At 42.0% G+C, this 144,179-nt stretch overlaps 2 protein-coding genes and 1 long non-coding RNA gene across 6 annotated transcripts; 2 read left to right on the top strand and 1 right to left on the bottom strand.

Moving 5' to 3' along the window:
* Positions 1 to 57,761: 57,761 nt before the first annotated feature.
* Positions 57,762 to 68,704, top strand: TAGAP (T cell activation RhoGTPase activating protein). 2 transcript variants are annotated; one of them, XM_050789216.1, is made up of 10 exons: positions 57,762 to 58,035; positions 58,725 to 58,809; positions 58,898 to 58,951; positions 59,274 to 59,340; positions 60,682 to 60,848; positions 61,547 to 61,708; positions 62,230 to 62,339; positions 64,076 to 64,271; positions 65,168 to 65,282; positions 66,570 to 68,704. In XM_050789216.1, exons 2-10 carry the CDS (start codon positions 58,783 to 58,785, stop codon positions 67,865 to 67,867), a joined length of 2,196 nt encoding a protein of 731 aa, XP_050645173.1. In that variant the 5' UTR covers positions 57,762 to 58,035; positions 58,725 to 58,782; the 3' UTR covers positions 67,868 to 68,704. The 2 variants fall into 2 exon arrangements, with proteins under 2 accessions (XP_050645173.1, XP_050645172.1); XM_050789215.1 differs by lacking the exon at positions 57,762 to 58,035 and having other exon boundaries at positions 58,044 to 58,809.
* A 7,378-nt stretch (positions 68,705 to 76,082) lies between these two features.
* LOC126953670 (uncharacterized) lies at positions 76,083 to 104,925 on the bottom strand. Of its 2 annotated transcripts, XR_007725293.1 has the most exons (4): positions 104,865 to 104,925; positions 95,121 to 104,262; positions 91,665 to 91,924; positions 76,083 to 76,478 (listed from the first exon to the last, which is right to left on the bottom strand). It is a non-coding gene; the product is annotated as an uncharacterized LOC126953670 (long non-coding RNA). The 2 variants fall into 2 exon arrangements; XR_007725292.1 differs by lacking the exon at positions 76,083 to 76,478 and having other exon boundaries at positions 90,114 to 91,924.
* Positions 104,434 to 127,768, top strand: RSPH3 (radial spoke head 3). 2 transcript variants are annotated; one of them, XM_050789226.1, is made up of 8 exons: positions 104,434 to 105,416; positions 110,836 to 110,923; positions 118,062 to 118,203; positions 120,682 to 120,827; positions 122,123 to 122,326; positions 123,892 to 124,054; positions 126,784 to 126,870; positions 127,281 to 127,768. In XM_050789226.1, exons 1-8 carry the CDS (start codon positions 105,301 to 105,303, stop codon positions 127,589 to 127,591), a joined length of 1,257 nt encoding a protein of 418 aa, XP_050645183.1. In that variant the 5' UTR covers positions 104,434 to 105,300; the 3' UTR covers positions 127,592 to 127,768. The 2 variants fall into 2 exon arrangements, with proteins under 2 accessions (XP_050645183.1, XP_050645184.1); XM_050789227.1 differs by having other exon boundaries at positions 104,434 to 105,657.
* The last annotated feature ends 16,411 nt before the right edge of the window (positions 127,769 to 144,179 follow it).

Here is a 144,179-nt window from a genome sequence, read left to right as displayed (position 1 = left end):
TTTTTTTTTTTGAGACAGGGTCTTACTTTGTTGCCCAGGCTGGTCTCAAACTCCTGGCCTCAAGTGATCCTCCCACTTTGGCCTCCCAAAGTGCTGGGATTACAGGTGTGTAAGCCACGATGCCTGGCTTGAAAAAGAAACCTAATTATCTTGCCAGAAATGAGATGAGATGCTGTGGGCACTTAGCAGCGGATGACGGGTTTGCACATACACTTCAGGGCAACTGCATCCACACAGCATGACTTTGGAGAGCTGTATGCGCCATGACTTTGTGCAGGGGGCCTCCAGTGTAGGTAAATCCAGGCTCTGCGGAATGGAGGACCCACAGCTGTGCTGCCTCGAAACCTCGGATACCCAGGAAATGATGGTTTCCAGGTCAGGCTTCTTATGGCTGAAATCCCTTTAACTGCACTTTTTTCTTTTGCAAAGTCACCAGTAATTCAAAGAGCCCCCCAAATACTGAGCCACCCTCCATCCCTTTATGCCAAATCCACAGTAAAATACTGGGAGTTCAGATCGGATGAGCACATATTTGGGTAAACTGACCTAAGAGGCCTCACCACCCACTCCCAGGGTGTACCTGTGACCACTCTTCCTTCTCCCGCTTCCAGCGGGCTCCTGAAGTCTATTCAGGCCGGGAGCTGATGCTGAACTCAGCAGGGCCCCAACTGACTAGATCATTTCCCATGTGAAGTTCCAGGGAGAGAAGATCCGGTCTCCACGGAGCAGGGCCCGGCGGCACTTTCGCTGTGCGAAGCCACCAGCAGGCCCCACTCCGCTGGAAATTCATCAGTGCATGGAAAGGCAAAGGGCAGAGCTGTTTCCGTTCACCAGGTATTCGCCACGTCACTTGTTTCCTATTTCAGTGCATTAAAAAAAATTTCCCCTCGGGTGAGAGCGCTGAGGCGCCTTTGTTGTGAAATATGGTTAACACGAGTGCTTTTTTTTTAATGACATCACCAAATTAGGTCTCTGTGTGTGTCAGAAAAATTAACCCCGGCAAGTGTACAGTTCTCCTGGGATCACAAGGAAGTGCAAAACAGGGCAGGAGGGTGGGGGACTGGCCGGGGAGCATGAGGAGGAACAGCGATCAAAGGAGAGGGGAAAGAAGGCAAAAATCGTGGGCAGACCAAGACTGACATGTGGACAGGAGCCTGGCAAGCAGAATACCCAGGAAAGAAACTTGACCTACTTCACTTGACTGGACGTGGATTATCTACACGTGCATGCTTTTTCAAGCTCAAATGAGTAATTATCTGACAAATACAGATCTGTTCCTCTCAATTTGGTTCATAACATCTTATTTTAAGTATTCAAATATTTCACCCACATCTCCAGAGGCTCTGTATAGGCTGCATGTGTTCATGTGCTCTAAATCTGCAGATGGCTGGGATGGCTGGGGCGAGAGGTCAGAGCTTTGACCCACATTGTGTTTAAAGAAATGTTGGCTGGGCGCGGTGGCTCACGCCTGTAATCCCAGCACTTTGGGAGGCCGAGGCGGGCGGATCACAAGGTCAGGAGATTGAGACCATCCTGGCTAACACTGTGAAACTCCGTCCCTACCGAAAAATACAAAAAATTAGACAGGCGTGGTGGCGGGGGCCTGTAGTCCTAGCTACTCGGGAGGCTGAGGCAGGAGAATGGCGTGAACCCGGGAGGCGGAGCTTGCAGTGAGCCGAGATGGCGCCACTGCACTCCAGCCTGGGGAACAGAGCGAGACTCCGTCTCAAAAAAAAAAAAAAAAAAAAAGAAAAAGAAAAAGAAATGTTTAGGGCCAGGCGCAGTGGCTCATGCCTGTAATCTCAGCACTTTGGGAGGCCGAGGTGGGCGGTTCACGAGGTCAGGAGATCGAGACTATCCTGGCTAACACAGTGAAACCCCGTCTCTACTTAAAAAATAAAAATAAAATACAAAAAATTAGCCGGGAGTGGTGGCACATGCCTATAGTCCCAGTTACTCGTGAGGCCGAGGCAGGAGAATGACCTGAACCCGGGAAGCAGAGGTTGCCGTAAGCCGAGATTGTGCCACTGCACTCCAGCCTGGGTGACAGAGCGAGACTTCATCTCAAAAAAAAAAAAAAGTAAAAGAAAAAGAAATGTGTAGGATGAATGAACATTTAATAGAATGTCAGCTTACTGGCATTTTAAATCATTGGCAGTAACACTGGGTCCCCATTCCTATGTGACCCTCATGGGCTGTCCCTTTGGACACAGCACAACTTCTACCATTTTCTATGGTCCCACTGCTCCCAAGCACTCACTCCACCCATTGACTTCCCCTCAGGCGTTTGAGGGTAGCCTCTGGGCTATGCAGTGAAGCAGGCTTTGATGGGTATAACCAGAGAGACAAAGTCTGCTCCATACCTGGGAGTTACATATCCCTCAAATATCTGGAAATAACCAGGCATTTTTCCAAATAAATTCAAAGAGAAGCAGAAGCCATTTAAAAACAGAGCAGAGAGTTCTAGTTCCCATGCATTACGGTTTGAGACCCAATTTCTCTATCGTATTCCCTCCCTAAATAGCAAACTAACCACCAGCAAGACTTGAAACACCACCACTTCACAGCCTCCCAGGCTTTCCTGTGGGCTGTATCATTTATAGACGCCCACCCCCGCTTGATGGAGAGAAAGCGCTGAATTATTCACGAGGCTGTGGGAGGTGTCTGTGGGGTGGAAAGGCCAGAGAGCAGAGTCCCACTCCAGAGCGGGAACTCATCATCAGGGCACTAAATCCAAGACTCAGGCCACTTAATTGATTTTTGGAAAACAATGAGTATTGCTTTTTTTTTTTTTTTTTTTTTTGAGACAGGATCTCATATGCAGGCTGGATTGCTATGGTGCAATCTCCACTGACTGCAGCCTCAACTCCCTGGGCTCAAGCTATCCTCTCACGTCATCCTCCTAAGTAGCTGAGATTATAGGCACATGCCACCCAGCTAATTTGTGTATTTTTTTTGCAGAGACAAATACACAAATATTTCTTTAAACACAATGTGGGTCAAAGCTCTGACCTCTCACCCCAGCCCATCCCAGCCATCTGCAGATTTAGAGCACATGAAAACATGCAGCCTATACAGAGCCTCTGGCAATGTGGGCGAAATATTTGAACATGGGGTCTCCCCATGTTGCCCAGGCTGGTGTCAAACTCCTGGCCTCAAGTGATCCACCCGCCTTGGCCGCCCAAAGTGCTGGGATTACAGGCATGAGCCACTGCATGCAGCTGAGTATCAAAATTTTTAATGTTTGCCTTTTAAATAACAGAAACGTATCCCAACTCATCTTTATTCATACATCACATTTGATTCCCTGGGTAAAAAGTGTGCCTGCAAGAGACAGTACTGCTGTGTTTAGAATGGAAAGGAGTGGCTGTAAAGCAACTGGAAAAGCAGGCCAAGGGACAAACCCCTTACGGCCTAAATTCACCATCGGCCCCAGACACAGGGTAGAGGACCAGGAAGAGAAGATGTTTCAAGGGCAACAGGAACTGGGTGACTTTAGCATTATAGGAAGCACAGGGAAAAGATGCTGGAGTCCAGATGAATGAATGATGACCGCTTGAGTCTCACGGGTAATGTTTAACCTGCTCTGCTGCTAAATCACTCTATGGAAGAAAACCATGAATTTAGAGACATTTGTTTAGACTTAGCAGCAGGGAAACCCTGACCTTTTCAACCTTTAGGGAAAACTTCTGCTAATCAAAGGAATACATCAGAGCTTCCCAAGCCACGTGCCACAAATGAGTTACAGCAAAGCCATGGCATTGACCCTCCCCGTTCTGTGTGTGGGCCGGCCTGGGTGGGCCAGCAGGCCTTTGGCTGCCTCAGTTTCCCTCAGAGTATGATATAAATGCTATCTTTGCTGTGTGTGCTATGGCATGAAAATATTTGGAAAGTATTGCCTTCGGTTAAAACTCTCACAGAAATCCTTAACATTGACATTACTAGCAGTGATTAGCTATAACCTGAATCAGGTCCAACAATTTGACTCAGTTTGCTGTGCTTTATTGTAAATTCATTTTAAGTTCAAATTTTAAGAAAAAAGGTCTGCACTTTTTTCCTGCTGATTTCCACTCTGGTTAAGCCACATTAGTGGCGACTTGGTGTTTGGAGACATCACAGTCTTTGCACGCCAGCTCCCTGTGGAACCCTCTTCCCTCAGGACTGACCCCACTCTCCCCCGCCCTCAGGAAGAGCCTGGCATCCGCAGTGACCCTTGAGCAGCTGTCTCTGCAGCTGGGCCTGCCCTTTAAGCATGCTGAGCCTGTCCTTCACAGCCCTGTGGTGCCAAGCCAGAGCCCTGTGACCACCAGGAGGCACCTCTTCCTCTTCAGGGACTGGCTGGTCATTGCCAAGCAGAGGTGAGTTGGTGGCAGTCATTGCCTTGCTCTCTCCTGAAACTCAATCTCTTTCCAAGACCCTATCAACACCCAAGGACACTGCAAGGAGCCCCAGCGCTTGGGACCCAGCCTGGCCCACGTTCCAGGCGCTTCCAGCCTGCACAGGCTTAGGTGGCTCCGTCCTTCCTCCCCGTTCATTGACAAGCAAAGCACCCAGAGGCTAAATCCCTGGGACAACATCACACAGGTAGTGGGTAGAAAACTAGGACAAGAAAAGTAGAGAAAAATCCATCATTTAAAAAAAAAAAAAAGCCCTATGCAAACTTGACTTTTTGGTTTGACTAAAAGTGTATAATGTGTTTATAGCAATAAATTTGAAATCAGAAATTGAGAAAGTCGATAACTGAGTTAACACGACCTGCACCATTTTTCTCTTTGGGAAGTTCTGCAATGAACACTTCCCCAATGTGTGTGTTAGAGCAGCCTCTGGACTGGAGCCACATCTCCCAGGACGTGGTATATTTTTCACAAAGAAACCTACAGGCCCAAGGAACATGTGACAGCCTTCTAAAAATCCCACACTAGTTTAAAAACAAAAACAAGAAAACGGAGGATAAACACAGACATTAGGCACATAGAACTCATCAGAGAAATAGGGGGGTCCCCTGGGGGGACTGTTGATGTCCCTGGTCAGAGTCAATACAGGGAGAAACCCAGAGCTAGGGGAAAGGGCCATATTTGGCACCACTGGTGCTGACTACAGAGGGGCCTGGGGCCGGGGTGATGCCTGGAACATTATTTCTGTTTTGTAGGAAGGAAGAGCATTTACATGTTTTTATACTTCCATTTAATTTCCCTTGAAAAGCTCTATTTTAAGCTTTGGGGGAAATGTGCCACATTTTAAAGAGCTTCTCACACCTACCCACCCTGATTATTTTTTTAGGTGCTTGGAGATTTCAAAGAATTCAAAACCCAGCTGGCATCCTCCCCCCGTATCCCAGCCCGGGATGTGTTGTTTTCAGAGACCTGAGAAAGCCCCGGGGAGACACAAACAGCAGCTGGGGAAATCCTGCCACCGCTCAGAATGCACCCTAGTCACAGTCTTCGTGAGCGAGAGCCCCGCTGAGCTCCTGAACCAGACTCTGGGCTGCGGGCTGGTACCCAGGGCACTCACAGGTGTGTGGCCTGAAGCACCCCTCACTTTGCATTCAGGAACTCCCCGAGTCGCCCCTCTAAACAGACTCGGCATGCTCACCAGCAGTGAGGAGGACAGGGAGTCAGGAGTCACCAGCAACCAGGAGGACAGGCTCAGTGCGGGGTGTTAGGGAAACGCACAGAGTTGACATAGACGGTTAGGGTCAAACACACCACCAAGCCCTGGTCACGGCGGCCTGTCTTGAGGCACACACGGGCCACCGTGCCCGGAGATCTCGCTAGACCTGGCCACGTGGCTTTCCACCGGGCACAGTGCCCTAGCAGTGGCCGGGAACTGAACACTCACTGGGTGCTCAGGAACGATAACAATCCCAGAAACCCTTTCCTGCCCCTTCCCTAGACAATGAGGATGGCAGCACTCTCGAAGGATTAGATGTCCACACACCCCATGAACTGCCTTCGCCTACAGAGACCAGCTCCTTCTTGCCTCTGCGCCTCCGCCTGCTCTGCCCCGACCACCTGGGAGGCTGCGCCCCTGCTCCTGTGGCCAGCTCTTCCCCATGCTGGGGGACACGGCCCCAGGGAACTGGATCAAAGTGCAGACTGGGACCCAGTGCCGAGTGGAATCTCCCCTCTGCCATTTACCAACTGTGACTGAGCTGTATGTGTCTCCGTCTTCTTGTCTGCAAAATGCGGATAAAAATAGCATCTTCCTCACCGGATGGATTGGGGTGCGGATTGAAAGAATAACTACAAGATCAGAGCTTAGAACCGGCTGGCACGTGTATGCAGTGTTTCCTATGAAGTGGAGTGGCTTTCTGATGTGCTTTCCAGGAAGGGTTGAGGCCCCAACCGCTCAGAAAAAGAGAAGACCAGAGAAGAGATCTCAGTCTCCTCCACCAGCATGAAATGAATCTCAGTCACTTATTAGCTAACGGCTCCAGGCCCATGGAGGGTCTGCTCCACTCAAGCGGTTGTGCCATACTCTGGAGTCGGAGTCCAAGCTCTCAAAGAGTTGATGTAGCAGAAAGGTTTAAGCTCCACCAGCCTCGCTGGGCGCAGTGACTCACGCTGTAATCCCAGCACTTTGGGAGGTCGAGGCGGGCAGATCACCTGAGGTCAGGAGTTTGAGGCCAGCCTGGCCAACATGGCGAAACCCCATCTCTACTAAAAATACAAAAATTAGCCAGACATGTGTGGCGGGCGCCTGTAATCCCAGCTACTCAGGAGGCTGAGGCAGGAGAATCGCTTGAACCCAGGAGGTGGAAGTTCAGCAAGCTGAGATCCAGCCATAGCACTCCAGCTTGGGTGACAGAGCAAGACTCCATCTCAAAAATAATAAGAATAATTAATTAATTAATTAATTAATTTTTTAAAACTCTGCCAGCCTTCCTGGACAAAGGGAAGGAATCATGATTGACTCTTTACTTTGGGTGGTGTTTTGGTTTTGTTGAATTCAAAGAGTGAGACTCCTATGTGTTTGGGAAATTTATTTAATTTTTCTATTTTTAGTGTAATCTTCAGCTGTAAGTTTTCAAGATATACTTGGTATCATATTCCAATATGTATAATGAGGAACTATCTTAAAGAAGTTTTACTGCTTTTTATAGGACTAGATACCTGATTTTTAAAGCCTTGTGAATTACGACCACATGGTTATTTTCAGATCTGTGCAATTAGGTTCAGCGAATAAAAGTCCAGGAAAACCTTGGCAATCCATTGACAAGAATAACACGGCTATTGACTCCACAGGCCAAGGGAAGTGTTTTCAGTTGCGTTTTACTATAAACATTATGACATACAAAGGCATATTTCATAACTTGCCCAAGTGGTTTTGAAATATTCTTTTCCCTTGAGGCAATAGCCATTCACAGTTAATAATAACTGCCCCCAGGACCGGCTACACAATCTGCGAGACAGTGCCCTGTTTTCAAAAAGTAATAGGAATTTTAAGACAGCAGGAGCAGAACAATAAACCAACTATAGGGCTTGGAGACCAAGCCTGGGGACACAGGGACTGCACAGGTCACCTGTTCATGGAGCTGGCCCTGGCTGCCCCCTCTGATGGATTTAATATATTTTAAAATATCAGACATATTTAAGGAACATCCAAGCGTAAGGCCTTGACTGGATATATTTACCAGCATTTACCAATATTTAGCAACATTCACTTTGCTCCACAAAAGATCTTATTTCTTTGCCAAAAATCATGTTTTAGAATAAAATAGACACAACTTCCACATTATTTTTTAAAATAAAAGTTGCAAAAGTACATCTCCCACATCTTCTGTGAATTTAAATAAATCGCTTTATTTGTTTTAGGCTGAAAGTGTAAATTCAGTGTGAATTTCACACCACGCTGTCATTCACATGCGGACATAACCTGCCTTTCTCATTTCACAAAGGCTAAACTATCAAACAACCTGATTTTTGAGGAATTTAGGGTAACACTGGTCTCACAGAATAAGTCTGGAAGTATTCCCTCCTCCTCTACTTTACGGAATAGTTTGAGTGGGAACGGTATTGGTTCTTCTTTAAATGTTTGGTAGAATTCAGCAGTGAAGCCATCAGGTCCTGGCCTTTTCTTTACTGGCAGACTTTTGATTGTGGCTTCCATCTCATTACTTGTTATTGGTCTATTCAGGTTTTGGATTTCTTCCTGATTCAATCTTGGTAGGTGGTGTGTATCTAGGAATTTGTCTATTTCTTCTAGATTTTCCAATTTATCAACATATAGTTGCCCACAGTGGCCATTAATGATCCTTTCAATTTCTGCAGTATCAGTTGTAAAGTCTCCTTTTTTATTTCTGATTTTATTTATTTGGATTTTCTCTTTTTTTCTTAGTCTGGCTAAAATTTTGTCAATGTTGTTTAACTTTTCAAAAAAACCAACTTTTGGCTTCATTGATCTTTTGTATTTTTTTCATTTCAATTTCATTTATTTCTGCTTTACTATTTCTTTTCTTCTACTAATTTTGGATTCATTTGCTCTTGCTTTTCTAGTTCTTTAAGATGTATCGTTATATTACTTATTTGAAGTTTTTCCTCCTTGTTGAGGTAGGCACTTAGTAGCTATAAGCCTTCCCTCTTAGTACTGCTTTTGCTATATTCCATAGGTGTTGGTATACTGTCAGGCACTATTCTAGGCACTTGGGATAAAATAGAAAAGAGTCCTGCTCTTCTGGAACTTATGTTCTAGCCAGGGGAGGTAGAAAATGGATGAGAAACATAGTAAATGATCTAGTCTGTTAGAGAGTGGTACGTGCCATGGGGGGAAAGGAGAGTTGGGCAAGGGGAATTGGCAATTCACAGCAAGAGAGTGGTTAGTTGCAATATTAGAGTGGCCTATGTGGGCCTCATTGCAAAAGGGAGTTTTGAGCAAAAATATGGAGTTGGCCAAGCAGATATCCAGAGCAAGAGCGTTCATGGCAGAGGAAACAGCAAGAGCAGAAGCCCAGAGCATGGAGCATGCCAAGCACATCCGGGAATTGCAGGCGGGCCTGCAGGGATGGAGGGCAGGGAGCAAGAGCAGGAGGACAAAGGAGGAGGTCAGCAGGTGGTAGGTGCCAGATCAAACAGAGCTTCATGGGCCCTTGGCGGGACTTTGGCTTGTCTTCCTTGCTGAGTGAGATGGAAAGCCATTGAAAAACTGACAGCAGAGTAATAATATGATCTCACTTCTGTGTTAAAAGATTCAGTCTGGCTGCTTTGCTGAAAATAGTATAGGGCTCAGGGAGATGCCAGGGTTAGGAAGAAGGGGAAGTGTTAGAAGATGACTGCAGAAAATCCAGGCATGGGATGATGGTGGCTCAGATTGGAGAAACTGCAGCTGAGGCGGTAAGACGTGACTGGATTCTGAGTACGTTTTGAAGGTGAGACCAACCTGCCAAATTAGAGGTGGGGCTTTCTCTCCTGTTGGGAGAAATCAAAAAGGACTGAAATTCCCTGGCCTGGAATTCACGTCTTGATGTATTTAGTAGCCAACGGCATCTCTGTGAAGTTGGTATCACTTCTTCATCGCACCTTGCATGATTGCCCAAGTCACAGAGTTACAATATAACAAAGGATGAAGTTGCCGTCCACTGAGATGAGAAAGATTGGAGTGGAGCAGGTTCTGGAGCTGTGAGATCAGCAGTTCAGTGTTAGACGTGGGGGCTCGAGATCCTGTTAGACGTCTGAAGGAAAATGGTGGGAGGCAGTTGGATATCGGAGTCGACTGTATTAGTTTTCTATTGCGGGACAAGTTTGCTCCAAGATTTGGCAGCTTTTAACACGGATCATTTATTAACCCACAGTTTCTGTGGGTTGGGTATCTGAGAACCACGTAACTGAGTGATTCTGGCTTAGAGGCTATAGTCAAGGTATTAGACAGAGCTGCAGTCCTGTCTAACAGATAGTCTAATAAGTAATGAGGATGACCTCATTACCTTGTTTGAAGGCTAGTTTGAGGAAGGATCGGCTTCCAAGTTCACTCACACAGCTGGTGCAGGCCTTGGAAGATCCACTTCCACGCCCACTCGTCTGGCCGTTAATAAGCCTCAGATCCTCATCCTGTGAACCTCACATGGTCCCTGGCTTACCCCAGAATGAGTGAGCCGAAAGAGAATGAGGAAGTACCGAACATAAAAATCACAATAGTTTTATAACTTCATCTTGCAAATAACATCCTATCATTTCTGCCATAATCTACTCACCAGAACCAGTCAACAAGGGTTGGTGGACATATTTTTTAAAACCATCTCATTGACATACAGATTATATTTAAAGCCCTGAATGTAATGAAAAATGAAAAGGGGACCAAGGACCATATCTTGGATACTTCAACAATAAAAGGTTGGGGAGAAGAGGAGAAACCATCAAAGGAGGCCAAGAATGAGAGGCTTGCGAGTGGGAGGACAATCATGAGACTGCGGCATTTTGGAACCAAGTAAAGAAAGTGCATCAAGGAGGAGAGAGTAGGCAACGTCAGCAAAAGCTGCTATGGGATAGGGTTAGTCGTTTATACTGGCTTGCCCAGGAGGGTCCCAGCTCACATCTGCTTTCATCCTCATGTTATTACTAATCATGCTCCTCTTAACTCTCAAAAGGAGCCAGATTTGACAAAGAATCTTCTGGACATCCTATACCCAAGTTAAGTAATGTGAGCACTGAGATTTGGGGATTGGATCAGGCATCATAGAGGTCACTGGTGATAATGAGGGATGAGTGTCTAATTGTGTCTTACTGTGGGACATACATCGGCATACCTTTGCATTCAAAATACTTTTCCCACTAAAAGCTATTACAGAGCTAAGTAAACTATTAGCTAATATTAGTGTAAGTATAACATAAAATAACTATCAAATTAAAGTTAGATTTTAAAAAAACATAAGCTCAATTCATTCACTAAATTTTAACTCTTCTCAATCACTATTTAATGTAATCACAGATGATGTGGAAGTTTGAGTACACCTAAATTCATTTTATGCAGCTGAGTGTGGTGGCTCACACCTCCAATCCCAGCACTTTGAGAGGCCGAGGCGGGCAGATCACTTGAGGTCAGGAGTTCAAGAACAGCCTGGCCAACATGGGAAACCCCCATGTCTACTAAAAAATATGAAAATTAGCCAGGCATGGTGGTGCATGCCTGTAATCCCAGCTATTTAGGAGGCTGAGGATTGAACCTGGGAGGCAGAGGTTGCAATGACCTGAGATCATGCCACTGCACTCCAGCCAGGGCAACAGAGTAATATTTTATCTCAAAAATAAATAAATAAACAAATTCATTTTATGAGTTACCTATTTTGAAAAAAATTGTCACAATTGCAATGCTATAAAATTGTTTTCAAAACAAAATAATTTGGCAAACAGGCAAAAAGAATATCTTTAATAGTGACCCAAGTAAATAAAATAGAAGCAGACATAACAAGATTCATATTTATTCCTAATTATTCATGAAACGCTTTACATGTGATAAAATGTATAAAAGCTCTCATCATGCCTTGTTCCCTGGTGTCATAGCCATCCAAATGTCCATGGCTGTCTTGACACTTATCTTCCCCACTGGACACTTATGAAGGATGACCTCATTACCACCCATCTCCACTTAGCCTATGCCAAATTTTAATGCCAAGGTCAATCATTCCTATGGCCTAGGCACCAGGCTTATCCTGCCACACGTCATGCTGTATTCAGTAGCCAACAGCAGCTTTGTGAAGTTGGTATCTCTTCTTCATCGCACCTTGCACGCCTGTCCAAGTCACAGAGGTATAATACTGCCTCACGGTGTGCTGCCATTTGTCAAGTGACAATTTACTTAGATGAATTATTAACCTTTGTTTAAAAAATTCTGGCTTATTTTTGACACTTTAAGGAAGTAGAGAGTTGATATTAACTTTCATTTTACATATTACTTAACAATTTTTTTCTTGAGATTGTTGGCTTCATGGAAAAAGTCACCTCCATCCACAGGAACAGTAGATTACATTTTTAAAAATGTTTTTTTCTTACTTGTACAAATGTATGGGGTGCATGTGAAATTTTGTTACATGTATATAATGTATACTGATCAAGTCAGGTTATTTAGGATATCCATCACCCACGTACAATACATTTTTGTTTAACCGTAGTCACCCTGCTCTGCTATCAATGAATTTAGGCCCAGTATGGTGTGGCTCACGCCTATAATCCCAACACTTTGGGAGGCCGGGGTGGGAGGATTGCTTGCGCCTAGGAGTTTAAGGCCAGCCTAGACAACACAGGGAGAACCCATCTCCAATTTTTTTAAATTATTTTTTTAAATTGAATTTATTTCTTCTATCTAATTGTATGTGTGTCCTTTAACCCGGGTCTCTTCATCCTCACCCCTTTACCCCAATCACCCTTCCCATTTCTGTTCTCTATCTTTCCACTTTCTACCACCAGGTGATCAAATGTTTCAGCTCCCACATCTAAATGGGAGAACATGCAGTATTTGTCTTTTTGTGCTTGGCTTATTTCACTTACAATAATGACCTCCAGTTCCAGCTACACTGCTGCGAATGACTTGATTTCATTCTTCTTTATGGCTGAATAGGGTTCCATGGTGTATATATGCCACATTTTCTTTATCCATTCTTCTGTTGATGGGCAGTTAGTTGATTCCGTATCATTGTCTTGTAAATAGTGCTGTAGAAGACATAGGAGTGCAAGAATCCCTTTATATATTGATTTATTTTCCTTTGGGTAAAAACCCAGTTGTGAAATTGCTGGATAGAATGGAAATTCTATTTTCAGGTTTGTGAGAGATGTCCATACTATTTTCCATAACGGCTGTACTAGTTTACATTCCCACCAACAGTGTATAAGAGTTTCCTTTTCTCCATATCCTTGCCAACATTTCTTATTTTTTCTTTTTAATAACAGTCATTCTAACTAGGGTGAAATGATATCTCGTTGTTTTGATTTGCGCTTTTCTGATGATTAGTGATGTTGAGCATTTTTTCATGTATCTTTGGCCATTTGTATACCTTCTTTTGAGAAATATCTATACATGTCCTTTGCCCACTTTTTAATGGTATTATTTGATTCTTCCTGTCGAGTTGTTTGAGTTCCTTGTATATTCTGGATATTAGTCCCTGTCAGAAGAATAGTTTGCAAATTTTTTTCTCATTCAACTGATTGTCTCTTTAGTCTGTTGATTATTTCTTTTGCTGTGTAGAAGCTTTTTAGTTTAATTAAGTCCCGCTGGGCGCGGTGGCTCACGCCTGTAATCCCAGCACTTTGGGAGGCCGAGGCGGGCGGATCACAAGGTCAGGAGATCGAGACCACAGTGAAACCCCGTCTCTATTAAAAATACAAAAAATTAGCCGGGCACGGTGGCGGGTGCCTGTAGTCCCAGCTGCTCAGGAGGCTGAGGCAGGAGAATGGCGTGAACCCGAGAAGCGGAGCTTGCAGCGAGCCAAGATCGTGCCACTGCACTCCAGCCTGGGCGACAGAGCAAGACTCCGTCTCAAAAAAAAAAAAAAAAAACTTAAGTCCCATTTGTCTATTTTTGTTTTTGTTGCCTGTGCTTTTGAGGTCTTAGTCATAAATTATTCTCCTAGACCACTCTCCAGGAGAGTTTTCCCTAAGTTTTCTTCTAGTATTTTTACAGTTTGGGGTGTTCGGTTGGTTTTAATCCATTTTGAGTTGATTTTTTTATATGGTGAGAGATACAAGTCCAGTTTCATTCTTCAGCATGTGGATATCCAATTCTCCCAGCACCATTTACTGAAAAGGGTGTCCTTTCCCCAGTGAAAGTTCTTATCAGCTTTGTTGAGGATTAGTTAGTTGTAAACATGTGGCTGTATTTCTGGGTTCTCTAGGAAGCAGAGATTATCTTCACTGCTCGGGTGAATACTGGCAAGGGAAAAAATGGTAGAAATGAAAATTATTTCTAGAATCTTTCTAAGTGTTTCTGATATGAGTAGCATTCTCACTTTAACTATCTGAAACTATGAAATGATTGTATTCATAGAGAATCTCATCCACAGGTATCTGCCCTCTGACTCTGGGGCTGCGTGTGAGGAGAGGCTAGTCCCAGGAATCGGGCCAGGTGCATTGCCACCATAGCTGCATTGTGTGCCTTTCACAAGAGAGTCCCAAGCTGGAAAAAATCAGCCCACTGGGAGGAAACAGTTAGGGAGGCAGGACATGGCACAGCAGTTTGGAAACTGAGCTCAAAAACCCAATACTCACTAAGCTGCGACTTTGTGATAAGCTCTAAAGTACTTTACGCACAATGCCTAATTACCTTTATAATACCTCTATGAAGCAGGTACTGTTTTAATTGGCTAGTGTCACAAAAATGACACAGAACAAACCATCTCAAAACACAGTAGCTCATGAAAACAAGCATTTGCATCTTATTCAGGCATCTGCATGTTCTCTAGCATTCTGCTCATCTAAGCTGGACCCGGTGGGCTTGGGTGCCCAAAACAGGTTAAGTTTGGGCATTCTCTAGTGTCTCTTATTCTTCTAGGACCAGCAAGATGGATACTCAGGGCGTGTGTTTCTAATGACAACTCAAATGCAGGAGGGCAAACCTAGCCTCACAAGGATGCGTCAGGCCTTTGCTTGCCTTGTGTGCACAAACATCCTATTGCCCAGACTCATCAAATGGTGAGTTAAATACAGCACACTGCTATTCTTACAATCATCTGTAAGATGAGGATACCAACAGAGGTTAGAAGACTTGCCCAATCTCCCACTAAGGTTAAGTGGTGAAACTGACACTTAACCCCAAGTAGACTGGCCCCAGAACCCAAGCTCTTATGCAGGGCAGCTCAAAAGGGACCAGGCAAAAACTCAGGTAGGCCAGGAAAGACACATTAGGGTCAAACATGGATGGGAAAAAGCCCAGAGAAGGAGCAGGCTAGGATCAGCCTAAGAGGAATCTGGCCCATGCTGGACCTCACACTCTAGGCCAAGGGTGGAATCATAAATTTTCAAGTTTATACTCACAAACAGAGAAGCTATTCTCATTAATTACCCAAAAGTTTGCTTTTTTCTTTTTTTGTATTTTCAAATTGTCTACATTGAACAAAAGTATAACTTTTATAAATAAGACAATGGTTTGAGAATTTGTTCATGGAATTTTTCTGTTATATATTGAATATGTTTAAATATATTTTGAAGATTTTTTAAATTCATGGAATTCCAAAGATTTTTCTCTTTACAAATATTGAGTTTAAGTCTTCAGAATTTTATTTGAACCTAAAAATCTACTCCATTGACATGTGTAAGACAGGAATAAATTTCAATTACTTCAAAAACTGTTTTCCAAGTATTGTAACAAATTTTGTATGCAATGGATGAAAAAGTAATCAAATCAATTTAAATTGACTTAAAATTTTTAGTATCCATTAAGTAACCATTTATAACAAAAATAAGTCCAATTAAGATTGATGAGAAGAGTTTTTTACATTTAAAATTTTTAACATTTTAATGTCCTATTATAGCAAAATGATACCAACATGGGCAATATTTCTTAAAATTTCAGTGAAATATAAGCACTTGTCTTCTTCTGTTGATCAGTTGCTTATTCCAAATCAAATCCACGATAGGCTAATGGACAATGAAACAGTAATTCATTGTGAAAAATCATCCAAGGAGAGATGGCAATCTTGTTTTAACCCAAAAATAGATTTTAAAAAAAAGAACAATTACTTAATAAGCAGATGATGCAACATCAGTACTTTCACAGAAACAAAAAAGACTCTCATGTACTGATGTCATTGCGCAAGTGATACATACCACGCTGGTTTGTAAAACCATTACCTTAATTTTTTTTCAGCTACAGATACTTGCATGCACAAACTTTATCTTGGTTTTCAAAACCTTTAAGTACAATTATGGCAAGACTTTTAATCATGTTATTAAAATAAATTTACTACTTAAAATGGAATATCTTGTCTTGCTATTAAGTATAAAACTTCAAAACTAGCCCAGGTTTTAAAATATTATATACTGTATATGCAATTATTACAAAACAAGAGAGATTAATACATGAATCAATTGCTAAATTTAAAAATGGAGAAAAGCAAGCCAGACACGGTGGCTCACATCTGTAATCCCAGCACTTTGGGAGGCTAAGGAGGGTGGATCACAAGGTCAGGTGATCAAGACCATCTTGGCTAACACGGTGAAGCCCTGTCTCTACTTAAAAACATATTTTTTAAAAAATTAGCCGGGTGTGGTGGCGGGCGCCTGTAGTCCCAGCTGCTCAGGAGGCTGAAGCAGGAGAATGGCGTGAACCTGGGAGGTGGAACTTGCAGTGAGCCAAGATTGCACCACTGCACTCCAGCCTGGGCGACAGAGCAAGACCCCATCTCAAAAAAAAAAAGAGAGAGAAAAGCAGAATAAAAATATATACAAACAAGTAAAAAAAATTTTTAATTTAAAAATTGGAAATAACAAAAGTTTTAAAATGTAAAAATAAGATCTAGTTTGCAATTGCAAAAAAATAAAAATAGGAATAAATCTAAGAAAAATCTTCAAGACCTTTACAAAGAAAGTTTTAATTAAATATGAAATGAGAGATGACTTGAATAGTAAAGAGCTATACCACATTCATGGATGGCAAGACTCAGTTTCTTCTCAAATTACTGTATAACTGCTATGTCTATCAAAATCAGCATGAGATTTTATAAAACATAATTGATTATTAAATTATTAAATGTGCCAAAAAGCTAAGACAACTGTGTGAAGATAAACAAAGAAAGAAGACAGATGCTATCATTTACCAAAATAAAATACAAAGCCATAGACATTAAAACAGATACCATTGGGTAGTGGTTTTATGAACCATTGCTTTTTTGGTATTTGTATTTTTTTCTGTATTTTTAAAAATTAGCCTCCTCCTAAAAATAAGACATATAAAACAAATATGTACCTAGCTACTGCAAGAACAAGGAGAAGGAATTTTTAAAACCTCAAGCGTTTTTTAAACAGCATTTAGGAAAATCAGCACGAAGGCAGAGCTAACAACTGGCCCACATTATACGGTTCAGTAAGTTGAATATGTAATCCTCTATCTAGTCACTAAGTTACCTGGCAATGTTTTGCATCATCACGGATTAATTTCCAGATATAGAAATGTATGTGTATGTATATGCATACATTTTCTATCAGTCTATCATTAGATTCCAATTTTATTATTTTCACAGAAATAAAATGTTATATGCATGTTAGTTGTAATAAATCTAAATGAAATTTCCTTTACTAAAAATCCTATTGTTTTCAATTTTATTTTATTTTATTTTACTCTTTTGAGATGAAGTTTTGCTCTTGTTGCCCAGATTGGAGTGCAATGGCACATTCTCAGCTCACTGCAACCTCCGCCTCCCAGGTTCAAGCAATTCTCCTGCCTCAGCCTCTCGAGTAGCTGGGATTACAGGTATGCACCACCACGCCCATCTAATTCTTTATATTTGGTAGAGATGAAGTTTTATCATGTTGGTCAGGCTGATCTCAAACTCCTGACCTCAGGTGATCCGCCCGCCTCAGCCTCCCAAAGTGCTGGGATTACAGGCATAAGCCCCCGTGCCTGGCCCAATTTTATTGTTTAATAGTCATTATAATCTCAAAAACTCTTTTTTTAATAAAGCATATGACTAGTTAAGTAGAAGTGAGATATTTTGTTTTCTATCATTTTCCAGTGTGATTCTGTGGTATGCCGACACCTGCAGAAAGGCCCTGCATTTCCAGCCCTGCTCTAAGAGACGAGCTCATTATTAAAAGTAATTTGCATAATGACTTATTTTCCTCTGGGTAGATACCCAGTAGTGAGATTGCTGGACCAAAATGTAGTTCTACTTTTAGTTCTTTAAGGAATCTCTGTACTGTTTTCTATAGTGGTTGTACTCTTTCATATTTCCGCCAGCAGTGTAAAAGTGTTCCCTTTTCACCGCATCTCCACCAATCTCCATTATTTCTTGATTTTTTTTATTTACGGCCATTCTTGCAGGAGTAAGATGGTATCACATTGTGGTTTTGATTTGCATTATCCCGGATCATTAGTGATGTTGAGCATTTTATCATATGTTTTTGGCCATTTGCATATCTTCTTTTGGAATTGTCTATTCATGTCCTTAGCCCATTTTTTGATGGGATTGTTTGGGGTTTTTTCTTGCTAATTTGTTTGAGTTCCTTCTAGATTCTGGATATTAGTCCTTTGTCGGATGTATAGATTGTGAAGAGTTTTCTCCCACTCTGCTGGTTGTCTATTTACTCTGTTGATTGTTTCTTTTGCTCTGCAGAAACTTTCTAGTTTAATTAAGTCCCACCTATTTCTCATTGGTTCCATCCAATCTGGATGGGACTGGAGACCATTATTCCGAGGGAAACAACTTAGGAATGGAAAACCAAACATCATATGTTCTCACTCATAAGTGGGAGCTAATCTATGAGAAGGCAAAGGCATAAGAATGACACAGTGGAATTTGCGGATTTGGGGTAAAGTGTGTGGGGGGGGGGATGAAGGATAAAAGACTACAAATTGGGTTCAGTGTATACTGCTCTGGTGATGGGTGCACCAAAATCTCACAAATCACTGCTAAAGAACTTACTCATGTAACCCAACACCTCTTGTTCCCCAAAAACCTATGGAAATTTTTTTAAAAAGCAATTTGCTTTATCAGCTTTTTCTTGGGAAATGAAACTTCTGACCAAGGGGTGCTGGACTATCTCACTTAGTTGAGGCTGTTAGGTTTAGTGATGAGCAGGGCAGAGTTTGGGAATGAGTGTGAGCTTTGGACACAGATGGTTTCAAATCCCTGTCTTTTTATTTTGGAGCTCTGTTAAGCTTGGCCACATGTTTCCTCACCTATGAAATAAGGAAAATAGAGCTCACTTACAGAGAATTAATAAAGATTTAATGTTAATGGGTTGAGTCCTTGATGCTCAACAAATATTAGTTATTTTCCTTAAATGTTGATTTAAAACTGAAAGGGACTGAATTTTTAGGATAGTGTGAGGACGTAATTACTTCTAAATTCCTGTAAGTTCTTTATCTGTTTTTTTTTTCTTCTTCTTCTTTTTAAGGATGTATATTCCCTTGTTCCAGGTCTATTTTTTACAGTAACTCCTAATTGTAAGGATGATGGAAAGTTGGTTGTAAGGCAGATTAGCAGGACTGCCTCACCACAGAGTGTGGGACCTAGATGAGGGACTGGGGAAGACCAGACAGGAAGGAGGGCTCTGCTAAGAACAAAACAAAAAGAACCTTGTGGCTCTTTCTTCCTTTAGATGGGTATTATTAGATTAACCCACAGAGCAAAGAGAGAGAGAGAGAAAGGGACTGGTCATTTCTCTAAACTCAGGGTGTGAACCCCACAGTCCTTTCTGCAGAAGGGGAAGCCCCTGAGACCGTTCCTCTACCAGGCTACCTTGCCCATTAGCGGATGTGGGCAGTTACGTTACCCCAGTGTCAACAAAGGACACCTTCCAGCCTGTGCACAAAGGTGGGCAGGACCAGAGCTTAGTAGGATGTGGAGGATGTGAGGAAGGTTATGGGCTATTTCAAGTTTTTTACAGGCTTAGTGTCTCTTACATTGTGCTGTTAACACAAGAGCTAGAATGGAACCCTGCCAGGAGTTCAATTCTGACCGGAAAACCTCTGCTGTCATAGACCTTGGCCAGCCCCTGTTTCATTAACACAATGAACGGTGCCCCACACCTCTGTCTCTAGAGAGAAGCTAAGTTGCCTGTGGACCAGGTACTAGACTAACATTTTCATATTATTTCTATAATTTGGTCCTCAGCGCAACCTATCCTTGGTGTTTTTATTCTCAGCTTGAGGATCGAAACGCTGATGCTTGGGTTATCTCTTTGCCTAAAATCACAGCACAAGTACGCAATGAAGTTGGGATTTGAACTGGGTTTCCTTGTGCTTCAGACAGCTATGCAGGAGCCTCATAGCTCTGAGCCCAGATGTTTCAGTAGTTTATTTGGTCTAGGCTTTCTTGATATAGTGAAAAAAATGCAAAACAAAATTTAAGGAAAAGTTATAAAATAAAACAATTGGTTCCAGGAGTCTATAACCCAATTTCACCAAGATATTCTAATTAAAGAAATCATCTAAATTTGCCTCTTTCTTCCTCATTTTATAGCCCATATGTTAAATTATCCCAACTCTTGATGGTTCAAATATCCCAGAAGATATTTTCTCCATGAATTGTTCGGGGTTAAGATTTCCTTATTGCAGGTCTCTGTTTATTTTTACTACATGCCAAATATTTTTATTTTCTGCCAAACTGTTCTTCCCTGGAATGCTGTACCTTGTAACCAGGGAGAGACCCAGGGAGAGACCCAGTGCAAGGCTGGGAGCAGCTGGGAGACAACAAGGACAGCAGCTTTACACAATGTCCCCCCTGTCACTTCCAACCTCCTCCACCACGATTTCCACTGGGGCTGGTTCTGCTTGCAGATTCATGCTAGAGACATGAATAATAGAAGTGAACAAATGAAACAGAGGAACTTAGAAACCCATCCCCCTTTACTTAGATAATGGCCACCCTGAAACCCCATTATTTTTCTTTTTTCTTTTCTTTTTCTTTTTTTGAGACAGCAGTCTCGCTCTGTCTCCCAGGCTAGAGTGCAGTGGCACAATCTTGGCTCACCACAACCTCTGCCTCCCGGGTTCAAGTGATTCTCCTGCCTCAGTCTCCTGAGTAGCTGAGATCACAGGTGCCCACCAACACACTCAGCGAATTTTTGTATTTTTAGTAGAGACAGGGTTTTACCATGCTGGCCAGGCTGGTCTCGAACTCCTGACCTCAAGTGATCCACCTGCCTTGGCCTCCCAAAGTGCTGGAATTACAGGCGTGAGCCATCACGCCCAGCTTGAAACCCCATTTTCCAGTATGCACCAACTAAGTCAAGACAGAGGGTCCCCTTTAGCACAAGACTGAGACAATGGGGTGAGGCAGAAACCAAAATGTTCTCTTTCTCTTCCTTCCCCTAAATGCATTCAATGACCAAGACCATGTCATTCTAACCCATCCCCTCTGCCTTACCCCAGGCTCTCATCATCTCGCACCTAACTATTGCGCCTGTCTCCTTGCCTGCTCGGCCCATTTCATCCTTCATGCCACCACAGAGTAGTAGTGGTTTCAAGACTGATCCCATCTAGCACCCACCTCACCTCACTCCCATCTCTTCCAATCCTCAAAGGCAAACATCAGCTCAATAAAACATCAGTAACGTCACTCGCCTTCTTATGAAGCCCATCCAGCTAGTGTGGCATTAAGAAGGTTTACTCTCTCCTACTTCCTCCCTCTCCTCCCACTGTGCAGGGAAATACCTGGAGTTTTCCAAATTCCCCACGCCTTCCATTCCTGGGTCACCTTGCTGAGTCCTCTCCAAGTCTCTTGTCCCTTTTTCTCCTCTTTGGGATAGCCCACTTCAGCGTCAATATCACCATGTCACGGAAGTCCACTGCAGCTGCCGCAGGCAGAGTGAGTTGTTCTTTCCTCAAGGTTCCCACTGCCTTTGGCACTGCCTCCCTATAATTGCTCCAGCCCAGGTGCCTTCCAGATGGGGTAAACCTTATCCACCTTGGGTTCTCACCAGCAGGGTCTCAACAGAAGTTCCCTGGATAAATGAAGAAATGCGGAACCAATAGTAGTAGTTCATTTCTATGAAGTAGCTATTTTAGCCAGAAATTTCCAAAATGGCCATACAGGGCAGCAGCATGATACGGAGCAGGTTGGTGATTTGGCTGAACTTGAATTTGGTCTCAGCTGTCTATGGGGGTCTTAAACTTCTAGATGCCAGTTTCCTTCTCTGTAAAATGTGGATAGTAATAGTACCATAGCATAGTGGTGACAGGGAGATTAGAAAAGGTTATTAGGCTGGGTGTGGTGGTTCACACCTGTAATCCCAGCACTTTGGAAGGTCAAAGCAGGAGGATTGCTTGAGCCCAGGAGTTTAAAACCAGCCTGGTCAACACAGCAAAACCCTGTATCTAAAAAAGAAAAAAAACAAAAAACAAAAAAAAAAGCCAGGCATGGTGGCTCATGCCTCTACTCCCAGTTACTCAGGAAGCTGAGGTAGGAGGATTGCTTGAGCCCAGGAGTTCGATGCTGCAGTGAGCCATGATTGCACTACTGCACTCCAGCCTGGGAGACAGAGTGAGATCTCGTCTCAAAAAACAAAACAAAAATAGTTGTTGAAAAATGTTTATCACAGGACCAGGCACAGTGAAAGTGCCCCAGAATGCCAACTTTTTTTTAAAAGCGCCTGGATCCACTGATCTCTAGTTTTATTATTCTGTTGTTCCTGAATCTCTCACAAATCAAAATCCAGTTTCATAAGTGCTTTCTCTCTTCAATGAAAAGGAGCCAGATGTCTGTTTCCTCGCTAGAAGGGCACTGGGAGAGATTTCACTTGATCCAGGATGGCAGATGGCAACCACAGTGTGGTGGGCTTGGAATCTGAAGACCTGGAAAACCCATGGTTTACCACGGAAACCATGACAGGACCTCATGTTAACACCCAGCCTTCCCTTTCCTCCCCGGGCCTCCCAAGCCCCCTCACAGAGAAAGGACAGAGGCCACCGAGCTGGCAGCTGGAAGCCCACTCTGTGGTTTGACCTTTAAACGGTCCGCCCACATACTGCAGAGTGGGCTGCGCTGCTATTACTCACGGGCTGCCTCGCTCGCAGCACTGAGGGCTGGGGAAATCACAGGCGCTGGCAGCTTCTGACTGGTCCCAGAAGAGCCTCGATTAGCATCAACTGCAGACCAAAGCATTTCCCATCCACACCTTCGCTTCTCTTCTGAACACAGGGATCTCTCCTGCAATTGCTTTTGAGCAGAAAAGGACTTCATGGCAGCCTCTCTTTTCTCCCCAACAACCGCACCGTTTAAGAAACTATTGTCGTGATCCTACTTTGAAGACATTCAAAAAGTTTTCTAATAGCTGCAGACGTGGCAAAGGTTTCTTTTTAGCAAAGGCTTTAATACTGCATGTCTGCTGCACAGTGACACCTGACCAGTTTACAGCATCGGAATCTTACTCATTTACCTTCATCACCTCTTCTGGAAATAAGCTTCTCACACAGCTATTTGCCTCCCAGGCACTGCCCCAGAAGGGAGGACTTGTAGAAGTTGGTAGTAGAGGCCAGACGTGGGCTCATGCCTGTAATCCCAACACTTTGGGAGGCCGAGGTGGGCCGATCACTTGAGGTCGGGAGTTCGAGACCAGCTGGTAACATGGTGAAGCCATGTCTCTACTAAAAATACGAAAAAAAAAAAATAGCCAGGTGTGGTGGCACACACCAGTAGTCCCACTTAGGAGGCTGAGGTGGAAAGATCTCTTGAACCCAGGAGGTGGAGATTGCAGGGAGCCAAGATCATACCACTGTGCTCCAGCCTGGGTGACAGAGCAAGATTCTGTCTCAAAAAAGAATAAAAAAGGCCGGGCGCAGTGGCTCAAGCCTGTAATCCTAGCACTTTGGGAGGCCGAGACGGGTGGATCACGAGGTCAGGAGATCAAGACCATCCTGGCTAACACTGTGAAACCCCGTCTCTACTAAAAAATACAAAAAAACTAGCCGGGCGAGGTGGCGGGCGCCTGTAGTCCCAACTACTTGGGAGGCTGAGGCAGGAGAATGGCGTAAACCCGGGAGGCGGAGCTTGCAGTGAGCTGAGATCCAGCCACTGCACTCCAGCCTGGGCGACAGAGCGAGACTCCGTCTCAAAAAATAAAAATAAAAATAAAAATAAAAATAAGTCAGTGGTACTTCCATGTGCCAGACAGGGCCTCTTACAACATGAGCAAGATGCACTCACTGGTTAACTTGGTTCACAAAACAAGAAACAAGTATTACAAAAAAATCTTTCAGCATGGGGTGGGCATGGAGGTGGCAGGAAAACATTAAATTTTTTTATCAACAAATTTGTTGAATTGAACCCGGTGTTGGATATTGTGCTACTCTACTGAGGGGCTTTCAATCTCATTGGAAGATGACTCATGCACAGAACACACACAGCCATTTATCCCATTAATTTCTCTGGAACAGCAGTTCAAGTCCAAATAGATGATTTCATTAAGAAAGTCTTGGGCAGTAACACTGGGAAAAGCGATGTATCTCATTCCCATGTTAAAGATTCACACAGCACAGCAGCCTTCCGCAGGGTCTGGGAAATCCTAACAGAAATTGTTTCATTTTGTGCAGCAGTCAGGATAGGTCATGCTGTAACAAACCACTCAAAAACCTCCATGGCTTAGGACAACAAAAGTTTATTTCTTGCTTGCGCTAACACATCATGGATCAGCTGCAACTCTGCTCCACGTTACTTTCATTCCAGTGCGTCCAGAATTGGTGGGTTTTTGGTCTCACTGACTTCAAGAATGAAGCCGCAGACCCTCACGGTGAGTGTTACATTTCTTACAGATGGTGTGTCCAGAGTTTTTGTTCCTTCTTCCCGGTGGGTTCGTGGTCTCGCTGGCTTCAGGAGTGAAGCTGCAGACCGTTGTGGTGAGTGTTACAACTCTTAAAGGCAGCCCGTCTGGAGTTGTTAGCTCTTCCCAGTAGATTCGTGGTCTTGCTGGCTTCAGGAATGCAAAGCGGCATATCTTCACAGTGAGTATTACAGCTCTTAAAGATAGCGTGAACCCAGAGAGTCAGCAGCAGCAAGATTTACTGCAACTAGCGAAAGAACAAAGCCTCCACAGCTGGAAACGGTCCCCAGCGAGTCGCCGCTGACCAGCTCGGGCAGCCTGCTTTTATTCCCTTAGCTGCCCCCCCTACCCCACCCCCCCCCCCCCCCCCCCCCAATCCCCGGCACTACTGGGGGACCTGGCGCGACCTCCGCAGCTGCTGGCCTGGGTGCTAAGCCCTTCGCTGCCCTGGGCCGGCGGTGCCGGCCGACCGCTCCGTGTGCGGGGCCAGCCTAGCCCTCGCCCGCCGGAACTCGCACTGGCCGGCGAGCGCCAGGCGCAGCCCCGGTTCCCACCCGCGCCTCTCCTTCCACACCTCCCCGCAAACAGAGGGAGGCGGCTCCGGCCTCAGCCAGCCCAGAGAGGGGCTCCCAAGGTGCCTTGGGGGGCTGAAGGGCTCCGCCACCAGAGTGGACGCCGAGGCCGAGGAGGCGCTGAGAGTGAGGGCTGCCAGCACATTGTCACCTCCCACCAGGAACCCGGGTGATGGAACAGGATCTGTTAAAGAAAGAAGAGATGTAGTAAAAGATTCCTGGGCTCTTAAAGCTTGAATTGCAGGCGATAAGTGCCTTATGCCAGCCACAAACAGAGCAGAGAGAGCATTGCACCTGGATGCAAGCAGCCCCACAGGATGGAGCTGGGGTGACAGAGCAGGACTCCCATCACCCAGGAAGGGCCTGGCAACAAGCCCAGACCCAGAGCAGCAGCTCCTTTAGGAACTGGCAAGTAGACACTGTGGGTCAGAAACAAAACAAAATGAAAATCTGTGCCCCTTCAAAGTAGACTGGAGAAGGCAGGTGAAATGGATCCAGTTCTAATCCGGAGGCGTATAAAGTTGACTAAGTCAGTGAGGAAGCTGCTGTTCCATAGGGGGTTTCCAAAAGGTTTTCTGCCTGGGTTTAGGGAGTCCTTAGGCATCGCAGGTAAGAACATTTGGGTGTATGTCTGCAGGGGCTGGAAGACTCCAATTTCGACAAGGAGTGTAGGGTGTGGTTTTACGCCCATAGAAAGCAATAAATTCTCTCCCAACTACTGAGACAGGCCTATACAAACCGAGAGTATATAACCGCTCTGCACCCCAGGGGGACATTTTATAGTTTACGTATTTATCACAAAGGAAGATAGGAAATCATCATGATACACCAACCCCAAATAAGTCTGACAGAGCAGGGTCTCTGTTTGCAGAGAGCCAAAGAAGTGATTCTATATAAAGGCAGCTTTGTCTTCCCCCAGGGTGGATATCAGCATCTCTGAGATTAATTCACTGACAGCATGACCAGATGGCCTTGGAGAATCAAGGAGACCTGGCTCACCTACACGGGAATCCTATGCGTTTCCATTCAGATGGTGTTAAGGTTATTCTTGTGAACTATAAAGAGGGTGGGATAGCCAGGCCTGCCTTATCAGAAGATTTTATGGCTTATTCTCTTCTGATTAAGAAGTAGTTAACAAGCTAAAATTAGAAGAAAACTTCCTTAAATTGACAAAGGATCTCTGACAGAAATCTATTATAATCATACTTAAAAGTGAAACATTGGCATCATTCCTATTAGACAAGAAAAGTGTGCTCATTAGTTAATATCATATTAGCAATAACAAAAATAAAATTTAGTTACTGAATTTTCTACTGAAATTCAGTTAATGAAAGAATTAAGAAGCATGTGGGTCGGGAACCTCCCAATATCCATTTTCCCTTTCTTTCACGGTAACAGAATTCTGAACCAGGCAAATGACCATCCAGAATAAGAACCACATTTCCCAGAGTCCTTGCAGTTAGGCCAGTAGCCGTGTGACTGAGCTTGACCAAAAGGATGAAAGAGGAAGTATCATGTGACAGCTTCTGGGACTTCAAGTTCTTTCGATGGAAGAAAAGCTTCATTGGCTTTTCTTCCATCCTGCTGCCTGGAACTGGATACTGCCATCTCAGATCTAAGGATGAGGCCACACTCTGGATGGGAGAGTGGTGAGTTGGACGGACTATGAGGACTTCCCAGAACAGAGTTGCCATACCAGCCTGAGACTGCTCATCTCTGGGCATTTTATGAGACAGAAATAAACATCTATCTTGTTTAGGCCACTGTTATCTGGAAGATCTGTTATTCAGAGTTGAAACAAATTCTAACTGATATGAGGAATAAAGATAAAACAATATTTATCACTTATCTAGATCATTTATCTTAAACAAAGGTCAGCAAACTACAGCCCAGGGGATGAATTCCACCAACCATGTGTTTTTTGTAAGTTTGTTTACACGTTGTCTATGGCCACTTTTGTGCTACAATGGCAGAATTGAGTGGTTGTGCAAAACCCAAAATATTTACTATGTGGTCCTTTACAGAAAAAGTTTGTCAACTCCTGATCTAGAAAATATAGAGAATCAACTAAGCAAAAAGTTGTCTGAGCAAATACAAGTAATCCTAGTTAAACTGGGTGGACTAGGGGTGGGGGATAAAATTGAGTTGCATAATCTGTTCTGTCCATGCCATCTAAAAGGATAATTGATCTAAATACAGTTCCAATCTCCAAAAATCAGTTAAGCCTCTGAATCCTACTCAACATAAGCTGTGTGTACGAGATCCTGTAATTATTTAAGTTGAATCTGCAGTCTCTATTTAGGACAATGATACCATTTGTGAAAAAGACAAAGAAGTGATTTGAGAAGAACACTACATTTGGAGTCTGAAGACCTGGGTCTGTCTGAGCTCTATTGTTTATTAGTTTTTAGATTTTAACAAAGTCCTTCTTGGAGCCTTGGTTTCCTCATGAGAACACCTCCATAACAGGTTGGGGCTGGGATTCAATGAGACATGTGTAAAACCGCCCTTGCAAATGTGATAGACAAACGGGGATTCTTTCACAAGGCTTATATATGAAATTGTTCCAACTTTACATTATGGTGTTTGAAAGTTGCTTTACAGAAAAGCCAGCAGGATTCAAAGCATGTTCATAGACTCAAAAGATTTCAAAGTTTACACAATAATATTATGACCAGAAAACAACCAAATGTCAAGCAGACTTAAAGTTCAAGGATGAAATGATAAGAACATAGAAAAGGGATGAGGTGAGGACGACACAAGAAAGGATACAAGGGGGAAAAGCAAAGGAGATAGGAAGGAGACAGCCACTATTCCCAGGTCTAAGATGGGAATGCTAGAGGGAGCGAGGGACATAGAGGCTGGGGTAGCCGATGGCTTTAATGTGAGAAGGAAATAGTGGTTCCTAGTGGTTCCTCATCCTCACAAGCTCTTTCCCAGCTGAGGTTCTTTACATGTGCTGCTTTTTTCCTTTCTCTGGAAACATTCTTCTTGCCTCAGCCAACCTCTACCCTCACTCCCGCCAACACCACCATTCATCCCCCGCGTTGTCAGGTTTCAGCCTGATTGTCACCTTTGCTGAGAAATCTTTCTGCCATCTAACATCTAACATCTCTTGAAAAAATGAAGGACTGAACGGCAGGATAAAGTCACACAAGCAAATGGAGAGGCTAGATATATCTAGAATGCTAAATGTTAGGTATTTTAGCACCTATTACTAGGATTAATAATGCCTTTACTTTGCAACAAGGTGGCAAATATGCCAATAAATAATGACGAATTGAAATGTCCACAGATTTAAATATGTATAAAGTCTGATACAATGTTCTCATCTCCTCAGAGATTTGGTCCTCAGCAAGCTCCAAGGGAGGCAGAGACTTTGTTGACTCCCTGTCACGTCTTTGACACAGCACAGTGCCTGACGCATAGTGGATTCTCATCAAATACTGACAGGACAAAAGGAAACGGACCAATCTTAGCAAAACTTCATAGAGCATTGGTGGCGCCCCTGAGACTTTTGTTACTGCCATAGGAGCTTTGCTTGTCAAATCACAGAAGAGATGTTGCCAAAATTGTGTGACTGGTGATAGTGTTAGACCCAGATAGACCCACAGTCAGACACTGTGTTCCCTATCATGTTACTTAACTACTATGTTGTGTAAGCAGAGTAAAGCATAGCTCCGTGTCAATACTGAAAATATAACTAACTTTCTACAAATTACTTTGAACCCATCAAAGGATCACAGTGTACTCACAGATTAATTCAAACTGTTCTTCGTACTAAATTTTTGTTTTGCCATATCTGAAATTTAGAGATCATTTTATTTACATTTTCTTCATTGGATTGCTTTTGTTTTTATTTTCCTGTAAATTGAAGGGGGAAAAAAAGACAAAAGAAAAACAGAGGCCGGGCGTGGTGGCTCAAGCCTGTAATCCCAGCACTTTGGGAGGCCGAGACGGGCGGATCACGAGGTCAGGAGATCGAGACCATCCTGGCGAACACGGTGAAACCCCGTCTCTACTAAAAAAATACAAAAAACTAGCCGGGCGAGGTGGCGGGCGCCTGTAGTCCCAGCTACACAGGAGGCTGAGGCAGGAGAATGGCGTAAACCCGGGAGGCGGAGCTTGCAGTGAGCTGAGATCCGGCCACTGCGCTCCAGCCCCGGCGACAGAGCGAGACTCCGTCTCAAAAAAAAAAAAAAAAAGAAAAAGAAAAACAGAGTGGTATGTATAGTGCTACTCCACGTCCAACAACAAAAGCCAAAGTCACCTTTCAGAAAAATGTGAGTCACTTCTAGAGAACACATAAATGCTACTCACCAGAATATGTCTCATCAAAAAATTGCCCTTGCCGTATTTGTTTCCATTTTTACTCTCTATCTCTCCCTTCCCCTTACATATCCCTTGAAGATTTTGTCTACTGGATAGTTAACTAGTGATTCTTTGCAAATTGGAACATCTCTAGAAGTGCTAAGTTTCAAATGTACTTTTCTCCCTCACAGAACCCTGATTTGGTTCAGGTGTTCACCCTCCCTCTCAGCCTGTTTCTCAGGAGGAGATTGAAACACCCTCACCTTGATTAGGGTGGACTTGATTGATCTAAGGGTAATTCCCTCCCCCTTACAATCAATTGGCCTGAGAAAAACATGTGACTCCACTCTGGCCAATGAGATGCCAGGAAAGGTTTCCTGGAGGCTTCTGGGAAATATAAACAGCTCTGTAGGAACAGCTTCATAAAAATAGTATGGGAGACTCTCGTTGAAAATAGCCCTTTTAAAAAAATGAATTCCGACTCTAAATCACATTAGGAAACAGACTACCAACAGAGGCAAATAGCAAACACAATAAATGGGAATATTTGCACTTCAAGAACTAAAAATAAAATAATCTGGCTAGGCATGGTGGCTCACACCTGTAATCCCAGAGCTTCAGGAGGCTGAGGCAGGACTATTCCTTGAGCCCAACAGGTGAAGGCTGCGGTAAGCCATGATTCTGCCACTGCACTGCAGCCCAAAAACCAGAGCAGACTCTGTCTAAAAAAATAAAATAAGAAGAATAAAACAATCTGAAAAGATCATAAGTATATCTAAAATATGTAATGATAAAGATATACATAGCATAAAGAGCATGGGAGAGAAAAAGAGAGATTAACCTCCAAAACAAAAACCCAAACAGAAATTATACAAAAAGCCTCAATAGGTGGGTTTAGTAGTTGAAGAGAAGAATAGTGAATTAGCATAGAGAACTAGGAAAAATCATCCAGAATGTAGTTCAGAAAGGTAAAATGTAACATATGAAAGTTACAAGGGTGGCTCACGCCTGTAATCCCAGCACTTTGGGAGGCCGAGGGGGGCCAGATCACCAGGGCAGGAGTTAGAGACCAGCCTGGCCAATATGGTGAAACCCTATCTATACTAAAAAAAAAAAAAAAAAAAAAAAAAAAAAAATTAGCCGGGCATGGTGGCACACTCCTGTAGTCCCAGGAGTCCCTCGGGAGGCTGAGGCAGAAGAATCACGTGAACCCAGGAGGCGGAGGTTGCAGTGAGCCGAGATCGTGCCACTGCCCTCCAGCCTGGGTGAGAGAGTGAGACTCCATCTCAAAAAAAAAAGAAAAAAGAAAAAAGAAAGAAAGAAAATTACAAGGGTAGAGCGAGAAAAGTCAACAAAAAGTCAACTCTAATTAGAGTTCTAGAATAAGTGCATAAAATGGAAAGTTAGAGAGGCAATATTCAAGTGATAATGGCTGAAAACTTTTCCAGAAGACAGGAAAAACATCACTTTTCAAATTGTATAAGTAGACTGAAACCAGGACAGTATAAATAAAAGCTCCAAGGCACATGGTAATAAACCTGCAGAATATCAAAAGTAAAGAGAAAAAACCTGGATGTTATCTAATAAGAAAACAAAACAGAGAGCTAAAATGAATAATAACTAACCTGACAGTAGATGTACAGGAAGCAATAACAGATACCAGGAGGAATGAATAAGATCTTTTAAATACTCAGGAAAAAACAATTTTCATCAGAGAAATCTAAATTCCAGCTAAATTATTATTCTAAGTTAAAAGCTAAATAAAGACAATTTCTGGCAACAGAAACTGAGAGTTGAATGCCCACAGACTCTTGGTGAAAAGAAAAAGTTATAATATTATACCTTGGCAAGAAGGAAGTTGAATCCAAAGGGAAAAATGAGGATCCAAAAAGACAATGGTAACCAAAGAAATCAATCAAATGTACTCATCAGCCTACAAAGTTGACTGGTACAGATCATAATTACAGCTAGTTGGAGATTGCTTAAAAATCAGGATGCAGGCCAGATACAGTGGCTCAGATCTGTAATCCCAGGATTTTGGGAGACTGAGGCGGGTGGATTTCTTGGGGCCAGGAGCATAAAATCAGCCTTGGCAACACGGCAAAACCGAGTCTCTACAAAAAAACATAAAAATTGGCCAGGCATGGTAGCACACACCTGTAATCCCAGCTATTCAAGAAGCTGAGGTGGGAGAATCACTCAAGCCCAGGAGGTTGAGGTGGCAACAAGTGGTGATTGTGCCACTGCACTCCAGCCTGGGTGACAGAGTGAGACCTGTCTCAAAAAAAAAAAAAAAAACTCAGGATAGTGGAACCGATATAACAGACAACGACATCATAAAGATGGAAGAGAAGAGTTCAGAAGAAAGTAAACCATTCTTGACTTGCTCAAGATGAGAGTAGAAATATTAACCACCTCTAGATTTTGTTAGAAAAAAACATAAGGTCGAGTAAGCACTAAGAATTAAGAATTAGTGGATGATTTCTAAAATAGTAAAAGTAGAATGTATGTCTTTACCATTTAAAAGGAGGCAAAAGAAAATTCTGAAAGCAGGAAAAAGAAAATTTGACGAATTCCGCATGAGTGAAGAAGAGAGATAAAAAAGAAGCAAAGTTTAAAAATGCGGACAAGAGGCAGAAACCAAACTGGTTAGTCTGACAGAGAGAACGTAATGCATAGAATTGCCAACTGCCTGGAGAAATGAAAAAGCGAAATGGAAACAGTGAGGGATCGTGGATGTAGCAAAGGCGGGAAGCAGCTGTCACACCTCGGCTAGGAGAACAAAGGAAGAAGTTGGAATTCGTAACAGTTTTGGGGGAGAGCCTTGCAGAGCAAAACCCATGAGAATCAAGTAATGCTCAGGTGGGTTGGGATCCCAGAGATCAGAGAAGGGTCCCTGTGAGGCTGAGTCCCTGACCTCTGAAGAGAGCAGGGACGCTGGGCAACAGGCACTCACGGCCCTGAGAGAGTGTGATGAGGCCAGTTCTGAGAATCTTGGAAAAATCTGAAAACTGATCTCAATTCCTGCTACTGCATGGGACTGCCACTGCCAACCTGAAGACACGGACAGGCGTCTGACTGGAACCAAATGAAAGAAAGCAGAACTAGGACAAACCAGGAAGGAGCAAGCCCCTTCCCCCCTCCTCCAGCCGGCAGCCGTCCCATCAGAAGAGCCTCACAGGGAGCCAGGCAGCAAGGCGGGCATCGGTTTGCAGGGTCCCAGCCCGGCATCTCAGGGTGGAGGATGGCAGGTTTGGGACTGAGAAACCAAAGCTCCATACCCGGCACAGCCTGTCTCGGGCTTTGCTTCCACACACTCCCCTCTATGAGCATTGGAACTCCCAAGACATCTGTGTTTCAACTTAACAAGATGGGAGCCTCTTTCATAAGAAATGGAGGCGTTCCCATTCTCTCCCTTGAATGAGGAGACACAACGTCCCAGTCATCAATGCTGCCATCTCCTGAAAACAGGCCACCGTTCATCTCTGGGGTGAGCGCGTTGTTTCTCAAATTCAGTTACAGCCCGTTTGAATAATGTGTTACCTAAAGACAAAACTGTAAATTAATCTCCAACAAGACTTGCTCAAAGACATAAAGAGAGGGAGAAGGGAGAAGACAAAATACGTTCATATGTAAGCACACTCATGCACACACTTATGACAAATGTGAGAGAGTTCACAGAGTGGCTTTGGTCCCCCTTTCTCTAACTCATCATGAGGCTGTCATTGATGTGTACAGTTTCTTTCTGCACGGGCCATTCTGTTTCCTTTGTCCTTGGCCATGGCTTCAGCTTGTGAGGGTTCTCTACACAGTGACTGGAACCTTTATTCCTAAGGGGTCAGCGACCCTGCATTTTTGTTGTTACTATAGTTTTCCCTTAACGTTTATTATTAGACATGGAAGAGCTAAGGGACAGCCCAGAGAGTCCCCTGGGCTCCAGGGAATCCTCCCTTGCCCCCCTGTATGGCAACAACCACATTTCCTCTTGGTGGTTGTATGTCCACCCCAGCCAGTGGGGTAATGCCCTTCTTTTCTGTGTGGTTCATTGGTGTGAGGAGCCCTGAATGGTCAGATAGAAGTCAACTGGCAATCAATGGAACCACCGTTGGTGCCCTGCTGGAAGTATTCCTCCGTTGTAAAACAAAGTGTCCTAGAAGAGCTCAAATTCAGGACAGCAGAAACCGAAAATTCTAGAAGTGTGTTACTAGGTGGAATAGTGAGATTTCTGACCCCTGAACACTGAGTAAAGGAGACACACATCCATTAACTGGAGAAGTTGACTTCAACTCACTTTTATTTGTTTCTCTCCCCAACTACAGAGGTGTTCTTCCCGCCCCCGCCACCATCATTTAATCAGCCTCACCTGGTAAAATCTTACTAAAAATCCAACTTTTAAAATAATAACTCCCGGTTTGAGGGACTCTCAGCTGTGGCCTCTCCAAATGTATTCACCTCTTCTGAAGCATCAGAGCCAACCAGTTGCCATCTGTTCTCAGCAGCCAGCCCCACACATCTCTGCAGGTAGGACAGCCCAGTTGCACATCCACTACTCCTTGGAGTAAAAGAACATGTCCCCAGCAGACCAATATGGTGCTTTCCATAAGGACGGGAAAACCTGCCTCCTGGTGCTCCCAGCTGCTTCACGATGGAGGATAAAAACACATTGTATTGAGTCAGCTCCGCATCGTATTGAGGCAGCTCTGCATCATTTCATCACCATCCCCAGGTGAAGCAAGATACCAGTGCTGAGGGCCAATGTGCTTCAGTATGAAGCATGTCACATGGAGCCATCTCCCAGGGAAAGGCCCTGCTTCGTGCTCTTCCCCTGACCTGGCCCATCACGTTCCTCCCATTTGATGCCACATTTCAATGACCACGTATGAAGTGTGGATCCAGAACAAGGAGACGTTTCCTCCATGGTTTCTGGTACTCGTGTCACTATTTTATAATCATATTTCACAGCTTATGTTTTTGTCTTCTGTCTTGGTGACTGACACTCCATCCTATTTCCTAAAAGAGAAAACATTAACCATTTATTGCTTTTCATTTTTTTCACATGGACGAAAAAAAAAAAAGTCATCTTATTGGGTTGAAGTGTCCTTTTGTTCTGCTGTCTACTGGGTTCCTAGAAAAGGCAAAAATTCTGTGTTTGGCTTGTAGTCTACACAGCCATCCAAAATAAGTGACACAATCTACTTAGTTAGCAGTAACACAAAAAAGAATAACAGGAATGAGCATGCAGCAACCCAGGCTACTGTATCCCTCAAGAAGATCAAAATTCTTCATGAAGATCAGAAAACACAGCGGGGAGGTATGGGGGGAGAGTGAGGGGCAGGAGAAGAGTGAAGCAAGAACAAGTATTGAGCATCAAGGGAACATTTTTTAAATTTTCAAAATTTAGAAGGATGGGGCCATCTCTGGAGTTTGAGTTAAAGAACACCTGGTCTCACTTACTGCTTTTTGGCAGGCCACATACGGTGAGGGAGAGATATGTCACTTGCAAAATGTACATTGTGCCAAAACACAGCACCCTGGGAAACAGAAACATGCCAAGGAGTAGGTTCTGAAGACAGTCGTCCTAGCAAAGTCTCGGTCCTTGATGGATTCCAGCTCTCACAAAAAGAAGTTTTGCAGGAAGGATTTACATTTCTATTTACTTCCAAAGAACAGGTTGTGATTGCACAGGGTGGGTGACATATTTAAAGAGAATGAAGTTACACAGTGGCATCCCCCACTAGAAAAATGCATGTCATCTTCTTCATTGGCTCCTAAGTAGGGGACACCACTGGCCATTTGCCCTTAATCTTGGCAGTCTAAAGATCTGAAGTGCCCTGGTGGCAATATGAGAGAGGAAAACAAAATGCAACCTCATTTCTTATTTATTATTTCAAGCAGAAAATTGTTGTTAGAAACATATATATTTAGGACTGACAGTTCAGCCTGCCCCACAGAGTAGCTAGACTGTTTCAAGACAGTCAACAGAATGCCTTCTGCTTGTCTTTGGAGAAGGAGAGAATTGCTACGATGCCCTTCCTCAACCCTTCCTCTGCTCTCCACAGCTCCCCCTGCACGCCCCACCCCACCACCACCAACCACCAGAAGGCCTCCTGAGGTCCTGGTATTGTCTAAGTTCACTGTCATGCGTTAGCATCACCATGTGCTTCTGGGAGGGTTGAGATGTTTTGAAAACATGCTGAGGCTAAATGATATTTATGGGTCTCTTGTTTTGCCCTCTCTGTTTGTTACATTTCTCTTATTCAGCTCAGATCTGCTCATGAAGATAAAGCTGCCTTCCTCTCCTAAATCAAGGGACAGCGAGGGCCACCCCCACTCAACTTCTTCATCCCTGCCAAAGCCACAGTTGTTTTCTGCCCACAATTCTCATGCTAGGAGGTTCCCAGGAGAAAGAGCTGGAGGAGAGTCCAGAAGTCAAGAAATATACTCCTTCTAGGGCTTTTTTTCTTCCTGCATGTTCAGAATTTGTCTTTTCCCTGACTTAAAATAATTTTGTTATGATACCTTGTGGTGGCCGCTAAGACTGGAAGGGAAACTTACAAGTTTGTCCTTGTTAAAAAGGAATGTCTCAACTCCCCTGCATACCCATGGGTTTTTATTCAACCTTCGAACTCCTGATACATTCTGAGCTTTTTGTAAATTTTTCTTTTCATTGTTAAGTGCCTAGGATCTGCCTGGCGTTCCGCTTTTCTTTTGATCTGTTAAATTACGCTTTTTATTTATACCTGCAACAAAGCTGAGAAGGTGGGGGGAGCAGGAATGTCTTTCGCTGGCTTTTGATGCTTTCAAAACAAAGTCACAGAGAAAGCAGCGGCTATCATTTATTATTACTGCTTTTATTATCAAAACACTTGGCCACGACTTGGCTCTTGCCAGTGATGGGGGCTGGGTGGGAGCCATGCAGAGACATCAGCTCTATGAAGGAAGCCGTGTCACCTAGCTGGCCCATATCTCAACACAGGTTCCTTCCCCCCTTGGAGACAGGACCTGGTAGTAAGTTGAGGTCATGTGTGCCAGGGAATGCTTTGTCACACCAAGGCCACCGAATGGTAACTTCACAAGCACCTCACACCTACAGATCCAGGTATGTTTGTGGTGTGTCTTCCTTTCCAGATGCTGTCTGGAAACTGAAGAGAAGGCTAATCAAGGACAGATCTGGATAGAAAGGGACACGCAAGGACCAAGCGTCTAATTGGGGGCTGCCCAGGTCTCACCGGTGCCTGCTTCCCTTGGAGCATTTCCACTGCACTTCACAGTCAATCCAAGAATCAGCGAAATTCTCCTTTTCTTTTTTCCAGGTCTTCCAAGAGCTACAGGTTCGAACAGAAGCTGCATCTGTCCGGCGTACAGGTTGTCACCTGAGACAGAGAGGAAAGGCAGGACGGGGACAAAGACCAGGACCTCATGATCAGTTGAGGAAATTCTCTGGTCTTCACAGCGGCCTCTGACCCTTTGGGTTTCCAAGTTTCCGTGAGTGCCAGCAGTTTCGATTACAGGTTTACAAAGCTAAGATCTTCAGGAAGCCCCTGGTCCCTTCACTAACTCATGACTGTTAAAACAGAACATGACAGTGTCTTCTAGACACTCGACCAAGACGTGTCACTTGCAAAGAATACATTATGCCAAAGCACAGCACCCTTGAAAATAGGAATGTGCCAGGGACAAGGCTCTGAAGACAGTCATCCTAGCAAAGTCTGGGTCCTTGACAGATTCCAGCTCTCACAAAAAAAATTTTGGAGGGAGGATTTAGATTTCCATTTACTTCCATTATTGTTACCAGACGGCCTCATAGCCTATTTTTGCTTTTTCCCATATTTCATACAGATTAGTTTTTAAAGAAAGAATTGTGTTGTGTGCAGAGATAAGAAGGGAAGAGAAACAGTTGAATTTTAGTAATTCACTACCAATTCCCAGACTCGAGCTAACTATTAGTTTTGATTCCCTCTAAAGATTGTATTACACAAACAATGGCATTTCTTTTCCTTAAAGCACATTTGTGACCATGTAACCCAATGAGTCAGTTTATCATGTAGGAAATTGGACACAGGAAAGAAGGCTGCTCTGTCTTCATCTTTCATGAGAAGGTTCACAGCAACTCTAGGCTCCCGCCAAGAACAAAGTAGAAATGGAGTGTTTATTTCTCTATTACACACCCTGCTTCCCCTTCACAGATCGTAGGGTTCTTCTGTGGGCAGAGGGCTGCCAGGATGATGAGATGTACACAGCATTATGAGAATGACCTCTTCTTTGCTTTGGGAAGGGTTGCCTGGGTCACCTGGGTCAATGGAACAAAACTTCCAAAAGTTCAGCATGTGTTCCTTCAGTATGGGACACGGAGGTCATAGAAACATAGCTTGAGTTTGCCTTCATTGTTATTTCCCATTGACGCTCATGACCGACACACTGTCATAGACGCACTCCACCTTCCTCCCTTGCAGAGCAGGTCCCTCCAGCCCACAGCCTACTGTCAGCCCAGAGCCTGGCTCTCAGTAACACCCACAATATCTGTTGCATCGACTCTTCCTGCTCTTCCGGTCTCTTCCTGGAGCCTCTTCATCCCCTCCTGCCATCCATACTCACCTGTGCCCTCCATTGGCTGGTGTTGTCATCTGATCTAGAGACCCACTGGAACAGGGAGTGGAACAGGGAGACTGTGTGCCCCCCAGGTCAGTACTGAGAGCTTCTGCTGCCCCTTTGTAAACACACCTTACCCGAAAACAGAGATTCTGACTGAGGAATTCCAGACATCTCTGGAGAGACCTCATATACAGAACCTTCTCAGTGTATTTCATCAGCCATGTCCTTTCCAGCCTAAATGATCTCCCTGACTCAGACACTCCCAAACTGAGAAGCTTCAGGGGATTTGGAAATAGCCTAGAACCTGAAGCCAAGAAGACCAACATTGGAATCCTAAATCTGTCTTTTCCTGAGTATTTTCCCCAGGCAAATTTCACTCAGTTTCCTCGTCCATTAAGGAAGTAGCTTTATCTGCACTACAGAATTTTGAGGAAGAGTAAGTGAGCTGCTGTCACACATAGTTTAGAGAACTAAGAATGAGGCAACTTAAATAAAAATAACTAACACAGAATTTCTCGCCCTTAGCAGGTGTGTGATGCAAGTGCTGGCTGCTAATTGGTTTTTGGTTTTGGTTGGGGGAAGGAAGATCCAGGCCAGTAAAGATGGTCTTCACAGCCAAGATGATTGATAAGGTTAGAATTACTAAGTTTCTGATCTCAGTCCATCTCCGAGGGGTGGCTTGGGAACTCTCCCACAACCTCCCTATTTGCTTCAAATTGTTCTGGCAAACTGCTCAATGGCAAAGTGTGGAGAAGGGTTTTCTATTGGAAAGCAGATATAAACACCTGCAAAAGGAGGTGCCATGAAGAAGGTTCACTCTGCAGCCTTGAAGAGGCCCAACTGATAACAGAGAAGCTTGCAGCCACACCTAAGAACTGAGAGGTTCACTGAGCATCACAATAGAAAACCAGCTCCGCAAAGCTTTAGCCACAGATGTAGGGCTTTGGCAGGAAATGGTTGGGGTTGTGTCACCTTCTTTTACTTTCTGAAATATTCTAGAAAAAAAATGGCTTCTATTTTATTCTTGCAGTAGATAACTGTGGTCCTATAAACTTCACAGGATCAGCTCATAGGGTACAAGGTAGGAGCCATCATTAATGTTTGTGACACTCTTTCTTGGCAGAGAAACTTTAGAATACTACTAATAATAATGGTCCACAGTTACCCACAACTCACTACGTGCCTGTCACTGTTCTGAGCACTTGACATACAATAAGTCACTCACTTCCTTTCTGACACAGATACCCTAGTCACATGTGAGGTAACAGTCTTTCAAACTGGGCGTCACAAATGGATTTTCTCCTTGCAGAATGGCTGCCTCCAAGTTAGAAAAAAATTCTTTCTCTTACTAATGTGGGAAGTTCCACCCTCTCTAATGTCAGATGACCACGAGAACCCCTGGCATCGCCACTCACACTGGCCTGAGCATCGCCATACCCTTTGAACTGTCCCTCCCGTTGTGGTCTCTGGGATATCATGCAATCCTGTGACTGCTGTTTTTGGTTCATTCAGATGGGTTCTGTTTACAATGTCAGCACAGGCTAACCAGCATAGACAACACTTCTTTTCATAAAAAGGAACTTCAGATACTGTGTTTTTAAGATAATTAAATGAGATAATGCATGTAAACCTCTGAGCATGGTGCCTGCCCCAGGGGAAGGGGTTAGATGGTTTGAGAACTACTAGAGTGCTCACCTGTGAGGGCTGCCATAACAAGGACCACAGACTGGGTGGGTTAAATGGCAGAAATATACATCTCCCAGTTCTGGAGGCTGGAAGTCCAAGATCAAGGTGTCAGCAGGGTTGGTTCCTTCTGAGACTGTGAGGGAAGAGTCTGTTCCAGGACTCTCTCCTCGGCTGGTAGACGGCTGGTTTCTCCCTGCGTCTTCACATCCTCTTCCCTTTATGCATATTTGTGCTCAAATTTCTAGTTTTTGTAAGTACACCAGTCATCCTGGATTGCCCACCCTAAAGACCTCATTTAACCTGATTCCTTCTGAAATGATCCTATCTCCAGGTAAGGCCACAATCTGAGGTACTAGGGACTCCAACACATAAATAAGATTGAGGGCAGGTGGGCACTCTAATCAACCCACTGCCAAGGGGCTGGTGTCACTGCACCGCAGTCAGAGAGCTTGCTGCAGGGACAGGGGGCTGGGGGACTGGCCAAGCAAATAGATAAGACAAACTGAGCCTGAAATCTGGCTGGAGACCAAGTCCTCAAGGGCTCTAAGTGCTGATGAGGACAACGGGGGTGCACAGAAAATAAGCCCCTCGCCCAGTGCTGTCTGAAGTCTACCAGGGAGGTTGGGTGAGGACATCCTAAGACTTGAAGAAACAAAAAAGCCTCAGGGCTGAGCCAGAATCCGGCTGACCCAGCCATGGAGGGGAGGGGCCACCACGGAGGCCAAGGAAGTGCTCCTGCTCCCTCTGAGTCTATTAAGTCCCTTCAGGGGCATTAACTCTTTTGGGCTCCAGCTTCATCATGCAGTACCGTGCAGACGTTGCCAGAGTACCAGCCCTTCAGGAATCCTCGAGAGCAGTGGCATGAGGGCATTCAAGCCGGATCCTGCCCTCTGGGGGTTATGATCTGATAGAAGGCAAATGCGTGTGTGAAAAAATAAAACATGGAATCAGAACTGAGGGGTCTCAAGAGAAAATCAGATAGAATAATAGGGTTCAGGAAAAGGCAGCATATTCATCTCTGGGGGCACAGTAATATATTATCACAAACAGCTCTGAGGCTAGAAGTCCAAAGTCAATGGTTCCGCTGGGTGAGTTCCCCTGGGAGGCTCTGAGGCAGAACGTGTCTGGGCCTTCTCCTGACTTCCAGTGGCTCCTGACATCCCCGTGCTCCTTCGTTTGTAGACATATCGTTTCAGTCTCTGCCTCCATCCTCACACAGCCTCTCCTCTGTGAGTCTTCTCCTTTTTTTATTTTAAAAATACCCGTCATTGGATTTGGGGCCCGCGCTGATCTGGGATGATCTCGCCTCAAAATTCTTACCTTAATTACTTCTGCAAAGATTCTATTTCCAGACGAGATCACCTGCACAGGTACTGTAGGTTAGGACTTAGACATATGTTTCTGAGGGACATAGTTCAAGCCACTGTAGGCAATTAACTTCATTGAGAGAAACAGGGGAGGATTTGGGGGTGAGGGGCAGGGGGCATTCTAAGCTGGGCCTTGTGGGGAGAGGCAGGATTGGGCCTTTGGAGAAGAGTCGAAAGGACGTTTCAGTAGAGGGACAAAAGGGATGAAGGCCCAGAGACGCAAAGCACCCTTCACCCACAGAAGACAGCAGCCATAGCAGAGGAGGGCTGGACGGGATTTGGTATCTGCCTGTCCCATCCTTTCTGCTCCATAAGCTACTCCCGTCATCCCCATTGTCATGGCCATGACTGACACTGAGTTAAGCAACAAAACAGAAATGTTGAATGAGGAATGCCCATCCCCTCCATTCCTGCAGAGCAATTCCAGCTTGGCCTACTCCTGAGTTATTTCATTCCAATTCACTTACAAACATGTGTGTGCCATCAAAAGCATCCAAGAGATCAGCATGACCCAGGAGTAAGCATCTCCCTGCACCTCAACTTTGGTGATTTGAGAGTGAAAAAGTACTCTCTTTATTATGAAGACAAACCCTGGTATAGTAAGAAGGAGACTTCAGCGGCGACATGGGATCATAAGTAAGAAGGGAATGATAATTCCCACTTCTCAGGTTTATGGTTAGTTGCAAAGAAGATCAATTTGTAAAATGTGTAACAGAGAGTCTGATCTAGGGGATGGCCCCAGTAATGGTAGAGAGGGGAAAACAGAGGACTTGGGAGACTCTCTTAGACTCTCGTTGTTGTGTCTCTTCACTAGAAAGATTTTAGGAAGACTGGCCCAAAGAAAGGCACCATAGGGTACAGGGATGGAAAGGCACAGTGTGACCTCATCATGGAAGGGCTTAAACATCAGCCTGAGGAATTTCTACTTATCCTGTAGCTAATGGGAAGCTGCTGTCACAAAAATCAGTGAACTCAATGTCTTGTGCCAGATTAATATAATGCAAAGAGTTAACAATTACTTGGTGCAGTTGTGCCATGTTAATCACTGATATATTACATGCCACTTTTTCTGCTCTTTGCAGAGTAGCCTAGAGCCTTGCAGAATGTAGTATTATTATCTAGCTAATTGGAGACACACATTTCATTTGCCACCAAAAAATAAGGCTCACATAGTATTTAGAAAAGTTGTGTTTGCAAAATGAGCCACCCGTCCTGGCTGGCAAGATAATCCTTTTCAGCCAGTCATTTTGTTGCTAGTCATTTTGTCGCCCACTTGTGCTCTTACTGTTCAAATTTGTTAATTTCTGTTTTTAAAACCCACATTGAGTCAGACTGAGTTAACTCTGTCGTGGGCATTTCCATTGCTCGACACAGAGCTTCTTAGCAACACCAGAGTGGGACTTTTGGCAAACGCTGTTTATCCACCTTTGAAATTAGGCATTCATTGCCAATGCATTTAAAATGAAATTCCTGTAAAAAGCTTTTATTTTCAGTGATAGTTTTTGCCTTTTTTGTTTCACTTGCCCATAACTTTCTGGAAATTTCTACTTTGGGCTGAATTTTCTCATAATTGTTTTCAGTATAAGTTTGCTTTGTTTTTTATTAATGGAAAGTTTAAGGGGAAAAATCCCTTTGGTAACTTTTGAGTTATGAGATTATTTTTTAAAATACACTTTTTCCAAGTAAAAGAAGCCTTTGAACATTTTTTAAAAATCGAAATCTTTGCATTTGAGGACTATAGTGGACTCCAGGCAGTGGTTCCCAGTATTGTCTTCACTTTGGAACCCCTTGACAAACTTTTAAAATACTGATGCCTGAGTCAAAGATTCCGAAGCAACTGGACGGGGTCCAACCCAGGCCTTGGGATCATTGGGAGCTCCCCAGGTGATTCTCATGTTCCAGATTCACTGAGTAATCTCCTTGGACACAACCACCCCGAATATCCAAGCTCTAAAAAGGATGCAGAGGTCTTGGAGGGTGCAGAAGGGAAAATCAATTCTTACTGGCACTAATTTTCTTTCCATTAAGAGAAAAATAGTTGGCCAGGCACAGTGGCTCACGCCGGTAATCCCAGCACTTTGGAAGCCGAGGCAGGCAGATCACGAGGTCAAGAGATCGAGACCATCCTGGCCAACCTGGTGAAACCCCATCTCTACTAAAAATACAAAAAATTAGCTAGGCGTGGTGGCGCACGCCTATAGTCCCAGCTATGGGAGGCTGAGGGAGGAGAATCACTTGAACCCGGGAGGCGGAGGTTGCAGTGAGCCGAGATCGTGCCACTGCACTCCAGCCTGGAGACAGAGTGAGACTCCATTAAAAAAGAAAAAAAGAAAAAAACAGTTATACTTTTTACTATGTGAAATATACAGCTCTGAGAAAGATATGAAAAAAATTTGACTCACAAGTCTTTATGTAACCCACACCCAACTAGTCAACTATCACCAGGCCCATCACTTTCTGTTCCTTAGGGAGAGATTCACTTTTCACCACCACTCATAGTGAGGAACCTCCTGCCTGGCTTTGGACAAAGGGTTTCTCTGTATTCTTGTGGCCATCAAAGAAAAAGAGAGAAACTCTGGGGAACCAACCATTGTCCTGGTTCTGTGGCCACCTTTTCCCATCATTGGGGGTCTTCTCCTGAGCTTTTGTAAAAGTTTTAAAGAAATTCCTCTACCAAGGGCAGCTAGGATAGAGTTCCAGAATGGAAGTATGACTTCCAAAATGAACCACAGAGAAAACCATCCTTGCTACCACAGAGGAAATATGTCCTCCCTCCCCATCTGGGTAGAGCCTGGTACATAAAGTCCCAGAAACCAGAAGGTAACTCACCCTCCTCCTCCCTTCTGACTCTTGGGGCTCATGGATCTCCTGCCCTTTAATGACATTTCATCACCGTCAGCTGCAGAGCCATAGCCAAGCATGCTTCATGCTCAAAGATGGACCGTACCAGAATTCATCTGGTCTATGAGCCTTTACTGAATGCCGACTATATGCGAGCCCTGTGGAGATGGTATCAACATTAACAGGACCCAGCCTCTGCCCTCCTGGAAAGACGGTCAAGCGGACCACCGCAGGGGACACCCTTGTTCGAGGACCAGAGTGTCTGAAAGCCACAGGAAAGTTTTTCTGATCACTATGAAAGTTTAACATGTTCACTGTAAAATAACTCGGCAATTTTATACCAAAGCAAATAGTCCCATGGAGTAGATTCCAGCATAGACAAATGTGAGTTGCAGATTTGTTGTAAATATGGGGAGAAAATTTAAAACGAAGCAAATTTGATCTACCAGGTTAAATTGGTCTGTGAATTGGGAAGAGACTGCCATTCTTGTGTTTCGCAGCAGAACACTGCAGACCAGCTGAGGGACACCAAGCAGGGTTCCCAGGAAGACATCTGAGGACCCTGTGCTCTTAGTCACACTCATGCCAAGCAGGTCCCTTCATCACCATAGAAGAAACTCAGGCCCCTGTGTGATTGTGTGTCTCAGACATGGCTCCTTTTTCAGGGGAAAAAATGGTTTCCCTGTTGAGAAAAAGCAGTACAGGAAATGTTTACATATTTTACTAATTTAATGAGCTCTGAGTAAAATGTATAAATCTTGGCATCCAGGGACCATTGCAGAAATTCGTGAAAGCTCTTGGAATCTGCCTCCTTTAAAGTTTTCAATCCTATCATGACCAAAACACAACAAACAAACAAAAGTGTGCAGGAAGGCAGACTAACTCTAGGGCTGAAAACCTGCAGGAAGCTGTCCCACTCAGGACTCTCGGGGGACCTAGGCAGCATCCCCCAGTCTCCTCATGTTGACTTCTGCCCAGGGATGCAGTGTCTCCAGGATTTGATGTTTTCATCTGGCCATTTTTGCTGACAATTCCACTTTCAGGACTGTGAAGTTAACGTTGTCTCCCTGTTTGTTCCTGGGTTAGGCTTTTCATATTTCCTTTTTAAAATCCTGTCTTCTCTCATCCATGGCCATCAGGAGCACTTCACCTCCTGCTGTGATGGCTCCAGCCCTTCTTGGGGAAGGCTGTGGGAAGTCTCCCCTCTGGCTGGCTTCAAAAGCTTCTCCCATAAAAGCTGAGCAAAGGTCTTTGTCAGATTTATTTGGAAAAAGGCTCCTCAGACATGAGTAGTGAATAAACTCTAGAAAACAATCTGTTGAGTTTGTGAATTAATACATGTTTTTGGACTTCATGCAAACATTCTCAATCCCCATTCTCAGAGGTCCTAGTTATCTGCAGAATTCCCCTTCAGTTAGGAAGTAGGTTTTTCATGTCTATCTGATAACCTGGCTTTTTATTTGAAATGCCTCCAATGAGAGAAAACAGGAACTAAGTGGCTCTCATTTAAGGAAACAAAACTCCTATCTGCCTATCACATTCTAGAGAGTTTAAATATGAGAAGAAGGAAAAGAGCCACCAAAAAAATGTAATTTCCTCTTTGACAATTATTTCTGAATAGGATCTTGAGCAATCACACTCGAGAGGGTGAGGTTTTTGTCCCACTGAAGTTGCTCAGAAGTGTGCAAACCGATGCCCTCCTGATGCTGTGGGGCTGGCCCAGAGCTTTGTGTGGTCCCTGCATGCGAAGATTTGAGTTTCTGTCACTCCCGCCAGCTCCAGACTTCCTGGAGCTTTCCTGGTCTCTGCCTTTAGCGATTCTGACTTGAGTCTGACTTGAGAGTCTATTGCTTTCAAACCACCTGCCTGTCCCTTCCCTGTGTCTGTATCTGTCACATTGTAGGATGCTCCACAAGGCAGAGAACTGATACCAACCCCTGACAGAGAAACAAAGGCAGGCATACTTCTGGTCAACTTAAAAGTGTATGTATGTATGCATATGTGTGTATTCATATATTCATATGTATATTTATAAGTTGAATTGTGTCTCCCCAAATTTCCTGTGTGGAAGCCCTAGCCCTCAGCACCTCCAAATGTGATAGTGTTCGGAGGGAGGCTCTTAAAGAGGTGGTGAAGTTAAAGTGAGGCGGTTAGAGAGGGTCCTACTCCAGTCCAACTGGCGCCCCATAAGAGGGAATGTGGTCATGAGAGACCCCAGCAATGTGCACACGGAGGGAAGACTAAAGCGGGGTGCAGTGAGAAGACGGCCGTCTGCAAGCTGAGGAGAGAGGCCTTGGAGAAAGCAACGCTGCCCACACCTTGGTCACTCCTAGACCCCAGGACTGGAAGGAACACATTCCTATTGTTTAAGCCACCCAGTCTGTGGTATTTTGTTATGGCAGCCCCAGCAGACACATGTGTGCATTTGTGTGTGTGTGTGTGTGTGTGTGTGTGTGTAATATGAGGAACTGATAAAAGTTGGAGTGGTTAGTCACGAGGCAAAGCCTCCTCCCTGAATTAATTCTAGATCGCTGAATCACCTGGCTGTTGCCCAGCAGAAGCCCCTTGTCTACACTGTGGATTGAAACATGCCACCCCTCTTGACTCCATTCTGAACGGTGTGACAGGGCCCTTTCTGGTCACAGCCCGACACACGTTCCACAGCATCCTCCTGGGAACCTTGGCTCCCTCCTTTGTAATGAAGGACCATGAAGATTTCCAGAAGAGCTAAATGTGAATCCCAAATCCCAACTGTTAGTTTTGAGATATGCCTGTTGACAGCAGCTAATAACTTGGAAAACTGAAAGGATGAGATAGGAACGTGAAACACGCCTTGAGTTTGGGAGCCATGGCCATTTTCCAACTCGCTTAATACTCAGTAAAGCTCCATGCACCTTGTGGGGACTCAAAAGTATTTCTTGACTGAGTACAAATAATAATGCAATTAAGTTTCCAGAAGTATCTCAGTTCAACTCCTTGAGTACCCAAAGAATGTCAGACTTTTTTGGAATTTCTGAAAGTTCTACCCAAAGTTCTGGATACTCCACCCTTTAGTTTTGCATCCTGAAAATTCCCTTATATGTCATTTTTATCCATAAGCACTTATTTTTTTAGCATCCACTACTGATTGATTTTTATTTTATATCTCTCTGGTCTATTTTAAACTTTATTATCTTAAACACACTAAAAAATGCATCATGGGCTCACTGTGAGAAATACTATATCGGTAGCTCCCTGAGATGCTTTAAAATAAAGCTGGATTGCTTCCACTGAGAACGAGACTAAATCAGTGCTTTTTAAAGTTGCATTTGCGATGCATTGCACTGTTACCCTGGGGGTACATGTGCAAAAGTCATGGTAACAATGTATGGAGTCACTATTTGTTTCAGGCATCTATTGCTGAATAATAACCACCCCAAAAACTCAGTCTCCTAAAACAACATCAGTTTCTGATTTAGCAGGATTCTATGGGTTGGCTGGGCAGTTCTACTGTTGGTTTCACATGGGCTCACTCAGATGACAACATTCAGGATTGCCCAAGACAGCCTTACACACACATCTGAGAGTTGGTGTTGGCTGTGGGCTGGGCACCTTGTCTCTCCTCCACGTGGTCTCTCATCCTCCAGGAAGCTTGTATGGCTTCCTCACGTGGCTATCTCAGGGCACATTCAAGAGGGCAAAGGTGGAAACTTTGAGGCCATTGGAACACAGTATCCTTTTTTCTGCATTCTATAAGTCATGAGGGCAGCCTCACATCATGTGGGGAAGTAGACTCTGTGTCTTGATAGAAGTCGCCGCAAAGAATTACGGCCACATTTCATTAACCACAAGATTGCAGCAGATTCTAAGTCACCTCAGCTCTCTCACGTTGTGGGTGAGAAGGGGTAAGTTAGGGAAGTAGTGCTCCTGAGATGACACTGCTCAATGTAGGGATGCTGAGGCTCAGCTTCCCACCCAGGCAGAGAATGTACCTGCTGCTCCTAAGATCGCCCAGTGCCTGTGGTTACAGTGGAAAAGGATCCCATTATAAAACTGACAGATCAGTTGACCCCAAAAACTGTGGCTGAGATCACTGGTTGAGCTGCATGTTGGAATTCTCTGGAGAATTTTTTTAAATCCTGAAATCTCATCTCCAGAAATTTCCATTTTATTGGTAAAAGATTAGGTGTGGGCATTGATTATTCTTAAAAAGCTTCCCAGGGAATTCTCATGTGCAGCCAAGTTTGAGAAGGGCTGATATTTAAACTTGAAACTGCCTTTTCTCAGTTGGCAGAGAGATTCAACTAATGCCTTATTTACTCTGTTGATCTGGTCATCTGTGCATCGTAAACATGTGTCATGAAAGGATAATGTTATACACACACACACACACACACACACACACACACACACTGAGTGTTCTTGTAGGTGGTGGTCAAGGAAGCTCACCCTCAAGTGTTTAGGGATCTTCCAAGGGACATTTGTGGAGAGCTGAGCTCTCTCACCAAAAACAGACGCCCTGTGGACATACAGCTGTCTCTTAGGTTCAAGACAAGTTTGTGCACCTGGTGGTCTATTTGGCTTCCTTAAGCCAGGCCATTGGAAGTGAGTCATCAATAGGGAAATACCACTTATTTGAAAAAATTAAGTAAAATTAGCGAAGCCTCTGCTGAGTTAGATCTCAGGGCTCTAACTAAGTGGGCCAAGTGGTAGATGCCTTATCTCTGTTTAGCCACCTAGTAAAAGGTCTTGGGCTTATTCTCAACACAAAAGTGTAAACGATTCCTTTGGAGTAGCCCTCAGCTTTTGTCTGGGAAAACAGGGTTGAGCATAGCAATCAGAAGCAGAAATGTGTCCAAACATCCGAAAAAGCGGAAGTCCAGCTTCGGGCTGGGTGTCTGTTTTACTCATTCTTAAAAATGGATACTTGGGTACTTCGTACCGTGCGCTCCAGGCTTGTCTTGGGGTTTAAGAATGAGTTTCTTCGATTTAAGGTCCTGCAGTCTAATTTCAAGGGGCAAGATAGAAAGATAGAATGTGAAAGCTAGCAAAGAATCGTGGAATAACCTAGCGATTATAAAAATGCCATTAAATAAACTACTCCAAAGCCAGGAAGCAGGAATATATAAAATGCATTTTACTTTTTACTTTTTTATGATACAGCAGGTCCTCAAATAACATTATTTTGTTCAATGTCATTTCATTATCACATGGATGAAAAAAGCAATTTCTTCCTGGCTGGGGTCACTCTCGGTGTGGAATTTCCGTGCTCTCCCAACGTCCACATGGGTCTCCTCTGGGTGCTCTGGTTTCCTCCCACATCCCAAAGCTGTGCTGTTAGGTGTGTCTACATGCTCCCAGGATGAATGAGCTTGGGTGCGTGTGTGAGTGTGCCCTGAGATGGGGTGGCAGCTGAGCCGCCAGGATGGTCTCTTGTCACCCCAGGCCCTGAAGTGGAATGAGCAGGTAAATAATGATTCTCTTTGTTTTTATTCATCTTTCCTAAATGTTTGTATAGCTCACACTTATTTCAATGTTTAATATTTGAAGTGTTCTGGGTCTTTATTTAGAAGTTCAGTGATCCTTTTGTGACCAGAAATATGCCACAGGAACTTGACTCTTTTTTACATCATCAGTTAGCCTATGGGAAAATTGTTTTCGTTATATGTTGATTCACTTAGAGTCACAGTTTCCAAGAACCTATGGATGACATTAAATGAGGTCTTACTGTGCTTTCAGTCATCCTTCAGAGTGTGGCCCTCAGACCAGCTGCATCAGCATCACTGGGTACTCCACAAATGCACATTTTCGGGCCTCTCCCCAGACCTGACGAATCAGACGCTCCAAGGTGGAGGCCACAGTCTGGGTTTGAGTGAACCTCCAGGTGATTCTGATACATGATCAAGTTGGAGCAGCACTGCACTGCACTGCACATTTGAGAAATGGTTGCTGTTTGAGATTTAGGGAAGATCTCACAAAGGCTACAACTCAGAGAAAGGGCTTCTGGGCTCAGTTTTCCAGTTAACATATGCAAACTTAGGAAAGATATGGAAATTTTTAAAAATATGTATCATAGCTGGGCACGGTGGCTCACACCCGTAACCCCAGCACTTTGGGAGGCCGAGGCAGATGGATCATGAGGTCAGGAGTTCAAGACCAGCCTGGCCAAGATGGTGAAATCTCGTCTCTACTAAAAATACAAAAATTAGCCAGGTGTGGTGGTGGGTGCCTGTAATCCCAGCTACTTGGGAGCCTAAGGCAGAGAATTGCTTGAACCAGGAGGCAGAGGTTGCAGTGAACCGAGATCACACCACTGCACTCCAGCCTGGGCAACAGAGCGAGACTCCATCTCAAAAACAAAAAATTATATATGTGTATGTATATACACACAGATACATATATATATAATGCTTTCTAGTGTGTCGTATAATGTTTTATGACGCAAAAGCAGAAGGAGAAATCTTATGATTCTTTTTTCTGTAAGAAGAGCCTAGGAGGCTGCATCAGGCTTGCAAAAATTACGTGCCTTTCCCTTGCCCCCCTGCCCAAAGTCTTTTCACATAGAAGATGACACTAGCTTTAAACCCTTCCCCGGGACTGGTCCTAGAGTCTAAATCAGAACCAGTCTGGACTAGTGCATCAAGAAGGCTACAGTTGCCAGGAAAAGAAAGCACTCAACAGATCCAGCCACAAAGGGTTAGGACTTGCTAAATGGTTGGTACCTGAACCTGGGCGAAAGGTGAAAATCAGATGTGACGCCGCCAATGAACACACTGCCCTGAGCACTGACAAGCCCGCTCCGGCCAGGTGAGAGTTTGTCTTCAGGGTGGAGACCCCTTTACTTCTTCCCCTGGCAGGAGCTGCATGCCTAGTGGCCACGCTCCCCAACCCCGAGGAGCAGGGGCCGCCTCAGGAGGGCATCACTGAAAGATTTTCTTAGGAGACACCAAATAAGGCACAGTATTTGAGAAGGAGACCACACACATTCAAAATAACAAATACTTTTCTTTTTTTAAATTTACACAGGGAGGTAAAAGTCCTGGATAATTTTTTTCATATGACAAATGAAAAAAATTGCTCAGTAAAAAAACCAAAGTCAACTACAGTAAATACATCTTTAAAAGGCATTTTAAAAGCATGGGGCCAACTAAACATTTTTCCACCATTTCTACTTTTTTGGTTCAGATTTTTACAAATGCCGCACATGAATTTTGTAGACTGCTAACAAAGAACCTCAGCTTTCATAGTTTTCTCTTTGTTTCTTCAAAAAAATAACCTACCACATCATATTGTAGTTAACTGATGTTCAGGGTTGCTGACATGCCTTTTTTGACATCATGTTTTCTTTGTGCAATTTTTCAGGCCAAAATATCAACAGACAGAGTCTCGCTCTGTTGCCAGGCTGGAGTGCAATGGCACGATCTGGGCTCACTGCAGCCTCTGCCTCCCGGGTTCAAGTGATTCACCTGCCTCAGCCTCCCGAGTAGGTGGGACTACAGGCATGTGCCACCATGCCCGGATCATTTTTTGTTTATTTATTAGAGATGTTTCACCATGTTGGCCAGAATGGTCTCGAACTCCAGACCTCGTGATCTGCCCGCCTTGGTCTCCCAAAGTGCTGGGATTACAGGCGTGAGCCACCACCCCCAGTCAGATTCTTTAGTTCTTAAAGTGACAAACAGAGCTAAGCTGAAGCCCTGCTTGGGTCCCATAGCAGTGATAACGCAGCTAAGGTGAGGCCATGCCTGGGTTCCATAGCAGTTTGTGTCATCAGCCATACAGCTTCTAATCACCTCATCTCAGGAGGTCTTATTTTTAAGTCTTCATCTTGATCTCAATAAGTGGAGAAGGCAGTTTAAGAAGAACATTTTGTTTGAGACTTTCTTAGTTTTCAAGCCAGCTTTTGAAAACACAGAGTTCTTCAAATATTATTTTATGCTGAGCCTATTTTGTATTCCAACACAAAGATAAATTCATAATTGCAAAGATCTGAGGGAGCAAATCTGAAATGTCTGCTTCCACTGCTGCAGAAATGCAGGCATTTGTGGAGACAGCAAATTATTTTGCAAGATGCAATGATGCTTGACATTATTTCAGGGATGCCAGGGTCCCAGCAAAACTCTGAGAAGTTCCCTAGAAGGCAGCCCTTTTCCTGCTGGGGGAAAAAAAAATTAAAAATTAAAAAATGACCTTAAAGGACTGAACTGGATTTACTGTAGCTGAGACCGAGTCCTCGCCTGCATCTGTGAGCCCGGGGCCTGCGGAGAGGCGAGAACCTCTCTTCCAGGAATATCTTCCCCACCCACAGACTTTCCTAGAAGTTTCTTAGAGGAGAGGCAGACAAGGAGTTTTATTGCTAATTCGCTATAACCAAAGTCACCGCATGAAAGACTCTGCAGGTTGGGTACTTTGCAGATTAGTGAATCCAAGACCGTCATTCGAAGTGAGCACCGTCTCCCCAGCCCGCAGAGTCCTTTACGCTAAGTCCTCCTCTGCCTCCAGACACTGAGGAGCATGGCTCTGGGGACATTCATGTTCACACTTCCCAGAGCAGACAGAACTAGGGAGTCTAAGGTGAGAACACTGGTAAGGCTTTGGTCCTTGGAGGTGAGAGCTGGACAGGTGTGGTCACGCCCTCCTGACAGATTCACTGACAGAAGCTGCCACTCAAGTCCACCTAAAGAGAGACTTCCTTACTCACCACAGAGCTAGAAAGTCCATGTGTCGAATCCCTCAACATTGGTATTGACGTAAGCCGGTGGTGTGTGCAAGGAGAGCATGTCCCCAGCTCAATCAAATTCTGCAACAACGGTCACTGTTACAGCGTGACAAAGAGGTAGTCTTTCTCTATGAAACGAAACAGTCAAAGAGGCTGAGTGACAAAAAGTCTGAGTGACGAGTTGCAATACCAGCAAATGTATGGTGAGATTTAAATGTTTTATTTTATCACACAATTTTAGTAGTAATTAAAGTGTAGCAAATGCCTACTGTGTGCAAAATAGGAGGCCAGGCACTCGTAAGAATGAAAGATGAAAATGTGTCCCTGCTTTCTGGAGACTCACAGTCTACTGGATGTGGCCACTATGCAGGGCCAGGGAAGGGAGTTTAATTCAATCTAGAAAAATCCCTTCTTAGAGGAGATGGGACTTGGGCTAGATTCCGAGGGAAGGGCAGAATTTCAAAAGGCAGATGGGGTGAACGGCATTCCAGGAGGACGGAACAATTTATCAAAGGCCTGGAGACTCAGAAGCACACTTTTAGGGAATAACAATAGCCTGTGTGGCTAAAACATATGACAAGTGGGAAATGGGGAGGAGGGATAATCAGAGAAAAGGCTGGATTGCCCTTTTTTTAAAAAAGAAATTGTAATTTGAGCTTTCTAGAAGATCAACCTATTAATCAATCATTAGGTAGCCAGACACTGGGGTGATGGAGAACTCCTGAAGGAAATTGTGAACTCTTTGGGAAAATAATCTTCAATGCAGGAAACTGTTGACATTAATCTCATTACCGAATGCAGGACTCTGAATCACTGGGTGGTCCCAGGAAAAGAAAGAGAAAGTGAGTTCAAAATGAAGAGCCAGACTCTGATTCTCCAGTTGGTGTTTCCCAGGCAAGCTGGGTAAACAATGTGGGGAAAATGACTTCCATATTCTGGTTCACAACAGTCCAGACTGAAGTGGTAACTGAGCCTGGAAGTATGGGAAGGAACGATGGTGCTTCCGGTAACTCTCCAAAGCACACATGTACACAGCATAGAAGTCACAGTCCCCGGAACGGAACTCACTGTCCCTAGAGACTCAACACAAGAAAAGCAAAGCCAGTTCTTTGCAGAAAAATTGATTGTGACCAGGACCCAAGCGATGAAAGTCCCACCATGAGAAGCATCTTTACAGATGTGGGTTTCACCGGGGTTTCCTTCAGCCCAACCCAGCAAAAGCCATTGAAGTTCCTTTCCACATTCTGAAGACTCTTACCATGCAGGGTGATGTGAGCTTGCTTTTCAAAGAGATGTGTGGGGGACAAGAATATGGAAAAAGTGAAACTGACATTTCCATCTTTTTTTCTAACTTTTGACATGACTGCTTCCACATTTTGCACTGTATTTACAAATGTTTCTCCTAGTGTTCGGAAAAATGCAATCAAAATTACTGTAAGATTTTCAGAGGTGAGGGTGTAGCACCTGCCCTCCACAACTCTTTGCATAGTAGGGGCCATATGCAGGTGGGGCCACAGTCATGAAGCAGAACGCCTCCTCAGTCCCCCACCAGCACCAGCCAACAATGATGGCTTTCCTTCAGTCACAAAATGCACCTATTCATTAGATGTTGACTGTCAAAATCTCCCAGGGACCCCAAAGGACGGCACCTCCCTCTGGGTTTTCCCACCATCAGTTGGGTCAATAAGAAGAGCCAAAACATATTTCTGCTTTAAAAAATGTAGGGGCCCTAACTCTTTTCTGTTGCCGTATTTGCTACTAACTTTTCATCCTAGATAGTTCGGCACCTTCCCTGGTTGCTTAACTAGGCATGGTAGGTCCCAGAAGGAAAAGGAAAGTTTGTCAATGTAACCATTTCTGCAGGTCATCAAACCATTCATCTTACATATTTTTAAAAGATGCTGAGGCTGGGCCCAGTGGCTCACACCTGCAATCCCAGCACTTTGGGAGGCCAAGGCAGGTGGATCACCTGAGGTCAGGAGTTCGAGACCAGCCTGGCCAACATGGTGAAACCCCATCTCTACTGAACATACAAAAATTAGCTGGGCATGGTTGCACATGCCTGTAATCCCAGTTACTCAGGAGGCTGAGGCAGGAGAATCGCTTGAACCCAGGAGGCAGAGATTATAGTGAGCAGCAATCTCGCCATTACACTCCAGTCTGGGCGACAAGAGTGAAACTCCGTCTCAAAAAAAAAAAAAAGAGATGTAAATTGTGTTTATTTATTATTATTAATGAAACTGACAAAAGGAAATTCTGAAGTTTCAGGAGCTTGCCCTAAATCTAACTCTCTGCTAGGTAAGCATTCCCCATAAAAATCTACCTGGGTTGTTCAGATATAAGTTGATATACGAGGTCTCAACATCTTGTCTCTGTTTCTAAATGATCCATTTGAAGGGTTATCTCTGAGTGGAAGAATACAGAGAGCTCTGGACTTAGGATCCAAACGTAGGACCAAGGCTTAAACACGGCTGAGTGACCATGGGCAAGTTAACTGACCCCGGGGAGTCCCAATTGTCTCACCTATAAAACAGGGAGGAGGACATACTTCAGAGTGCTGTGTTGCTAATTACATGAGATAAAGTCTTTAAAAATAGCTAGCGCATATGCAGGTTTTCAGTAAGACTCACCTTCCCCCACTCTTAGAATGGTAGATGCAGAGCTAATGACAGATGCCAAGATAGATGGTTTTTAAAAAGAACATGAACCACTGAGATGATGCCAGCACTGAAGTCATTTCATTGTTTGGTGTTTTGGGGGTAATGGTAGATCAATCTGAAATGAATGAATGGTAGATGAATCTGAAATGAATGAATGGTAGATGAATCTGAAATGAATGAATGGTAGATGAATCTGAAATGAATGAATGGTAGATGAATCTGAAATGAATGAATGGTAGATGAATCTGAAATGAATGAATGGTAGATGAATCTGAAATGGTAGATGAATCTGAAATGGTAGAGGAATCTGAAAGTTGTATCTCCCAGGATAGAACTGGGATTTAAGATGGAAACTTTTGGAAGGTGGGCTCCATTTTTCCATAACCAGGAGCCTTCACCTGATGAGGGAGTGGCTTTCTCAGGAGTGGCAATGCCTGTAGCACTAGAGGCCGGCAAGAACAATCCTAAAGAGACAACTTGGCCAGGCACAGTGGCTCACGCCTGTAATCCCAGCACTTTGGGAGGCCAAGGTGGGTGGATCACCTGAGATCAGGATTTCCAGACCAGCCCAACGAACATGGCGAAACCCCACCTCTACTAAAAATACAAAAACTAGCCAGGCATGGTGGCGTGTGCCTGTAATCCCAGCTACTTGGAAGGCTAAGACAGGAGAATCACTTGAACCCGGGAGGCAGAGGTTGCAGTGAGCTGAGATCATGCCATTGCACTACAGCCTGGGTGACAAGAGCGAAACTCCGTCTCGAAAAAAGAAAGAAAGAAAGAACAGTAAGTACATTAAGTTTCTTACAAAAATTAAAAAGTCCACTTGTCAGAAAAAAAAAGTTTAGAAAATACATATCAACGATGAATAGATATCACAATATAGTATGATATATAGAATATTATAGTAATACTCTATTTTGACTATTTTATAAGGAAATGTATACATTCAGAAATTATTTATTTAGTACCTACTATATACCTGGCACTAGGCTGGGCACAGCGTAAATGCCCTTTTTCAATTAAAAAAATCAGTGAGTCCACTTTGGAGGTTTATAAAGGCAGGAGAGGGATGCTGAAAGAGCAGGGGCCTCTACAGCTGCCCTGGGAACACTGGGTGAACTCTGGCACTGTGGTGGCTTTAAGAGAGGGAACGTCCAGCTGGAAGTCTGAAAACCAGGATCTGTCCCTAGGTCCCCACTGAGCCTCTGAGTTACAGAGCAAATTTCTACCTCTCTGTGCTTCAGTTTCCCAAAGTCTGCTCCCATAATCACCTCCTTTCAGTAAAATGACAATAGAAGTGACAATATGGAAAAGTCTTTTTTTTTTTATTTGAGATGGAGTCTCGCTCAGTCGCCCAGGCTGGAGTGCAGTGGCTCGATCTCAGCTCACTGCAAGCTCCGCCTCCCGGGTTCACGCCATTCTCCTGCCTCAGCCTCCCAAGTAGCTGGGACTACAGGTGCCCGCCACCACGCCCGGCTAATTTTTTGCATTTTTAGTAGAGACGGGGTTTCACCGTGTTAGCCAGGATGGTCTCCATCTCCTGACCTCATGATCCGCCCGCCTCAGCCTCCCAAAGCGCTGGGATTACAGGTGTGAGCCACCGCGCCCGGCTTGGAAAAGTCTTAAAATGAAAGATGCTGATGATGAATGAAGCCAAGTTATTTTAAAACTTTTTATTGAAAACTAACATAAATAGGAAAGTGTGCACATAAGCCTAGCACCACCCAGATCAAGAATGGACAATCACCAAACCCCCGCTGGCCCCTGGAAGTCACTACCAGCCCCTCTGGGAAACTGCTACTCTTGCTTCCAACAGCACAGACGACTTTTGCTAGTTTTGTGCTTTGCATTAATTAATTCAAGTCTGGCTTCCTTGGCTCAACGTCATATTGTGAGATCCAACCATATTGTTGGCTATAGTCATAGGCTGTTCATTGTCAGTGCTATATAACATTCATTCTCTATGTGAATGGATCACAACTTATGCATCCATTCTCATGCTGAGGCATTTGAGTGGTTTCATATATTGCCCTTGATCTATAGAAAAGATCAGAAATTCTCTTATGCAGAAAGAGTGATCCACAAATGAAATTCACCATCTCTTTCCTATTTTAAATTGGTCTGATCAAAGGAATTTTTGTTTTCCTTCCATGTCAGAACGACATCTGCTCTGACTGTAAATTAAGTATCAATACTTTTGACCAGGAGTTACAGAAAGGAGAAGGGGGTTACTGTATTGACAACTGACTCGAGGGAGTTTTCTTCCTACTTCCAAAGGAAACTAATGTGGCTTTGGATGGTGATTGTTCCTCAAGGAAGGGACTGTCTTGGGTTTCTTTCTGGTTCTGTAACAGTGTCCCACATCCAGGGATGCTAATCAACGCGTGGTGCTGGTGGACAGAGCGGATGGCACGTGGGAGGGGGAACAGCACCCAAACAGGACGCAAAAAAAGGCACTTGAAATTACCACTTTAGAAAATAAAGTGATGTTTATGCACAGAATAACACAATTTCTTGTTCACACATCCCACCTATGACATTAATCAGAGCCTTCACCTATGGGCTGAATGTCATCTTTTCCACTCCTAGTAGTTTACAGATTTTTTACTTTGAAGTGGAGGAGAAAAAAAAAAGACAGAGCTGCCCTAAAAGGAATGAGGAAGTGAGAGCTCTCCAGTGTCTGGCTGGCTTCGTCTGTGTGACAGCCCATGATGTTCTTTCCGGTCTCTGTAATATTCTGAATTTCCACCTGCCCGCCCCCTCGCTTATAATGCAGAGCATGTGAAGGGAGACCGGCTCAGTCTCCCTCTCTCCCAGTGGACTAGAAGCAGCAGAGTGTCATGCTCTTTCTCCCATTATTTACAGCTCACCGGATGTAAAAGAACTCTGGCTAGAGACCCTCCGAGGGTAAGTACTATATATTAACACGCCTAGAAATTGCAGGCTGCCTTGCCAGTCACAGGTCACTCAGATCACAGGCAACAGAAAACAGCTAGCCCGTGGAATATACACTCACTTTATAAAGTCTCAGGACAAAGAAAGCTTTGCTTCAACGTGAAGGCTGCACCTTTTTGGTGTAGGGATTCTATAAATGTTGTCTTTGTTTCATGTTTACTATTGCAGCATCCTGGAGATACATTTTTTTTTTTCCTTTTTGGATTAGATGAGAAAATCCATGCAAAGCACCTACTACGATAGCTGGCATATAGTGAGGACTCCCCCCAAAAAGTTAATGTTAATGTTAATTTAAAATGTTAATGTAATTGATATCCAAATTATCTCTTGATGGGAATGGAATAAATTGGTGACAATGTTTAGAATGGTAAAGATAGTTGGCTTAAATAATTTAGAAATAATTGTGTTCAGATGCTGTTCTTAACAACATATGACATCTGGTAACACAGAACTGACTTTAAATGAAAACTTGTCTATGTAATAGTTTTTTTTCCAAAGTAAAGGCAATTGAAAAAGTAGTAAAATAGAAAAATAAATAAATAAATAAATAGTTTCAAACTCTGTGCTTTGGCAAAGTGGTGCTGACAGTGGCCAACCTACTGTGTGTTCCTCCTAACTCCTTTCCATATGATTCGTTGTAGACAGAGCCACAGCCGCACAGGAGTGAAATTCACTCCCGGACAGTCAGTCCCAATACTGATGAAGCTGAGAAGCAGCCACAATGCTGTGAGTGACACTCTCACATTTATTAATTCGCGTTTCCTAGAGGCAAGGGCCAAAAGATATTTACCTAATTTTATTTTTTCTCTTTTAGTCAAAAACACTAAATGCCAGTAATATGGAGACGCTAATCGAATGTCAATCAGAGGTAAGAAAGCAATTTTTGAAACTTTTTACCTGTACTGTGAGAAGGTGGAAAACTTTGTTTTATTGAATATTATTTGGGTTGAATATTAATTATCAGAGTAGTAAATTAACATCACACATGTAGTAAATTAAACACATTAATTAGGATCTTATATGATGACAATCGAGACTTTAATATTGCCTCTAGAAGCTAGAAAAAAACATCAATGCACTCTACTGACTTCATTTTTAATATGAATAAAATGTTGTATGTGTGTTTTGTGGGGAAAGACTCGATAGGTTTCTTCAGTCACTATATTTAACTGAAATAAAAATGTTTTTAGGGTGACATCAAGGAACATCCCCTGTTGGCATCATGTGAGAGTGAAGACAGTATTTGCCAGCTCATTGGTGAGTTTTGAAAACATACTGATCTTTTATGTAAGTGCTAACAACCAGCGTTCTTGGTTTGCAAAACCACAGCGTTTTTACTCTACTAGGAATTTTTTTGTATAAGTGTTCTGTTAAAGACCGCAGAACATTAACCCTTAAATGGCAGGTGTGCTCCAACTCACTAGAGCCGGGAGTGCTGCGAGCGGAAAGAGCCTCTCCACAGAGAATCCCCCAGTTCTGCCAAGGGTTTTTAATGCGGTTCCGTCTCCTGGCCATGTATGTTTCCACAATTAGCATGCACACATTTGAAAACACACAGCGTCTTTTCCATTTTCTTCCTTCTCTTATGGAGAATGCATCCAAGAGCCTATGAAGCAACTGTTGCTGATCTCAAATCCCAAAGGACCCACCATTCGCTCTCAATTTTTTTCATAATGCATTTCATTACAGCACAACCCTGACCCAGTTCTCCTGAACCATACAGGCCACTTCTTTCTCATCACGCTTCCACTTGCCAATCTAAAATGTACAGAAACATATGCCAATGCATTTAGAAAATATAGCCTTTATAATTAGTTTTAAAAAAAAGGAGAAGGAAGGAAGGAAAAGAAAAGAAAGAAGGAAACTTTTGAGATTGCAATATCCATTGCACACACATCTTGTGGATTTCGGAAGGACAGAATATCTTGATAACGTTTTGCTGATAATTTCCAGTTGCCAGATGTAGGTTCAGACCTTCCTGCCGCGATTCGTATTTGCCTCTGTCCTAAAGCAGCGACCTGGAAAACCCAGGTGACCAGTCACCCGGAAGGAAGAATGGTGTTAGCTCCCTCTAGTGGCTATGTAGTGCCTGCGAGGCTGCAAAGGGTTGGAGCCGGCCCTGCTATGTGCCTTCGAAGAGATACTGAGCAAGTCACTTCCTCACCTTTTAAGTTTCGTTTTCTTCGCCAATTAAAGGAGGAAATCAAAATAATCTATTTCATATCAGAAATTTCCTCTATAGTTATTCAGGCCAGTAGGTTAAGATGGTTGTTTATGATCTGCACAGTTAGGTTTTGCTAATTTTCTGTAGCAAACAGCTGGAAAGAGTGAAAACAGGAAAGGTGGAGGCTCTGAGGAACCCTGGTGTTGCTGTTTAGGGAACTGGTTGCCCTGGTAACAGTGTGGTTGTTTATCGGTTGGTTTTTCTAGATTAAGATTCACGCCCTTTGCTTTCTTAAGTTTTCAAAATTATTTTTCTCACATGGCATATACTATCGACCACATTATGTGGCCAACGATACCCATTTTCTTACCTGGATCTTTGCGTATTAACACTGTAGTCTAATTTTTCTCGTTGCCTTGTTTTCTTGGCTGTAGAAGTTAAGAAGAGAAAGAAGGTGCTGTCCTGGCCCTTTCTCATGAGAAGGCTCTCCCCTGCATCAGATTTTTCTGGGGCTTTGGAGACAGACTTGAAAGCATCACTATTTGATCAGCCCTTGTCAATTATCTGTGGTGGCAGCGACACACTCCCCAGACCCATCCAGGTAGGCATGCATTTTCTCATAAACCTACTTCAGTTTTCAGTTGGACATGCAAAATACTCGGGAAATCTGAATGTCATTCTCCTATGAAGTTTGTAGGGACTGATCTTCCATATTTTCCACTCTTCGACATGGCACTCCCACATACGCATGCAGTTAGAAGAATATCTGACTGCTTCCATTCCAGAAATTGAAATTAGTTGTATTTGCCAATGAGCTCAGAGCTATGGTCCCTCCATTTCTCTGACTGCACAGAGTGAAGAATGCCGAAGATTTGTAGCTTCTGAAAAGTCTGAAGGGGAAACAGAATATAGACTTTGTGATCCAAAATCCAATGTTCATATGGAAGTATTTGAAATGAGAGAGCTCCAAAATGATTTTAGAAAAGTGCAAAATTAGAGCTTTCACAATTTGCCTCCTCTTAGAAAAATAGCGGGGTTGAGGAAGGCCATTGATAGCGACTGAACTGAAAGCAAAATCTGACATTAATATTCCTGTTAAGACTATCTCAGTATACTAGAGAAGATAACTAACTTTTAGAGAGATGATATTTTACGACAAGTAAAGTTAGAAACTGTTCATGTACATTATTTTAATTCTTTCTGCAGTCTAAGCATAGATCTTCATGCATTAGTAGCAGCACAGTGTGTATCTTTGAACCAATGGTAATCCTTTCCTGTTCCTATCGCTGTTTCCTTTAGGACATTCTCACTATTCTATGCCTTAAAGGCCCTTCAACGGAAGGGATATTCAGGAGAGCAGCCAACGAGAAAGCCCGCAAGGAGCTGAAGGAGGAGCTCAACTCTGGGGATGCGGTGGATCTGGAGAGCCTCCCCGTGCACCTCCTCGCTGTGGTCTTTAAGGTGAGTTCAACACACTTGTGCCAAAAAACCTGCCAAGGGGCCCTGGCACACTCGTTCTCAGGATGCAAGAAATAGGCTCTTCTCTCCACACAGCAAGGTACACTGATCTTGGAGTTTTATTTTTTTCATTAAGCCCTTTATTTATTTATTTGGTAAGCACCTCTGTTTCCGTGACCTCAGATTCCAACAGAAAGCAATGCATTCTGCTCTCTCAAAACTTTGCCAACAATGGGCAATTTGATTGTTCCATGGCAGAATCCACATGCCAAAATCCAGTGGCCCCTCAGAACACACCCACCTGGGGATGGTGCCTCTGACTCTGCTTGATGTTAGAAAGTCGCAGAGAGGCCAAGGGTGTTGCAGAGAGGGTTCCCTGGATTAATCAAATGCAGGAATGAAGGGGCACAATCTATGATGGGCTAAGCATACAGCACCCTGTGATGGAATGAAAACCAGGTGAAAACGAGGACATGGGACATCATACAGTACCAAGAGGCCAATAGCCCGCTCTCATCCCCCAGGACTTCCTCAGAAGTATCCCCCGGAAGCTACTTTCAAGCGACCTCTTTGAGGAGTGGATGGGCACTCTGGAGATGCAGGATGAGGAGGACAGAATCGAGGCCCTGAAACAGTAAGTCATCAAAGTCATCAGTGATTGCCAGGCCGCATCACCTCCGTCTTCTGATTCTTTACACAACTTTGTAAAAGCTTCATGATCCCTGTTTCATGAGAATTGTGATGTTTAGGGAATCTGAGTGGAATTGCTTGTCCACTCCCAGAATAAAAACCAGAGGGTGCCCTGGACTTTTGAAGTTTAATTTTAGCCAAATGAAAGGAAATATTTCTTCAAAACGTAGGAAGTGAATTTCAATCCTCACAAATCCCAAGAGGTAGGGAAGTCTGAAAATGTAAGCTGTTCAAAAAAGTGTGAGATAAAATCAGACCTGAAAACTGTAACACAGGCTTGCCAGCAAAGTGTAGGAGTTTGGGGTTATCTTTAAGCTACATTGGTGTCATGCAAGGCAACAGTTCTCCCATAAAACATCCCTCAGGATGCAGCCAGGCAATGGGGTGGGGGCGGTTGTTTTGTTCATAAAATTTCATAGCATATTTAATCCTCTTATAATTAACCAAAAGGAAAACTATATAATAACAAATTCCAGTGAGAGTAAAAATAATAACATATGCAATGGAAAGTGTGATCTGTTAGTGACTAGAGAATTCTAAAACCCAAGCTTTGAAATGTCAGCACGGTTATCACATCCTATGAAAGTCTATCTATATGTTATAATTGTCCCACATGGCTAAATATTTTCAATGACATATGTATAGAAGTGAAGACATTAAAATGTCTGTCCCAAAATGAATATTCTAAGATTATCACCATGAGTTTCCACCTAGACATAAAGCATTTTTATAACAATTCCTTCTTCTGAGAAATGAAAAGAATCACCATTTCATTTTTTGAAAAAGAGACTTTAAGAAGTCTAATTTCTTATCATTAGGAACAATGTTGTGATTGAAGTGCTGCCTTATTATGAATATGCCCTTAGAAACTGATTTAGTCGGCTGGGCGGGGTGGCTCAGGCCTGTAATCCCAGCACTTTGGGAGGCCAAGACGGGTGGATCACGAGGTCAGGAGATCGAGACCATCCTGGCTAACACAGTGAAACCCTGTCTCTACTAAAAAAAAAAAAAAAAAAAAATACAAAAAACTAGCCGGGTGAGGTGGCAGGCGCCTATAGTCCCAGCTACTTGGGAGGCTGAGGCAGGAGAATGGCATAAACCCAGGAGGCGGAGCTTGCAGTGAGCTGAGATCAGGACACTGCACTCCAGCCTGGGCGACAGAGCGAGACTCCGTCTCAGAAAAAAAAAAAAGAAAGAAACTGATTTAGTCTTCATAAAGATTTCTCAGAATGTTGTAAAAATGTGTCGTCTTCGTTTGGTAATTATAGTTTGTTTTTGTTTTAAGGCAAGAAAACCAGTCTAGCCGTGTTAGAAACAGAAAGAAATTCTACATGGCTAAATGATTACTCAACAAAACTATTTTCTAAATATAAATGCAAATTCTGGTCTTTAATGCAGATTGGCTTCATAATTTAAGCTCTGTATAAATAATAAAGGGCTGAATTATTCATGTCCCAATTATAAAGGCCAGTTTCTTAGCTCCTCAAGACCTTGCGGTTAACCAGCCTCACTCTGTGTCAGTTGCCACTGGAAGTGTCTGAATGAGCATTTCACAATATTACTTGTGAAAATGCACCTTCCTCATTTTAAAGGAAGTCTGGTTTCGGCAGAAACTCTCAGCTTGCTACACCGAAGACCATTAGCCTTTTTGAAAACTAACATCCCTTCACTTTATTCCAGGGTTGCAGATAAGCTCCCCCGGCCCAACCTCCTGCTGCTCAAGCACTTGGTCTATGTGCTACACCTCATCAGCAAGAACTCTGAGGTCAACAGAATGGACTCCAGCAACCTGGCCATCTGCATTGGACCCAACATGCTCACCCTGGAGAATGACCAGTGTCTGTCATTTGAAGCCCAGAAGGACCTGAACAACAAGGTTTGTTCTGCTTACTGATGAGAAGTCCCCAACTTATGATCTCAGCATCTCTTTGCCAAATGCAGGCAATAAAATGCTTCTGAATGTCTCCAACTGAGTCAGCATCACAGTGAAAATATAAAATGCAAAATGCTTTTGTCATAGTTCCACTCCCTCAGATACATGTATCTAATGAAACTGAATAAATCTGTGTCTTCTGTGGTCTGTGACACAGATGAGTGCTGCGAGTGTTTACATCACTCTCTCCCGATATAAAAAAAGCCCTTTTGTTTTTGTGGTTTGTACGACACAGTCTATCCGTCTATCGATCTGAGAAACTACTTACTTAAATGAAAATGTTATTAATACTTTAATTTTTTGTATGTTCTTAAATTTAAATGCATGTCTCAAAACACCAAGGAGTATCTAACTTTAATGTATATGATTGTTGGCATGGTGGCTCAGGTCTGTAATCTCAGCACTTTGGGAGGCCGAGGCAGGTGAATTGCCTGAGCTCAGGAGTTTGAGACCAGCCTGGGCAACATGACAAAATCCCGTCTCCACTAAAAATAGAAAAAATTAGCCGGGCCTGGTGGCACATGCCTGTAGTCCCAGCTACTCGGAAGGCGGAGGCAGGAGAATCAGTTGAGCCCAGGAGGTAGAGGTTGCAGTGAGCCGAGATCGCGCCACTGCACTCCAGCCTGGTGACAGAGTGAGAGCCTGTCTCACAAAAATAAAAAGTATCTGATTGTTACCAAATTTCTGTATGCTCTTTTCAGACACATAAAGATCTCAAATTCTCATTTTGGCATGTGACTCCACTGTGTCCCCATTCTTCCTCACCTCCCTAAAAAAAAAAAAAAAAAAAAAAAAAAAAAAAGTCTTCAAGCTGACAAATTGCTTACTTTTCCTCACAGGTGAAGACACTGGTGGAATTCCTCATTGATAACTGCTTTGAAATATTTGGGGAGAACATTCCAGTACATTCCAGTATCACTTCTGTTGACTCCCTGGAGCACACTGACAGTTCAGGTATGGAATGTGCTATCATTTGATTACGATTGTAGGGAAAAGTTCATGCCAGGCTGCCCGTCATGTAAAGCATCTCTGATGTATGAGGTAGAAGTTACCTTCACAAATCCCCAAGTCAGACTGGACTCCAGTCCATTAAACATGAAAACCCTGCTCCGGGCTTTTCCTGCAGCGCCTCTCAGACCACAGATAGTCTTTGCCCCTTCCCAGTGTTCATCGCAAATCACTGCTGATTTCACTAAGTCACCTTTAGCTCTGGAGTTGAGTGAGAAACTTTTGTTTCCACTTCATGGCATATGACTCCATGACAATGGAAATGGGTCCAGTAAAAGGAGCGGTTTTAAAAATTAAGGTCAATAAATTTGCAGTGAGGCCGGGCGCGGTGGCTCAAGCCTGTAATCCCAGCACTTTGGGAGGCCGAGGCGGGCGGATCACAAGGTCAGGAGATCGAGACCACAGTGAAACCCCGTCTCTACTAAAAATACAAAAAATTAGCCGGGCGCGGTGGCGGGCGCCTGTAGTCCCAGCTACTCGGGAGGCTGAGGCAGGAGAATGGCGGGAACCCGGGAGGCGGAGCTTGCAGTGAGCCGAGATCGCGCCACTGCACTCCAGCCTGGGCAACAGCGTGAGACTCCGTCTCAAAAAAAATAAATAAATAAAATAAAAAAAAATAAATAAATTTGCAGTGAAATGCTGTTCTCTCTTTTCTTATTCTCTCCTCTCTTTCTCTCCTTCCTCTCTCCTTTACTCATTTCCTTTCCCTATTTTTCTTCTAATCTCAAAATAAATTCAGAAAGAAACAAACTTTTCATATGGTACATTTCTTGTCATATCAAGCCCCTAAGTAGTTCTGCTAATAAATCACCTAGTGCCCTGATTGGTATGAGCAGGGCGAACTGTAGCAAAGTTCATTTCTAAAAGAACCTGAACGGCCATGCGTAGTGGCTCACGCCTGTAATCCTAGCACTTTGGGAGGCCAAAGCAAGCATATTACCTGAGATCAGGAGTTTGAAACCAGCCTAGCTAACATGGTGAAACCCCCTCTCTACTAAAAATAGAAAAAACAGCCAGGCATGGTGACGGGCGCCTGTAATCCCAGCTATTCTGGAGGCTGAGGCAGGAGAATTGCTTGAACCCAGGAGGAGGAGGTTGCAGTGACCGAGATCACATCACTGCACTCCAGCCTGGGCAACAAAGCAAGACTCTGTCTCAAAAAAAAAAAAAATACAAATACAAATAAATAAATAAACCCAAACAAATGTTCAACTGCTCTTTGACTTCCCCCAGATGTGTCGACCCTGCAGAATGACTCAGCCTATGACAGCAACGATCCTGATGTGGAATCCAACAGCAGCAGTGGCATCAGCTCTCCCAGCAGGCAGCCCCAGGTGCCCATGGCCACAGCTGCTGGCTTTGATAGTGGGGGCCCACAGGATGCCCGAGAGGTCAGCCTAGAGCCCATTGTGAGCACCGTGGCCAGGCTGAAAAGCTCCCTCGCACAGCCCGATAGGAGGTACTCAGAGCCCAGCATGCCGTCCTCCCAGGAGTGCCTTGAGAGCCGGGTGACAAACCAAACACTAACAAAGAGTGAAGGGGACTTCCCCGTGCCCCGGGTAGGCTCTCGTTTGGAAAGGGAGGAGGCTGAAGACCCATTTCCAGAGGAGGTCTTCCCTGCAGTGCAAGGCAAAACCAAGAGGCCGGTGGACCTGAAGATCAAGAACTTGACCCCGGGTTCGGTGCTCCCAAGGGCACTGGTTCCCAAAGCCTTCTCCAGCAGCTCGCTGGACGCGTCCTCTGACAGCTCACCCGTGGCTTCTCCTTCCAGTCCCAAAAGAAATTTCTTCAGCAGACATCAGTCTTTCACCACAAAGACAGAAAAAGGCAAGCCCAGCAGAGAAATTAAAAAGCACTCCATGTCTTTCTCCTTTGCCCCTCACAAAAAAGTGCTGACCAAAAACCTCAGCGCAGGGTCTGGGAAATCACAAGACTTTACCAGGGACCACGTCCCAAGGGGTGTTAGAAAGGAAAGCCAGCTTGCTGGCCGAATCGTGCAGGAAAATGGGTCTGAAACCCACAATCAAACAACCCGCGCCTTCTGCCTGAGACCCCACGCCCTCTCGGTGGATGATGTGTTCCAGGGAGCTGACTGGGAGAGGCCTGGAAGCCCACCCTCTTATGAAGAGGCCATGCAGGGCCCGGCAGCCCGACTCGCGGCCTACGGGAGCCAGACCGTGGGGAGCATGACCGTGGGGAGCATGAGGGCGAGGATGCTGGAGGTGGACTCCCTCCTACCCCCTCTTCCACCTGCTCACCACACAGGAGACTCAAGACACAGGGACAGCAAAGAGCCACTCCCTGGCCACGGACCCTCTCCCCTGCCTGAGCGATGGATACAGAGCAGAACTGTCCATGCTTCTTGGGACTCTCTGGGGCACGTGTCTGGCCCAGGGAGACCGGAGCTCCTCCGGCTGAGGACCGTCTCCGAGTCCGTGCAGAGGAATAAGCGGGACTGTCTCATGCGACGATGTAGCCAGCCGGTCTTTGAGGCTGACCAGTTCCAACATGCCAAAGAATCGTATATTTAGGAGGGAGGCCATACACCATGCCATAGCTTGTGCTATCTGTAAATATGAGACTTGTAAAGAACTGCCTTTAGATTGTGGTTTTAAAAGGTCTTGAATAAGCTCCTTTAGAACGCTGTGCAAAGCCCTCCTCAGTGAGGATAGCTACACTATGGCCATGGTGCATCAGATAGTCTGTGTGTACCCGGATTTGTGCAATATGTAACAAATGTATAAAATGTATTATAGATAAGGTGTTAGGTGCAAAGAATGTCTAATAATCCCTGCATACGTTTGTGGATTTGCAGTGAAGTACATTGCTGTTCCTTGCTTCCTGGGGCACTTTTCTCTTAGCTAGTGTTTGAAAATTATCTTTGCTTTTATAATGTGGCCTCAAATGTCATGCCAATTTTCACATTTTCCACAAACTCCATTTAGGGAGAAGTGTTTAAACCCCCGGTAAGTTTACTCTATACCAGAGTAAACTATATATTACTCCATATAAGCAGCCTTGCAATAACTAATCACCACCATAGACGAAAGAAACAGACTGCAAGGAACAGAGCTGAGCGTCTGGAGCCATCAAAGGCATTAAAAACTCCAGCAAAAGCAGAGGTCATAGCAAAAATCATGAAAAACACTTCAACCTGTCCTTTCAATCATCCAATTACATTTGGGTAAATTAATGAAAATGTATTATATCAATATTAACTCATCTACAGCACTTTGAGTTTCTTTGTAATTCATGATGTCCTATCCTATAGTGTGGAGGTAAATGATTTTATATGCATTGGGGGTCATATATAAAACTTCAATGTAATTTCACTACAATAAATTGCCTTCCTTATTTGAAAGTAAAAATGTTCATTTTTTTATTGACATGTTACCTCCTTTCCCTCGATTAATAGAAATCCACCGAGAAAATCATTCACATATTGGTTCACTCAACAAGCATTTATTGAATATATATTCACTATTCTAGACTAATAGCAAGACTGGAGATCTTGTTTAGGAAGAAGCAGTCCCTGTTCTCCAGAATTTGCAAAACCATAAAAAAGTACCTACTTTAAGCCATTTTCTTTTTCAGCAACCAGTCATTCTGCCAGAAAAATTTAGTACACAAATAAAGGATAATATAATAAATGTAAAATTTCTCATTTCTAGCGAATTAAACTTTCCAGTAATTTTACATCTCATCTCATCTCATTCTTATGATGCTCACTTTGCTTAATGATTGGCAAACATAATGGTAAAATGTTTGTAATGTATTAGAACTTTACTGCTCAATTATTAAGATATTTATCCAGTATCTTTGAGATACTGGACTTCAATTTTCCTTATTTCATCAACTTTTTAAAAGAAAATATCATACATGCTTCTCATTTGTTATAGAAATATGTTGTGTTGAGTCTTTTCAGAGATGATTTATCAATAATGTTGTGCAAAGTTAATAATGTTGTAAAATAGACTGCTCAAGGTAGCACACTCAGACCTAATATTAAAAATACTTTATTGATGGGCTGGGCGTGGTGGCTCATGCCTGTAATCCCAGCACTTTGGGAGGCCGAGGTGGGCAGATCATTTGAGATCGGGAGTTTGAGACCAGCCTGGCCAACATGGTGAAACCCCATCTCTACTAAAAATACAAAACATAGCCAGGTGTGGTGGTGGGCGCCTGTAGTCCCAGCTACTTGGGAGGCTGAGGCAGGAGAATCACTTAAATCCGGAAGGCAGAGGTTGCAGTGAGCCGAGATCATGCCACTGTACTCCCGTTGGGGTGACAGAGTGAGACTCGGTCTCAAAAAATTAAAATAATAAATAAAAAAAATAAAAAATAAAAATATTAAGCACCAATAATATATAAATTTCATGGGGGCAGAGCTCAACTGACTGCTAACTTAAGCAGTCCATTTCCAGAGTTGGTCACTAATAGCAATAGTTACAATTTTAGCATCTACCATGTGCCAGGCACTGCACTAAGTATTTTAGTACTGAAAAAAAATCCTCTGCCTCTAACAATAACCACTTCTCATTGAGAATCAGAGGATTCCCATCAATAGACTGCTAAGACTACTAACCAGGAAGCCACAAATGTATTCCAGCTTTACCACTCACCTGATCTCCGTGTGACCCTGCTCACTCAGGTCACGAAAACCCTACCCAAATTTCCTTATTTTTAAAAAGTGGAATGAAACCGGAAGTCCTCTACACACATGAATAGCACATTGTGCTGATGAACGTTTAGGAGCTCCCTGCCCAAGCAAATGTTGTTGTTAGTCTTTGAAGAGTGCAGTCAGTCACAGTTGACTATTTCAAATACTGCACGGTGTGGTAGCCCCACTCCTATCTACAGAGTCCGTCTGCCTTTCAAAAGGTTTCCCCAACCTGGTTCCCAAGTATATTAGTTCTTGAGGGCTGCTGTAGAAAGTCCCATAGATGGGGTGGCTCAGACCACAGAAATGTATGTCTCACAGTTCTGAAATCCAGAGGTCTAAGGTCCAGGTTTCAGCAGGGGTGGTTCCTTCCGGGGCTGTGAGGGAGAAGAGGTTCCAGGGCTCTCTCCTTAGCACGGATGGCCTCTTCCCTGTGTCTCTTCACATCGTCTTCCCTCTACGTGAGTCTGCCTCCAAATTTCCCCTTCTTCTAAGGACACCAGTTACACTGGATTAGGACCCCTCCTAATGACCCCATTTTACCTCTGTAAAGGGCTTCTCTCCAAATATAGTCACATTCTGAGATGTTGGGGATTAGGACTTCAACATATGAATTTGGAGGCGGCAAGACAGTTCAACCCGTAACACAAAGTTTTTCAAAATACTACTGAATGACACCTTCAATATGCCAATACTTTTTAATATTTCACCATAACCAGAGAGCAAGGGTGTACAGTGAGATTTAGATGGCATTAAAATGATGCCTTAGTCAAGGATCCAGGAACACCAGAGTTCTGTCCTCTATTGACTTCCTAAGGGCCCACACTAATGACAAATGGGAAAATCACAGATGTACCTGACGCCCCAATGCAAAGTGTATAGTAAAACCGGGTTGGAAGTCAGGGCCTAACTAGGAGATTAAACTTAAATTCAGGTCTGATTCCCTGGGAGATGCTCTCTCCTCCGGTAAAGAGGGGGAGAGGTGGATGACGCATGATACACGGATTATCTGTGCTGACACACTGTGCACCGTGCCCCCACCCACACACCAGCACTACTGAGGACTGAAAGAAATTAAAACTTGTTCCAGAAATGTTGACTTGTGGGAGTTAACCAAGGTTAGGCGCTTTAGTGGGAGCTTAGCAAAACTAAGATTGCACGAGAACTTGAACGCAACAAATACAACACCTCTGTTACACTGATGTCCCTTGGAAGCTGAAGTCGCAGCTATGGTTTTTAGCGCTAATAAAACAAATAACAGTTAATGGCCATAGCGCATCCCATGGCCATAGACAGAATGTGCGAAGAGCTACGAACACTGTTTATCCTTAGGTTTATCCTAAATTAAAAGAATATATTGACAGATAAATTCTTCTGATTGTGATCTCACTGGAAAAATCGCCAATACACGCTTCCCTCTTGAAAGGTCAAACAGACAGAAACTCACATCAGATGCGATCTTCCATGTTTCCAGTTCTTTTTTAATTACATTATGTAATCTCAACTCTTCCTCTGAAAAAAGAGAATTACTAAGGAATCAGAGGGATAAACATTTTGCTAGAATTGGAAGTGAATCACTTTTTAGCAATATTTTAAATGTGGACTGAACTTCTGCATTATGTTCACTCCAGAGTAAAAATTAAATGTAAATGAGGAAAAACAAATGGGATGAAGTGCTTCCTCCTACTATAGGCTACAAAGAGGCGGGCATTGTGAAACAAGCAAACTTGCGGAATGCAAAATCTGGCCAGAAACAGGAAATGCAGAATGTTAACATCTCCGTGGAAAAAGAAAGACAACGTGTTGAATGAATATACGACCCAAATTCAAATTCACGGAACCTGAGTCTGTGAATACTCCAAAATCTGCTCCCATGCACAGGGCACTAAACCTGTCTGAGCTCCAGTTTCTCCATCTATCAGATGAGGGTAATGATAACCTGCATCAGTTATGGAACACATGTAACAGAAAACCCAGACAACAGATGCTTAAATAAGAAGGAGGTTTGTGTGCCCTATGAAAAGAACAGACTGGCAGTCCAGGGCTGGGATCATGGCCTCCTCCGGCCCAGGGTTCCTTCACACTCAGAGCCAGTCATGGGGCTATGACCTGTGGACCCAATGCTAGGGTAATTCTCTGCTATTGGCATTTTTAGAGTATTAATAATTGAGAACTGCAGTCCTGCATGTCCACTTTGCACTGGGCCCTGCAAATTATGTAGCCAGTCTAGTTCACAACTTCAAGCTTTCTAGTCTACCATCCTTTCTGGGAACATGATCCTCTTCCCCTAACCTTTCCTTCCAGATCCCAAGCAGGAACTTTCTGCTCAATAACCTCTACCTCCATCCCAAAGGCCAGAACTTAGTACGTGGCTTCTCTTTTTTTTTTTTTTTTGAGTCTCCCTCTGTCGCCCAAGCTGGAGTGCAGTGGCGTGATCTCGGCTCACTGCAACCTCTGCCTCCCGGATTCAAGCAATTCTCCTGCCTCAGCTTCCCAAGTAGTTGGGAGTACAGGTGCATGCTGCCACACCCAGCTAATTTTTTGTATTTTAGTAGAGATGGGGTTTCACTGTGTTGCCCAGGCTGGTCATGAACTCCTGAGCTCAGGCAATCCGCCCACCTTAGTCTCCCAAAGAGCTAGGATTACAGGCATGAGCCACTGCGCCTGGCCAGTACATGGCTACTCTTACCAGCAGAGGAACCTAAGGATACAGTTTTTATAGCCAATTGCCTCTCCCAGCAAAATCAGTAAGAAACTAGAAGCAGATGGATACTGCGGAAGGCCTTGACACAAAAGTCAAATAAAAGAGATCGTCGGTACAATGAAACACATCCAAATTTAGTTGCTCTAATGATTAAAAAGGCAGGATAAAGTAGATTATCTACTTAATATAATGAGACCATTGAAAATGTTCCATATAATTAGGAATAATAAAAAGATAAGGCAGATAATCTCAAGAGTATTTCAATTATTTGTATGCTCACTGTGAGAATTTTATAATTATACAACAGTTTTAAGTAAAATAAATTAGTAACAAATATTAACTGCCCTCCTACAATATAAAAATATTATATTTGTATAAGGAGTTAACAATCTAGTAGAGAAATAAGACACCTTTGACAGCAAAGGTAGATTCCAAGTGAGTGATAATAACACAAAATACGTAGTAGAAATGAATGACTGCTTCCTGGTCTCATTACTTTAGGATATACTTCCCATTTAAAGGAACTTTAAAGATTTCAAACAAGTGTAAGTACAATGTTCAGAACAATTGTGGAAGGTTCCAGCTGAATATTCATTTACAAGATCTGGCAATATCTTTGAGAAGCAAATAGTTAGATGTCATTTTTCCATCTTTGCTGAAAAGGACATTTCCTATCCAACATTTGTTTTGAAAAAGACAAAGCAGTAGATAAGGTAACTGCTGCTATACGGGCTGTTCATCTTTCCAAACAACACGTATCTTGTTAGTTTCCTAAGCAAGGATTTTCAATGGCTTCTTAACACTGTTTTTATTGAGTCTAAAGTCCTCTGCCTACCATCTATCATTCAAGGCCCTTCTTAATTTAGGCCCATCCTAAGTAAGCAAATTTACTAATTTTCTTAACTCTCTAGTGGCTTTCTACCATAAATCATAATTATGACAACAGCTAATTATATATATTAACACTAAGAATCTGAGATATAGCTACAGTGGTGTTCAGATGAAAATTCACATCCTCATATGATTATATTAATAAACAAAAGTAAAAATGAATGAATTCAGCATACCACTCATGGAGTTAGAAAAGGAAATAATAAAGTTGAAATTAATAATTTAGAAAACAGAAAAAGAATAAAACTGATAAATACAACCAAAGCTGACTCTCTGAAAAAATAAATAAAACAAACTCCTGCTTAATCTAAGCAAGGAAAAGGGAGAAATTAAAAACATATAACATGAGAAATGCTAATGGGACAATAACTACAGAAAATTAGAAGAAGCAAAAGACAACTTCACAAATATATTTGAATATTCTATGCAAATATATTTGAAGTACTATATATTATAACATATTATATTATACATTATATTAATAGGTATTATTATATTATATATTATACTAATATATTTGAATATGCTATGCAACTATATTTGAAATATGAATGAGATTATCATTTTTCTAGGAAGATATCATTTACCAACCTGATGACAAAATAGAGAAAAATCTTAAGCAGATTTATTTCATAGATGAAACAAAGAAACTAGCCAACCACTCTCCCTAATTCCCTAAGTCCAGTCGGTTTCACAGGGATTTCTCCCAAATATTTAAAAAACAGATCATTCCAGTGCCATTTAAACTACCTAGACTATAAAAAAGAAAAAAAACTTTTAAATTTTTTTGAAAAAGCAACTATAACACTGCCACCAAAACCCAGTAACAATTTCACATACACATAAAGGAAAATTACAGATCAGTCTTACAAATATTGATGTAAAAATTATAAATTATCCAATAGAATATATGATGACCAAGTGACATTTATTCCCAAATGCAAATATGACTTGATGGAGGAATTATTAATATATCATACTAATAAGTTAAAGTAATATGACTAGATCTATAGATAGTAAGACAAGCCCTATCAAAATTTAATCTCCAATATGAGGTTTTTATTTGTTTATTATGTTTTTAAAAATAATACAGATAGGGTTCCACTATGTTGACCAGGCTGGCCTTGAACTCCTGGCCTCACGCGATCCTCCCATCTCAGCCTCCCAAAGTGCTGAGATTGCAGGTGTGAGCCACTGCACCTGGCCTTTTGAGGTTTTAAAAAATATATATTTAATAAAATAGAAATGAATGAACATAATTTTTTAAAAAATATATGTCTATCTGAAGTCAGAAAAAAGTCTGATTGGCATTATTTCCTTTTATTATCTAACACACTCTGGAGGTAGTATCTAAAGCTACCAGACAAGAGAAAGAAATCAGAGAAACAAAAATTGTTAGAGAGGAGGCAAGGCTATGACTATTTACAAATTATATAATTGGATATCTGGAAAATTCATGAGAACCAACTAAAAACAAAAATTACTAGAAATAAAACACATTCAGCAATCAAGGTATAAAATAAATACACAGAAATCACAAGCCTCTGTGCATACTCACAGCCAGAAAATATAACGAAAGAAAAGGTCCCATGTACGTTCACAACAAATAGATAGAAATAAAGTTAGCAAAACCAGTCTTTAATAAGATAGGAATCAATGAACACAATTTTCTAAAATATGTCTGTCTCAGACCAAAAGACAATATCAGACTTAATAAGGAAACAAAATGTTCCTGCAGGACAAAGAAGTAGAGTTGAATAAACAGAACCACTTATTATATCTTTGGAGAGTAACATAAAAATCATAAAATATGTCAAGTTGTCCTAAGTTAATTTTTAAATTTAAGGTGATCTTGATTAAAAAAAAAAAAAAAAAAAGGAAGGGTTTTTTTATTGTTATTTTTTTGGTTGTTTTTGTTGCTCACTAGAACTAAAGAAAACTGAATCCACAAATCATATTAAAAAATCAATAAGCCCTGATAGGAAAGATGACTCTAGAAAAGAGGAGCAATTATGGAAAACTAGAAACCAGCCCTTCTAGATTTTAAGCGACACTCAACACTTTTGGGAACTGGAGCTTGAACAGACCTACTGAACAGAACGGAGGCAAATGCATACAGGACTTTGGTATGTAAAGCTGGCATTTCAAATCAGTGGGGACTATAAAGATGATTCAATAAATGGTGTTGGTATAAATGAGTGGCCATTTGGGGAGGAAAAAAAAGAAACATTGGGACCATATCAATTTATGCTAGGGGAAATTCTGGATAGGTGGAAGGTTAAATGTGGGAAGTGAAAGAATCAAAGTTCTAAGAGAAATGAGGAAAAAATCATTTATAATATCAGAGTAGGAAAGCCTTGAGAACATGACTTAAAATCTAGAAGACATGAAAGAAAATAATGACAAGTTAAAAACATAAAAATCAAAAACATCTGCATGAGTAAAACACCATAAATAAAGTCAAAAGACAAAGGACAAACTTGGGAAAATATTTGCATCTCACCTAACAGAAACAGCTAATCTGGTTTTATTTATTTTAATAGCTTTAGGGGTACAGGTGGGTTTTGGTTACACGGATGAATTGTACAGTGGTTAAATCTGGGATTTTAGTGGACCCATCGTCACCCCAAGTAGTGTACATTGTACCCAATAGGTACTTTTTCATCCCCTACCTCCCTCCTAGCCTCCCCCATTCTGAGTCTCCGATGTCCACAGTACCACTCTATATGCCTTTGTGAACCCATAGTTTAGCTCCCACTTATCAGTGAGAACATGCAGTATTTGGCTTTCTGTTCCTGCGTTAATTCACTTAGGATAATGGCCTCTAGCTCCATCCATGTTTTGGCAAAGGACACAATTTCATTCTTGGGGCTAACTTTTAAAGTTCCTGTAAAAAGATAAGGGAAAGGACAAAACTCAATAACAAATGTGCAAGGGATATGAACAGCCAATACATAGAAAAAGAAAAGCAAATGGAACTGGGCATGGTGGCTCATGCCTGTCATCCCAGCACTTTAGAAGGCTGAGGTGGGCAGATAGCTTGAGCCCAGAAGTTAAGAGACCAGCCTGAGCAACATAGTGAGACCCCCTCTCTATTTTAAAATATGTTTAAAAAAAAAAAAAAAAAAAAAGCAAATGGTTCTTTAACTTTTGAAAAGATACACTCATTTTTTTAAAAAAACTAAACTACATGAAGACACTTTCTCCCATGAGATAAGCAAAAATCTAAAAGTTTAATAATACACTATGCTGATGTGTACATCTGTATGTGTAACAGGTGTATAACTAAATGTGTACATCTAAATGTAGATATACACCTGTGTACATGTTATTAAATGTACTGCTAAATATTTTTGAACCTATTATAAATGAAATTGTTTTTCAATTCATTTTCCAGTGGTTGCTGCTAAAATATAAGAATAGAATTGGCCAGGCACAGTGGCTCATGTCTGAAATCTCATCCTTTGTGAGGCCGAGGCAGGAGGATCACTTGAGGCCAGGAGTTCAAGACCAGCTTGCTCAATAGAGTGAGACCCCCATCTTGACAAAAATAAAAAATAAGCCGGATGTGGTGGCACATGCCTGTAGCCTCAGATACTTAGGAGGCTGAGGTGGGAGGATCACTTGAGCAAGGAGTTTGAGGCTGCAGTGAGCTATAATTGTGCCACTGCACTCCAGCCTGCGTAAACAGAGCAAGACCCTGTCTGTAAAATTTTAAAAAGAAAACAGAATTGATTTTTGTATTTTAATTTTATATACTTTGACATATTTACTTATTACTTGATGTCGTTTGGCTCTGTGTCCCCACCCAAATCTCATGTTGAATTGTGACCCTGAGTGTTGGAGGTGGGGCCTGGAGGGAGGTGATTGGATCGTGGGGGTGGTTTCTAATGGTTTAGCACCATCTCCCTACTGCTGTCTTATGATGGAGTTCTCATGAGATCTGCTTGTTTAAAAGTGTGTAGCACTTCCCCTTTCACTCTCTCTTACCTGCCATCATGTAAAGATGTGCTGGCTTCCCCTTCACCGTCTGCCATGATTGTAAGTTTTCTAAGGCCTCCCCAGCCATGTCTTCTGTACAGCCTGCAGAACTGTGAGTCAATTAAACCTCTTTTCTTCATAGATTGCCCAGTCTCAGATAGTTCTTTATAGCAGTATGAGAATGGACTAATACAGGAAATTGGTATCAGAGAAGTGGGGCATTGCTACAAAAGATACCTGAAACTGTGGAAGCAGCTTTGGATGGGCAGAGGTTGGAACAGTTTGGAAGGCTCAGAATAAGACAGGAAGATAAGGGAAAGTTTGGAACTTCCTAGAGACTTGTTGAATGACTTTTACCAAAATACTGATAGTGAGATACAGACAATGAAGTCCAGGCTAAGGAGGTCTTAGATGGAGATGAGGAACTTACTGGAAACTGGAGTAAAGGTCATTCTTGCTATGCTTCAGCAAAAAGACTGCTGGTATTGTGCCCCTGCTCTGTGAAATTTGAACTTGAGAGAGATTATTTAGAGTATCTGGTGGAAGAAATTTCAAAGCAGCTAACCATTCAATAAGTGACCTCGCTGCTTCTAACAGCATATGCTCATATGCATTCACAAAAAAGGTGGTCTGATATTGGAACTTATATTTAAAAGGGAAGCAGAGTATAAAAGCTTGGAAAATTTTCAGCCTGCCATGTAGTAGAAAAGAAAAAACTATTTTCTGGGAAGTAATTCAAGCCAGCTGCAGAAATTTACATAAGTAAAAAGGAGCCAAATGTTAATAGCCAAGACAATGGGGAAAATGCCTCTAAGACATTTCAGAGACCTTCATAGCAGCCCCTCCTATTACAGGCCCAGAGGCCTAGGAGGGAGAAACAGTTTCGTGGGCCAGGCCCAGGGCCTTACTATTCTGTGCAGCCTTGGGACATGGTGCCCTGAATCCCAGCCACTCCAGTTTCAGTCATGGCTAAAAGGAGCCACAGTACAGCCTGGGCCATTGCTTCAGAGGGTGTAAGCCCCAAGTCTTGATGGCTTCCCTGTAGTATTGGGCCTGTGGGTACGCAAAGGGCAAGAGTTGAAACTTGGGAGCCTCTGCCTAGATTTCAGAGGATGTATGGAAACACCTGGATGTCCAGGCAGAAGTCTCCTGCAGGACTGGATCCCTCATGGAGAACCTCTACAAGGGCAGTGTGGAGGTGAAATGTGGGGTTGGAGCTCCCACCAAGTTCCCACTGGGACACCGCCTAATGGAGCTGTGAGAAGACAGTCACCATCCTCCAGACTCCAGGATGAGAGATCCAATGACAGCATGCACTGCGCACCTGAAAAAGCTGCAGGCACTCAATCCCAGCCCATGAAAGCAGCTGTGGGGGTTGTATCCTGCAAAGCCACAGAGGCAGAGCTGCCCAAGGCCTTGGGAGCCCACCCCTTGCATCAGTGTGCCTTGGATGTGAGACATCGAATCAAAGGAGAGTATTTTGGAGCTTGGAGATTTAATGACTGTCTTCCTGGGTTTTGCTTGCAAGAGGTCTGTAGCCCCTTTGTTTGGCCAATTTCTCCCTTTTGGAATGGGGGCATTTACTCAATGCCTGTACCCGCATTGTATCTTGGAAGTAACTAACTTGTTTCTTTATTTTACAGGCTCATAGGTAAAGGGTACTTGCCTTGTCTCAGATGAGACTTTGGACTGGGACTTTTGAGTTAACTCTGGAATGAGTTAAGAATTTGGAGGATTGTTGGGAAGGCATAATTGTTTTTGAAACGTGAAAAGGACATGACATTTGGTAGAGGCCGGGTACAAAATGATATGGTTCGGTTCTGTGTCCTTACCCAAATCTCATGTTGAATTGTGATACTGAGTGTTGGGAGGGGTGCTGGTGAGAGGTGATTGAATCATAAGGGTGGTTTCTAATAGTTTAGCACCATCCTTCTAGTGCCATCTTGTAATGGAATTCTCATGAGATCTGCTTCTTTTAAAAGTGGGTAGCACCTCGCCCTTCGTTCTCTCTCTCACCTGCCACCATGTGAAGATGTGCTGGCATCCCTGTCACCTTTTGCCATGATTATAAGTTTCCTGAGGCCTCCCCAGCCATACCTCTTGTATAGCCTGTGGAACTGTGAGTCAATTAAGACTCTTTTCTTCAGAGATGACCCAGTTTCAGGTAGTTCTTTATAGCAGTGTGAGAATGGAATAATACACTACTTCTAATTATTTTGTAGATCCTTAGGATGTACAAAACAATCATATGTAAACAATCATATTGCCTGCAAATAAGGATGATTTTGCTTCCTTCTTTCCAATCTTTATTATTTTATCATTCGTTATTGCAGTGGCTAGAAGCTCCAATTCAATATTGAGTAGAAGTGGTAAAAAAAAAGACAGCATATTTGCCTTTGTTCTGATTTTGGTAGAATATCATTTAATATTTCACCATTAAGTATAATGCTTGCTGTAGGTTTTTCATAAATGCTCTTTATGAAGTTGAAGAAGTCCTTTATAGTCTCAGTTCGGTGAGAAATTTTCTCATAAATGGATATCAAATTTTGTCATATTTTTTATCTACATGTGAAAATGAACAGATAGTTTTTCTCCTTTATTCTGTTAATATGGTGAGTTACATTGATTTTCAATATATTGTTAAACAAACCTTGAATTCCTGGGATAAAACTAATTGGTTATGCTGTATTATTTTATCATTTGCTTCATGTTTGTTTCCTCTGCTGTTAGTCCCTCTTGTTCTCCCTTTCCTATATTCTTTTGGATTAAGTGAATATTTTTATAATTTCATTTTAACTTACCTATTGGTCTTTTAGTCTTTTACATGATTTCTTAGAAGCTCCTCTAGAGACTACAATATAATCCCTTAACTTCTCAGTCTACTTGCAATTTTATTGGTCCATTTACCCTCCCCAGCCATACCACCAACACTGCCACCATCTTTTATGCCATAGCTGCCATATAATCTATCTATATGTGATATAAACCTTAAGTCAATATTATAATATGTCCTTTATACAGTTGTGCATATATGAAAAAATTAAGAGGAAAATTGGTCTTTGATGTTTACCCCAGTATTTACAATTTTTTATGCTTTTCATTCCTTTTCTCATATTCTGTACGAGTCTCTTTAGCTTCTGGAAGTGCAGGTCTTCTGGTGATGAAATCTCAGTTTTCTGATATCTGAAGATGTCTTCATTTTGCTTTCATTCTTGAAGGATATTTTTGCTAAACAGAGATTTCTAAGCTGACAGTTTTTTCTTTAAGCACTTCAACAATTTCATTCCACTGTCCCTGACTTCTATAATTTCTGCTGAGAAGTCCACAACCATTGAAATCATTATTCTCCTATATCTAATGTGTCATTTTTATTTACTGCTTTTAAGATTCCCCTTTGTTTTTTGTTTGTTTGTTTGTTTTCAGTAGTTTGACTATGATGTGTCTAGTTTGTTTTTCTTTGTATTTATCCTGTTTGGGATTCACAAAGCTTATCCAATCAGAAAATGTAAACATTTTATTAAATTTAGGATGTTTTCAGCCACTATTTTTTCAAATGTTTGCCATCTCATTCTTTTTCTCCTCTCTTCCTGATACTTTAACTCTCCATAACGTCAGCTTTTTAAATATTGTGCCACACATTCCTGAGGTTCCCTACGTTTCTCACTCCCTTTTCTCCTCCTCCTCCTCCTCCTCCTCCTTCTTCTTTAGATGGGACAATTTCTATTGCTCTATCTTCAAATAGAGGCATTTAGATATGTGTAGAAACTGGTCAGCTTCCAAAAATGCAAATACAGCCCAAATAAATGTTAAGAACAATATATTAAAGTCTTAAGAAACCAGAAACATGTCAAGTGGGGATACCTTCACTGTTAGGTGATAGGGCAACCATCTGGTCATTTCATTCATGATCCCAGTTATTTTCATCTGTAGCAAAAAGTTATAGGATTTTCATTGTTACTGGAAATGCGAAAAAGTATATATACACATATATATGTATATATATATTTATATCTGTGATTTCTGGCAAATGTATAGGTGGTATTACACTTGAATTACATCCATATAGTTCCTAAGAATAATTTTATATGCCAAGAGTTTAAGATGCCTAAATTCTTTAAAAAGAACAGCAAATATCCACAGGCCTCAGAGTACACTGAGATGCATACAATCTAAATGTATTCCTTTCAGGATTTTGATTATAAAAAATTTCAGTAACTCCCTCAAAGATAGAGATTATTTATTCAACAAACATTATGGCAGATTCAAGTATCAAAACAATCTGTAAATTTGGGCATGTAGACCCAAAAAAGATCCTCTCTCAAACTGCTAACCTGGTGCTGCTAAATGAAGCAGTTCTTGCCTAAGAATTTTCACAGGTGTTCATTTGCATCCATGAAATTCCTCTCATTACATCAGTTTTTAAACAGGTTGCTTGCATCAAGTTTCAAGAGTAATTTGTGAACATGGGTGTCTGACTATCTATCCCCATAGCAGAGATAGTAACTTCTGAAAATTTCCAGTTACTCCTAGAGATTAAAGAGTTGGAAAATAAAAAGGTAAAATTTAAATTGTAATCTACTGGTCTAAGCCTATATTTTCAAATGGCCAGGCTTATAAACCATCTTCTTACTTAATATCCTTGCCTCAGCTGTCTTCCTCACACATTTTTTTTAAACAGTCTCAATCTGGCATATACTGCAGTCTCAACCTCCCAGGCTCAGGTAATTCTCCAACCTCAGCCTACCGAGTAGCTGGGACTACAGGGGTATGCCACCATGCCCGGCTACTTTTTTTGTATTTTTTGTACAGACAGGGTTTTGCCATGTTGCTTAGGCTGGTCTTGAACTCCTGGGCCCAAAGTCCCATGCAGTTTGAACAGTATATACAATTGGAAGCCTCATATTCCAAACCCCACCTTCAACATGTTTCCCAAAATTTTCAAATCCCACCCTTTCACCTGGTCTTTCAGACCTTCCCCTAGAGCAGCAGTACCCTGTACCTGGTCCGTGGCCCAGGCATCGGGGACTCCTGCCCTAGGGTACATCTATTTGTTCTTGGAGTCACTGCCACAGCCACTGTCATTATTCCCCAATGTGGCCCCTCACAGGCTTGTGCAGGTGCATGCAAGCCAGCCCTCCCTCACTGATCCCGCATGCTGTTACCCTGGAGCAGCTCCCACACATGTGCAAAGCTGATGTACACCTGGGCCTTCGTTCATTCCAGTTCCCTACCTAGAATGTCTACGCAGTCCTCACACCCTGCCACCAGACCTTCGCAGCCATGCAGACACCTCGTCTCCAGAATTACCTCTGACACCTAAAGCACTCACAGACCCCACCTCCCTCCCTTTCTCTTTTGTACCCCACATTTTAATATCTTCCATTTTTTCCTGTTTCTCTCCTCCCAGTAGACTATAACTTCTTTAAGGGTAAGAAATGGGTCTCCTTTCTCTTCGTATTCTCCAGTACTAAAAACGCTTCCTGGCACATGTTAACCATTCACTACATGTTTGTTGAATTAATGAAAGAATAAAGAAATAAATGTACTTATACTCTTTAATTCAACCAAGAAAATATAACAGTGGTCCCCTACATGTAATTTATCCCTTACAGCTCAACTTTATATAAAACTTTCTCCAAACTAGAATCACTCAACTTCTTTCCACCACTTCCTTCAAAATTCACCAACTTCAAAGGCTCCATAATTTAACCCCTCCCCTTTGATCCTTCTCTTCTGCCATCTTCCAGATTCCACATTCCTCAGGAGCAGGCTTAAGGCCTTATCTTTCTCGTATTTTAAGTGTTTGCTTAGTTCCTTTTTGTGCCAGGTACTATAACTAGATGGGAAAAGGTTTTTTGGTTGTTTTCTTGTTTTTAATTTATCATGCAATTTTCACAACTTCACAAGATGAATATTAATACCCAAGATTTAACAGATGAGAAGACTAAGTAACTTGCCCAAGGTCACACAACTAATGAACGATGGAGTTGACATTTTAACATAAGGCTACTGTATTCTGAAGACACGCTCTTTTCTTTTTTTCCATCCCAGCACAGGGGAAAGGGGACAATTATTCTAGGCTGGATACTTACTTTATGTTCTTTCTGTAATAGATCTGTTATATTTTACAACAGGAAATATTTTTGAAACCACAGAATAGGTTCAGCAAAATAAGTGAAGCTTATCTTTGATCAGAGATAAAGGCAAAGAAACCCCGGCTTCAAATTAAAACCCCATATATGCAAACGTCATTTTATGAGCCAGGACTATCTTTTCCTGAGTTTTTTAACTTTAAAACACCAAAGCACAGTGGCTACAGAAGGAAGGTAGTCACGGAGTTGCACCACAGAATGAAATCGTATTATCACAGGCCTTAATACAACAGGCCAAATTCATTTCGAAAAAATGTATTCAAGTCTTAGACCCTGTGAAAAAACAACTCTTATTTTCAAGAACAGAAACAGCTAGGGGTTTTTTATATCTTCTTACAATAAATTTCCATCCATTGGCTTTAAATTTTACTTTTCATTCAAAAGCACAGCATGTTTTTATATTGAAAACTTCCTAGGAAAAGGAGAGCCATTTTCTCATACTCTGAATCACGGTTTTGCTCTGACTAGGTAAACAGCATGCACCCTCAAACTCTTTTTTTTTTTTTTTTTTTTTTTTTGAGACGGAGTCTCACTGTGTCTCCCAGGCTGGAGTGCAGTGGCGTGATCTCGGCTCACTGCAAGCTCCGCCTCCCGGATTCACGCCATTCTCCCGCCTCAGCCTCCCAAGTAGTTGAGACTACAGGCGCCCGCCACCACGCCCGGCTAGTTTTTTGTATTTTTAGTAGAGACGGGGTTTCACCATGTTAGCCAGGATAGTCTCGATCACCTGACCTCGTGACCCACCCGCCTCGGCCTCCCAAAGTGCTGGGATTACAGGCTTGAGCCACCGCGCCCGGCCGCACCCTCAAACTCTTGATAGAGAGAGTCACTGAAACCTTTTAGGTTAAAAGGAAATGATTGGTAAATAGCTTTTCTGAATCTGAGTTCTTCTGTAGGAAATGGAAAAACAGAGAACTTATAATTCTAACTAGTAGCATCAGACTCAAATAACAACTTTGTGGGAAAACAAGGATCGATTTGAAAGCTAGGCTCCTTCAGGTCAGACTCAGATTTTGAGGGGCCCTGTGTTTTTATAATTTTGGAGGCTCTCTACAAGAAAAAGAAGGCAACCTTACAAATGCAAATTTAATCATAAACACAAATATGTATCTAGAATAAAAAAACATAAAGCATAAATTTAATAAGGCTGACAAATACGGCAAACAAAATTTTTCACCAAAATATGAAATAACATTTTTACTAACTGTCTGGGACATTTCGGTAGTGTTTCCTTTCCTATCTTTTTTAGTTGCATGCTCTCTTAAAAGACTTTTTTCCTAAAAAATAAAGATTTAAAATTATTTTCTCTATTGAGAATAAAGGTTTTTCCTTTAATTTGGCTAAAATTTGGAGTTCTTTCCAACATTAATAGCTTAGAATAATTTATTTCAGCTTCTCAACTCATTATTGTAATGTCATGTAAATTTTTAGAATTATTGTCAAATTTGGAGAAATCTCTGTCAAGTGTTTTTCATACAGGAGCTATATAATCTGGAAAAATATCTGCAGACTGCTGGTTTTATATATTTCAAATGTTCCTCTACTACCTACATACTGCCAATATTAGGCTCTGCAAAAAGTGTTCTTCTCATAGTACATGTCACAAGCCTGGTGAGTAGGCACCGTGGCCAGCAGGACTATCTTTGAAAGCCCCTCCTACCCCAGGATAGTTACGAAAAACTTACCTACTCAAGGAAGTGACTGCAAAGCACATAAGTAAATCTCATTGCTATGGCCTGGATGTTTGGGTTCCCTCAAGATTCCTAGGTTGAAATCCTAACCCCTAAGGTGATGGTATTAAGAGGTAGGGCATTTGGGGGGAAGATGAGGTCATGAGGCTGGGGCCCTCATGAGTGGGATTAGTGCCCTATGGAAGAGGCCTAAGAAAAACCCCTCACCTCTTCCACCACATGAGGACATAGACAGAGAGTGCTATCTGTAACCAGGAAAGGGGCCCTCATCAGACACCAAATCTGCTGGTGCTATGATCTTGGACTTCCCAGCCTCCAGAACTGTGAGAAGTAAATTTCTGTTGTTATAAGCCACCCAGTTTATGGGATTTTGCTATAACAGCCGAAATGGACTAAGACATTCACTGAAATCAAACTAAATATATCCATAAGTCAGCTTTCCCTTAGCCTAGTCCTAAAATCCCCATGACCACTCCAGGGCCATTCAACAAGGTAAGTTAGCATGAAAAGAGACATGATTGTGGTTGAAATATTTTTCACAGACAGGCATGGTGGCTCATGCCTGTCACCCTAGCAGTTCAGGAGGCCAAGGTAGGAGGATTACTTGAGCCCAGGAGTTTGAGGCCAGCCTGGGCAACATAAGGGAGACCTTGTCTCTACAAAATAAATAATAAATAAATAAATCAGCCAGGCATGGTGGTGTGCTCCTGTGGCCCCAGATACTCAAGAGGCTGAGGTGGGAGGATTGCATGAGCCCAGGGAGTTTAAAGCTGCAATGAACTATGATCACACCCCTGTACTCAAGCCTGGGCGACAGAGCAAGACTCTGTCTCTGTGTGTCTCTCTCTCTATCTCTCTCCCTCTCTCTCTCTCATATAGATGGATAGATAATATATATAAAAAACACTCTATATCTATATATATTATCTATATATAGGTGATATACAATCTATATGTTATAGATATAATATATATCTATATATAGATATCTTAAATATATATATCTTAAAGTACTGACATCTTCCACCACCACTCGTAATCACAGCCACAGGCCGTAAACCACACTGGAGAATGGAGGCGAAGTGCAGCTCACCAGGCCCCAGCGCCAGACACTGGATTCCGGGGTTCCACGTGTGTCTGCAGAGATGCATTTGTTTCTCTCAACACCGAGGAAGACTCCCCCATTACACACTGGGAACCGGACTCAGAGCTACTCCCCAGTGGAGTGGGACCCAGGGCAGCTGCTCTTTCCACTTCCCATAGCGGCTTTTCCAGCGTTCTTTTCCTTACCATAAGAGGGGTGACACATATTCATTAAACATTTTCAGTAGATGGGATTTTTTAAATTACCTGTAGTCATATTACCTAGACACAACCATGGAAAGATTTTGGCATATTTTCATGTTTTATGGAACAAAGAAATTGAAAACATTAAATTAAACCAAATCTATTTCTCTCATTATTAAAGAAATATACATTCCCTGTCAAAAATATGAAAAGAATTTAAAAAATACTTAAAATCATCTGTATTTGTTGGCGAGGGCTGTTGTAACAAAGTGCCACAGACTGCATAGTTTAACAACAGACATTTTTTGTCTCGCAGTTCTGAAGGCCAGAAGTGCAAGATCAAGGTGTTGGCAAGGCTGGTTGGTTCCTTCTGAGGGCTGTGAGGGAAGGGTCTGTTCTACACCTCCCCGCTAGCTTCTGGTGTTTTACTGCCAATCTTTGGCATCCCTTGGTTGACAGAACATTACCCTGACCTCTCCCTTCATCTTCACATGGTGTCCTCCCAGTATGCAAATCTGTATCCAAATTTCCCCTTCTTATAAGGACACTGGTTACATTGGATTTAAGGCCCACCCCACTCCAGTATGACCTCATTCTAACTTAAGTAATTAATACACGATTTCCAAATAGTCACATTCTAAGGTAGTGGGGGTTAGAACTTGAACATATGAATTTGGAAGTGGGTAGGGGGACACAGTTCAACACAGAACACCATCTCAAATCCTGTGAGGCAAAGAAAACCAACGTTAGCAAGTTATTACTAGGTCGTTTTTGAAGGTATGGCCAGAAATTTCTTCTGCTACTCTGCTCATTGAGGTTGGGGTCTGTGTCCCCATGTCTCTGAATCTGGGCAAGCTGGTGACTGCTCTGCTCAGTAATCCTCGTATTCAAGTCATGACAACCCGGGCACCAGGCAGGGGAATGAAAGAGCTTCCAGATGTTTCCAGCCCTCAGCTACCAAGTCATTTCCAGCTTGGGTCTTACTGAGCTGAGGTCACAGACACCAGGGAATAAAGACAAACCCTCCCTCCTGTGCCCTGTTGAAATTCCAGATCCACAGAACCCGTGAGCATAATAAATGTATGTTGTTTGTGACCGTTAGTTTTACATCTAGACCACAAGATGCCTAAATACTTCGATAAACCTTATTCTGGGTATGTCTGTAAAGGTGTTTGGATGAGATTAACACTGGAATCATAGACTGAGTAAAGCAGGTTGCTTTCCCCAGTGTTCCTTCCCCAGTCCATTGCAGGCCAGAACAAAAGGCCTGGCAAGGTAGAACTTGGTCCCTCTGCCTGACTACTTGAGCTGGGACATCAGTCTTCTCCTGCACTCCAACTGGGGCTTACCCCATCAGTGCCCCTGGTTCTCAAGCCATTCGACTCATTCTGGAACTACACCACCAGCTTTCCTGGGTCTCCAGCTTGCAGATGGCAGATTACAGGACTTCTCATCTACCACAATCCATGAGCCAACTCCTCGCAATAAATTGCCTATAATAAAGGTCTTATAATATATATGTTTATACACTATTGGCTCTGTTTCTGAAGGTTCCAAATATATTGTTTAAGTCAGTAATTTCAGAGGTGGGCGGAGGGCTAACTACCCAGCAATAGTTATATTGTAATATTTCTAGTCAGAAATATTTTAATTCTTATATAATTATAATTCTTACTCTTTTTTCTGTGCCTTTAAAAACATTTCTCTTACTAAAGTGAGTCACTAACTTCTTAGATCAAAAGGAAATGATAATTTCTCTGATTCTGATATTTATTTTAAAAAATATTTAAAAAACAGTTCAGCCTCACTTCTAAACATTTGCATTATATAAACATAATGAATATACTGAGTCCAGCCATAGGTAACACAGGGACATTCACAAGTCCCAGGTGGAGGACAGTATGAACTGAAGCTTTTTGACGCAGTGGCTGCTTAGACCTTTTACTATTCTTTCCTAGTTAAAAGTCAGAGAAATCAAGTAAACATTGAAGTCTTAAAGATGCAGACAACAGCTGGGCACAGCAGCTCATGCCTGTAATCCCAGCACTTTGGGAGACTAAGGTGAAGGATTACTTGAGTCCAGGATTTCAAGAGCAGACCCTGGGCAACAAAGCGGGACTATCTCTTTGAAAAAAAAAAAAAAAAAAAAAAAAAAAGTCGTAGAAAACATGTGAGGCTCTTGGTAATGCATATGATGAATACGATGCACTACACAGCTCTGGTTTTGAGAAAGGGGAAGTGCTTGGTTCTTCTTGGCATTGGCTGTCAACCATGTAAATAGTTTGGCCAATATTAACAGACCCTGGAGCCAAATCAGTTTCATGTGGTCATCAATCATGACATTTCTTCTGAAACATGAGGTAAAGCATGTGGTGCAAGAAATACACTTTCTGGGAAATGACGGAAACCTTAAGAGGTGCAGCTCAGGGAGCTTCTTGCAGGCCAAACCGCAGCCCCTAGCCACAGAACTGACCAGACCACACGGAGGCCAAATACCTGTGTGTGGGTCCAGCATGAACAATGCTGGTCCTAAGTCCCTGTGGATCATGATCTCCTCATTACTGAGATTTTCATTTTCACTGCTCTTTCGGGTAGTAGATCTTTGAGATGTGTTAATGAAGGGACGGGAAGGTCTATGGTACTAAAAGTATATACTGTTGCCTTGAAAGACAACAGACTTAGTTGGGCATGAGGTTGTTCCCAACATTTTCCTCTGAAAACTCTGCTACATGTGGTTTCATTGTCTTCTGATCTTGGGTGGTCCAAAAAAAAAAAAAAAAAAAAAAAAAAAGCCTATGGCCAGAGAGATTTCTGTTCCTGCATAGGAAACTTACTTTTTTCTATCTGAATGCTCATATGGTCTATTTCTTATATCTTTGTAATGTGAAAATGTTGTCACTCTTTTTTCTTGGAATGTGGTGGATTTTTTTTTTTTTTTTTTTTTTTGAGATGGAGTCTCGCTCTATTACCCAGGCTGGAGTACAGTGGTGCAATCTCAACTCACTGCAACCTCTACCTCCTGGGTTTGAGCAATTCTCTCCTGCCTCAGCCTCCCATGCAGCTGGGATTACAGGTGTCCAACACCACGCCTGGCTAATTTTTGTATTTTTACTAGAGACAAGGTTTCACCATGTTCGCCAGACTGGTCTCGAACTCCTGACCTCAAGCAATCCGCCTGCCTCCACCTCCCAAAGTGCTGGGTTTATGGGCGTGAGCCACTGCACCCAGCCCTGTGGTGGATTCTTTTGATCTTCATCTTCAAGTTCTTTTCAGCACAAGAAACACTTGTTTAATTAGGTCTTTGGTTGTTACTTCTATTTTCCCACAGGAATACCTAAGATTCTTGCATTGAATCATTCTTCCCTCCCCTAGATAGCTCTCATCTCCCACACCGAGTCAATACTTTTAATCCTTTTCTCTGCATTCTGGGAACATACCTTAGGTGGTTCTTCACATCCCTCGCTTGACATTCAACAGCATTCTCTCTAATGTGGACGTGAATGTTATTATTCATCTTTAATTGCTTTTTAATCACTTATCTCTTGATATTCCCTGCCTCACACTCTGATTCAGACACATTGAACTTCTCTCAATTCCTCAACATTCTAGGGTTTTGTTTTTGTATTTATATTTGTTTTAGGAGACAGGGTCTCCCTCTGTCACCCAGGCTGCAGTACAGCAACACGATCACAGCACACTGCAGCCTCTACCTCCCAGGTTCAATTGATCCTCTGGCCTCAGCCTCCCAAGTAACTGGGACTACAGGCACGTGTCACCACACCCAGTTAATTTTTGTATTTTTTTGTAAAGATGGGGTTTCACCATGTTGCCCAGTCTGGTCTCAAACTTCTGGGCTCAAGCAATTTTCCTGCCTTGGCCTCCCAGTGTGCTGGGATTACAGGCATGAGCTACTGCGCCTGGACAACATCTTGGGTTTTTTCTCACCTCTAGGGCTTCACACACGGTATTCTTTGGTCATAAACGCCCTCCACCACCAAGTCATTTCATTTGGCAAACTCCTACATCTTCATATGCTCTGAGCTTCAGCTTTCATGCAGGAAGCTTGCTATGACCACCGAGGATGGCTTAGAGTCCTCGGGCTTCTATTGTGCCCTGCCAACCCTATTATCACGCATTTCACCCTGAATTGGAAATGCCAGTTCCCTTGTCTGGTACCTCACTAGATTCTGAGAGGACAAGAATTGACAATTTTATTCATCATTATATCCTCAGCCCCGAACACCACTGCTGGCATGTGGTAAGCATTAAAAAATATTTTTGCCTATAATATCCATCTTTTTCAATCACATTCGTCTTTTTGCATCTTAAGAATTCTCTGCATGGTACTCAAAGATGGTACCAAACAGCATCTTTAGGGATACCAACAAGTTTCATTTTTAGAGCTCTGTCTTCCTCTGATTATTCAAATGTGTGTTCCCTTCCTCCTACTTGACAGCATTTTTTCATAGATTTTATGTTTCTCCTGACCTCCTCCTCCAATGAATAGAATAGATCCAGACTTGGTGCCCACCAACAGACGCACATCATACTGACCCTGGCCTCACTTTCTATCTACCTGGGTGCCTGCCAATCTCCTCTTCAAGCTATAAAACAGACTGCAATGTCCAGCTCCCAGCTCCCTCCCATTTCCATCTACTGTGCTCCTCTAGACAGAAATGGGACATGTCCTGTCCCACTGCCATGGGTATTTAGTTAGAATTGGAAGAAATTCCAACTTCAGTCAATGCCACTTTAAACCAGGAGTCCCCAGCCCTTTCAGTTTAAATGAATCCCAGGGACGAGGACATAATTTTGATAATTTTGGCAGGTGTTCTTAGAACACACTTTAGAAGTCTTATTTATGTCCTATATATTAGAGTTTTATCTTAAAGCAGCCTTGTATAGAAACTTTTGTAATCCTGTTAATGTCTTTGTTTTCTGCCTCTATAATTAAGAACTTACCTTTGACCTTTGGAGCACTGACCCTGTTTCTCTGGAGTCTTCCTCCTGAATGGGTCACTCCCCGTTTTTTCTTGAATAAACTTTTTTTTTTTTTGAGACAGAGTCTCACTCTGTAGCCCAGGCTGGAGTGCAATGGTGTGATCTTGGCTCACTGCAAGCTAGGCCTCCCGGGTTCACGTCATTCTCCTGCCTCAGCCTCCCGAGTAGCTGGGACTACAGGCGCCTGATACCACGTCCGGTTAATTTTTAAACTATTTAAACTGGAAAAAAATGAAACAAAATAAAGTTTAAAATAGAAAAATTAGCTGGGCATAATAGCAACTACTTGTAGTCTCAGCTATTCTGGAGGCTGAGGTGGGAGGATGACTTAAGCCCAGGAGGTTAAGACTGCAGTGAGTCATGATTCGCATCACTGCACTCCAGCCTGAGTGCCAGAGTGAGACCCTGTCGGAAAGGGAAAGGGAAGGGGAAGGGAAAGGGAAGAGGAAGGGGAAGGGGAAGGGGAGGGAAGGGGAAGGGGAGGGGAAGGGGGGAGGGGAAGGGGAAGGGGAGGGGAAGGGAAGAGAAAGGGGAAGGGGAAGGGGAACAGAAGGGAAAGAAAGGGAAGGGGAAGGGAAAGGGAAGGGAAGGGAAGGGAAGGGGAAGGGAAGGGAAGGGAAGGGAAGGGAAGGGAAGGGAAGGGGAAGGGGGAAGGGGGGGGGGGGGGGGGGGGGGGAAGGGAAGGGGAAGGGAAGGGAAGGGAAGGGGAAGGGGGGGGGAAGGGGAAGGGGGAAGGGGGGGAGGGGGAGGGGGGAGGAAGGGAAAGGAAGGGGAGGGAAGGGGAAGGGGAGGGGAGGGGGAAGTGAAGGGGAAGGGGGGGGAGGGAGAGGGGAAGGGGAGGCGAGAGGGAAGGGGGAGGGAAGGGGAAGGGGGGAAGGGGAGGGGGAAGTGAAGGGGGAAGGGGGGAGGGGGGAGGGGAAGGGGAGGCGAGAGGAAGGGGAAAGGGGAGGGGAGGACAGCTGAGGGGAAGGGGGGAGGGGAGGAGAGGGGAGGGGAAGGGGAAGGGGAGAGGAAGGGAAGGGAAGGGGAAGGGGAAAGGAAGGGAAGGGAAGGAGAAGGGAAGGGAAGGAGAAGGGAAGGGAAGGGAAAAAGAAAGAGAGAAGGGAAGGGAAGGGAATGGAAAGAAAGGTGGACAAAGACATGCAGACTCAAGGATATTAAACTGTTTCAGAGCATGTGAGTTTTATTTTTCAAAAAGGTTAGCATTAACTGACAATGGCTTTCATAAATTCAAAATTCATATTCGCTTCATCAAAATCAAGGTAATTCTACGTCTATTTCTCCAGCCCCAGCTTCTCACCTTCTCAAGCTATAGGATGTTGTCATGCAAGTGCCCTACAATCGTAATATCAAAATGTTCCCCACAAGGTAGAGGAAGTAAGTTTGGGCCAAAGAGAATCAAGGCATCAGACAGAAGCAAAGGGGAATGAAGGGTACACATGCTGCCCTCATTCCAATCTCTGCCTACTGCAACGCCTAAAGCCCACCCACAATGCTGCCATTCTGAAGGCACAGGAACCACCCCATAAACTTTAAAACATGCCCTTTTGCCAAGCAAATTCAAATTAGATTTCTCCCTTATGCAACCGAGGGTTCTCACTAATACAACTGCTTTACATAATACCTATATTGCTGTAAAGTTCGGTATAAATAATTTTTATAAAATTTTTTAAATCTTATATTTACATAGTACTTCACAATTTTCTAAATTGTTACACACATTATCTCTTTTGGTGTGCAAAAGTAATTGCTTGAGATGGCTAGAACAGCATTTACTATCTATGGTTTTAAAATAACAGCAATAAAATAAGACACAGAATAATTTAAATTTTGCATAAGGTCACACAGCTAGTGAGAACAAAACAGGAGATGAACTCAGAGCTTCTGACTCTAACTCCAATACTCTACACCCAGAACTCTGGTCTTCTGATTGCTATCCCAGTGCTCCATGCACCCCTTGATGGCTATGCACATTTGTTAAACATACTAGAGACTATCTTTTGCAAGGAAACCTTTCCACCATGTAAATAACTGCCTTCTAGTTGGCCTACTTTGTTTCGGTTTTGTTTTTGTTTTGAGACGGGGTCTCTTTCTCTCTGCCCCCCAGGCTAGAGTGCAATGGCACAATCTCGGCTCACTGCAACCTCTGCCGCCTGGGTTCAAGGAATTCTACTGCCTCAGCCTCCCGAATAGCTGGGATTACAGGTGCCTGCCACCATGCCTCGCTAATTTTTGTATTTTTGTAGAGATAGGGTTTCACCATGCTGGCCAGGCTGGTCTTGAACTCCTCACCTCAGGTGATCCGCCTGCCTCAGCCTCCCAAAGTGCTGGGATTACAGGCATAAGCCACCACACCAGGCTAAGTTGGCCTACTTTGTAAATGTGATTTTTAAAAATAATATTTCCCTAATCAAGGGATACCCCGGCTGCAATTATTTCGATTACTGGAAACTAATGAAGAATTAGTGACACCTTGTGGCAAAAGCTTATTAATTCATGTTCTACTGCTACCCATTTTCAGAGATGTCCAAAGGCTTCATGCACTTCACTAAGAAGTTAAGACAAGAGCAAAACTTTGGAAAGAATAATCTAGGGTTGCAACTCTACCTCTGTAACTAGATTCTCTCCTCAATAACTCTACATGTGCTTCAGTCCCCTCCTCTTCACAGAATCTGTGTGACTTCAAGTTCACAGATGACTTCCAGGTTGGCAAACCCAGTGATTACTTCTCAAGTCTCATCTTTCTCAACTTCTCAGTGATATCTGACCAGGTTGAACACACTGTTCCTGAAACCCTTGGATTTGACAAAATCAGTTTCCCTTCTCCTTTAAAATGTTGTAAAGCGGTCTAAGTGCTCATGAGTACCAAATTTATATCTCTAGTTCCACTGAACTTCAGACTCACATCTCTAACCTGCCAGTGTGACATATGTATTTGGAGGTCCAATAGCATCTGTCCAAAATAAAACTCTTGGTTTCCTGCTCTTTCCAACAATTGACTGCATCGCAGTAAATAACATGATCATCCTGTCAGTTTAGTAAAGCCATAACCTTAGCAGTCATTCTGTAATCCTCCACTACTTACTATTAGTAAGTGGCAGTGAGGAGTAGGAATAAAGGGACTTAGTTCATTCTCTGAAAGCTCCCAAATGCACCCCTTTTCTCCATTTTTCCTACTATCACCCTAATTCAAGCCAGAGTCTCTCAACCTACTCAGCACCTTCCTAACTAGTATCTTACTCTTCACCTCTTGCAATCCATTCTTTACATAGCAATCAGTGATCTTTTTAAAACATAACTCAGATGATATCCTTTCTTAAAACCAAAATCCCCATAATCCCAACTCCTCTTCCATTCTACAGAGCCCTCCAATTTGCCCCCAGCTTCCCCAAAATGCTCTAAAAGCTCACGTCTTACCACTCTTCCCTGGCGTTCCATGTTCTAGCCACGCTGGTCTTCCTTTCGCTCCTTAAACATACAAGCTTGTTCCTTTCTTAGGAACAGTGCACTAGCCACCACCCTCTGCCTGGGCGGCTCCCCCAGAACTTCACGTGGTTCACTGCTTCTTTTGTCACAAGGTCTCTAGTTAGATGTTACCTTCTCAGGCTTTTCTGCTACTTAACTGAAGGCAGCCACTCATGCCCCCCACCACGACCACAAAGTTTTTTTGTTTTCACCAAAGGTTTTATCTTTCCATGAAATTTTCTTTTTTTTTCTTTTTTGGTTTATTTGCCTATTATCTATTTCCCTACAGTAGGACAAAAGCTTCATCTATCCCAAGCTCTTACAATACTGCTCAGTACAAGGAAGGTGCTTAGTGTCTGCTGAATAATGAACTATCATAAGTTCTCCCTTGCATTCTCTTACCGATATGGTTTGGATCTGTGTCCCCACCCAAATCTCATGCCAAAGTGTAATTCCCAATGTTGGATGTGGGCCTGGTGGGAGGTGATTGGATCATGGAGGTGTTTTTCATGAATGGTTTAGTGCCATCTACTTGATACTGTCCTCAGGATAGTGAATCAGTTCTTGCGAGATCTGGGTTTTTTTATTTTGTTTTGTTTTGTTTTCTTTGAAGCAGAGCCTCACTCCGTCACCCAGGCTGGAGTGCAGTGGCGTGATCTCAGTTCACTGCAACCTCTGCCTCCCAGGTTCAAGTGATTCTCCTGCCTCAGTCTCCCAAGTACCTGGGATTACAGGCACCTGCCACCATGCCGGCTAATTTTGGTATTTTAGTAGAGACAGGATTTCACCATGTTGGCCAAACTGGTTTCAAACTCTTGACCTCAAAGGATCTTCCCACCTCGGCCTCCCAAAGTGCTGAGATTACAGGCGTGTGCCACTGCACCGGGCCAAGATCTGATTGTTCAAAGGCATGGAGCACCTCCCCTTCTTCCTCTTGCTCCTGCTCCTGCCATGTAAGACACCTCACTTCTCCTTTGCCTTCCACCATGACTGGGAGATTCCTGAGGCCTCTCCAGAAACAGATGCCGCCATACTTCCTGTACAGCCTGCAGAACCATGAGCCAATTAAACAGCTTTTCTTTATAAATTACCCAGCCTTAGGTATTTCTTTATAGCAATGTGATAACAGACTAATACATTTACCTACACTTAAAAGCATTTCTGAAACCATAGCCTTTCACTCACTTTTTGCACACTTAAATGGAAAATATGCTGCTGCTTCTTTTCTTGGATCAATTGTATACCCCTGCTATTCACTCATTCAAAAAACTATTCTAACCAAACATTAAGTAATATGGTAGGCCTACAAATACAAATAGAACATGATCCCTACCCTCAAGGAACTCATGGCCTAGTAGAAGCAAACATGTTAGCAAATCATTATAAAAGCCATATGCAAGTATATCGGGAGAACCCGCTCCCGATGTTTAACGTGGGTTCTTCTCTATTTCCTAAGTGTCTCAGCTGGGTTGAGAAATAAAGGGAAAGAGCACAAGAGAGAGAAATTTAAAGCTGGGTGTCCAGGGGAGACATCACACATCGGCAGGATGCGTGACGTTCCCCGAGCTGTAAAACCAGCAAGTTTTTATTAGTGATTTTCAAAAGGGGAGGGAGTGCACGAACAGGGTGTGGGTCACAGAGATCACATCCTTCACAAGGTAATAAAACATCACAAGGCAAATGGAGGCAGGATGAGATCACAGGACCACCGGATAAGGAAAAATTAAAATTGCTAATGAAGTTTCAGGCATGCATTGTCATTGATAACATCTTATCAGGAAACAGGGTTTGAAAGCAGATAACCTGTCTGACCACAATTTATTAGATGGGAATTTTCCTCCACCTGATAAGCCTGGGAGCACTATAGGACACCGGGGCTTATTTCATCCCTTCGGCTTCTACCAGATGCCTTAAAAGGGGCCATCTATAGGCCTACCTTCAGGGCTCATTCTCTTTCTCAGGGATGTTCCTTGCTGAGAAAAAGAATTCAGCGGTATTTCTCCTCTTTGCTTATGAAAGAGGAGAAAAGGAGAAATATAGCTCTGTTCCATCCAGCTCACCGTCGGCCAGTTCAAAGTTACCTCTCTTGTTCCCTGAACATCGCTGTTATCCTGTTCTTTTTTAAGATGCCCAGATTTCATATTGTTCAAACACACACGCCTTACAAACAATTTGTGCAGTTGACACAATCACAGTGTCCTGAGGCGACATTCATCCTCCTCAGCTTACAAAGATGATGGGATTAAGAGATTAAAGTAAAGACAGGCATAGGAAATCACAAGGATATTCACTTGGGAAATGATAAGTGCCATGAAATCTTCACAATTTATGTTCAGAGATTACAGTAAAGACAGGTGTAAGAAATTATAAAAGTATTAATTTGGGGAACTAATAAATGTCCATGAAATCTTCACAATTTATGTTCTTCTGCCGGGGCTTCAGCCGGTCCCCCTGTTCGGGGTCCCTGACTTCCCGCAACACAAGTAAAAGATGGCGTTGTGGCTGCAGAGTATATGAACCCAAGTTAGAGGCATCATAAATGCCTTCCTGGCCAGGCGCTGTGGCTCACGCCTGTAATCCCAGCACTTTGGGAGGCCGAGGTGGGTGGATCACCTGAGATCAGGAGTTCGAGCTCAGCCTGACCAACATGGAGAAATCCTGTCTCTAGTAAAAATACAAAATTAGCCGGGTGTGGTGGCACATGCCCGTAATTCCAGCTACTTGGGAGGCTGAGACAGGAGAACTGCTTGAACTCGGGAGGCAGAGGTTGCAGTGAGCCAAGATAGCACCATTGTACTCCAGCCTGGATGACAAGCAGTGAAACTCTGTCTCAAAAAAAAAAAAGAAATGCCTCCCTAGAGAAAACAACAGGAGCTGAGGTTTAAAAGAGGAGTAGAAGAAAAATCCAGGAAAAGAGACAAGGAAAAATCATAAAGCACAAACACAGCGTGGAAACATAATAGTTCATGCAGTGAAGGACCGCAAGCACTCAGCTCTGCTAAGAAAAAAGTACAAGACAGAAATCAGTGAGATGTGAAATTAGAAAAATACACAGTAACCATGTAGTGGCAGGCTTATAGCATAGTTTAAGAAACTTGAACTTATTAGGTAGTGGGTTATGGAGCAAGCATGGTCAAGGATGCCTTTCTCTTAGATTATTGTTTGGTTCCATAGACGATTTAATTTAGACTACATGGGGTCAGAATGACGAGGTCAAAGGCTGGTAGGAATAGGAAGGACACAAAAAAGAGGATCCAGAAGCAAGAAACACTGAGGAAGTAAAATGGACAGGACTTGGTGATTATTGGGATATGGAGAATGAGGGGAGGGGGAACAAGCAAAAGGGACAAGAAATGGGGGATCTGGGAGTGGAAGGACAATGAACATCATAAGCTGACGCTTTCTTGCGTAAGCTCTACAGTCCAGCAGTCAAGGGCTTAAGTCTTGGTCCTGTCACTTGCTTGCTATATGACTTTGGTAAGTTATTTCAACTTCTCTAAATTTCAGTTCCTTGCAAATTAAATGGGAATAATATCAGAATCTACCTCATTGTTAGACTGGGATTGTTATAATAACTAAACGAAATCAGGTATGTAAAGTGCTTAGCACAGTGCCTGCTAATCAGAAACACTTATGGATTAAAGAATTTTAAAATGATTATCTGACTATGTCTGTGGTCATAGATCTACCTTTCCTCTTCTTACTAGGGATGAATTGTCCATGTTTCTAGGCAAGGCCAATCCCTCAACTTACACACAAGAACCTATTCCTTTTTGCCAACATCATTCCACCAATTCTTCCCTCCGTCCCACACCATCCATTCCACCCTCTCTCCTGAATCACTTCTAGAAACATATACACACACAGTCAATTCTCGCATTAAAAAATATTGAACCTGTTCTTGACTCAATTTCCCTTTAACTACCAGCCCATTTCTTTCTTCTTTCCTTAAGTCATAAATTGCTCTTCTGCCACTCTTTTCAGGATCCATTATAACTGAACTTTCTCTTCTATAACTTCATGAAAGTTGCCTTTTTTCAGATTACCAGTGACTTCTATGTTTCTAGATCCAATGTTCTTATCTTGCTTAGCACATGTATAGCATTAGATATAGCTGATAACTCCCTTCTCCTTGAAACACTTTCATTACTTAACTCCCAGGTGACCAGGCTTTCTGCATTTTCTACCATTTCTTTGACCCTCTTTTGCAGTCTCCTTTGCTGATTATTCGTCTTCTTTCCAAACTCTAAATATTGGAATACTCAAGGCCTTATCTCTCTATACTCCCTTGGTAATCTTATCAAGTCTCATGGCTGTTGATTCAAAAATCCACTTCTCTAACCCAAACCAATCTCGTAAAACTATAGACTCCCATGCCCAACTGTCTACTCAAACTCTCCACTTGGATGACTAACATGCCTTCCAAGCGTGATGTGCCCCAGACCAAGCTGCTAATGCTCACTCCAATAACGGCTCCTCCCCAGCGTTCCCTGTATCACTAAATGGCAACTCCATTCTTCTAGGTACTCTAGTCAACAACCTTATCATGGCCTCTGGCTACAATTGAATAGCTTAAATTAAACCAGTCCTCTCATGGGAATAAGCATAAAAGTTGAACATTTAAAAAAGCACACATAACAAAAACTACACAGGCTGTTTGAAGGCACCGGAGAGCAACCAAGATGGTCAAGACATGAGAGCCTGGGATCCCAGGAAGAAGAGAGATGCAAAAAGTGATACAGAACTTCTCCATCGCTTTTTCTTATTAGGGCATTTGCTGAGTTTTGTGCAGGGCATTATGGCGAGCAGAAAGCAGTGACCTGGAGGTATCAGGGACCTTTCAGATACGGGGAGATAAAAAATTGGAGTTGAAAACTGCTGACGGGACTTGAAGGGACAAGATCTCAAAGAAAGAAGGATCATAAAGAAGCCAGTCTGACATTTTGTTTGGCTTTTATCCTTGAGGTATTTGCTGAATTCTAAGCTGTAAGGGCACCGGAAATCAAGAAACCAAACAGTTGCTAAATAGTTAAAATGCTAAGTGTACATTTCAACAGTCTCACAGAGCTGGGGGTACAAAAATTGGAGTTTAAGGTTACCCAAAGATGGGGACCTGTTAAATATCGCAGATGTTCATGTTGAGAAAGAACAGAAAGGCCTAGCTCTGGGATAAGACCAAATCAGAAAATGATCAGCCCTCACAAAGTCTGAATCCCTGACTAAAGGTCATCTGAGGCTGAGCACAGGGGCTCATGCCTGTAATCTCAGCACTTTGGGAAGCTGACGCAGGTGGATCACTTGAGGTCAGGAGCTCGAGACCAGCCTGATCAACATGGTGAAACCCAGTCTCTACTAAAAAAATACAAAATTGGCCAGGTGTGGTGGTGCACACCTGTAATCCCAGCTACTTGGGAGGCTGAGACAGGAGAATTGCTTGAACCCGAGAAGTGGAGGCTGCAGTAAGCCAAGACGGCACCATTGTACTCCAGCCTGGGCAACAAGAGCAAAACTCCACCTAAAAAAAAAAAAAAAAAGGCATCTGTTCCTACTCTAATTGCTTGCCAGAATAAAATTAAATCCTTTCTGGAAAAAGACAACATCAGCCACAGTCTCTATGCAATTTTTATTTATTTCTTTCTTTATTTTATTTTATTTTTTATCTTTTTTGCCAGAGCCTCTATGTGATTTTTTTCCTGCACAATGTCCAACATTTAATCAGAAACCTTAGGTTCATCTCTTATGCGTTTCTTTCTCTCATGTACCACGTCACGTCCAATCTGTTCTACCTTCAAAATTGAGCTGGGATCTTCCCACCACTTTTGGCCCAGATCCAGAACCAAGCTCCACCAAAAGCAAGGCAGTCTGCCCCCCGGACATGGCCTCAGCACTGACTGACCGCACCTCTCAGGCCCGAGCACCACACCTACACCAGATCCAAGCCACTCTCTCACCAGCCTTATTGGGAGCAGCTTCCTATCTGGTCTCTCTGCTTCTGCCTTCGCCCCACTTCAGTCTATTCTCAACCAAGCAACTAGAAAAAACAAATGTTTTTAATCAAACTATGTCAAGCTTCTATGCAAAACCCTTTAGGGACTTTTAACCCTAGAGTAAAACCTAAAGTCCTTTCACTGACCTACAACAAGGCGCATAGCCCGGCCTCTGACTTCATCTCCGAATGCTGCTCTGCTCCACTCACTCTTACTCCCATCCCCAACATGGCTTCCTGCCTTAGAACTAGGAATTGGCTGCTTCCTTGACCTGGAATGCTGTGCCAATTAGTATCAATTTTCATTTCTTCACCTCCTTCATGTCTTTACTCAAACGTCACCTTTTCAATGAAGCCTGCTCTGAAAATTGCTAGGTCTCCCATGCCCCAGCACCTAGCCTTCTTTCCTGCTTTATTTTGCCTTAGCTATTATAAGTATCTAACACACATAATGTACTCACTTTTCTTGTTTGTATGACTCCTCCACTGGAATACAAATTCTGTCAAGGCAGGAGTTTTAATCTGTTGTTTGGTTTTGTTTCTCACTGCTATATCCCCACGAACACGAGGGGAGTGGGGGTGAGGGACAAGAAAACAACAGTGCTTGGCACATACTAGATACTCACAACTATTTGTGGAATGAATCATTCAGTTTCAGATCATCCAAGAGTTGTCCAGAAAATAGTCAGATATCCAGGACTGTCATCTGAGGGAGAAGTCTAGGTTAGAAATACATCCCTTATTGCCCTGGGTATACAGGTGGTACTAGAAATCATAGATGTGAAATGGGACTGCCCTGGGAGAAAGGAGAAGAGAAACAGGTTGTGGATAAAAACTTGTACAGGCCGGGCGCGGTGGCTCACGCCTGTAATCCCAACACTTTGGGAGGCTGAGGAGGGTGGATCACGAGGTCAAGAGATCAAGATCATCCTGGCCAACATGGTGAAACCCCACCTCTACTAAAAATACAAAAGTTAGCTGGGCAGGGTGGCATGCGTCTGTAGTCCCAACTACTCAGGAGGCTGAGGCAGGAGAATCACTTGAACCAGGGAGGCGGAGGTTGCAGTGAGCCGAGATCACGCCACTGCACTGCAGCCTGGCAACAGAGTGAGACTCCATCTCAAAAAAAAAAAAAAAAAAACTTGTACAAGAACCTACAATGGCTATCAATTTCTTTATAAAGCCCACTGTGGCTGGTATAGCACTACTGGTTACTATCATGCATGTCCGTGTGAAGAGACCACCAAATAGGCTTTGTGTGAGCAATAAAGTTTTTTAATCACCTGGGTGCAGGCAGGCTGAGTTCAAGAAAAGCATCAGTGAAGGGAGATAGGGTGGGGCCGTTTTATAGGATTTGGGTAGGTAAAGGAAAATTACAGTCAAAGGGGGGTTGTTCTCTGGTGGGGAGGAGTGGGGGTCACAAGGTGCTCAGTGAGGGAGCTTTTTTGAGCCAGGATGAGCCAGGAAAAGGAATTTCACAAGGTAATGTCATCAGTTAAGGCAAGAACCGGCCATTTTCACTTCTTTTGTGGTGAAATGTCATCAGTTAAGGCAAGGACCGGTCATTTTCACTTCTTTTGTGGTGGAATGTCATCAGTTAAGGCAGGAACAGGCCATTTGCACTTCTTTTGTGATTCTTCAGTTACTTCAGGCCATCTGGGCATATAGGTGCAGGTCACAGGGGATATGATGGCTTAGCTTTAGCTCAGAGGCCTGACAGTTACCCACTCAATACCCATTCTATTCTGCCCCAACATCCTTCTAACAGAATTCGTTCATCTCCTCCCTGGCCAAGCGTTTCTTGGAGGCCCGGAAAGACTGGTTAGCTGGTCTAATCCAAACATGGTGGTCTTACATATAGATTCTAAGCTTAAGTCAATATGATGTAATTCTGGTCAGCTGGGAGTTCACGAGGGGGTTTTGCTCTTCCAATAAAGACAAAAGAGAAGATACTTCTATTACGACCTTGTTGAAGCCAACAACCCAGGGGACAGAGTGGAAAGGCAGGGGAAAAAATGCGGTGTTGATAATGTGCTGAGCCCCCAAGTTAACCTCCAGGTTAACCAACCTGGGGGGTGTAAAATAATGAATTCCTTATTATTCAGGACTGTCACCTGAGGGAGACAGTCCTTATTATTTCAGCCACTTTGAATTGGTTTTTTGTTACTTGAGGGAAAAAAAATTCTTTTTTTTTTTTTTTTTTTTTTGAGACGGAGTCTCGCTCTGTCGCCCAGGCTGGAGTGCAGTGGCTGGATCTCGGCTCACTGCAAGCTCCGCCTCCCGGGTTCACGCCATTCTCCTGCCTCAGCCTCCCGAGTAGCTGGGACTACAGGCGCCCGCCACCTCGCCCGGCTAGTTTTTTTGTATTTTTAGTAGAGACGGCGTTTCACCGTGTTAGCCAGGATGGTCTCGATCTCCTGACCTCGTGATCCGCCCGTCTCGGCCTCCCAAAGTGCTGGGATTACAGGCTTGAGCCACCGCGCCCGGCCAAGGGAAAAAAAACATTCTAATTAATACGCTAGTTTTTACGGTTTCCACGATGTGGTGCCAGACTTTCCTTCTCTAGATATTTCTACAACTCATCTACACAAGCCTTGCTTACAGTTTTCCAAATACATCTTGCACTTTTTGAGCCTTTGATCAAGCCATTCCGAATGCACTTCCCCCAAGAGGCTGGCCAGTTAAAATACTATCATTCATCAAACACAATTTAAATGTCACTTTCTCCTGTAGCCCTTTCAGAAATTACCCAAAAATTAAATGATCAGACCTAAAATCTTTTGGGAGTGTTTTCGCCTCTAGAATTTACCACATACCTTTATGTTGGTGTTACTTATGGAATGCCTACATCTGCCTTATGTCATAGACTTCAAAGTGGAGATTGGGTCCAGATCTTAATATAAAGGCTTACCATTTACCAGGCACAGCTCTAAGTATTAACGGTTTTAATCCTCAAGACAAAACCTAAAGAGATAAATTCTTCCATTGCCACTTTGTGGATTAGGAAAATGAAGCACAAAAACATTTAACTTGCCTGAGGTTTCGGAGCTAGTACATTGTAGAATCTGGATTCAAATCAAGACAGCAATTAGCTGAATGAAGGTGTAACTGTAAATGCAAATAACTGATCACAAGGGATACACATTCACTCACACAAGATACAAGATTTTTAACGTTGCCGATACTAAAAACAAAGCGTCTGCGTTTTTAAGCGCAGCCCCACCCCGCGATACTAGATTTATTCTTCAGAGCTGGGAGCCTGATGAAGGGGAACTATTCCTTTATATTTTTTAAGACTCAATAAATTGCCCACTTCTTTCCCAAAATGAGATGTCTGTTGGGGTGGCCCTTGTCGCTCCGTGTGCCAAGGGTCCTCCGATTGCTAAGGACACAGCGGTGAGCAGACAAGGCTGGTGAGGAACTGCACGGACTCAGCTGCAGAGGGCAGCGGCAGCCCGCCCCTGGGGCGGGGGAAGTGGAGGTGCCGGGAGACATCAGGAAGCCCTTCCCTCCCCGGGCACGTAACAGAGCTGGGAGCCTGGCTGCCAGAGGTTTGTCATCGCGGGGGCGGCCTGGGAGCGCTGCGGCGCCGCGGCAGGAGAAACAGCCAAGGACGCCCTGGAAGAGCAGGAGCACGTGGGCGAGAATGGCGCCAACACCAGCCCTGCAAAACCACATCCCAGAGCGGGGCCCAGGACAGCCACCATTACCCCGCAGGCCTCAAGGAAGACGGTCAAGTCAGCCAAGGCCGCCTCCCTAGTCAGGAGCCTCCCAAAGCGCAGGCGCACCTACCCGGGGGGCGCGGCTGGGCGGAGTCAAGAGCCGGAAGAGCCTTGCGCCGCAGTCCTTCCCCGGAAACCCGCGGGCCGGAAGTGTCGGGAGTTCCAGCTCAGAACCCCGGGTTGCTGGGCAACCGATGCGGCCGCTGCAGCTGGTCTCTGTGGTGCTGGGAGCGAGCCCAGTGTAGCTCCCACCTCCTACGCTGGTAACCTCCCGTCCCGCCCGCTTCCCTTGTTGTCGCTTCTCCTCGCGTCGGGGAATCCTTGCCCTTGGCACTACTTACATCTCTCCGGGTCCCACGACACCTTAGCGCCTACCTGCGTGAAAGCCAAGCTCCACAGAAAGCGAGGCAGTCTGCCCCCGGACATGACTTCGGCGCTGACTGATGGCACCTCTCGGGCCCCGAGCACCTACACCTACACCAGCCGGCCCCGAGCACTGCCCTGCCAGCGCAGCCGTTACCGGGACAGCCTGACGCAGCCGTGAGTGACCAGGCCAGCCCCTGTGTGGTCCATACTTGCACCCCATCCCCGGGCCGGGGTCTGGCCCCTTCGCCCTGGCAAAAGCTACTTATATGCTGTCTTCCCTTGGCTGCACTCTGCCGAAATAAAAGTTCTGCCCTAAGGAATCTCCCGTGGTGTGGAGGAGTGAAGCAGGAAGGGGCATGGATTGGGCACCAGCTAACTTTTAGTGATACTGAGTTGCTGCCGTGGTCCTTACCAGGTACACGAATCGGCTCATTTCACAAAGTTTGAATTGTACCAGTGTGTATTGAGGGCCAGCTACGTGCTGAGCACCTTACTGGGGGCATTCAAATACGTTTTCTTACTTAATCCACAGTGCTGTGAAGTTGGTTTTATAACTCCATTATGCAGATGAGGGAACTGCGGTGCAAGGATAATCCAACAATAGCATATCCAAAATGGGAGCCGAGTAAATCTCTTCTGCAGGCTTTGAGCAGGAGTAAGATTATTCTTCCATGCAGGACCACGTATTGGTTTTTTGTGGTGCTGGTGGTGGTGGTGGTGGTTGTTTTGAGACGGAGTTTCGCTCTTATCGCCCAGGCTGGACCGCAATGACGCGATCTCCGCTCACTGCAACCTCCGCCGCGCCCCCGCGCCCCTGGCCCAGGGTTCAAACGATTCTCCTGCCTTAGCCTCCCAAGTAGCTGGGACTACAGGCGCCCATCACCACGCCCGGCTAATTTTTGTGTTTTTAGTAGAGACAGGGTTTTGCCACGTTGACCAGGCTGGTCTCAAACTCTTGGCCTCAAGTGATCCACCCACCTCGGCCTCCCAAAGTGCTGGGATTACAAGCGTGAGTCACTGCGCCTGGCCGGCAGATTGTGTTTTTACATCGATGAACAGTTGCAAATATTCAAACATACATAGGAAAGAAAAAAATATACATAAGCTCTTAAAGTTCTCTTAAAGTTAAACGGTTCTCTAAAATTATTTCCATAAACCTCAAATGTTGAATTCAGCAGACCTTTACAGGAATGCAAGTTCCATGGATGCAGGAACCTTTGCATCTTTTGTTCACCTAGTACAATGCCTGGTACATAGTAAGCACTTAATACAAATTGTCGAATTGATGATTGAATATCAACAGTGTAATTATTGATGCTTGTTTCAAACACTGTTTCTAAATTCATAATTATCTTGTTCTGACATTCTTTTGTAAGAGATGTCTATCACTGTGAGAAAACTAAAATAGAAAATTTAAATCTGAAGAGTGGTCATTTATGTTAGAAAAGGATTCAATTTTAAAATTTTCTAATCCTTCCAAAAACACTTTCTGGTGCCTTTAAGTAGTTGCTTACAAATCATTACTATCCAATCAGACCAACAAATTAGAAACAAGAATCAAGGATGGTTCATTAGGAACAACTTTTTTGATAGTTGATTAGTATATTGAAGTAATCTGTTGATTCGTTGCTTAGTATATCTGAGTAATGCACAAGACAGAAAAATCTCAATTTTGAGAAAGTAGTATCTTACAAATCATAATCATTGATATCCTAATGGATAAAATATTAATATTTTATCCATAATTTGCTTATGGGTAAGGATAATATTCTCCTCTGATACCTTTATGAATAAAATATTTTTTAAGTGTTCAGGAGAGTAGCTGGGCATGGTGGCATGTGCCTGTAATCTCAGGTACTTCGGAGGCTGAGGCAGGAGGATCTCTTAAACCCAAAGGCAGAGGTTGCAGTGAGCCAAGATCACGCCACTGCACTCCAGCCTGGGCAACAAAGCGAAACTCTATGTCAGGAAAAAAAAAGTGTTCAGGAGAGTACTTGTCTTAATCCCTTTTATGTTGCTTTAACAGAGTATCTGAAACTGGATAGTCTATAAAGAGATGTATTTAGCTCACAGCTCTGCAGACTGAGAAGTACAAGAGCATGGTGCTGGCATCTGCTTGCCTTCTAGTGAGGACTTTTCTTATTGTATCATAACATGATGGAGAAGGTCAAAGGGGAAGCAGATACGTGGGAAGTGGCCAAACAGGAGGAAGTACCTCATTTTGTAACAACCCGCTCTCTTGGGAACTAGTCCTGTGAGAACTTAATCCAGTCTCTTGAGAGTAAGAGCTGCCTCACTACTGCAAGAACTGGTGCCAGGCTATTCATGAGGGATCCACCCATGATCCAAACACCTCCCACTAGGCCCCTCTTCCCAACACTGCCATATTGGAAATTAAATTTCCATGTGAGTTTTAGTGGGGTGACAAACCACATCCAAACCACAGCAGTACTTTTAGTACTTTCAGTACTTGCTGGTGAGTAACTAGATGACCATATCCAAAAAGAGTATGCTTTTGTGTCAATCTGTCTCTATGCTAGAGTGCCCTTTAGTTGTTTCCTGTTCAAAATTTCACGTTGAACTGGATAAATCTTCAGTTTTTCATGGCTGGAATGGATAACTAACTTATGATTGAAGGGAGTCAAGATTCCAGATTATCTTGATTGGATATATATAACTGGGCTGAAACCAGAAAATGAAACTTAATTGGAAAGCTGTGAAGTTTTACTTAGGTGTGAGAAGTCAGTTATACAGAAATGGGAGTATCTGATTTTTCCTTTGAAAGGGTCTAGAAATTTAACACAAGTCTAATGTGAGTCAAGAACTTCCACCTTTTCATAGGATTATAAAGCTGAAAGAGAACATTTGAATACTAGTCTTCTCATTTACAAACAAGAGAATGTAAAACATCTTTTATGTATTTCTTGGTAGTTGGGTGATCATAAACACCATTAAATTCACCTTTAGGCATGTGTCAAAAGACAATTGTGATAATGACATCCTCATTTTACAAATCCTTTGGTAAAGGATGTATAGCCCTTCTAATAAAATAACATTTTAATGCAAATGAATTAAAACCTTAGAATATACCTTAGAACATTTTTTTTTTTAAACTCAGATCAAATAAGGTTTAAAATCACTATAGTGGGCAGAATAATGATTCCCCAAAGATGTCCTCTTCCTCGTCCCCAGAACCTGTGAACATGCTATGTGGTAAAATGGACTTTGAGATGTGATTACATTAAGGATCTTGAGATGGGAGATCTTGAGATGGGAAATTAGCCTGGCTTATCCAGGTGGACCCAGTAGAATCACAATGGAGTCTTAAAAGTGAAAGAAGAAGGCTGGGTGCGGTGGCTCACGCCTGGAATTCCAGCACTTTGGGAGGCCGAGGCGGGCGGATCACGAGGTCAGGAGATCGAGACCATCCTGGCTAACGTGGTGAAACCCAGTCTCTACTAAAAAAAATACAAAAAAAAAAAAATTAGCTGGGCATGGTGGCGGGCTCCTGTAGTCCCAGGTACAACAGAGGCTGAGGCAGGAGAATGGTGTGAACCCGGGAGGCGAAGCTTGCAGTGAGCCGAGATCATGCCACTGCATTCTAACCTGGGTGACAGAGCGAGACTCCATCTCAAAAAAAAAAAAAAAAAACGTGAAAGAAGAAGGCATAGGAGTCTGAGTCGTAGAAGGAGATGTGTCATTAGAAGCAAAGGTCAGAATCACACAAATGCTGACTGGAAGGCGACCACAAGCCAGGGAATGAGGGCAGTCGCTAGAGCCTGGAAAAGGCAAAGAAACATTCTCCCTAGGACCTCCAGGAGGAGTGCAGCCCTGTTGACACCCCTTTTGGACATCTGAACTGCAGATTCTGAGAATAAATGTGTTATTTTAAGGCAACTACGTGGTTAGTAGTACCATCTAATCAAATAGGAAACACTGAAGAAGTAATGAGTTGGAATGGGAGAGTAATAATTAGTTCCATTTTGAGGTTGCCTTCCAGATAACATAGTGAGATGTCGTTGGGCAACTGGATATGCCTAGAGTTGAGAGAAGAGTTCTTGGCTAAATAAAAATTGGGAGTTTTAGGTATATGGATTGTAATTGAAGTCTTGAAAATGGATGAGGTCGACTAAGAACAAGAGAAGGCTGAGCCTGGAGGAAATCCTCCAGTATGGGAGGAACTACAAACAAAGGCTAAGAAAAAGGCATTAGAGAAGTAGTAGGAAAACAATCAGAAGATTATGGTGGTAACACAGAGGCCTAGGAAAGAGAATGCTTCAGTGAAGGAGTGGCCAACTGGGCCTAACACTGCCCAGAGATCAATTAATACAAGCAATGAAACATGTTAGAATGTTCAATTGTGGCTTCAATATATGACAAAAAAGCAACTTATACCCCACTCAGAATCATTTCCCATAGAATACTGTTGTTGGTATAGGGCAATGTTTAGTTTCTTAGCTATAAACAATATACCATTTAAATAACTTTGAATGAAAATATCAACTGTGTTTTTGTATTTTTTACTAGCAATCATTCTGATCCCTGAAATTAATATTTTATTTTATTTATTTATCTATTTATTTTTTGAGACAAAGTCTCTCTGTCTCCCAGGCTGGAGTTCAGTAGCCTGATCTCAGCTCACGGCAACCTCTGCCTCCTGGGCTGAAACCATTCTCATGCCTCAGGCACCAGAGCAGCTGGGATTACAGGTGCAGGCCACCAGGTCTGGCTAATTTTGTATTTTTAGTAGAGATGATGTTTCACCATGTTGGCCAGGCTGAAAAATTTTATTAACATTTTAAACAATAACTTTAAAAAATACATTTGGGGGCCAGGCGCGGTGGCTCAAGCCTGTAATCCCAGCACTTTGGGAGGCCAAGACGGGCGGATCACGAGGTCAGGAGATCGAGACCATCCTAGCTAACATGGTGAAACCCCGCCTCCACTAAAAAATACAAAAAAATAGCCGGGCGAGATGGTGGGCGCCTGTAGTCCCAGCTACTCGGGAGGCTGAGGCAGGAGAATGGCGTGAACCCGGGAGGCGGAGACTGCACTCCAGCCTGGGCGACAGGGCGAGACTCCGACTCAAAAAAAAAAAAAAAAAATACGTTTGGGTTTAAAGAACAATTAGAAAATGGACTTCATTTTTAAGCCTCATTTTTTTATTACTGTAACTTTTCAATCTTTGAATCAAGCTTTTTTCAGTCCTTTAAAGAAGGCCCCTTTTCAGGTGGGCCATTTTCATATTTACTAAAGTCATACAGATTTACAATCTAAATCTAGCCCTGCCACTTACTAGCAAGGTGACCTTGGGCAGATTCCAGAGTCTGTTTCCCCTTCTGAAAAAGGAATCATAATTCCCACCTTGGCAGCTTATTGTGAATAATAAATAAATAATGTACATGAAGGACCTGGCATATAGTAAGCATTACATAAATTGTATCCATTTACCTCCTTATTTTATGGACCACACTGAAACAGAAATTTATTTTCTTAAAATATATTTATTTTAGTCTAACTCCTATTGAAAATGAGTACTTCATAGATACCAATACTCTATTAAAATGGTTTTACAGGATTTTCTGTTTTACAGAGATGAAGAACCTATGCGTTATGGAAACATAATGTATGACAGAAGGGTAATTCGAGGCAACACTTACGCACTCCAGACAGGGCCACTGGTAAGTTAAGTTTGAATAGTCTAACACTGTTCTCACATTATCTGTGGGGAAGGATCAGTTTCTTTGTGTTAATTTCTAATCCATTGCAGACTAAAACATTCATAAAATAAAGATGAATTACTATAAAAATGAAGTTTTAAAAAAGACATACAAATGGAAGCCCAGTGAGTTTCCAGGAGCTGGGGGATGAGGGGGCCAGGGAAGGAGTTACTGTTTAATGAGTGTAGAGTTTCGGTTTTGCAAGGGGAAAAGAGTTCCGGAGATAGAGGATGGTGACAGTGATAGAACAATGTGAATGTGATTAATACCACTGAATTTTATACTTAAAAATGGTTAAGGTGATAAATTTTACATTATGTGTATTTTACCACAAAAAAAGAATTAACTAAAAAAGCCCCAATTTTTCATTAGATTCAACAGAACTCTGCCATTCTAAACATTTCTAGACTTTTACTCTCAATTTCTATACTTAAATTGTTACAGACCAGTTCAAATAGTTTATAGACACACTAGCCAGAGGCCCACATTTTGAGTAGCCCTTGTTGATTGCATCTAGGTTTGTTTAGATTATCTCATACTCTAATACAATTATCATTATTTAATCAAAAAGTCTGAATTCTGCTGCTTTAATTCACTCAACAGATATTTATTGACTTTCAGGTCCTGTTATGGGTACCTAGGATACAGAGATGAGTAAGACATGGTATGATATTAAGGGTGGTGAGTTCTTGGCACAGAAATGAAATACAGGTGAATCTCTAAACTGTATATGACATATAAGTGCCTAAAACAAGATGGTGATAGAGATGCTCCTCTACTTAGGATGAGGTTATGTCCCAATAAACTCACTGAACATTAAAAATGAATTTAAAACACCAAACCTGCCAAACACACCATAGCATAGCATAGCATAGCCTACCTTAAATATGCTCAGAGGCCAGGTATGGTGGCTCACACCTGTAATCCCAGCACTTTGGGAGGCCAAGGTGGTCAGATCACTTGAACCAAGGTGCTTGAGACCAGCCTGGGCAAAGTGGTGAAACCCTGTCTCTACAAAAAAAAAAAAAAAAAAAAAAAAAAAAAAAAAAAACCCACAAAAATTAGCTGGGCATGGTGGCACGCACCTGCAGTCCCAACTACTTGGGAGGCTGAGGCAGAAGGATTGATTGAGCTCCGGAGGACAAGGCTGCAGTGAGCTGTGATCACACCACTGCACTCCAGCCTGGGTGACAGAGGGAAACCCTGTCTCAAAAAACAAAAACAAAAAAACACAACCTAGAATGTTAAGGAATTGAGGGAAGCTCAGTGTGCCTGAATCGGAGTCTGAGGCAGGGAGTATCAAGAAATAAGTGATTAAAAAGAAGTTAAAGATGAATAATAACATTCAAATCCAATGTTGTTGAATGTCAAATGAGGCATGTGAAGAATCCACCTAAGGTATGTTCCCGGAACGAGACCCTGTCTCAAAAAAAAAAGTGCTCAGAATACTTACATTAGCCTACAGTTGGGAAAAATCATCTAACACAAAGTCTATTTTATAATAAAGTGTTGAATATCTCATATAATTTATTAAATATTAAAGTGAAAAATAGAATGGTTGTATGAGTATTCAAAGTACATTCTCTGTGGATACTTTTGTATCATCATAAAGCTGAAAAGTCATAAACCACATAAGTTGGGGAACATCTATTAGTCTGAAGCAATGGTTAACTTATTAAACATATATATATATATGTATGTATGTATGTATATACGCTTCAACCCTATCCTGGATCTCTTGCATTAGAACCTCCAGGGATTCCCTGCTTCTCCCACTGAGGTGGTATCAACAAGGGTGGAGCAGGAAGCTGGACTTTCACCCAGTACCAGTGAGGTAGTAGGAGATGGCACAAGTCAGTGCCCCACTCTTTCTGGGGTGGTGCCAGCAAATCCAGTAGGTAGCTGAATTGCAGTCCTATCTGGCAGTAACAAGGTGGTATGAGGCAGTACTAGTCAATGCTGCACTCTCCAGACACCACCACCAGTGTCAACAGAGCCTAGAAAGGAGCTGAACTACCACCCCCACCTGGCACCTATGTGTTGGTACAGGTTGACCCTCTGCTTTTGTTGAGGTGGTGACAGTGGGGCCCAGCAGGAAGTTGAACTTCTAACCCCACGCAGGCTTAGTCACTAAACAAAAAGGGTGACTTTCTACTGAAAAATAGGATCCAAAGTCTTCAAATATAATACCCAAAATAGCCAGGATACAAACCAAAATCACTTATCATACAAGAATCAGGACAGTCACAACTTGCACAAGAAAAGACAATCAAGAAATGACAAAACCAAGATGACTCAGATGTGGGAATTACCTGACAAGGATTTTAAAGCAACAAACATGTTTCAATGAAAAGTGGACAATTGTAGACACTCTTGAAACAAAAAAAAAAATCTTAGCAAAGAAATAGAAGATAAAGTGAACCAAATGGAAACTTATAGAACTGAAAAATACAATAACTAAAATAAAAAACTCACTGGATGGACTCAGTAGTTCATTGGAAATGATATAGGAAACAATCAATGAACTTGAAGAAAAATCAATGAAGAATGGAAGTTATCCAGCTGAACAGAGAGAAAATAGACCAAATAAATAAATAAAAAGCCTGAGAGGGCTGCAGAACAATCACAAAGATTTATATTCATGTTGTTGGAATCCTAGAAGGAGAGGAGGAAAACTAGGAGATGGAAATCTTGAATCTGTAGGCAAAAGGCCTACAGATCCAAGAAACCAAGTGACTCCCCCAAAGAGGATAAACCCGGAGAAATCTACCCGAGACAAATCGAGATCAAACTTTTGAAAATTAAAAACAAAACATTTTGAAATCAGCCAGAAAGAAATTACGCATTAGCTAAAGGAGAACAATGATTTAAATGGCAGTGGATTTCTTACCTAAAACATGAAGACAAGAAAGTGGCACAATATTTTCCAAGTCCTTAAAGGAAAGAACTATCAAGCTCTAATTCTAATCCAGTGAAAATATTTTTCAGGAGTTCCAAAACGGCAGCATAGAAGCAGGCTGGCTTCACTCCCCCTGCAAAAGAAAATCAAGAACAAATATACAGTGCCGAGATTACCACCAGCAATATTCTAGAGGTCAAGTAGAAGGAGGAGGCACTTCCCAGGGCTACAGAAAAGTGAAAAAGCTCCAAGAAAGTGGTAGGAGAATCAGACGTTCATGTCTGCAGTATCTCTCCTAGTCTGCCTGGCACTAAGGATGTGGAGGATTGTATTAGCGTTCTCTAGAGGGACAGAACTAATGGAACAGATATATATATATGCAGTAGAATTTATTAAGTATTAACTCACACAATCACAAGGTCCCATAATAGGCCATCTGCAGGCTGAGGAGCAAGGAGAGCTAGTCCAGGTTCCAAAATTGAAGAACTTGGAGTTCAATGATCGAGGGCAGGAAGCATCCAGCACAGGAGAAAGATGTAGGCTGGGAGGCTAGGCCAGTCTCTCTTTTCACATTTTTCTGCCTGCTTGTATTCTAGCCACTCTGGCAGCTGATTAGATTGTGCTCACCCAGGTTAAGGGTGGGTCTGCCTTTCCAAGCCTACTGACTCAGATGATAGTCTCTTTTGGCAACACCCTGAGACACACCTAGGATCTGTACTTGGTATCCTTCAATCCAGTCAAGTTGACACTCATTATTAACCATCACAAGGATTTATCTCTGACTTGTGATTTCTGCACTGGAAAAAGATCAAGGTGGACAACTAGTTTCCCTACCGTGTTGGGTTCCCTGGCAGGAAATTCAACCCACAAGAAGCATCATGAGTTCCTGAAGAGAGAAATACCCCTGAGTACAGCCAAAGACAAAATGGGGAGGTGAGACTACCATCCCCAGCCCTGGACACTCCGCTGTATAACTCGATCAAAGGAAACACCAAATGAGCATGGCTGTTCAGCAGCACCACACTGTAGGAGATAACATTGTACCGGTCCCCTGGGCATAGACCCCTAGCCAGTCCCACTACCAGTGTATCCCCTTTGGGACCTCTCCCATTCAGGATGGGCAGTGCTCTGATCATTTACTAGAGCCAGGTGAACCTGGCCTTAAGGCACCACCTAGAGCCAAAAAGGAGGCAGCAATCTAGTGATAAAGGATCTCTGGCAGGGCGCAGTGTCTCATGCCTGTAATCCCAGCACTTTGGGAGGCCGAGGCAGGCAGATCGCTTGAGGTGATTAGTTCGAAACCAACCTGACCAATATGATGAAACCCCATGTCTACTAAAAATACAAAATTTAGCCAGATGTGGTGGCAGGCATCTGTAATCCCAGCTACTTGAGAGGCTGAGTCAGGAGAATCGCTTGAACCCAGGAGGCAGAGGTTGCAGTGAGCCAAGATCACACCAGTGCACTCCAGCCAGGGTGACAGAGTGAGACTCTGTCTCAAAAAAGGGGAAAAAAAAGGGGGGGGGGTTCTAAGAAAATATATCCAATAAAAAGCAAAAACAAGCCAGACAGAGAAGACTGGACTAAATAACCCTTCAGTGCAGAGACATAGACATACATCCACATGAAACAACAGCAAATGAGGAACCACGACCTACCTACCTGAAGGGACAAAGCAAGGAATCAGTAACTGGCACTAATGAGATGGCAGGATGTGAGCTCTCTGACCAAAAATTCAAAATAGCAGTCTTAAGGAAATTTGGTGACATCTAAGATAACACAGAAAAGCAATTTAGAAATTTGTTACAGAAATTTAACAAGGAAATTGAAATAATTTTTTAAAATCAAGCAGAAATCTTGGAGCTGAGTAATACATTTGTTGAACTGAAAAATGTATTAGAGGCTTTCAACAACAGAATGAATCAAGCAGAGGAAAGAATCAGTGAACATGAAGACAAAGACAGACTATTTGAAAATAAACAGTCTGAGGAGAGAAAAGAATGAGAAAAAAACAAAGACTGCTTACAAGATATGGAAAATTACCCCAAAAGATCAAAGCTAAGAATTACCTGTGTTCAAGAGGGAATTGAGTAAGAGTAAGGAGTAGGAAGCTTGTTTTAAGAAATACTAACAGAAAACTTTCCAAAACTTGAGAAAGAGATAGATATCCAGGTACAGGAAGGTCAGAGAATACCAAACTCTTTCACCCCAAATAATACCCCATAGAATAATCAAGCTCTCAAAGGTCAAGGACAAAAAAAGAATCCCAAAAGCAGCAAGAGAAAAGAAGCAAATAACATACATGAAGCATCTCCAATCCATCTGGCAGCTGACTTCTCAATGGAAATTGTACAGGCCAGGAGGGAGTGAGATGACCAGGAGGGACTGGGGTGACATTTTCAAAGTGCTGAAAGAAAAAAAATCATCTAAGAATATTGTATCCACAAAATTATCCCTCAAATATGAAGGAGACATAGTCTTTCCTAGACAAATAAGAGCTGAGCAAATTCAGCACCACCACGCTCATCTTACAAGAAACGTTAAAGGAAATTCTTCAGCCTGAACAACAACAACAAAAACCACTAATATGCCAAAAGAAAACATTTGAAGGTATGAAACTTACTGGTTAAATTAAGTACATAGACAAACCTAGAATACTCTCATACTATAACTGTAGTATGCAATCCACTCATAATTCTACTACGAGGCCCAAAAGACAACTATCAAAAACAGTAATAGCTGCAGCAACCTGTTAAGAGGTAGGTAATCACGCCACTGCACTCCAGCCTGGGTGACAGTGCAGACTTGGTCTCAAAAAAAAAAAAAAAAAAAGTGCAATGAGGCAACTGAAAGTTAGTATGTGGGGGAATGGAGTTAAAGTGTAGAATAATTTTTCTTTGCTTCTGTTCTTTGTGATCTAAGATAAGTTGTCATCTCTGCAAACAACTTGCTATATCTATGTTTTTTGTAAGCCTCATGGTAACCACAATGCAAAAATCTGTAGTGGAGTCACCAAAAATTAAAAGCAACAAACTAAAATATACTACCAGATAAAGTCACTTAACACAAAGACAGACAATAAAGAAGGAAGGAGATACAGAACAACCAGAAAATAAGCAACAAAATGGTAGTAGGAAGTCCTTGCTTTATCAATAATAACACTGAATGTAAGAGGACTTGGTTCTCCAATTAAAAGGCATAGAATAGCTGATTGGATAAAGAAACGAGACCCAACTGTATGCTCCTACAAGAAACCCACTTCACCTACAGAGACACACATAGACTGAAAGTAAAGGGATGGAAAAAGATTTTCCATGCAACTAGAAACCAAAAAAGAACATGAGTATACTTACATCAGATAAACTACAAATCAAAGACTGTAGAAAGAAACATAGTCACTCTGTAATCATAAAGTGATCCGTTCAGCCAGAGGATGTAACAATGATAAATATGCACCCAACACCAGAGCTCCCAATTATGTGAAGCAAACATGAATGGATCTAAAGGGAGAAATAGACAGCAATGCAATAATAGTAGGAGATTTCAACAACCCATTCTAAGTAATGAATAGATAATCCAAACAGAAAGGAAAAAAAAGAGAAAGAAAGAAAAGAAAATTGGTGTTAAACTTCACACTAGACCTATTAGGACTAACTGATATCTATAGAATATTTTACCCATCCTCTGCAGAGTACACATTTTTTTCTTCAGCACATGGATCATTCTTCAGAATAGACCATATCTTAGGCCACAAAACATGTCTGCACAAATTCAAAAAAGTAGAAATTCTATCAAGTATCTTTGCTGATCACAATGAAGTAAAACTAGAAATCAATAATAAGAGGAACCTTGGAAGCTACAAAAATACATGGAAATTAAACAGCATGCTCCTGAATGATCAGCAGGTCAACAAATGAATTAAAAAGGAAATGTTTTTATTATTTTTGTAAATATATAGATAGGATTGTGCACCCATGTATTCCAGTTAACAGCCATACTTTGAAGTTACTTTTATGCTTTGTCAAACATCTTTGTAATTATCTGACAAAGTACTAATGCAATTTTAATGAAGTTACTGATAATCAGGAAACATTATGATAAATGCCTTTATACTACCCAGGAATTGCTTTTGGAATGGCAGTTCTTGTATGCTTTAATAAATATTTTCTAAATTCTAGAAGTATTTTCTATCACTGTTAGCTCGGACAGCCTGATTCTCTAGAGCTTCAGAGACAACGGGAGGCTAAGAAGAGGGCTCTTGCCAGAAAACAAGCCCAAGAGCAGCTCAGACCACAAACACCTGAACCTGTGGAAGGCAGAAAGCATGTCGATGTGCAAACAGGTGTGTGACTATGCCCTTGGCATTGTGTCCTCTTGGTTTACTCAGTTGTCTGTAAGTTCATTTGTGTTTGGCCTTTGTATTATTTATGCCTCTCCTGTGCTGATACTTCCCCAGTAACATGGTAGGGAAGTTCATTTATTAAAGAAATACATAGACTAGGTTGGGTGTGCTGGCTTACACCTGTAATCCCAGCACTTGGGGAGACTGAGGCGGGCAGATCGCCTGAGGTCAGGAGTTTGAAACCAGCCTGGCCAATGTGGTGAAATACCCCGTCTCTACTAAAAATACAAAAAATTAGCTGGGCATGGTGGCAGTCACCTGTAATCCCAGCTACTTGGGAGGCTGAGGCAGGAGAATCACTTGAACCCAGGAGGTGGAGGTTGCAGTGAGCCGAGATCGCACCGTTGCACTCCAGCCTGGGCGACAGGAGCTAAAGTCCATCTCAAAAAAAAAAAAAAGAGAGAGAGAGAGAGAAAGAAATACATAGACTGTATACTGTTATCTTAGTGGATATGACTGGAAGTGTGGGATGGGGTTCAAAAAACAAACAAAAAAAAGAATTTTGGCCAAGCGTAGTGGCTCACATCTGTAATCCCAGCACTTTGGGAGGCAAGGCAGGAGGATCACTTGAGCCCAGGGGTTCGAGACCAGCCAGGGCAACATACCAAGACCCCATCTCTACAAAAACGTTTTAAAATTGGTCGAGCATGGTGGTATATGCCTGTAATTCCAACTACCCAGTAGGCTAAGGCAGGAGGATTATATGTGCCCAGGATGTCAAGGCTGCAGTAAGCTATGATCACATCACTGCACTCAGCCTGGGCAACAAATAAATAAATAAAAGAATTTTGTGACCAAACAAATTCTGTCTTAGGAGCCCTTTTCCACATATTCTGTTCTCAAACTGGGATTCTTTCTCGTAGCCCAACATGAATCACTATTCTTTTCATTAGGACTTATAGGAAAGGAGAGCAATATAATTCTACTTTGTCATTTTGTCTTTTGAGAGGAATAAACCCACTCCCATCTGAGTCATCTGCCTCTCACACCAGCCTCCTCTGTCCTCCAGTTCTGTCACTGTGCACATTCCCCAGGGCCACACAGGCAGCCCTGAGGCAGATGTCAGGATTTGCGTGCTTGTCTTGCTGTCCTCAGCTGTAGAGGTTTACCTGGTCCTATAGGGTCTAACTGTATTGTTGACAGGATCTTGGTCATCAGACAGTGCTTGGTGTTTTCCTTGGACCACTGTCACTACTTAAGGTTCACTTTGTACCCTTCCAAGATGGTGAGTGGATCCATCAGGATTATTTCTGCATGGTAAAGGCCAAAGGGACCATTCCATGCTTTAACACTTGCCTTTACGCCAAGTCTAGAATGTGTGTATGGCTGTCATTAGCCAAAGAGCTAAGTTTTCATGTTTCTTTATCCCATCAGAATATTAAGTGATATAATAGCAGCCAGCTTTTTTTGGATATTTCCTCAGAGACTGAACCAGGTCCTTTATCTGTGTATTTCCTTCATTATTACAAAGATTCTGTGTGACAGGTAGTTATAGCCCATTTTCCAGATGAAGAAACTGAGGCCCAGAGAGGACATGACTTGGCCAAGTCCTGTGCCCAACATCTGACTCTAGTGCTCATGTTCTTTGCTTGATACCACATTACCCTTGCCTCATATAAATTACTCCTAACATGAAATTTGTTTTCATACATCTGTTTATAATCTGTAGTGAGAGGGAACATCAAATAACCTGGTGACTTGGTACATGATTTTTTTAAATATCCAGGAATTTTCAAATCTTTATATGTTTACTATCTTAGGACGCAAATACATATATGTGTATTACTGACTTTTTATCCACTGTTCTACTCTGCATCTTATACACATCTATGGTCTCATGTTCTTCTTCAGTTCCATTTTCAAATACAAAGCTCAGTGCTTTCTAGACATTCAGTAAATGTTCTAGCCTGACTAACTCTATCTATGGTCTTCCAAATATTTAAAAACTCTTAGTTCAGTATGTGAAGTAAGCCCCATATTTGAACACTTTTATTCTAATACTTATTTTCTGATTCATTTAAATATGTTTTGAAGGAGCTAAAATTTCAAATACGCATATATGCTTGAAATAGACCAGAACTTTTTGTCTTAGAGACAGAGTCTCATTGTGTTGCCCAGGCTGCAGTACGGTGACACGATCTTGGATCACTGCAACCTCCACCTCCCAGGTTCAAGCAATTCTCCCACCTCAGCCTCCCAAGTGACTGGGACCACAGGCACGCACCACCACACCCAGCTAATTTTTGTATTTTTTGTAGAGATGGGGTTTCGCCATGTTGGACAGGCTGGTCTCAAACTCCTGGCCTCAAGTAATGCACCCTCCTCGGCCTCCTAAAGTGCTGGGATTATGGGCATAAACTACTGTGCCTGGCCTTAGACCAGAATTTTAAACTCAATGTATATGATGATTCTTCTTAGAATTATACCTTGAAGAAATTGCTGATCGCATAATAGAAGTTGATATGGAATGCCAAACAGATGCATTTTTGGACAGACCACCAACACCACTCTTTATTCCTGCCAAAACTGGCAAAGATGTGGCCACCCAGATACTAGAAGGAGAGGTACAGTATATCCTGTGGGTTCCCTCTATAATCTTTATAAATGAGGTAAAGTTAGGTGTAGATAATGCTTAATATGAACAAGAGCCACTTCACAATCAGATTCTACTTCTTGAATTTCTTTCCAGATATTATCTATAATGGTTTTATCATATAGTACTCAGAAATGTTTTGAAATACCATGTTCTGATTTCTTTGCCAATTAAAAACAAAATCATTTAAAATATTTTTAGAATATTTCCACATTTGATTTTTGTTTGTTTATATGCTTGCTTAATGTATGTATATAAGATAGATTTGTACTAAATAAGGAAAAATAATATCCCTGGTATAAAAGATTCCACAATTAGTTGCTTGTGGATTATATAACTTTTGTAAAGATACTCTCTCATTTTAAAAAAATTTTAATAATTACATTTTTCTATCAGTGTGGAATGCATAAATGGGCCTGTTTATGAAATTGAAGAAGAGAAGGCAATGATTATGTTCATAATGACCTAAATGAGTTTTAACACTTGTGGGAACTTGAAAGAACTGTCATTGAAATTGGGAAATAAAATAAATCTTCAGAAGCTATCTGAAAGTTATATTTGCCTAGAAATCCTAGCAATGAATCACCAAAATATCTATTATTCTTATTTGTTCGTTCATCAAACTGTTATTTAAAAATAAATAAAAACAACGGCCGGGTGCGGTGGCTCAAGCCTGTAATCCCAGCACTTTGGGAGGCCGAGACGGGCGGATCACAAGGTCAGGAGATCGAGACCATCCTGGCTAACATGGTGAAACCCCGTCTCTACTAAAAAATACAAAAAAAACTAGCCGGGTGAGGTGGCGGGCGCCTGTAGTCCCAGCTACTTGGGAGGCTGAGGCAGGAGAATGGCGTGAACCCGGGAGGCGGAGCTTGCAGTGAGCTGAGATCCGGCCACTGCACTGCAGCCTGGGCGACAGAGCAAGACTGCGTCTCAAAAAAATAATAATAATAAATAAATAAATAAATAAATAATCAAACAGAGAAGGCAAAGAATAAGACAGACAAGGATATTCCTCTTCAGTGTCAGGGTTCATTTTGATGAATGCATACATTTTTTTCATAACTTTGACTTAACAGATTTTTGCCTGTAAACAAAATGTTGTTGATTTTGAGGATTAGGAACCATAAATAAAGCACCAGCACAGTGTCTGGCACACAGGAGACACTTAATAAATAATATCTTGTTATTGCTATTCATTATATTTTTGTTGAGCATTTGATTCGTAATTAAAATTTTAAGTTTGCTTTATTTTGTATGTTTAAGCTCTTTGACTTTGATCTTGAAGTTAAACCAGTGTTAGAAGTTTTGGTGGGGAAGATAATTGAGCAGTCTCTTCTGGAAGTAATGGAAGAAGAAGAGCTGGCTAACCTGCGGGCCAGTCAGCGTGAGTATGAAGAACTACGGAATAGTGAACGTGCTGAAGTTCAACGACTTGAAGAGCAAGAGAGGCGACACCGAGAAGAAAAAGTATATATAATTGTATTTTTCTTTCTTAGGCAGTCTTTTGGCTAGTTAGCATACTATGTTCAAAATTACATGTGATGATATATCATAAAACTAAAGATCTTTGGGAATATATTAGAAAAAGATCTATAATATTTTTGCTCAGGTCTCTTCTATAGATCAGAGATCTTTCGTGGACTGAATTCCATCTTTTAAACTCCAGCTTACATAAATATACCTAAAGTGAGTTTCCAAAAGTTTCTAAATAAAGTAAAAGTTCCTAGGTTACATATGTCCCAGTTGAAGACTCTTAAACATCAGCAGTGCTAAAGAAAGAAAGACATATGTTGGTTTGCCGTAAGTTAGTGGCAGAAAGATGGAAGGAAGGAAAAAGTGAGTGTATTGGAGAGAGACTGTGGGTAAGAAGCAGGGCATCTGGATAGAATTCTGATTCTTTTTCTTGGTGACCAGGCCCTTCTTTATACCCTTAGTGACACACCAGACTGATTTGGGTTCTTATAGAATATTTTTCAGATTCAGGATTTTTAGAATCTTCAATAAGGAAAGGTTTACAATCCAGTTTTTTTAAATGTGCCGGTAGCCTACAGTTAGGAAGCACTAGAATAGATAGTCTTTCTGGTTCTGGCAATAACTGTCAGCCTTTGTTGTATACTGATGAACAATTATAAAGTAGTATCTTAATACCTGAAACAGTTCAGAAAAAATTCCCAAGGGGCCTAACTTACTATGCTATGAAAAATAGCGTAATTGTTGGGAAATCCTACTCAATACCTATCAAATGGACTTTAATTCCAAGATGAATACTTAGTTGTGTAAAGAGCATAGGGCTTACAATAAGGATTGTGCAAAAGTAAGATTTTATTTACAAATATAAAATGAATTGTGGCAAAATAAACTTTGTTGAAATGAGTCATGAAATCTTTATCAAAAAATATTTGTTTATTCACTATTTGGAAATATATTATGGAAAACTGGATACAGGAATCACCTAGACTTATATTTGTTTAGAGTTTAAATATAGATTTAATTAGAAAATATATTAATGCTCCCACTTCCACGTGAGAGTAGAGAACAGGATTCATCAGCTTTATAAATATTACATGGTCTAAAGGAAGCAACAGCAAAAAATAAGAGGCTTTCATAATCTTCAGAACCATTCAGCTTTACAAATTCAGGGAATTGTTACAAATGAACTCATTCACTGGCCCACTGGTAATTTTTCTTACCAGTAATATTTCATGATAATATTATTTTAAAGTACATATAGTGGTGATTATCTTTTTGCTACCATCTATACTGTCAAGCATGTATGTCTTGAAATTATTTTACTTGAAATGAATAGTGAGGTTTTTACCTTAAATTCCATCTTTTATAACTTCCTGAATTCAGTACCCACTAGCTGTTGAAATTTGTTAAAATTTTGATGAAAAATATGGACCTTTAATAGATAGACACCTCACTGCCCATTTTTTGATAAGTCTGGATTCTTCTACTTATTAACTTCACTAGATTCAGTACTTGGGGAGGGCATAAGAGCTAAATAACCGTTACCTATGTTGTTTTGGCAGGAACGGCGTAAGAAACAGCAGTGGGAAATAGTGCACAAGCACAATGAGACATCACAAAAAATCGCCGCCCGAGCATTTGCACAGCGTTACCTGGCTGACCTTCTCCCGTCTGTTTTTGGCAGCCTCAGGGATAGTGGCTACTTTTATGATCCCATTGAAAGAGGTTTGTAGATATTTTTGTTAGATTAATTCTGTTGTAATAAGCATCCTCTTAATGGTTCAAATTTATGTTATGTCCATTTTTATTTTGAATTGGAATCTTTATTTCTGATACAAAGTCAATTTTAGTTGTTTAAAGTAAGTACAGTTGTTAATGAGATGTGTATTTTGAAGATCTTGATTTAAGAATATTAGTGTTTGTTTATTGAGAAGCAACATTTGTATAGTAGAAAGACATATGGACTTGGTATTGAAAATTTGAGTTTGGGTTGCAGCTTTATCATTAGCTAGCTTGATGACCTCCAGTTTCTCCATGTGTGAAATGAGGATTTTTTTTTTTTTTTTGAGACGGATTCTCACTCTTTTGCCGAGGCTGGAGTACAGTGGCGCGATCTTGGCTCACTGCAACCTCCACCTCCCAAGTTCAAGCAATTCTTCCTGCCTCGGCCTCCCAAGTAGCTGGGATTACAGGCACCTGCTACCACGCCCAGCTAACTTTTGTGTTTTTCAGTAGAGACGGGGTTTCGCCATGTTGACCAGGCTGGTCCTGACCTCAAGTGATCCGCTTGCCTTGGCCTCCCAAAGGGCTGGGATTATAGGCGTGAGCCACTGTGCCCAACCTGAAATGAGGATTATTTAGGAGTTAAGTCATAAGATATATGAAACGTGTAAACTGTAAAGTCCTATGTATGCGTAAGTAGTTGTTATTAACTTTTTCTCAGTTGACTTATTCCAATCAAAAACCCTTTGAGGGCAACTATCAAGGTCATTTATTCGTTTAATTAGGCTCTTACCCTGTTCCAGGCAATGTTTGGTATTGGAGAAAAGGAAGGATCCCTGGTCTCTGCCATTAGGGAACCAATAGCCTGATAGCTGTCTGTCTGTATCCCCTCAAAGTCCGCGGTCCTAGCTGCTCAGCCAGTGGAAAGGAAGAGTTGCATGTCCTCACCACCACCCACCTTCCTCAGGGTGAAAAGCACGTACATCCACCGTGCTTGGTGTAGAGGTCCTATTTTGTTGGGCAGTAGTATTTTGGGACACATGTTAGTAATGTTAATTTTCACTGATTACATATTCAATTTAATACAAAGAGGTGAGATCACAGACAAATGTTATTAACATACATAGTATTTTTCATAGGTGATATCATTTGATACTCCCAATAACCCTGTAGGATAGGCAGGTCAGATAGAATTCCCATTTTTTCGGAAATAGAAACTGAAGCTCAGAGAAGTTGAATGCCTTGCTCCCAACTCCTCAGGCAGTGGAAATATTAGGCCTCAAACTGACTTGGAACTCAGACTCCAAGTCCAGTGTTCATTCTCAGCTACCATCCTGCTGTCCTGGGCTCTAGCTTGGACTCTGTTAGCCAGAGACACAAGTAGCCTTTTTTCTATCACTGATTGCCAAAAAAGTAAGTTATAGATCATATAAAAGCTTGCAAATGAAATTCATACCTGAGATTAAAATTATTTATAGTAGTGAATATAATATTCTATCACACTCTCCATTTCATCCTATTGAAAAATAAAATTAGATGCCTGCCCCAAAAAATGCTGTTTTGAAACTTTAAAATGTATATTGTAATAGATCATATTTTTAAAATGCTTACACAGTGGATTTCAGTTTGAACAAACTTAATACTGATGGAAACACCTAGTTTCTGACCTATTTCTAGATGGCTGCCTCCTCAAATGCCCTCTCACCTGCGTTCTCTGAGTCTGATCAGCTTCCTTCCATTAGGCCCTGGCCTTCAGGTGGAGACTTTCTTTTACTGGCATTGCTCAATTCCAGATTTGCATTGCATTTGGATTGGAGTTCTCCCAAACCCACATCCTCCCCCTGCCTCCCTGATCCATCTCAGATTGCACCTACGAAGGAAACTCCAAATGCCTTGACTCCAAGGAAGGCCTCATAGTTCTTAAAATATTGGGACAGGTGCAGTGGCTCACACCTGTAATCCTAGCACTTTGGGAGGCCAAGGCGAGTGGGTCACGAGGTCAGGAGATTGAGACCATCCTGGCCAACATGGTGAAACCCCGTCTCTACTAAAAATACAAAAATTAGCCAAGCGTAGTGGCGTGCGCCTATAGTCCCAGCTACTCAGAAGGCTGAGGCAGAGGAATCACTTGAACCCGGGAAGCGGAGGTTGCAGTAAGCGGAGATCGTGCCACTGCACTCCAGCCTGGGCAACAGAGCGAGACTCTCTCAAAAAAAAAAAATCACTTATGCAACAGAAAGGAAACTGACCAGAACATATATAAGGAATATGGCAAGTTATGCTGTATGAGTCTACTTAACATTTTATATTAAGAAACTAATGTTGGCCGGGCGCGGTGGCTCAAGCCTGTAATCCCAGCACTTTGGGAGGCCGAGGCGGGCGGATCACGAGGTCAGGAGATCGAGACCATCCTGGCTAACACAATGAAACCCCGTCTCCACTAAAAATACAAAAAAATTAGCCGGGCGTGGTGGCGGCGCCTGTAGTCCCAACTACTCGGGAGGCTGAGGCAGGAGAATGGCGGGAACCCGGGAGGCGGAGCTTGCAGTGAGCCGAGATCGCGCCACTGCACTCCAGCCTGGGCGACAGAGCGAGACTCCGCCTCAAAAAAAAAAAAAAAAAAAAAAAAAAAAAAAAAAAAAAAAACTAATGTTGATGAGTCTATTACATTAGGAGAAAAGCACATTATTCCTCTGACGATACATAAAAATCAATGAATTCTTTTATTACAGATATTGAGATAGGATTTCTTCCATGGCTAATGAATGAAGTTGAAAAAACCATGGAATATAGCATGGTGGGAAGAACAGTGCTTGACAGTAAGTTATTTTATCCAAAAATTCATCTCTAAAATTTTTAGTAGAAAGAATAAATTGAATAATTGAAAGATTAATTTCACAGTTCTAATACTTAAACTTTTAGTATATCAATTATATTAATAGAAGTGCAAATTTTTACCCTCAATATTATTTTTGGCTCTTTTATAATTTGATATCTATTAATATCTTCTGTCTTTACTTCATAAATGATATTCTGTTAAAACAGTATAATTTATATTTAATGCATTAAGTGTGAAGTTAAGTATGCTGACTTCAAAAAAAAGGTTATGACATAGGAAAGGGATGAGGCTTCGTGAAGGTTTTGTAATCATCTATAAGTCAGCACTATAACTCCTAAAATACACCATAATATGAAAATCATAATGATGTCTGGACACTTAACTTTTCAGTGTTGATCCGTGAAGTGGTTGAAAAGAGACTGTATATGTATGAGCATAAGGAAGAAACACATCGGTCTCCAGAACCAGAGGATGAGCCTGGTGGTCCTGCAGCAGTGACAGAGTCACTGGAGGCCTCTGAATTCCCGGAGCAGAGCATGTCACAGACGCAGGGGCTGCTTTTAGATGGAGACTATGTACATAGAACAACATATGATAGAAGGTCATCCCAGGAAAGGAAGTTTATGGAAGAGACAGAGCTATTAGAGCAGGATGAAGAATCAGCAATGAGGAAGTCCTTAGAGGAGGAAGAATTGTCATAGGAGGGGAGCTTCGAAGTCATGAAACCAATCAACAGCCAAGTCAGCAAGCAATCAGGTAATGATGCGTGAGTCCCCTCAGGTTATAGAAATTATGTTGTATTTAGTCAATATGTCTTTTTGTCTAATGGACTGGGCCAATGAAATGTGATAAAATAAAGCTAATTTGAAAATGAAACTAATTGAATTCATTTATTTAATAGAATATTCAAAGGCTACATTGTAATTCTAATGAGAATTATATTTAATTACTAGCTTTCTATTACCATTATATGTAACCAGCAAATATATTTTTTCTTAGTCCTTCTAATTTTACGGGTTAGTTTTTTTTAGTACATACGATATTTAATGTTCAATATCAGTGCTGTCAGCCATTTAGCTTTTCTTCTCTATAGGAAAACTATTTCACCTACTATAAGAGAGAATGCCTAGCCAGGCGTGGTGACTCACACCTGTAATCCCAGCACTTTGGGAGGCTGAGGCGGGCAGATCACCTGAGGTCGGGAGTTTGAGACCAGCCTGACCAACAAGGAGAAACTCCATCTCTGCTAAAAATACAAAATTAGCCGGGCGTGGTGGCGTGTGCCTGTAATCCCAGCTACTCGGGAGGCTGAGGCAGGAGAATCGCTTGAACTTGGGGCGGAGGTTATGGTGAGCTGAGTTTGCACCATTGCACTCCAGCTTGGGCAACAAGAGAAAAACTCTGTCTCAAAAAAAAAAGAAGAGAGGATGCCTAAACGTTGTGCTACTGAAAGCTGCAGTGCTCCCTTCCTGCAAGGACCAGCTTCAATATTCAAGTAAGGCTTAAGGAATTCAGTGGATTAGTAATATGCTCTCATCTATTTTTTCACATTCCTGCTATTAAAAAATTTCAGGCAATGCCAATAAAGCAAAAATCTCTGTTTGCCCTTATACAGTCTCACTCCCCTCCTCGAAGGCAGATCACTGTTACCAGTTAGGTATGAACCATCTAGGCCTTTTTTGAGATACTCCTATACAAATGTATTTGAAAATCTAGAAATATATAGCTTGATTTTCTTTATATAAATATAAACATTATTTGCATATTTTATTTTTCACTTAAGAGAATGTCTTAGATCTTTCAAGGTTAGCAGGCATCCATCTCTTATCTTTTTAAAATATGGTTAAGGTATTACATATTATGACTGTGCTGTAGCATAGGGAATTAACATTTGACTTTTTAATCTGAATGTGTTAGAGAATTTACCTGCAGTATTAAAATCACAGATTATTTTCTCTCCAAAGCCTTGCTAATCGTAAGCAGTAACTGAAGTCTTCGGAGCCTTTAGATAGATAGAGCCTATTTTTCTTTTTACTTATTCTTATTTTTATTTTTTTGAGACAAGGTCTCACTCTGACACCCAGGCTGGAGTGCAGCAGCACCATCACAGCTCACTGCAGCCTTGACCCCCAGGCTCAGGTGATCTTCTCACCTCAGCCTTCCAGGTAGCTGGGACTACAGGCTTGCACCACCACATCTGGCTAGTTATTGTATTTTTTGTAGAGATGAGCTCTTGCTGTGTTGCCCAGGCTGGTCTCCAACTCCTGGGCTCAAGTCATCTGCCTGCCTTGGGCTCCCAAAGTGCTAGGATTACAGGCATGAGCCACCGCACCTGGCTGAGTCTGTTTTTCTCAGAATACTTATAAATATATAAAAGTAGTGATTTAAAATAACTTATAATTATTAACCCATTTACCTTAATTTCTTTTAAGTTAGGTACCAAGAATGTATCCACATTTAAAAACTTTTAAAAAGAATGTACCCATTTTCCCATATGGTATTTCACTATAACATTAAGCCTCATGGCAACCTTCTGAAGCATGCATGACAATATTTGTGTTTTTTAGTTTCTAATCCTTAATTCGATCAGCCAGCAAACATTAGCTGAGTGCCTGCTCTGCCTTGGGAATGAGGCTGCAGATACAGCAGTGAACAGTCATGAATACTTCATGTTTTTTACAGCCTAGCAGTGGAGCTAAATGAAGTAAATGATGTAAATAAAGAAACCAAAGCTCAGGGATTTTAAGTGATTTGCAATAGGTGACAAGCCTAGTAGGGAGTAGGACTAAAGCTGGAACCCAAATCTCCTTACTTCTAATCTAGTATACTTTCTTCTAATAACTTGCTGTCTTTGTGAGGTACAAAGAATAATTTAAAATAAATTATTGCATTAAAAGCATTTAAAACATTAGAGTCACACCTGTTATCCATCACTGGGCTGGTTTCATCTTGTTAAACAGTCTTTATGATCACCCAAAAATTTATAAGGTATTAGTTTTGACAAGAAGACCAAAAATTTTTAATTAGGGCTATTGCTGATTATTATTGTTATTACCAATTTAAAAATATCTGTAACTAGTTTTTAGAAACCTTAAAATTGGGCCGGGCACAGTGGCTTACGCCTGTAATCCCAGCACTTTGGGAGGCTGAGGTGGGCGGATCACAAGGTCAGGAGATCAAGACCATCATGGCCAACATGGTGAAACCCTGTCTCTACTAAAAATACAAAAGTTAGCCAGGCGTGGTGGCGGGCATCTGTAGTCCCAGCTACTCGGGAGGCTGAGGCAGGAGAATCACTTGAACCCGGTAGGTGGAGGTTGCAGTTAGTCGAGATCGCGTCACTGCACTCCATCCTGGGAGACAGAGCGAGACTCCTTCTCAAAAAAAAAAAAAAAAAAAAAAAAAACTTTAAAATTGATTTGAGATGGATTATCTTTCATAATCCTCTAATTCCCCTTTAGAATGATCCAGTCCATTAAACACTTTGCAGATGCCAGACCTATGCTCTATAAATCCATAAATTAATTCAATGTATTAAAAGAAGTAGATATCTATAAACCCCACACTGAATGGGTTAAGCTTAATTGCAATCCTAGTCCATCCTAGAGAGAAACCAAAATAATTGAGAGGTTAGGGCATTGTCGCTGTGAGAAAGCTTAGAGATAACACATTATATGTTATCTGGAGAAAAGAATGTTAAATGGAAACAAAGTTTATGAAGAATTTCTTCAAGTACCTGAAGGATTTTATGGGAAATTACAAGATAGCATACTTAGGTTCCATATGTCTAGATGACTTTTCATAACTAAGCAACTTTTGCAAATGGTTTGGGAACATAAAACTCTTCCAGGATGGAAGAAAATGGGTACCATTAACATTTGGATGGTTATGGGACCATCGTAACATATGCAAAATGCTGGCTTCCCAACTGTGACCCTCAGTATGACTTTTAAAGGAATTATAAGCTCCAAATACTTTTTGGAGTACTTGACTTTTTCACACATTTGCTAATACCCTTCTCATAAGTTTTCTTTCTTTCTGATGTTTTGGCTAACACTGAGCTAACAGAAGCTAAATAATAATAAAATGAAGGACAGATAGTAAATATATTGAAATTGTCGTTCCTGGCTGGGTGCAGTGGCTCACGAGGCCTGTAATCCAAGCACTTTGGGAGGCCGAGGCAGGCAGATCATGAGGTCAGGAGATCAAGACCATCCTGGCCAACATGGTGAAAGCCCGTCTCTACTAAAAATACAAAAATTAGCTCGGTGTGGTGACACATGCCTATAATCCCAGCTACTCGGGAGGCTGAGGCATGAGAATCACTTGAACCCAGGAGGCGGGGGTTGCAGTGAGCCAAGATTGTGCCCCTGCACTCCAGCCTGGCGACAGAGCAAGACTTCGTCTCAAAAAAAAAAAAAGAAGGGAAAAAAGAATAAAAAAGAAATTGTCATTCCTGACATAAATTCCCATATCACTAAAATAGATCAGCGAGGTAGAATGTAATCTTCTCTAGCATAGGCATCATTGCATTTAGGCCATGTGAGGGCTACGAGCATGGCCTGCGAAGCCACTCTGAGCAACACAAGGTGGAGTTTGAAAGCAGATTCAAAGCCAGACCACTGGGCTTGAGTTATGGTAGATGCTTAGTCAATAACGTTGTTGAACATTTCTCATTATTAGAAATGTCTTTCATACTGATTCAAAACCTGTAACTGAAAGATATGAGTGAAAAGATAAGCTAATAGCATTATAGGCTTGCTTATAATCAAGTGTTAAAGAGTTTGAAATTTTAGGATAAAAATATTTCAGGTATAAGATGCCATTTAAGCAATTTTAACTTCTTTTTGGAAAGAGAGTTTAAAATGTATGAATTTTTATCACTATATTCATTTATGATTTTTATAAATATGAACATTTTTGTGATAATTGTATGTTGTCTTTTAACATTTTAGATTATAACCACTAGGTGTCAGTAAAACCCTAAGATAAGGTTGACTTGCTGCCAACTTCATACATAATTTCGTGACCGTAAAAGACCTTGGTGAGCACAGTTCGAAAATATATTGTATTCCTTGGAATCTTCTAGACTCTCAGTGAATATTTTATCTCACCCTAAAGTTATCCGTCAGCTCTGTAGGGGTGCCAGACTCTTAAAATGTTCATTTTAGAGTGGACTTTAGTTGTCACATACTTCAGTATCTAATTCAGGATCCTTAACAGATGGTCAGTTAGTCTTTGTTTCATCACTTTAAGGATGAGGTTTTCACGTTATGAGCGGCTCTAGATAGCAATTCTGTCTTACTTGGTTTTGTCTCCACGGGCCTGGGCTATGATAGATGCTTAGTCAATAACATTGTTGGACAGTTCTCATTATTAGAAATTTCTTTCATACTGATTCAAAACCTGTCCTATTATAACCTTTGCTTATTGGTCATAATCATGAGGGCATGATTATGGTAGAGGCAGACAAAATAATTTTATTGCCGTATCAGCCCTATCATGTACCCCAATAAATTTTTCTTTATCCCCCCACCAAGTTTTTTTTCTCCCAATGAGATTCACCACTCTTCCCAATTATTCCTCATGTGGCACAGTTTCAGAACTTGCCCACTCACCAGCCTGGTCACTGTTACCTTGAAATGGCTATTTGGTCAGTTTCTCTTAAAACATGTTTCCCAGAATTAGGTAGACAACTCTGGGTGTAATCTGACTCGGCAATCACCCATCACCAAATCACTTTCTCTAAACTCAAATGCCTAAAAATCATATCTTCCAGGACATCGGTGAGAAAAAGCCAAAATGAGTTTTGAGCAGCTACAATGTCATGAAGTCAACATACTTTGCAGTGGACCCTGTAAGCCTATCCTAACATGTTGCTAACCAACTAGGCTATTTCATTATTGACCCTACAACATGTTAGAAGTAACATTAACCAGGGAAGTGGGACTGCTGTGGGAAAACTCATAGCACTAACATAAGAGAAATGGCAGGAAAAAATAGGTAACTCAAAAAGTATAGCAGTCAGGAGCAAAAATTGAGTATTCTTCAGCATGTCCTTACTACACCTTTATATTAAAGTACAATACAGAAATTAATGTGTATGGACAAAACACCTCTAGAATGGTAGAATAAGGATCTCTGAAAATCTGTTCCTCCATAAAAGCAATGTGAATGCAGGCCAGAATTGCCAAAATCAGTATTTTCAGAACTCTGGAAATTAACCAAAGGCTTGCAACAATGAGAAACATTAATTAAAGAAAAATGATTGAATCTTAGTAAAAACAGTAAACTTCATGGCATTTTAACTTGACCTGTTTCCATCCCGCTCTTCCCAGCTCCACCGTAGCCTTGAAAGCCAGTAACCAAGAAACAGAAGCTTAGGAGCTATTGAAAGGGGCATAAAGGCTTGGTGCCTCCCCACCCCCACAATAAAACTTCATCTCCAGACAGTTGTCACTACTTGGCATCTGTGGCAGCTCTCTGGAAAAGCCCATTTACAGGACATGTCTTTATTTAACCTGACTCAGAGCTTTCTCAGTGACAAAAGTCCTGACATCAAAGCATTAAGAACAAAAAGCAGCAGCAATTGTTTAACATCACAGCTGCCTGAGGTAGAGCAAATAAGAGACTGGCAAAAAAAATTGAAAATCTTGAGAGTGCAGTGTTGATAAGGGGCTTTGAAAAGCTTTGACATTTGCTGGGTGCTGTTTCTCATGCCTGTAATCCCAGCACTTTGGGAGGCCAAGGCGGGTGAATCACAAGCTCAGGAGTTCAAGACCAGCCTGGCCAACATGATGAAACCCCATCTCTACTAAAAATAAAAAATAAATAAATTAGCAAGGCATAGCAGCAGGAACCTGTAATCCCAGCTACTCAGGAGGCTGAGGCAGAAGAATCACTTGAACCCAGGAGGCAGAGGTTGCAGTGAGCCAAGATTGCGCCACTGCACTCCAGCCTAGGTGACAGATCCATCTCAAAAATAAGAAAAGCTTTGACATTCTTGGGAAACTATACATAGGGTACATGTGTAGGACTCCATGCATGCCCAGAAAAGAGCTGAGAAGGCCTGAATCACTCACTTCTGACTGACCTTAAGGATCTGCACAACCAGAAATTGAAAGCTAAGACAGAGTTATAAACTGCCAAAATAGTAAAGGCATGCCCAACACATACAGAGCCCCTCAGCAAAGGATGGAAAACTTACTGGTTCAGGGCATTTAAGGAAATCTCTAATCATTAGCTGATTGCTAAGCTAACTAAGCAGAGACTTCAGTGACCACACGCAACAAAGAATACAAATTTTACAAAATTTTTCCAGAGAAGTCGTTAAACAAAAAATAACAAAACAGCAACAAAAAACCCAGGTTGGACAGGTGTCACAAGAATATAACTTTCAGAGTTACTACATTATAATTATTTAAAGTGTGTAATTTTCAGCAAAAAAAAAAAAAAAAAAAAATACACAAGGCAGGCAAAAAATAGGAACATATGGTAGTCAAAAAAAGCAGTCAATAGAAACTGTTCCCAAGGAAGTCCAGATTTTTAACTTACTAGACAAAGACTTTAATTGGCTATTTTATGTTCAAAGAACTAAAGAAAACCTTGTCTAAAGAATTTAAGTATGAGAAAGATGTCTCACCAAATATGAGTATCAGTTAAGAGAGAGAAACATTTTTTTAGAACCAAATAGAAATTCTGGCATTGAAAAGTACAATAATTGAAATGATACATTTACTTCAGGGCCTCAATAGCAAATTTGATCTGGCAAAAGAAAATATCCATGAAATTGAAGTTAAGTCCACTGAGATAATTCACTCTGAGGAACAGAAAAATGAATGAAGAAAAATGAGCAGAGCCTCAGATACCTGTGGGACACCATCAAGCATATCAACATACACATAATGGGGACCCCAGAAGGAGAGGAGAGAAGAGAGAAAAGGGCAGAATATCTGAAGAGATCATGGCTTGAAAACTTACTAAATTTGATGAAAAATGTTGATCTTCACATACATTCAAGACGTTCAGTGAACTCCATGTAGGAGAAATTCAAGAGATCCACAATTAGACATATCCTAGTCAAACTGTCAAGAGACAGAGACAGATAGAATCTTGAACAGCAAGACAAAAATGACTGTTCATGTACATGGGCTCCTCAATAACATTAACAGCTGAACTCATCAGGCATCATGAAGGCCAAAAGGCAATGGGATCATATATTCAAAGTGCTAAAAGAAAAAGCTGCCATTCAAGAATTCTGTATCCAGCAAACCTATCCTTTAAAATGAGGAGAAATTAAGACATTCTCATATAATCAAAAACTGAGAGAACTTGTCATTAGCACACCTGCCTTACAAGAAATACTAAAGGGAGTCCTTCATACTGAAATGAAAGGATACTAGACAGCAATTCAAATCCACATTAAGAAAAAAGGAGCACTGGCTAGGCACGGTGGCTCACACCTGTAATCCCAGCACTTTGGGAGGCTAAGGCAGGTGGATCACAAGGTCAGGAGATCGAGACCATCCTGGCTAACACGGTGAAACCCCGTCTCTACTAAAAATACAAAAAATAAGCCGGGAGTGGTGGCGGGCGCCTGTAGTCCCAGCCACTCAGGGAGAATGGCGTGAACCCGGGAGGCGGAGCTTGCAGTGAGCCAAGATGGTGCCACTGCACTCCAGCCTGGGCTACAGAGTAAGACTCTGCCTCAAAAAAAAAAGAAAAAGAAATAAGGGGCACCAATAAAGACTGTATATAGGTATATAAATGATAGTATAAATTTACTTTTCTTTGTAATTCTTCTGTCATTTAAAAGACAGTTACATCATAAAGCAATCATTATAAAACTGTATTAATGGACTTCTAATGTATAAAGATGTAATTTGTAGGGTGGATCATCACAAGGTCATGAGATCGAGACCATCCTGGCCAACATGGTGAAACCGTGTCTCTACTAAAAATACAAAAATGAGCTGGGTGTGGTGGTGCACACCTGTAGTCCCAGCTACTGGGGAGGGCGAGGCAGGAGAATTGCTGGAGCCCAGGAGATGGAGGTTGCAGTGAGCCGAGATCGCACCACTGCTCTCCAGCCTGGTGACAGAGCAAGACTCTGTTTCTAAATAAATAAATAAATAAATAAAACGAAGGAGAAGGAACAGAATAATGCTAGAGAAAACTTTTTGTATACTCTTGAAATTAGATCACTATTAATCTGAAGTAGATTGTCTTAAATTAAGATGTTAATTGTAATCCCCAGAGCAGCCACTAAGAAAGTATCTTTTTACAAAATAGTAAAAGTAGCTGGGTGCAGTGGCTCACTCCTGTAATCCCAACACTTTGGGAAGCTGAGGCAGGCAGATCACTTGAGGTCAGGAGTTCAAGACCAGCCTGGCCAACATGGTGAAACCCCATCTCTACTAAAAATACACAAAATTAGCCAGGTATGGTGGCACATGCCGGTAATCCCAGCTGTTCAGGAGGCTGAGGCAGGAGAATCACTTGAACCCAGACGGTGGAGGTTGGAATGAGCTGAAGTCATGCCACTGAACTCCAGCCTGGGCAACAGAGCAAGACTCCATCTCAAAAAAATAAAAAACAGTAAAAGAAACAAGAGTATTAAAAGCTTTTCCTGGAAGATACCCATTTAATGCAAAAGAGAGCAATAATGGAGGAATAAAGGTACAAAAAATACATAAGACATATAAAAATCCAAATAGCAAAATGGTAAATTAAAATCCTAGCTTATCAGTAATTTAATCAAAAGTAAATGGCTTAAACACCCTAACCAGAAGGCAAAGATTGCCAGAATGAGGGTTTTTTTAAAATAATCCAACCGTACTATTAGAAACACTTTAGATTCAAAGACACAAATTGGTTGAAAATAAAAGGATGGACAAAGATATGGCATGCAAAGAGTAACCAAAAAAGAGCTGGAGTGGCTATATTAATATCAGACAAAATGAACTTTAAGATAAAAATAGTTACAAGAGATGAAGAAATGCATTTTATGATAAAAAGGTCAATCTTCAGAAAGACAAGAATTATAAACACATATGCACCTAACAACAGGGCTCCAAAATACATGAAGCAAAAAGTGATAGAATTAAAGGGAGTATTAGACAACTCAAAACAATAGATACTTCAAAACCCCACTCTCAATAATGGATAGACTAAGGAGAAGATCAGCAAAGAAAAAGATGATGTGAAATATAAACTAATTAACCTTAGACATCTATAGAAATACTTAACAACAGAATACACATTCTTTTCAAGTGCACATGGAACATTCTCCAGGATCATGTTAGACCAAAAATAAGCCTTAGTAAATTTTAAAATATTGAAAATTGCACAATGCGTGTTCTCCAGCCACAATACATTTAAGTTAAAAGTCAGTAATAAAAGGAAGTTTGGGAAATTCACAAATGTGTGGAAATTAAACAATATACCCCTAAATAATAAATAGTTCAAAGGAGAAATCATAGAAAAATTAGAAAGTAATTTGAGGTGAATAGAAACAGAAATAGGCCAGATGCTATGGCTCATGCCTGTAATCCCAACACTTTGGGAGGCCAAGATGAGTGGATCACTTGAGCCCAGGAGTTCAAGACCAGCCTAGGCAACCTGGCAAAACCCTGTTTCTACAAAAAAAGAACAAAAATTAGCCAGGCATGGTGGTACATGCCTATAGTACCAACTACTCGAGAGACTGAGATAGGAGAATCATCTGAGCCCAGGAAGTTCAAGGCTACAGTGAGCCATGATCATACCACTGCACTCCAGCCTGTCAACAGAGTGAGACTATGTCTTTAAAAAAAGAAAATACAACATGACAAAACTTATGGATGCATCTAAAGCAATGCTTAGACAGAAATTTATAACTCTAAAAGTCTATGTTTAAAACAGAAGAAACATCCCAAATCAATAACCTAAACTCCCACCTTAAAAAAACTAAAAAAAGAGGAAAAGAAACCCAAAGCCAGTGAAGAAAGAAAACAATAAAGATTAGAGCAGAAATAAATGAAATCGAGAATAGAAAAACAATTGAGAAAGTCACTAAAACCACAAATTTGGTTTTTCTGCAAAGATTAACAAAATTGACAAACCCGAAACTAAACCGACCAAGAAAAAAAAAGAACACCCAAATTATTAAATTAGGAATGAAGGAAATGATATTTTACCAGCCCTACATTAATAAAGATTATTATGGGAATATTATGAACAACTGTAGACCACCAAATTAAATAACTTAGATGAAATTGACAAATTCCTAGAAAGATACAATTTACCAAAACTGACTCAAAAAGAAATAGAAAACCTGAATAGATCTGTAACAAAGAGATTGGATTATTAATTTTTGAAACTTCCTATAAAGGAAACCCCTGACTCAGACAGCTTCACTGATGAATTATAATAAACATTTAAAGAAAAGTTAAGGTCAAACCTTCACAAACTCTGAAAAACATAGAAGAGGGGAACAGTTCCCAACTCATTCTATGAGACCAGTTTACCCTAATATCAGAATCAGACAAAGACATCACAAGAAAACTATAGACCAATATCCTTTAAATATATAAATGCAAAAATCCTCAATGAAATACTAGCAAACTGAATTTAGCAACATACAAAAAGGATGACCAAGTGGGATTTATCCAAGGAATACAAGGTTGTGAAATCCAAAAATCAATCAATATAATATGTTATATTCATGACACAAGTTTACCCATATAACAAATCTGCACATGTACCCTGAACCTAAGAGTTTAAAAAATAAAAAGAATATATGCCATATTAATATAATAACAGAAACCACATGATCATCTCAATAGATGCAGAAACAACATATGGCAAAATTCAACACACTTTCATATTAAAAACAGTCAACAAAATTAGGAATGGACAGAAACTTCCTCAGTCCTGTACAAGGCATCTAGGAAAATTCCACAACATAATACTTAACGGTGAAAGATTGAATGTTTTCCTTATAAGATCAGGAATAAGACAAAGACATCTTGTCACTTTATTCAACATTGTACTGGAAGTTCTAGTAATGGCATTTAGGCAAGAAAAAGAAAAGTCATGCAAATTGGAAAGGAAAAATAAAAATGTCTTCAGTTGCAGAATTTTAAGCAATTTATGAAAACACTATTAGAAGTAATACATGACTTCAGCAAGTTTGCGGACCACAAAATCAATAGTTCATAAAAATTGCATTTTTATACATTGGCAATGAACAATCTGAAAGGAAATTAAGAAAACAATTTCATTTACAAAGCATCGAAAAGGATTAAATACTTAAGAATAAATTTAACCAAAGAGATGCAAGACTTATACAGTACACTGAAAACTACTTAACACTCATGAAGGAAATTAAAGAATACCTAAATAAATGGAAAGACATTGCATATTCATACTGGAACACTTAATGGTGTAAAGATGGCAGGACTCCCCAGAGTGATCTCCAGATTCAATGCAATACCAATCAAAATCCCAACAGACTGTTTTTATGGAAATGGAAAGCCAGTCCTAAAACCCAAATTGAATTACAGGGGAACCTTAGTTGCCAAACAATCTTGAAAAAGAACAAAACTGTAGGACTCACACTTCCTAACTTCAGAGCTATAATATTCAAAACTGTGTGGTAAGGGGTAAGGATAGAAATATAGATCAATGGAATACTACAGAATCTAGAAATAAATCCATTCCTCCAAGGTCAATTAATTTTGACATGTGTCCAAGATCCTTCAATAAGGGAAGAATGATCTTTTCAATAAATGGTAATGGAACAACTCCACATGCAAAAGAATTAAGTCAAATCCCACTTCACACCATGTACAAAAATTTACTCCAAATGGATTATAGACCTAAATGTAAGAGCTAGAACTCAAGACAAGATAACAGTAAAATATTGTGACTGTGGATTAGACAATAGTTTCTTAAATATGACATCAAAAGCACAAATGATAAAAGGAAAAAAAGATAAATTGGATTTCATCAAAATTTAAAACTTGTGCTTCAAAGGACACCATCAAGAAAGTGAATAGATAACTCAGAGGATGGACAAAAATGTTATCAAATCATATATCTAACAAAAAATTTATTATCCAGAATATACAAATAACTGCAACTCAACAATAAAATAACAACCTACTTTAAAAATGAGTAAAGGGTTTAAAAAGACATTTCTCCAAAGAATTTAAACAAATAGCCAATAAACACATGGAAAATGTTCAATAACATTAGTCATTAAGGAATTGCAAATCAAAACTACTTCATACCCATTAAGGTGGCTAAAATTTAAAAAGACAGACAATAGCTAGTTATTAAGGATGAGGAGAAACTGGAGCACTCATTCAAGCGAATAAAGTTAATGATTTATGACACGACACTGGTCACATCTGGATTCCAGGTCCTAAAAATGAGTTGAAGATCATACAATCACAATACAGAAAAAGACTTGAGAATCCATCTAATCCCATTGATCCTTAGATTTGATTTAGTCCACAGAAACTATCAATCCATGGCAGAAACTGAAAAATAAAGACAATACTATACGTTTTTCCCAATTAAAGAACTGCCCTTTATTCTGAGATTATATTAGAGGAGAGGGTGGTGTGAGAAATTAAAGATAATAAAGAGTAGTAGTTCAGAATTTTTCCCCCTAATTGTCCATTCTTAAAATTGTTTTTGAAAAGTTATTGGTCTGTGAAACCCAAAAATCTTGGAACATTTGTCCATACCTCCCTCATTGTTTGAATAGAGTACATATATTAATGATTCCTGATAACTAGCAAAAGTTATTTTTATCAGGGGTAAGAGGAGGGGTGGATAATTTACTTTCTAGTGTATCACTTTTAGTATCTATGGGATGTTAAGAATTGTTTTTATTGTTATTTATTCCGTTTTATTTTATTGAGGCTATTTGGAAATTATTAGAAATTATGGTATAATCCCAGCACTTTGGGAGGCCAAGGCAAGAGGATTGCTTGAGCCCAAGAGTTTGAGACAAGCCTCGACAACATAGTGAGACCCTGTCTCTACAAAAGAATTTTGTAAATTAGCCTGGCTTGGTGGCACATGCCTGTAGTCCCACCTGCTTGGGAGGCTGAAGTGGGAGGATTGCTTGAGCCCAGGAAGTCGAGGCTGCAGTGAGCCGTTAGACCATGATTGCACCACTGCCCTGCAGCCTAGGCAACACTGTGAAACCCTATTGAAAGAAAGAAAAGAAAGTGAAAAAGAAAGGAAAGAAGGGAGGGAGGGAGGGAGAAAGAGAGAAAGAAGGAAAGAGAAAAAGAAAGAGACTGAGGAAAGGGAAGGAAGGAAGAAAGGAAGGAGGGAGGGAGGGAGCGGGGAGGGAGGGAGGGAGGGGAGACAGGAGGGAAGGAGGGAGGGAGGAAGAGAGGTGGGAGAGATTATGAAAAAGAAAAAAGATCTCTCCTAAATTCACCACCAAAATTGAGTAAGAATTATCACTTACAATATTGCCTTTCAGTCTTTTTATGTGTATGTTTATAATTCCATAAAATTGGGATGATGAATATAATTTTATTTTCTGTTTTTATCATTAAATATATTTTGTGTTTTCCCATATTATTCAGTATTCCTTACAAATAGTACCTAAAGTGCAATTATTGATTTAATGATGTCCTACTGCTGGTCATTGAAGCTTTCCTAATTTTTTACTCTTCTAAAATTATAAATAACATTTTCAATCATAAATGTGTCTTTAAATCTTTCCTTGGCATAGATTCCTACAAGTGAGATTACTAGGTCAAATAATGAACATTTTTAGGCTCTTGATATATATTGATGATCATTGCTTTCCAGAAAGATTGTGCCAACATTTTACACTCCCATCAATGTCAGTGGAATCTGAATAAGTTGGATTTTGCCTTCTTTAATAACACATCTTTTATGCTAAAAGATAAATAGTAGGAATTTTCACCTCACCTCCAGTAATGACAGACCAAGACCCAACTGGAGGAGTCCCAACAGAAAATATCTATAAACACTGGACAATAATACCAAAAGCAACTACATCAGTGAATTGGAGAGTGGACAGAGCAGATAAAATCAGGTGGAGACAAGCTCAGAGAAAAAGAGGATGGGAGCTGTACAAGTTAAGTTCTCTGTTTTTATTTCTTCTGTCTGGGGCTAAATATAGTCTATTTGGAGTGTATGGTCTTGGAGGAGACACTAATTGAAAACAGCAGTCTTTTTGACCAGGGAAATTTTTTTTAAAAAAAGAGCTAGAGAATCATGGACACTGAAAAAAGTGGAAGAATCTTGGAAGCAAAAGAGCAAGAGAAGGTTTCAGCAAACACGTCTGCCCACATTTCCGAGTGACCCTTGAACCATGTATATATGGACCAAATTTAAAGCAGCTCATCTAGAGAAAAAAATATCTAAACTGAGACTGAAGCTGCCACCCCAAAAAATAGAGATTGCAACTCAAACATAGATGATTGCCTGCTTAAACAAAAGAAATCATAATCATGAGAGAAAATTAACTGAATCCAGAATTTCTACAACTTGATAAGGTCCAGGATACAATAAGGAAAACTACCTATCGTATAAAGAACCAAGAAAATGAAACATATTCTTAAAAGAAAATCAACTGAGTCCAATGCCAAGATGTGCCAGATACTGGAATTAGCAGCCAATGATTTTTAAACAGCTATTAGAACTCTCCTCAATGAAGTAAAGCAAAATATGCTTTCAATGAGTTGAAGAATATGAAATCTCAAGAGAGGGGTGATTAAAGAAAGAAATCATTTATCAAGAGAGAAATGATTAAAGAAAGAACCAAATGATATCTGATATACTCACCTGCTGTTCCCATCCCCTCTGCCTCCACAACACATACAAACCATTTGCCTACCTAGCAAATTTCTCGTCCTTAAGTACTCAGCTTAAGAGTCCCCACTTTAAGAAGCCTTTCTCAGGGCTCCAGTGTCCTTGCAGCACACACCAGGCCTAAACTTACCAAGACAAGAACAATTGCAAGTGCAGAGTTTCCCATTGCCCCCCACAGTTGGGTGGCTCACATTGACTGAGAAGAGCTGGATATTAGACTATGGGAAAGGAACTTCAGCCCTGTATTCTTACATAAACATGATCAGCTACATGACAGGGGAAGTACCAGGCCTTCCCATGGCATGGTCAGAGTCTGGGATCCAAGTCTTATAGTTTTAACTATGTAATGTGGTGGATCAGTAGTTTCCAACTCTGATCTGCCACTCAGCATTCTACCACGATTAGCTTCACTGCCTTAGGTACTCAATTCTAGCTAGTATCTGTGGCGCATATTTCAGAACCCAGTGGTCCTATTCCATGGGAGGCCAGCTCCATCTCTGGAAGACCAATCTGCAAAGAGTGAGTCCTAGGCAAGTTGACCCTACATTCTTAGTTTACCCCCTAAATTCAAAAAGTGCCTCATTTTCTGTTCCATCATCATCTCATATTGTTTCAACCATGAGTATTAAGAGGCCAGTGACTGACATAGCTCTAAGAAGGCATTGCTGAACAGACCAGGGGTCATAGGAACTCTTATATCAAGCTCAATTCATCTAGTAGGTTTCCAAATTTTTCTAACTCCTTGATTTGCAGATATCCAGGTTTATCATTCATCTCATCTCATAAGTTGCATTTTTGTTTACAAACGATGGTTGCCCAAATGACCAACACTTAGTTTGCTTTTTTCATACAGCTGGTAATATTTTTGTGTTAAGCTGACTGTCATGCCTTTCCCATGTGCTATGGTTTGAATGTTTATTCCCTTCAACTCATGTTGAAACTTAATCCCCAGTGTGGCAGTATTGAGAGGCAGGACCTTTAAGAGGTGGTGGGTCATGAGAGCTCTGCCCTCATGTATGGGTTCATCCACACATGGATCAATGGATTGATGAGTTAAGTGATTAATGGGTTATCACAGGAGTGGCACTGGTGGCTTTATAAGAAGAGCAAGAGAGACCTGAACTAGCACACATAGTTCAGGCATCACATGTGATGCCCTGTACCACCTGGGAACCCTGCAAAGAGTCCCCACCAGCAAGAAGGCCCTCACCAGATGCAGCCCCACAGCCTGGGATTTCTCGGCCTCTATAACTGTGTGAAGTAAATTCTTTTCTTTATAAATTATCCAGTTTCAGGTATTCTGTTATAAGCAATAGAAAATTGACTAAGAAAATTGGTATCAGAAGTGGGGCTGTTGCTAATAACGAATACCTGAAAACGTGAAAGTTAGGGCAGAGGCCAGAAGCATTTGGAGAATCAGGCCAGAAAAAGCCTCCA

The sequence above is a fragment of the Macaca thibetana genome, chromosome 4, assembly GCF_024542745.1.
Source record: "Macaca thibetana thibetana isolate TM-01 chromosome 4, ASM2454274v1, whole genome shotgun sequence".
Taxonomy (NCBI): domain Eukaryota; kingdom Metazoa; phylum Chordata; class Mammalia; order Primates; family Cercopithecidae; genus Macaca; species Macaca thibetana.
Note: the sequence above shows the minus strand (reverse complement) of the source record. Positions and strands in the feature narration are given on the sequence as shown.

What these genes read in the sequence shown, in the direction of transcription:
- TAGAP (XM_050789215.1), top strand. Translation starts at nt 58,711, where the DNA reads ATGATTCGTTGTAGACAGAGCCACAGCCGCACAGGAGTGAAATTCACT. An exon ending in TCCTCGCTGTGGTCTTTAAG is followed by an intron (nt 61,709 to 62,229) that starts GTGAGTTCAACA and finishes CTCATCCCCCAG; the next exon opens with GACTTCCTCAGAAGTATCCC. An exon ending in AGAATCGAGGCCCTGAAACA is followed by an intron (nt 62,340 to 64,075) that starts GTAAGTCATCAA and finishes ACTTTATTCCAG; the next exon opens with GGTTGCAGATAAGCTCCCCC.
- RSPH3 (XM_050789226.1), top strand. Translation starts at nt 105,301, where the DNA reads ATGACTTCGGCGCTGACTGATGGCACCTCTCGGGCCCCGAGCACCTAC. An exon ending in GCATGTCGATGTGCAAACAG is followed by an intron (nt 118,204 to 120,681) that starts GTGTGTGACTAT and finishes GATTCTTCTTAG; the next exon opens with AATTATACCTTGAAGAAATT. An exon ending in TTATGATCCCATTGAAAGAG is followed by an intron (nt 124,055 to 126,783) that starts GTTTGTAGATAT and finishes CTTTTATTACAG; the next exon opens with ATATTGAGATAGGATTTCTT.